The 142,291-nt window shown below is 37.7% G+C and overlaps 9 protein-coding genes, 5 long non-coding RNA genes and 1 pseudogene across 19 annotated transcripts; 8 read left to right on the top strand and 7 right to left on the bottom strand.

Moving 5' to 3' along the window:
• Positions 1–16,459: 16,459 nt before the first annotated feature.
• Positions 16,460–18,281, top strand: LOC147500181 (1-aminocyclopropane-1-carboxylate oxidase homolog 1-like). Its single transcript, XM_086561866.1, has 3 exons — positions 16,460–17,033; positions 17,129–17,447; positions 17,579–18,281. The coding sequence occupies exons 1-3, from the start codon at positions 16,486–16,488 to the stop codon at positions 17,828–17,830; spliced, it is 1,119 nt and encodes a 372-aa protein (XP_086417992.1). The 5' UTR covers positions 16,460–16,485; the 3' UTR covers positions 17,831–18,281.
• A 6,768-nt stretch (positions 18,282–25,049) lies between these two features.
• On the bottom strand, positions 25,050–25,676 carry LOC147500182 (uncharacterized). Its single transcript, XR_015196238.1, has 2 exons — positions 25,596–25,676; positions 25,050–25,294 (listed from the first exon to the last, which is right to left on the bottom strand). It is a non-coding gene; the product is annotated as an uncharacterized LOC147500182 (long non-coding RNA).
• A 4,101-nt stretch (positions 25,677–29,777) lies between these two features.
• LOC147500183 (1-aminocyclopropane-1-carboxylate oxidase homolog 1-like) lies at positions 29,778–31,081 on the top strand (annotated as a pseudogene). The gene is made up of 4 exons (XR_015197060.1): positions 29,778–29,782; positions 29,862–29,993; positions 30,203–30,524; positions 30,653–31,081. The product of XR_015197060.1 is annotated as a 1-aminocyclopropane-1-carboxylate oxidase homolog 1-like (transcript).
• A 1,567-nt stretch (positions 31,082–32,648) lies between these two features.
• LOC147500184 (uncharacterized) lies at positions 32,649–34,181 on the top strand. The gene is made up of 3 exons (XR_015194641.1): positions 32,649–32,888; positions 33,038–33,772; positions 33,881–34,181. It is a non-coding gene; the product is annotated as an uncharacterized LOC147500184 (long non-coding RNA).
• A 9,392-nt stretch (positions 34,182–43,573) lies between these two features.
• Positions 43,574–45,462, bottom strand: LOC147500185 (uncharacterized). The gene is made up of 6 exons (XM_086563608.1): positions 45,058–45,462; positions 44,905–44,997; positions 44,453–44,805; positions 44,291–44,411; positions 44,046–44,124; positions 43,574–43,809 (listed from the first exon to the last, which is right to left on the bottom strand). The coding sequence occupies exons 1-6, from the start codon at positions 45,460–45,462 to the stop codon at positions 43,574–43,576; spliced, it is 1,287 nt and encodes a 428-aa protein (XP_086419734.1).
• Positions 45,463–45,481: 19 nt separating this feature from the next.
• LOC147500186 (protein FAR-RED ELONGATED HYPOCOTYL 3-like) lies at positions 45,482–46,261 on the bottom strand. The gene has a single exon (XM_086563609.1). The coding sequence runs from the start codon at positions 46,259–46,261 to the stop codon at positions 45,482–45,484; it is 780 nt and encodes a 259-aa protein (XP_086419735.1).
• Positions 46,262–48,941: 2,680 nt separating this feature from the next.
• LOC147500187 (1-aminocyclopropane-1-carboxylate oxidase homolog 1-like) lies at positions 48,942–50,656 on the top strand. The gene is made up of 3 exons (XM_086561868.1): positions 48,942–49,514; positions 49,629–49,950; positions 50,072–50,656. Exons 1-3 carry the CDS (start codon positions 48,967–48,969, stop codon positions 50,318–50,320), a joined length of 1,119 nt encoding a protein of 372 aa, XP_086417994.1. The 5' UTR covers positions 48,942–48,966; the 3' UTR covers positions 50,321–50,656.
• Positions 50,657–54,108: 3,452 nt separating this feature from the next.
• LOC147500188 (1-aminocyclopropane-1-carboxylate oxidase homolog) lies at positions 54,109–56,297 on the top strand. The gene is made up of 3 exons (XM_086563610.1): positions 54,109–54,113; positions 55,044–55,553; positions 55,862–56,297. The coding sequence occupies exons 1-3, from the start codon at positions 54,109–54,111 to the stop codon at positions 56,202–56,204; spliced, it is 858 nt and encodes a 285-aa protein (XP_086419736.1). The 3' UTR covers positions 56,205–56,297.
• Positions 55,764–63,713, bottom strand: LOC147500189 (transcription factor EMB1444-like). Of its 2 annotated transcripts, XR_015196240.1 has the most exons (12): positions 63,458–63,713; positions 63,099–63,272; positions 61,160–61,244; positions 61,036–61,077; positions 60,522–60,581; positions 59,969–60,088; positions 58,706–59,887; positions 58,486–58,587; positions 57,802–57,942; positions 57,592–57,717; positions 56,997–57,174; positions 55,764–56,539 (listed from the first exon to the last, which is right to left on the bottom strand). XR_015196240.1 is itself a non-coding variant. In XM_086561869.1 (11 exons), exons 1-11 carry the CDS (start codon positions 63,565–63,567, stop codon positions 57,094–57,096), a joined length of 2,223 nt encoding a protein of 740 aa, XP_086417995.1. In that variant the 5' UTR covers positions 63,568–63,713; the 3' UTR covers positions 56,829–57,093. The 2 variants fall into 2 exon arrangements, 1 of the variants encoding a protein (XP_086417995.1); XM_086561869.1 differs by lacking the exon at positions 55,764–56,539 and having other exon boundaries at positions 56,829–57,174.
• An 18,513-nt stretch (positions 63,714–82,226) lies between these two features.
• LOC147500190 (uncharacterized) lies at positions 82,227–84,625 on the top strand. Its single transcript, XR_015194642.1, has 3 exons — positions 82,227–82,302; positions 84,059–84,124; positions 84,406–84,625. It is a non-coding gene; the product is annotated as an uncharacterized LOC147500190 (long non-coding RNA).
• An 11,269-nt stretch (positions 84,626–95,894) lies between these two features.
• On the bottom strand, positions 95,895–99,498 carry LOC147500191 (CDT1-like protein a, chloroplastic). Its single transcript, XM_086559298.1, has 7 exons — positions 99,114–99,498; positions 98,882–99,001; positions 98,546–98,780; positions 97,155–97,838; positions 96,660–96,861; positions 96,472–96,562; positions 95,895–96,328 (listed from the first exon to the last, which is right to left on the bottom strand). The coding sequence occupies exons 1-7, from the start codon at positions 99,428–99,430 to the stop codon at positions 96,271–96,273; spliced, it is 1,707 nt and encodes a 568-aa protein (XP_086415424.1). The 5' UTR covers positions 99,431–99,498; the 3' UTR covers positions 95,895–96,270.
• Positions 99,499–103,140: 3,642 nt separating this feature from the next.
• On the bottom strand, positions 103,141–104,947 carry LOC147500192 (RING-H2 finger protein ATL16-like). The gene has a single exon (XM_086559299.1). The coding sequence runs from the start codon at positions 104,378–104,380 to the stop codon at positions 103,295–103,297; it is 1,086 nt and encodes a 361-aa protein (XP_086415425.1). The 5' UTR covers positions 104,381–104,947; the 3' UTR covers positions 103,141–103,294.
• A 13,577-nt stretch (positions 104,948–118,524) lies between these two features.
• LOC147500193 (uncharacterized) lies at positions 118,525–122,022 on the top strand. Of its 2 annotated transcripts, XR_015194644.1 has the most exons (4): positions 118,555–118,896; positions 118,989–119,108; positions 121,295–121,383; positions 121,680–122,022. It is a non-coding gene; the product is annotated as an uncharacterized LOC147500193 (long non-coding RNA). The 2 variants fall into 2 exon arrangements; XR_015194643.1 differs by having other exon boundaries at positions 118,525–118,896; positions 118,989–121,383.
• An 11,517-nt stretch (positions 122,023–133,539) lies between these two features.
• On the bottom strand, positions 133,540–135,195 carry LOC147500194 (protein DMR6-LIKE OXYGENASE 1-like). Its single transcript, XM_086561870.1, has 4 exons — positions 134,928–135,195; positions 134,570–134,817; positions 134,006–134,327; positions 133,540–133,915 (listed from the first exon to the last, which is right to left on the bottom strand). The coding sequence occupies exons 1-4, from the start codon at positions 135,156–135,158 to the stop codon at positions 133,661–133,663; spliced, it is 1,056 nt and encodes a 351-aa protein (XP_086417996.1). The 5' UTR covers positions 135,159–135,195; the 3' UTR covers positions 133,540–133,660.
• Positions 135,196–138,075: 2,880 nt separating this feature from the next.
• Positions 138,076–139,174, top strand: LOC147500195 (uncharacterized). 3 transcript variants are annotated; one of them, XR_015194646.1, is made up of 3 exons: positions 138,076–138,243; positions 138,378–138,611; positions 138,707–139,174. It is a non-coding gene; the product is annotated as an uncharacterized LOC147500195 (long non-coding RNA). The 3 variants fall into 3 exon arrangements; XR_015194645.1 differs by having other exon boundaries at positions 138,078–138,328; positions 138,413–138,611; positions 138,707–139,172; XR_015194647.1 differs by having other exon boundaries at positions 138,079–138,243; positions 138,413–138,611; positions 138,707–139,172.
• The last annotated feature ends 3,117 nt before the right edge of the window (positions 139,175–142,291 follow it).

Genomic DNA, 142,291 nt, shown 5'->3' on the forward strand with positions numbered 1-142,291 from the left:
CTATATCCGCGGGTAGAGAAATACATCAGATACGAGGACACTCTACCAAGGGAATCTAAGAAGTCAGGGAGAGCTGTGTTGTCTTTGGATAAGGATAGGGAGCACCACAAAGAGAAGGCATCAGACAAGGGAAGCTTGGGATACCGCGGTTACCAACCGAGGGTCGAAAGAGTTCGGGAAGGAGCTCGACGGGAGAATAGGGGAGAGGTTTAAGAAATAGAGGTGGCGCCATGAGCGGACACCGAGTGAAAAATCGCCTCGATTAAAAACTTGCAGGGGTATGAGGGGCCGCGGAATAACCCCATAGAGCTGCCAGATAAACCGTACTGCGCGTACCATCAGATGCGAAACCATGAGACGGATGACTGCTATGCTTTGAGGTGGATGGTGCAGAGATTAGTGGAGAAGGGCAAGATGAAGGAGTTTGTGAGGGAAGCCTGAAAAGAATGAGCTTTGGCGCGGCGGGACCAATTGTTGGGTACCATACATGTGATTTTTAGTGGGGAGGTGCTAAGTCGTAATGCGCATAGAGATAAAGTGAGAAGGACGGCGAGCATTCAACAGGTCGATGAAAGGACTGGTGAACCGCGACCAAGGGTGGGATCAACTGAAGACAGAAACGTGATCGTCTTCAGCGAGGCGGATTTGCGGGCAGTGGACTCCCCATTGAGGGACCTGTTTTGGTGATCACGGTGACAATGGGCAATTACCGGGTAAAGAGAGTGTTGGTGGATTGTGGTAGCACGGTAGATCTGTTATTCAAGGGAGCTTTGGAAGAAATGGGAGTGGAACCAAGGCAACTGAGGCCTCCCCGCACCAATTTATACGGGTTCAATGGAAGCATGACAGAGCCAATGGGGGAACTCTTGTTGCCGGTCGCCACGGGCCCTGTGACGGTGTTTACGCATTTTATGGTGGTGGATTCCGCATCCCAGTACAACGCCATCTTAGGGAGGAGGTGGATTCATGAGATGAAGGCCATCCCGTCCACCTATTATCAAGTGATAAGGTTCCCGACTCCAACGGGCACATATGAAGTCCACGGTGATCAGGTGACCGCCAAAAACAGTCATAGGGGAACAGTGAAGCGATTGGTGCATGAAACGGAAGAGGGAAGCTCCTACCCGGGGAAAAAGCGGGGCATAGCAATTCTGATCGCCTCCATGATGTAAGATAGGGGAAGCCCGCGGAGGGTCCGAAGACAATAGACGAAATTGAAGTGGTAAATATAGGGAATGGAGAAGAAGAAAGATTCACATCGGTAGGATCCAGTCTGTCGGATGATTGGAAGAATGAAATAGTGCAATTCTTGTCGGAAAATAGAGATGTGTTCGCTTGGGATATTGAGGACGTTACGGGATTAGACCCAGAGTTTGCTTGCCATAGACTGCACATGAAGGAAGAAGCCAAACCGGTGAGGCAGAGGATGCAGAGTATTAGGCCAAAGTATGCAGAGAGTATCCGCGAAGAGGTATCACGGTTGAAGGGAGCTGGCATAATACGGGAGACCGAGTTCACCGAGTGGTTGTCCAATGTGGTCGCGGTACCTAAAAAGAATGGCAAAGTGCGGATGTGCGTCGACTTCACGGACGTGAACAAAGAGTGTCCGAAAGATAGTTACCCCATGCCGCGGGTAGATGAATTGGTGGATAGGACCGCGGGATATAAGGTGTTCTCATTCATGGACGCGTCTATGGGATATAATCAGGTAGCGATGTATGGGCCGGATCAAGAGAAGACAACATTTGTGGTGGAAGGTGGCACCTATTGCTATACAAGGATGCCATTCGGACTGAAGAATGCGGGAGCCACCTTCCAAAGGTTGGGGGAGAAAATGTTTGGAAGCAAGATTCGAAAAGGGATCGAGATATATATAGACGATATGGTGGAAAAGAGTATGTCGGAGGAAGAGCATCTGGAGGGATTGCGGGAGACCTTCAGTATATTGCGGAGGCATAACTTAAAATTGAATCCGGATAAGTGTACCTTTGGAGTGACCACGGGCAAGTTCCTGGGATACATCGTGACACATTGAGGAATAGAGGCCAACCCTGAGCAGATAAGAGCCTTGATAGAAATGCCATCTCCGCGGAATGTGAAAGAGGTACAACGGCTAGCAGGAAGGGTGGCGGTGTTAAACAGGTTTATTTCCAAGTCATCCGACAAATGCCGACCGCTGTATAGACTGTTGAGAAGTACTCCAGATTTCTTGTGGACGGCAGAGTGCAAAGAGGCATTTCAAGAGTTGAAAGGGTATTTGGGTAAAGCGCCTTTATTATCCCGGCCGGAGGAAGGGGAGAAGTTGTACTTGTACTTGGGAGCATCCGATTATGCGGTGAGTTCAGTTTTGGTCCGCCTGGTGGACAGGGTGGAGAAACCGGTATATTTTCAAAGTAAAATGTTACTTGACGCAGAGACGAGATATAGCAGAATTGAGAGATATGCCCTAGCCCTAATCTTCTCGGCTCTGAAGCTGAAGCCCTACTTCGAATCTCATTCCGTGGTAGTAGTCACCAACCTACCGCTCAAGCTAAAGCTAGGACGAAAGTTAGGGAGGATGTTGAAGTGGGGCGGTGATGCTTAGTGCTTATGAGATCTGATGTCGAGGGGAGGACCGCGGAGAAAGCACAAGCAGTGGCAGAATTTTTAGCGGAGTTCCCAGCTGAAGATCCCAACTGGGGAGAAGAGATGGTCATGGAACCAGAGAGAGACGGGGAGCCCAATGTACTGAATCCGTGGGATGAAAGAAATGGATGGAGGATATTTGCGGACGGGTCAGCCACTGATGAAAGTAGCGGCATAGGGGTGGTGTTAGTTACACCCGATAATCACCGTATAGAATTGACTGCAAGGTTGGGGTTCGCGGCATCTAGTAATGAAGCGGAGTATGAAGCAGTGATAGCAGGACTAAGGATGGCCGAAGGTGTGGGGGTCAAAGAGCTGATAGTGTACTCGGATTCGAATCTCGTGATCTGCCAGGTTAATGGGGGATTCGCAGCCCGGTGCCCTAGAATGGCGAAGTATCTGAATGTGGTGCATGAGAGGGCCCGCAGATTCACAAAGATCCGATTCGTGCACTTGGGTCGCGGAGAGAATAGACACGCAGATGCACTGGCATATGTGGCGGCGGCCATGCCGGGATCAGAGGATAGGATGATGATGGGTAAGCGAGTGGACGAGACCAGCCAAGAAGAAGAAGGCAGAGACGTGTCATGTGGCAGAAGAAGAAGAATGCTGGATGAATCCCATCATCGATTTCTTAGGAGGAAAAGAGTGGACTGACAAGAAAGAAAATAGAAGATTAAAGCAGAGACCTCGAAGATACGTCCTAACGGGGGGGAATTATGCGGAAAAATTTCAACGGACCCTTGTTAAAATGTTTAAGTCCGCGGTCAGCTAAAGAGGTGTTAAGTGAGTTTCATGAGGGCGACTGTGGGAGCCATTCTGGGTAGGACCCGCTGCGACCACGTTTAACGAGGTTACTTTTGGCCCCACATGAAGAGAGATGCAGTGGACTTCGCCAAGAAATGTGACAAATGTCAGAAGTTTGCACAACGGATATTCGCTCCCGCCGAACCCCTGCATAATGTGTCGAGTCCATGGCTGTTTTCCATGTGGGCGATGGATATCGTGGGTCCATTGCCCATGGCCAGTGGCAAGAGGCGTTACATGTTGGCGGCCACAGACTACTTCACAAAATGGATAGAGGCCGTCCCTTTGCAGCAAGTCAAAGAGACGCAGGTGATCAAGTTTTTATGGGAAAACATCATATGTAGGTTCGGATTGCCGTATGTTGTCATCGCAGATAACGGGACACAGTTCACGGGAGCTAAAGTGGCGGCGTTTCTGCGGACATACCGGGTGAAACAAGGATTCTCAGCCCCTTACAACCCAGAGGGCAATGGTCAGGCTGAATCTTCCAACAAAACGATAATGAACAACTTGAAAAGGAAGTTGGAAGATAAAAAAGGCGCCTGGGCTGACGAATTGAATCATGTTCTATGGGCCTACCGGACCACACCGAGAACTAGCACCAAAGAGACACCATTTGCCATGGCATACGGAGTTGAAGCCGTGATTCCCTCAGAGATGATCGCGAGTACTATGAGAACTAAAGTGGTGGAGGATGGGTCAAACTGGCGCATTTTGGCGGGGGACCTAAACCTAGTAGAAGAGAAAAGAGATGCAGCTCGCATCCGACTGGAAGAATATCACCGAAGATTGCAGAGACAGTACAACCAAAGGGTCAGGCCACGACATTTCAAGATTGGGGAGATGGTGCTGCAGCGAGTGACTCCAAGCACCAAAGAAGAGAAGGATGGGAAGCTGGGGCCTACATGGGAGGGGCCGTACACCGTGGTGGAGGCAGGAGGGTCAGGGTCCTACAAGCTGCAAACCATGAAAGGCAAACTGATAGAAAAACCATGGAATGTAAGACTGTTGAAGAAGTTTCACAGTTGAGGGTAGGAAAAGCTTGAACAATGTAAGGATGTCCAACATAGAGGACGACAGCTGAATGTAAATATATAAAACCACAGCACTTTTGGGGAATGAAATTGCGCTTGTTATATGCAATGTCGTAGGGAATAACACAAACCAGGGATCAGCGGTAAGAGCGTGGATAGGGGCAAATAGAAAGCACCCAATAAGTAGGAGACTATGATCGAGCCGCGGGGGGGACGAGCCCCCTGCGGATCATAGAGGCCAGAGGCGCTAGGGCAATAGAGTGTTCCCGGCATGCGTAGGAGACTGAGCGACCCGCGGGGCAGGATGAGCCCCTCGCGGATCAGAGATGTCGGAGACAAAGTGGGACAGTAAAGCGTCCCAGCAAGAGTAAGAGAGCGGGCGAGCTGCAGGGGGGATGAGCCCCTCGCGGACCCTAGAGTCCAGCGACATGGGGGCAATAGAGTGTTCCCGGCAAGTGCAAGAGACCGAGCGACCCGCGGGGTGGGATGAGCCCCTCGTGGGTCGGAGATGTCAGAGACAGAGGGGGCAATAAAGCGTCCCAGGGGGGTAAAGAGGCGGCGAGCAGCGGGGGATGAGCCCTGGCGGGCCCTAAAGTCCAGCGAAGATGCGGGGGGGCAATAGAGTGTTCCCGGCAAGTGTAAGAGACCGAGCGACCCGCGGGGTGGGATGAGCCCCTCGTGGGTCGGAGATGTCAGAGACAGAGGGGGCAATAAAGCATCCCAGCAGGGGTAAGAGACTGGGCGAGCCGCGGGGGGATGAGCCCCTCGCGGACCCTAGAGTCCGGTGACACGGGGCAATAGAGTGTTCCCAGCAAGTGCAAGAGACTGAGCAATCCGCGGGGTGGGATGAGCCCCTCGTGGATCGGAGATGTCAGAGACAGAGGAGGCAATAAAGCGTCCCAGCAAGGGTAAGAGACTGGGCGAGCCGCGGGGGGGATGAGCCCCTCGCGGGCCCTAGAGTCCAGCGACACGGGGGCAATGAAGTGTCGCCGCAAGGGTAAGAGACTGGGTGAGCAGCGGGGGGATGAGCCCTCGCGGACCCTCAGAGAATCGGCGACAGGGGGCAATAAAGTGTCGGCAAAGGGTAAGAGATCGCGGCGGCGAGCATGAAGGGATGAGCCTCTCGCGGATCTAAAAAGTAGGCGAATCGCGGGGGCAAAGAGAGGGGCCCCGGCTTGTTTGAGCACTTTTGCTGGCGCAGGAAAGGAAGATAGCTCGGAGGGGATTTGGAATAACAAATAAGAGTTGAGTAAAAACGTGCATGAGAATTACAAGCAACTTCGAATAGGGGAGAGACAATAGTAAAACATATGAAATCCAAAATATCTTGTTACAGGGGAAGCATGGCCAACAACAGGGCCCGGAAAGCAAAAATATCATATAACAAAATAGTGGTCGCTAGTTAATATCGAGGAGGCCGGGCTCATCGACGGCAGCCTTTTATCGTCGGCCGATCTAGTCCGGAGGAGCAATGGGGGTAGGACTGGGGTGGTGAAGCGTCTGGCGACATCGGGGAGGGCCAACTCGGCGGAACCGGCCTTTCAGGGAGGAGGCGGCCCTCTTGGATGAGTCTGTCCATGGCTTCCTGAAGTTTCTTGGCCACCCTCTTGTCAGCCAAAAGCTTGAAGCGGTCGTGGAGTGTGTTCATATCCGCTAGGTTCTTTTGGGACTCGGCGGCGCTGGCCTCTTCGTACTTCTGTTTAAGGGCCTCTAGATCCTCTTGGTGCTACGGGTATTTTGAGTCAAGGCGAAGCCTGGCTGGTGGTGGAGAAGGGAGTCCCGTTGCTGACTTAGGCGGCCATTGACTTGGTCCATATACGTTTGGTGGGTGCGCTCAGCAGTCTGGAGCTCATCTTGGGCCTGCAGCTTGGCTAGGTTGGCGGCCGCCAATTCCGATTGAAGGCTAGCATGGGACGGCTCAGCCGCTGGGGTCCGATCCGACTCCTTCTCGGGGAAAACGGTTTGTTTCGAGGCGGAAAGCGGGCGCGGATCATGTAAGAGATAAGAGATATCGAGACCGACACGAAGATAAAACAAAAAAAAAAAAAAAAAAAAAAAAAGAGAGAGAGAGAGAGAAAGCGTACCCTTTCCCAGTTGGTGTACAACGACGTGCGATGCGAATCGAATGTACCACCATCCGCATACGCGATATCGCGAGGTAAATGGGAGTTGTAAAATAAGGAGGAGGCAACCGCGGCATTGTCTAGAGCCGAGTCTTCAATATTCACTCGGCGGTTGCGCACCTTGAAGACTGGGCGGAACTCTTCTACGGTGACGTGGGAAGATGCCTGGACATCGGCGGGCAAGGGCGCCAAAGCAGGTTCCTTGCCAGCTCGGTGAGAAGGGGGTGATGGTGCGGCAAGGGGCCGGGAAGCGGCGAGTGGAGTGGGATCCCCAGATGCAGAGTCAGGTTGAGTAGGGAGCTCGGGCCCGACAGAACTTGATGTCCGCGGTTTCTTATAGGGAGGTTGTTCTTCAGAAGTACAGACCTCGACAGAGGGAACCTCTCTAACCACCTCGTCGTCGGAATCGCTGTCAAACAGCTTCTGCGTATGTACATCCATGTTGTCGGTGGGGGAGTTGTGGTATTGATCAGCCCAGTCGGAAATGGAGCGATAGGAATGGATGCCTTCCGGAGCGGGGGAGTGGGGGTTGTCTTGGCTGCGGTGGGAGGCGTGGGAGCGGGACCGTTTCTTGGGGGAGGCTCGGGGTTTGCGCTCTTTGGGAGGGGGAGGGCGGTAAAAGGGGGCAGAAAAATCACCGAAGTGTTGGAGTTCAGGAACTTGCAGAAGTGGAGTCGCGGTAGTAGGGTGAATACCTAGGCAGGCGGCTTGGTTGGAGTCCGCGGTCGCAGAGTCGTTGGAAGATAGGACTGGAAATGCCGGAGTATATTTGGGACTTGGAATCTGGTCGCCACCCTGTACAAGGAAGAAAAACCACGGTTAGGAAATAGTGAAAAAGTACGTCCGAAGAGGAAGGGAGAGCCGAGACACTCACCACGGGATTTGAAGGCGAGATGGTTAAGAGTCAGATCATCAGGTAAATCCGCGGATAGAAAGGGACCTGACACGTACAAGGGGTAGTGGTGCCATACTTTATCTGAGGAGGTGATGTGAAGCAAGAAGTTCTTCTTTCGAGGACGCACGCAGAAAGACTGGTACCCGACCCCGACATCTTTGGTGCTCTTTTTGAGGTAATACTGAGAGAAGATGTCGCGGCTCGTGATTTTGGGGTCTCCGGTCCGGTTGTAAGAATTCGCGGCATACATAATTCTCCAAAAATTGCCTATACCTTGGCAGGGGGGAATATTGAAATGGTTGCATACCTCGACATCTAGCAAGGTAAGAGGTAGTCGCAAGCCGGCCACAATTTGGCCCACCGTGACAACAAGGCACCCCGGGCGTCGAGGAACCAGGTGGGGGTAATGGGTGGTGGTAGGCACGTGTTCTAAAACTACGTCGGCCGGGATACCATAGGCCGCCCTAATTGCAGCCAAGTTAGGTCTACGATATCGAGAGGGGGGCGTCAATAAAGAGGCTGGTCGGCCAGAGGTGGAAGGGACTGCAGCAAAAGCAGGTGGAGACGGAGACGCTACCCCAACAGATTGGGATGAGGAGGAGTCAGAAGGCTCAGAGTCCGACATTGAAGAAATATGACAAGATCTAGAAGATGAAAATTTCAAACAAAGGCGGAAAGTAAAGAGATTCGAGCGCAAAGAGACTTACCGAGTGGGGGACAGCCTGAGTGGAATGCGTGAGACGGAAGAGTTTCACCGGAAAAAGAGGGGAAGGGTGATCAGTAGCAGGGGCTTGACCGGAGTGAAGGGAAGAGCAAAAAAAAAAAAAAAAAAAAAAGAGAAGTTGGAAGAGACAGAATGAAGGTGAAGTGTGAGAAGAAGAGGAAATGGAGAGGTTTATGTAGGGGAAGGGTGAAGGCGTCTTTTGGGAGAGTAAAGAAGGTCGAAGGGCTGGGGGCAGATGGGTAATTGCTCGAAATGTGGAAACCAAGGCGACAAGACAGTCAGCCTATCTAAAGGAGACACGTGGCAGCACAAAGTGCGAGAGTCGGTGAAAAACGTGCGTGGTGAATGTAATCATTCATACACGAAAACCAAGGGGCGCGCGTGAGGACGCGCGGATAACGAGGAGAAAGGGGTTCTTGACTCCAGGCCCATAAATAGGGCCGCGGAGTCAAGAAGGGGCATTTGTATGGGCTCGATGGAGAAAAGGGTTGCAGTCCGCCGGACCTCATGGAGGGTCAAAAATCTTGGGATAGAGGCGAGAATCTTTTGGGAATCAAACCTAGGGTAAGACCGGTCGGTGGGACATCGGATGGGGGAGGGTAGCCTAGGAAGGTCCACCGAAAGTGGCGGGGATCATAACGGGACACCTAGAAGCCTTGGGCGTGGCAAAATGCAGAAAGTGGGACGGTTAGATGGGAGGACAGCTGGACGGACAAGACGCGAAGGGGAGGGATATAAAAGGAAAAGGCAGGGGAAGAGGAGAAGGGGATCCATTGTGTGAGACCAAGAGAGAGAGAGGAAGGGTGTGAGTAAACTGGGAGAGTGATCAAACCAATATATTGTGTTGTAACAAATATCTTGAACCTACATCGTATAACATGTAGGTTCTACCACTCCTGTACAGTTCTTTTATTTTGTTTCTTTCCTTAATTCAATTTACACTTATCGAGCAAAAAAAAAAAGGTTAGTTTAATGCATTTGCATCCAATTTCTGATTTTCAATTCCATTATTTACTTTTTGATGTTAGTTCAATGCAGTTGCATTTAGTTTTCGATTTTCCGTTATTTATTTTTTGAGGTTAGTTCAATGCGGTTAGTTCAATGCATTTGCATCAAATTTCCTATTAATTGTTCTTTGAGGTCAGTTCAATGAATTTGCATACAATTTCCGATTTCTCGTTAATTATTCTTTGAGATTATTTTAATGCATTTGCATTCAGTTTTTGATTTCTCGTTTATTATTCGATAAGGTTGCATTTGCATTTAATTTTTGATTCCCCGTTAATTATTGTTTGAGGTTAGTTCAATGAATTTGCATCCAGTTTTCGATTTTCCGTTAATAATTTCTTGAGGTTAGTTCAATGCATTTGCATCCAGTTTATTTTTTGAGATTAGTTCAATGCAGTTGCATCCGGTTTCCGGTTTCCGATTTCCCATTAATTATTATTTAAAATTAGTTCTATGCATTTGCATCTTGTTCCCAATTTATAGTTAATTTTTCTTTGATGTTAGTTCAATGCAGTTGCATCCATTTTTTGATTTCCCATTAATTTAATCATTGAGGGTTAGTTCAATGCATTTCCAACCAGTTTTCGATTTTCCGACAATTATTTTTTTATGTTAATTCAATGTATTTGCATCAAAGTTTTGATTTCCCGTTAATTATTCTTTGAGGTTAGTTTAATGCATTTGTATCCATAGTCCGATTTTCCATTAATTACTTTTTAAGATTAGTTTAATATTTTCATTTGCATCAAGTTTCCAATTTTTCGTTAAATATTATTTGTGGTTAGTTCGATGCATTTGCATCCAGTTTTCGGTTTCCCATTAATTGTTCTTTGAGCTTAGTTTCATATAGTATTATATATATTTTAAAATGTTCGTCATTATTGATTTGCCGTTATTTTTTTTTTAAATTTTTTTATACATGTGAGCTTGCATTAGAATGAATACAAAATTTTCTATTATATATTTTGTGATGTTATTTTTTATATAATTTATTTTTCCATTGTAATTTGTTTTGGTTTGGTATATATATTATAAAATTAGAAATTACATTATAGTGTTGAAAAAAATTTATAAATTAAAAAATTTAATTGGAATATGTCATAATTACTGTGGTTTTTGAAATCTTTAACGATGACTAAATGTCTAAATCCAAAGTGGATGATGCATTAAATCTATCCAACTTTATTTGTTTAGGCCCATATAGAAATATAGTGCATACAATACAATTTTATTTGTTGTCCGCTTAGTTTTGAGTGTACACTGTTATTTATTTTATGATTAGTTGACTTTTATTTTTCCTTTTTGTCCCAGTCACATGTGTGGTTAACAAATATAGAAAGTAAATGTTCAGGCAACTCAATTTATTTTTTCCTTCTTTATTTCATTGTCTTTTTCAAAAAAAAAAAACTTTGTTATGTTAATCTTCACCTAAGATTAGTGTGTAAACTATTCTTCGTGGCGTAAGGGTTTTAGGAAAATCGTTTTCGGTGGAAATTATTGTTTTTAGCAATTTAGTTTTTTGTCTCATATTTTTTCATAATTAGCTATAGTATTTAGAAAAAATTGGAGAATCTATGAAAATCTAGATGGGATTGTTTACTTCTTTATATCATATTTTTTTACTAATTAGTAATAGAGTTTAGAAAAAACTGGAGTCTAGTGCTCCAATTGTCTGATTTTTCATATTAGTCTCCTATTTTTTTTAGTAATTAGTCAAAGAGTTTTACAAATATTGGAGACTCTGTGAATGCTCAAAAAATAGAGCCAAGAGGGTACAACTATAATATATATCTAAAGATATGAAATATGACAGGTATGCTGGAAGAAGTGTATTCAGTGTATGTACTATATGTGTGGAGTTTCAACTTTAGGGGTGAACTAGATTTTGGACCCGGGCTTACGCCCGGAATCTATTAAATATTTTGTGTGCTGAAAAGGCTTTACAAAATGTCTCACACAAATTTTCGAATTAGAATATATTTTTATTGAAAATAAACCGAAATACGTTAATGAGCAGCGATTATGGTGCATAAGTACTTGGGAACTAAGAGATCAAATTGAGATAGCTTCATCACTTTGTGGTTTAGGATATTAATCTATAATTTTCAAGTAGAATTATCTTAAACTCGATCTAGCTTGTATAATAGTTTTCTTAGATTTATGGTGATTTAGCGGAAAATTTTCGAATCAAAATATATTTTTATTGAAAATAAACCGAAATACGTTAATGAGCAGTGATTATGGTGCATAAATACTTGGGAACTAAGGGATCAAATTGAGATAGCCTATTCACTTTGTGGTTTAGGATATTAATCCATAATTTTCAAATAGAATTATCTTAAACTCGATCTAGCTTGTATAATAGTTTTCTTAGATTTATGGTGATTTAGTGGCAAATTTTCGAATCAGAATATATTTTTATTGAAAATAAACCGAAATACGTTAATGAGCAGCGATTATGGTGCATAAGTACTTGGAAACTAAGGGATCAAATTGAGATAGCCTCTTCACTTTGTGGTTTAGGATATTAATCCATAATTTTCAAATAGAATTATCTTAAACTCGATTTAGGTTGTATAATAGTTTTATTAGATTTATGGTGATTTAGCGGTAAATCATCACCGCTCGGCTTATGTACTAATGTGTACAAATCACTAAAACAGATTGATTGTTTTCATATATTCAAAGAATACACTACTTCCACTTGAAAAAATTTATCACATGAACGTGTCCTATGAACGGGTGTCGTTATATTAAATTATTCTAAAAAATATTAGCAACTATGCATAGCTATGAGATATAAAAATTAAATTAATTACTCATTTAAATTTCTTGCACCACTCTCTATAAAAAGGAAGCATCAAACCTTGATAAAACTCATCGACTTCTTTTTATTGTTAGGTTTAACAATAGAAGTTTAATTGAAGTTTTGTGAGAATGCCTAATGTGGCGAAGATAATATTAAAGCTACTTGAATAGCAAGACATTCCCAATCACAATAAAAGAATTATGTTAAGCACTACTTAAAATGAAAAACTATATTTGTCGAGACATTTATTCCCCTACATATAATACAAATATGTTTTAGAGTTATTAGTTCAATGCATTTGCATCAAGTTTCTGATTTTCCATTAATTATTTTTTGAGATTATTTTAATGTAGTACGTTGCATTCAATTTCAAATTTCTCATTAATTATTCTTTGAGGTTAGTTCAATGTAGTTGCATCAAATTTTTGATTTCCCATTAATTATTATTTGAGGTTAATTCAGCACAATTGCATCCACTTTATGATTTCCCATTAGTTATTTATTAAGGTTAATTTAGTACAGTTGCATCCAGTTTTCGATGTTTCGTTAATTAGTATTTGAGATTAGTTTCATTGCATTTGCATCTAGGTTCCAATCTTCTATTAATTACTCTTTGAGGTTAGTTCAATACATTTGCATCAAGTTTCTGATTTTCCGTTAATTGTTTTTCTAGGTTAGTTCGATAGTTTACAATTTCTATACAGTTTGCATATATGTAAGAGTCTGTTTTTATAAACTCACTTTCATTTTGGGTTCCTAATTACTCGTAGGAAGGCTAAAAAAGCGGACATTTATGCTTTGAGGTCAGTGCGATGCAGTTACATCCGACTTTCGATTTCCAGTTAACTATTTTTTGAGGTTATTTCAATACATTTACATCCAATTTCTAATTTTCCGTTAGTTAATATCTGATTTTAGTTTAATGCAGTTGCATCCAGTTTTTGGTTTTTCATTAATTATTTTTTTATGTTAGTTCAATGCAGTTGCATCCAATTTCCAATTTTATGTTAATTGTTCTTTAAGGTGTTAGTTCAATGCATTTGCATCAAGTTTTTGATTTCTCGTTACTTATTTTTTTAAGATTAGTTCAATGCAGTTACATCAAATTTATAATTTTCCATTAATTATTCATTTAGGTTAGTTCAGTGCAGTTTCATCCATTTTTCAATGTTTCGTTAATTAGTCTTTGAGATTAGTTCATTGCATTTGGATCTAGTTTCGATTTCCCGTTAATAACTCTTTAAGGTTAGTTTAATATATCTACATCTAGTTTATGATTATTTATGCTTTGAGATTAGTTCAATGCAATTATATCCGGTTTCTGATTTCCCGTTAATTATTCTTTTAGATTATTTCAATGCATTTCCATTTAGTTTCCGATTTCCCACCAATTATTCTATGAGGTTAGTTCAATGCAGTTGCATTCGGTTTTCGATTGTCTGTTAAGTATTTTTTGAGTTTAGTTTAATGTATTTGCATCCAGTTTCCGGTTTCCCATTAATTATTATCTGAGGTTTGTTTGATGTATTTGCATACCATTTCTGATTTCCCGTTAAATATTTTTCAAGGATTTGCATCCAATTTCTAATTTTTCGTTAATTATTATCTGACATTAGTTTAATGCAATTTCTAGTTAATTACTTTTTGCATCCAGTTTCCGATTTCTAGTTAATTACTTTTTGGGTTTAATTTATTACATTTGCATAAAGTTTCCGATTTTCCGTTAATTACATACTCTTAACTTTGAGCTCAGTTATGTATTTGAATTTGAATCCGATTTTTCTTTTTCTTTTTTAATTATCCAATGTGATGTGTAATACCAACTTCTACTGATCTATCTGTAGTGTCCTTGCAAACATGACATAAAATGTAAATTATGCTTGATTTACTATATGGGATTATCGAAGATTATTCAGTTCCCGATTTCCCATTAATTATTCTTTAAATTATGCATGACTTACTATGTGGAATCTTCAAAGATTATCTATGAACGGGTGTTGTTATATTAATTATTCTGAAAAATATTTGCAAATATGTAGAACTATTATATATTAATATTATATTTATCACTCAACCAAATTTCTTATAACGTGAAAACCTCACTCTCTATTAAAAAAAGAACTCAATCACCTTTGATAAAACCCTTCAACTTCATTTTGTTGTTTAATAAAAGAAGTTTGATTGAAATTTTGTGAGATTACTTAATAATGTGAAGTTCATATATATTGAAGCTACTTGAATAGTAAGGAGTTCCCAATCATACGGAAAGAGATAAGATAAACATCATTTTAAATGCAAAACTATACTTATCGAGACATTCTTGCGGCCCACAACATATAACCCAACTATATTTTGAGGTTAGTTCAATGCATTTGCATCCAGTTTCTGATTTTCCGTTATTTATATTTTGAGGTTAGTTCAATGCAGTTGCATCCAATTTCCAATTCCCGTTATTTATTTTTTGAGATTAGTTCAATGCAGTTGCATCCAATTTCTGATTTCTCGTTAATTATTCTTTCCGGTTAGTTCAATACATTTGCATCCAATTTTTAATTTCTTGTTAATTGTTCTTTGAGGTCAACTCAATGCATTTTACATCATTAGTTTCGATTTTCTTTAATTAATTATTGTAATGAGATTAGTTTAATGCATTTGCATCCAGTTTCCGATTTCTCGTTTATTATTTGATAAAATTGTATTTGCATCTAGTTTCTGATTTCCCGTTAATTATTGTTTGAGGTTAGGTCAATGAATTTGCATCCAGTTTCCGATTTTCTGTTAATTATTTTTTGAGGTTAGTTCAATGCATTTGCATCCAGTTTATTTTATTTTTGATATTAGTTCAGTGCAGTTGCATCCGGTTTCCGATTTTCCGTTAATTATTTTTTAAGATTAGTTCCACGCATTTGCATCATGTTTCCAATTTATAATTAATTTTTCTTTGAGATTAGTTCAATGCAATTGCATCTAGTTTTCGATTTCCCGTTAATTTAATATTTGAGGGTTACCTCAATGCATTTGCATCCAATTTTCGATTTTCCGACAATTATTTTTTTTATGTTAGTTTGATGTATTTGCATGTTTGCATCCAAGTTTTGATTTTCCGTTAATTATTTTTTGAGGTTAGTTTAATGCAGTTGTATCCATATTCCAATTTTCTATTAATTACTTTTTAAGATTAGTTTAATATTTGCATTTGCATCCAGTTTCTGATTTTCTGTTAAATATTATTTGAGGATTTGTCATTATTGTTTTGCCATTTTATTTTTTTTTCATTTTCTATTATATATTTTTGTAATGTTATTTTTTGTATAATTGTTTTTAACTGTGTTTTGAGGCCGTGTTAATGATATATTCAAAATAAGTCGGTGTTTTATCATAGACACTAAAGTTGTATGATTTGTAATATGGAATTAGTTTATACAAATCACCTATTTTTTAGCAATTTTTTTTATTTGATCAAATATATAAGAATTGGAACACTAAAAGTGTTTGATTTGTAATAGGAAATTACCTTTTACAAATCACCTATTTTTTAGTAATTTTTTTTATTTGATCAAATATATAAGAATTAGAAATATACTCAAACTCTCTAAATATAAGAATTAGAAATACACTCAAACTCTCCGAGGATGTTCAATGTACGTGGGATTGTAGGATATTAGAAAAAACTATCTTTCATATTAGAGTACCACATAGGAGAGAGAAAAAAAATTAACTCTCATATTAGAGTGCCACATAGGAGAGAGAAAAAACTAACTCTCTTATTAGAGTGCTACATAGGAGAGAAAAAATCCTCCATTAAAAGTCTCTGCTTTAGTATATAGATAGTAGATAAGACAATAGTCCGAATCACAGTGCGACGGTTGGTTTCAAAATATTTATTGATTTTCAGTGGGCCCATGGACCGGGCTACGGCAGCCCAATAGGTCTCGGCTTGGTTTCAAATGCGGGAGTAGCCAAAAGCCCAAGACACTTTTGGTTTTTTACAAGAATTTTTTTGGTGACTTTCATCTCTCTCTCATGTCGTCATGACGTCATCTTGCCTCAAAGGAGTCAAAGCCCTCAACAATTTTTTTTGTTTCGATAAATATCTTGCCTCAACAATAAAACTATCATGGGCGTAATTGTGTAAACAATGTTTCAGTTGACTGTCCTAAGAAATTTAAATTTAAGCCAGGCCTCACTTCCTATTTCCTAACAACACCCTAATATTTAAAGAACCTAACTGCATGGAAAAGTACTCTCACTGTAGCAATTCTGTTGGTAGTTGGCAACTTGGTACATAGCAAGAAAATCCAATACTTGGTCCCCCAGCGTAAGATTCCAATGAGATATCTTGGAGTATTAATTTAGGACACGTTTTTTTGATGATTTCTATATAATAATCATAATAATTATGGACCTATATGGTTATATATGCTGGTCACTTATCCAAGAAATCACAACAGAAAGAAAAAATGGCAATGAGCAGTGATCCCCTTCTTTCATCTCCCATAGTTGAGCCAGTTTACAACCGAGTAGAAGAGCTTAAGGCTTTTGATGACACCAAAACCGGTGTTAAAGGGCTAGTTGACTCTGGCATACTGAAAGTCCCTAAGATCTTCATCAGACCACCAAATGAACTTGATTACAAGTCGGATTCCAATCTAAGCCAGTTTCAAATTCCTATTATAGACCTCAAAGGTATTGAAGGCGACAAGAAAATGCGTCAAGAAATCGTTGATGGGATTCTTAGTGCATCAGAGAAGTCAGGTTTTTTCCTAGTTGTGAATCATGGACTCCCTACAAGTGTGATGGAAGAGATGATTCAAGGGGTGTTTAGATTTAATGAGCAAAATGACGAGGTAAAGAAAGAGTTGTATAGTCGTGATCGAAAGAAAAGAGTGAGGTTTTTCAGCAGCTTTGACCTCTATACATCAAAAGCAGCTAACTGGAGAGACACTTTGTACATTTCTATGTTGACTCCTGATCCTCTAGATCCAGATGAGTTGCCAATCGTTTGCAGGTACGAACTAATTTGTTCAGTGCTAGGAATTGAAATTAAGACAGGCGAACTAATTTGTTGCAATTTTATTTGACAACTTGTTGCCTGATTACCAGACAGACAACTATTGCCTACGCAAATCATGTGACGAAGTTAGGAGATACTCTTTTTGAGTTGCTATCAGAAGGTCTTGGTCTTGAAGATTTTCTAAAGCAAGAGAAATGCACTGAATCATGCAACATAGCCTCTCACTACTACCCAGCATGTCCAGAACCAGAGCTAACTATAGGAACTGCAAGGCATACAGACGCTGGTTTTCTCACTATTCTTCTTCAAGACAGCATGGGTGGTCTTCAAGTTCTTCATCAAGATCAATGGGTTGATGTCAGTCCTATTGCAGGGTCTCTGGTCGTAAATATAGGAGATCTTCTCCAGGTATGTTTTCTGGAGACAATAATGCAGTTTTGCAACACTGTCACACCTAATATATATTAATGGATCAAATAAATCACAAGAGATAGATTTCAATCTAAATGTTTATGTTAACGTTTTCTATATCTACGCAGATTATATCGAATGACAAGCTTAAAAGCGTACAACACAGAGTATTAGCTAATAGTAACGGACCAAGAGTATCAGTAGCGTGCTTCCTTGGCCAACGTTTAGACAACTCCACAAAACCTTGTGGACCCATCAAAGACTTGATTTCAGATGAAACCCCCCGTATTTACAGAGATTTTTTGATGACAGAATATGTTGATCATTTTTATTCTCAAGTTCTTGATGGTAAGTTTGGTTTGGACTATTTCAAATTGTGACTTCGGCAATGAGAAACATAATGGTTAAGGATATGTTAAAATCCAGAATTCCAGATGATATCTGGTTACTGTAACAGAGTTTACCTCGTGACCCGTGGAGTTATTCGTTTCCCATATCAAGAGTAATTTTGTTAAGGATGTTTCCAATCATGTCAGACAAGTTTCAAACCGACAAAAAGTTCTAAATAATCAGTGTCAGACAGACTAAAGTTTCATTTCGTTCTGAAAGGGCCGCGACGGGAATTCAGGTTAAGACTATTTCACCATGAATACCTATTAAAATATATAGCATTAGAATATGTTTAATATGGAAAGTCTCACATTTCTATAAGGGTGGACATCCATATCTAGTAGTTTATATTATTATGTTTGAGGTTAGTATAAATATGTAATTCTTGGAAAAGAACAAAACCCTTAATAATATAAGAACTCTAACCCTATTATTCTAGCCTACTCTCTTTTAAATTCTTATTTTTGGTTTTCTCTCATTATAACAATGTCATAACTCTCCTAGCATCATCACTAATATGAAATTCTAGGTTCAAATATAAGTTTAGTAGTATGCTAGGAGAGGTATCTCCTAAAATTAGTATACAAGAAGAAAAAAAAAACAATTCTTTTTCAGTTTTTAAGTATTCAAATCAAGTTTCAATCTTTCTCTGGATAGATTATTTATGTTCGCGGATTTACTGTTCACAAGCACTGTTCATCGGCACTGTTCAAGGTTCCAGTTTTGTATTATCAGTTTTCAGTATTGTCACTTGGTACTGTCCATCGTCATGTTCGAAATCAATATTCAAGGTTCCGCAATCTCTCGTCTCATTATTCTCTATGGTTCGAAAGCAAGGTAATCTCTCTGTCTTAGTATTGATAAGAAGGGCACAACCTCTTTGTATCCCGGAGTCTCTGAAGTTAGTATTGGACGAGGCACGCATGCACTTAGTCTAAGCCTTCTGCTAGGTGCACACGCCAAAGGTTGGTTTCAGTATTGTTCGTTGTTTTTTTTTTTATTCAGAGAAGAGGGTGCGCGCACACTCAAATATAGCCAGGTCCAAGGGGCGATGCACCTCGAAGTCTTGGAAGTTGGAAAGTAGTAGCTGGCTGCCGCTCCAATATGCCTTGACAAAGGAGCGCACGCGCTCTAGCCTCCAAACATCAGTTTCCGAGATTTTTGAAGTATTAAGCCTTTGGAAGATAGTTTACACTCTCGTTCAGGATTGGAGGTATAGTATTGTTTGTATGTCGTTATGGATGTTTGGGGTTATTCTGTCCGCGTTTGTTTGTTATCCTCATCATAGGTTTGAGGTTATTCTGTCCGCGTTTGTTTGTTATCCTCATTATGTTTGGGGTGATTCTGTCTGCGTTTGTTTGTTATCATCATCATGTTTGGGGTTATTTTGTTCGCGTTTTTTTTTTGTGATCCTCATCATGTTTGGGGTTATCTAGTTCGCATTTCTTTTGTGATCCTCATCATGTTTGGGGTTATCCAGTTCGCATTTTTTTGTGATTCTCATCATGTTTGGGGTTATCCAGTTCGCGTTTATCATTATTTTGTTTTTATTCCTTTTATGCCGCTGTGGTGCTCGGTGCTCAGTTCAAATCGGAATAGACAAACCTTTGTATGTTCCAACTCCATCTTGTATATTCCAACTTGAGGGAAAGATTTTGGAGATATGAGGATCCAGAGTAGTATATAAGGCAAGGAGAATATAGAGACGTATGTGAAAGAGTACTCATGTCTCCATATTCCATCATGTCTTGGCGAATATAGAGACGTATGTGGAAGAGTACTCTGTAGGAACTGTTATGGTTGCAACGAATGATCTACGAACCGCGAACACTCACGCGCAACGGAATAAGGGGTGTCCACGATTTTTGGATAGAAATTCATACCTTTTAGATCGGTTAAGATAACTCTGAGAATCCAAAATCTACAAAACCAACAACCTCTTGATCTTCTATTGTATTCCTATCAATGGAATGGACGTTGTGTGGGCAACAATCTACCACCCTCGTCTTTCTCTCTTGGCCTATATCACTCTCAAGGTCAGAACCGAATTTGAACTAATCTTTCTTGAGTAAAACCATGAGTAAGTCGGCCAGAGAAAAAAAGTTTCCTTTATATAGGCTACAACAGGGACCATGAAGAGAAATTAGGATTGGGCCTCCTGATGGGCTTGGGCTTCCATGTTCGCCTAGAACACACGGCCCAAGTCCGTCAACAAATGACTTATTCCACTAAAGGCCATTGTTGCACTACCGCCCTAATCCCAAATTACGTGTTACGTTTATGGGATATATATTATATGCTTATTGATCTCCCCGTATTTAAGATATCAAATGCCCATTGATTAAGTCAAGTTACTGACAACTACATTAATCAACTTCTTATGTCTTTGAGTAGTACCACTCAACCTCATTGTCATGTCGGATTAAATCCACTTGCAGGGTTTACATAACAATCATTATGAGCTCCTCAATGGGACATCATCAGCCCGACTTCCTGCGGGTCACAGATTCCTTCTATAATCAACAACACACCTTACATACAATGTCATTACCCAATCCATCAAGTTTGTTGATTCACCATCTCACTCATTGATGATTTAAAGCAACGTACAATGCACGTAAGTGCCCGTTATTATATCCGGATTAAGAGGACAAGCATCCATAATAACAAAGGTGTTTGTTCTCTTATATAGTCAGTATAAAAAGAAACAACCTCACTTGGTCCTGTTCAATACACACAAAGTGTACTAGTGTAATCCTGTAGTCAAGATAGACTAATACCAGATTATACTACAACTGTACCAATGGTTTGTCCAAATCCATTTAGGTTGTGAACGTTTACTTATACTTTATAAGGTACTAATGATATGATCTTCTGTGTGTCACCACATACCATATCATCTACAACATAAAGTATTAGACACATGCATATAACTAATAACATATATAATATGCATAACATTTTCCCATATAATTCTCATTCAAAATATAAAGAATTAGAGTTAATACAAAAGTAATGCTTTTAGTATATAACCCTATCATACTCATGTCTCTATATTCCATCATGTCTTGGCGAATATGGAGATGTATGTGGAAGAGTACTCATGTCTCCATATTCCATCATGTCTTGGCGAATATGGAGACGTTGGTGGAAGAGTGCTCATGTTTCCAGGTAGCAGTCAAGGAGAATATGGACTTTTCAGTATTCAGCTGGTAGTAGTCAAGCCTAAACTGCAGTTTCACTATTCAGTATTTAGGAGTACCTAGAACAGTATTTTGCAAGATTTTAACAATGATATTGATGGTAGCAGCCAAGAAGCTCACATCAAATTAGTGTTATTGTTTGCAATTTATGTTGTGCAAGACTTCAATAGTGATATTGGTAGTAGCAGCCAAGAAGCGCGCTCACATCAAATCATTGTTATTGTTTGTCATTGCCTAAACCGACAGTTTCACTTCCAGAACATCTCAACAGTTGTTCGAGTTCTTCAACTAAAGATAGTTCTATGCGAAAGGGGGAGTTGCATTCTTATATATCTTTTCTTTCTGCCATTCAATCTGCAATTTGCAAGTTTGCAAGTTTGCGGTATTACAGCTTGAGGGGGAGTATTATAATATGTTCAATATGGAAAGTCCCACGTTTTTATAAGTGTGGACATCCATATCTAGTAGTTTCTATTATCATGTTTGAGGTTAGTATAAGTATGTAACTCTGGAAAAAGAACAAAACCCTTAATAATACAAAAACTCTAACCCTATTATTCTAACCTACTCTATTCTAAATTCTTCTTCTTCTTGGTTTTATCTCATTAGAACAATGTCATAACTCTCCTAGCATCACCACTAATATGAAATTCTACAATACCTGTTTGTATAATAGAAAGAACCAAAGTGGTAGTGTGTTGGAAGAAGTGTATGTTTTTTTATTACAATTATTCCCTATTGAGCAATAATTTTGAATGAACGTAATCTCATCAATATGGTACGAGGAAAATCACAAAAGGCAGAATTGATCAAAGTGTATATATGTGCTACCATAGGTTACATCTGGGCTGAACGTAATAACAGAAGGTTTAATGGAATGTTTTCGAATCCAACAGTCATCAGTAACATGTTATTGAGGGATATGAAGCAATACTTGGAGGTACAAGTGGAGGAGCTTAAGGATTCTATAAGCTTACGAGTTTTTACTGATCAAATTGGACTCTCTTTCAAATATAAGAAGACAACAACCAAACAGATTAGATGGCTACTCCCAACTACAGGTTATATTAAGTTGAATTGTGATGGTTCAATGAATATGGAGGATGTAGGATATGGTGGTATGGCTTGAAATGAACAAGGTCATGTCATTTTTGCATTTTCTGGAGGAGGAGATGTGCACTCAATCCTATTTCAAGAATTAAAGGCTATTTAAATTGGGATTAGTCTATATATTGAGCTTAGCTATAGGAGGATCATAGTGGCATCTGACTCACTAAGAGCTATCCAAATTCTTAAAGATATCGAGACTTCACCATGGCAGTGCTGGAATCTGGTGGCTACCACTAGAAGACTTATGTTTTCCTTAATTGATGTCTTTTTGACCCATGTATTCCGAGAAGAAAATAGAGCTGCAGATTACCTTGCAAAACTCTCGTTAGGCGAAAATATGGAGTTTGTTGTTTTTATTCCTCCTTTATGTATTAAGTTGAATTCTATAGTAGAGGATGATGTAATGTTAACTTATGAAAGGTTATAATACAAATGGGGATCTGCAAAATCCCAGCATCTATTCAAAAAAAAAAAAAAATTGGAATGAATTAAAACTATTGTCTATAGAACTTAGAACTTAGAACTTAGAACTCGCAAGAACAGGAGCTGCACGGCCGAGAACGCTGTTCATGAAAGCAAGTCAATGCTCCTTGCTCTCAGCTACTTTCTCTAATAAAATAATGAGAGCCTTTTCAGAAACCGTCGGTTGGGTTTTTCCAACGAAGGCATGGGAGCTCAGGGGCTCCAGTGATGCGAGAAGTCACCATGGGATGGGAAGCTCTTTCCCCTCAAGCATTTAGACTTTAGAGTTATTCCAGTATGTCCCCATCTACACATGGTTTTCATATGTAATAACAATAACATTCGCCCTGCGAACTGGCTAATTCATTTAGACTTTAGAGTTATTCCAGCATGTCCCCATCTACACATGGTTTCCATATGTAATAACAATCACATTCGCCCAGCGAACTGGCTAATTTTTGTAGCGGAAAGTCACTTGTTAGTCATCTTATCGTGTTGTCGGGTTCTTTAATATTCTATAAGACATCAACAAATGTCATAACTCGATCAATTATCTGAATCCACAAGTGCATGTACTTGAATCTTAGTTCCAACGATATCTTTTAGGGAGGTTTTTAAGGGAGTTGTGTATTACCATTCCTCCGATTTCTTCCATTCAAAACCATTAAAAAAGGCACTACAAATTACAGAGAGCCAAAAAGTCAATGATACTTGGTTCCTTAAGTATGATGACAATGACGTAATCCTCATGGGAATATTATATGACAATAACAAGGTTTGTTTTTTTTTGCTAAAGATATATATAATAACAAGTTTTCTTGACAGATTCTGTATAACAATTGTCGAACTAAATCCGAGAAAATCACGAAAGAAACAAAGAAAGAAAGAATGGTAATCAGCAGCAAACCCCTTCTTTCATCTCCCATAGTTGAGCTAGAGTACAACCGAGTTGAAGAACTTAAGGCATTTGATGACACCAAAACTGGTGTTAAAGACCTAGTTGACTCAGGCATACTGAAAGTTCTTAAGATCTTTGTAGAGAAAAAGACGTTTTTTTCTCTCTGGTGTTAAGGGCGCTCATGCTTTTGGCGACATCGGGCGTTGGTTCCTGATGATGGATGTAATCAAATAAACCTTTAAAATACATAATGCAAAGTTGTTGACCAAAAAAAATGGCAATGCAATGTATGAGGGGAATGTAATATTTCTAATATGTACATCTTACAGGAGTACAGACTATAAAGACTATTTGTTAGATGGTTACACCTGTGTAATCAATTCATGTAAAACAGAAACATTTCACTTCGGTTTACTTTCAGATTTTAAAGGCCTCATACGTCCGTTCAAATCAACTTCCAAAACAGACAATAAAATTCAAGCATATGGAACATCAACTTCTTAGAAATTCAGAAGAGAGGTTGTAGATGCAAGCCAGTTACCAAGACAGGTTTCAGAACCCGCTGTCACCGCAAGATAAGAAAAATAAAGGGTCCTATTACTGCCGGACCCCAATTTGTGTTGGGCATACTCTTACAAAAAAAAAACAATTATTACAAGTATGCCATTTGTTTCAAAAAATCTAAAAAAAAACAATTATTATAAATATGTCACTGGTCCCCAAAAAATTGAATTCGAAACCCCAAACTTAAAACCGGTAGAAGAACGACTCTACCACCGTTTGGGACTTAGTTAGTGGGAAACGACAAACGCCCACACCGGTCAAGAGCCCAAAAAACATAACTTTGAATTTTTTTTCAAAGTTCAAATCCCAAACAACATGACCACATAATTTTGAACTAAATCCAAACCGTGTGACCATATCGTTGGAGACTTAGTCCAAACGGTGTGACCATATCGTTGGGGATTTTTCTAAGTTCAACGGTGTGACCATTTTTTATAAGTCAAATCCAAAAACGACATGGCCACATCGTTTTGGGACTCACCCGCACGGTGTTTTATGTTGTTTGGGATTTGAACTTTCAAAAAAAATTTAAAGTTACATTTTGGACTCTTGACCGGTGTCCAAAGTCGTTTGGACTAAGTTTAGGACTTAGTCCAAACAAAAAATCGTCGTTTGGACTAAGTCCAACGGTGTGGCCAAATCGTTTAGGACTTAGTCCAAACGACCTAGCCGGGTCGTTTAAGTTTGGAGTTTCGAATTCAATTTTTTGGAAATCAATAGCATACTTGTAATAATTATTTGTTTTTTGGATTTTTTGAAACTAATGGCACACTTGTAATAATTTTTTTTTTTTGAGCACGCCCAACACAAATTAGGGTCCGGCAGTAACAAATACCAAAATAAATTAAATAAATAAATGAGAAGAAAGAGGTGATCAGTTTCACTGGAAGATGTGTACAGAGTATGTTTGCTATTAAATGTTGCTCTACAATGAAAAGAAAGAATATAGAAGAAAATAATTGGGCAAGTACATTTAGAATGTACCTCATCTAAAAGATCCCAAACGAGTAGAAAAATTACAGATTCTGAATCTAGCTTACATAAATACATCCAAAACGAGCTTACCAACGAAAAGGAATCAAGTTATTAAGTATTTCATATAGAAAAGAGTTGAGATCGTCTGCCCTGCTGCATGGAATTTTGGATTCTGAATTTACCATAGCCACGTTCCTTGTCAACTTGACAAGCAGGTACACGGTACACACACTTTATTGTTCCTGCAAAGAAAACGTGTGTTATTGCACACTTTGCCTAACAATCTGATTTGGCCAATAAGTGAAAATTCAGTCTGCTTGATAACTAAACTGTCTAAGTTGTGATCATCTATCCCAGTAAGATTCTTGTCACACCCCAAATTTCCAACAATATTTAAAACAATTATATTTAATTATCTGGAAACCCAGGGTGAAACAAAACCCAAAACCCTGTTATCAAACACGATATATACAAAAACTGAAATCAAAAGAAACGAAAAGGAAAAATCCTTAAATCATATTATTAAACTATAAAGAAACTAACCAACTCTTCAGAAAATCTTAAACCAGAAGACTCCAAGAGCAACTCCAAATCACGTCTCCTTATCCATTTTGACTCCACCATCTATGTTCCCTAAGAACACACCCACGTTGCAAAACAAAGCAAACATGGGTTGACAAATTGAATTTCTTTGGTATGAGTAGACTAACAACAAAATATATATAATAATATTTCAAATGAATAAATATAACATTACAAACAATTTCAACTTGGAAGACAATATAGTTCCGTTTTCCAAAAACGGCGTGTAGTTTCTTCCCAAGTAAGATTTCACCCCCAACATACAAATTCCAAGAATCTCATATAACAGTACTCGTCATTTCCACTTTCCAAAATAACTCACAATACAATACCACTTATATTCCATTTATTAACTGCACATATGATAACCTAATTAAAAATGAGTTTGGTATACCTTACCTTTAAGCCAACACGTCGTCTTAGGGTAAGATATTTACGTCCCTGCAGAAAAGATTAATAGATCCTACCCTCCTACAAAATAGAGTTAGACATCACAATAAAATGATTTATTTCAACCAGTCAAAATTTCATTCATAACCAAACCTCATTTAAGACATTTAAGTCTAATTGATATGACTGGTTCGCTCTCAAGATATTCGAGAATACCACTTATCATAATACCTATATCAAGGATAGTCATTCATATGACATTATTACGTCATAAAGTTTCTGCATGCATAATCATAGATCTCAGACTATCACAAGTCATTAATAGTTTCGTAATAACATATCAAGTTATAGTCAATTCACAGTCACATAGAACTCACAATCATTTATTAGTATTATTCACCGTCACACTTCATATCTATAGCATCACACAATTCATATATTTTTTTACTTTAGTATCACTTTCGCCTACTTATGAGAGCGAGAAAAAGTCACAACCAAGGAGTACATTCATCCCTTGTGAGTATCAACTCATACAAACCACGTAAACATTTATCATAAGAAATCATAGACATCATATGCAATAACTCCATCACACGTAAAATCAATATTTTTACTTTGCTTATTAATTATCTTGTTGACTCCTTTATTCAAAGACACAGCCCAACCTTTAGTTCCTACTCCATGATTTGTACTACACACATTTGCCAAATCACACATATCCGTCGGCGCCTCACTCACACCGAAAGTACCACTACAAAACATATGTCCCAAGCGGGGATATCGCCTCGTGAAACATACTTTCATCTTGTAAACTCAGAACTTGTGAGTCACAACCATCTCTCGGGCTTTCCATACACATAATCACAAAGCCTCTTTTGGGCATAACAAAATATCGGTCATTCATGGCACATTCAATGAATACCTTGGGTCATTCCCCCACATTCAAGGAATACCCATTATAACACTAACGGCCATTTCATGGCACATTCAATAAATGCCCCGAGTCATTCCCCGCCACATTCAAGGAATACCCAAACCTACATTCCCGTACATTCAAGGAATACGACCAACCCCAAGGCTTAATACCTTAGTTCCTCTAGAGGGCGATCCAAACTATTGGGTCATTCATGGCACATTCAATGAATACCCATCTATCACATGACATCACAAGTCATAATATCTCATTACCAAATCTCGAGCGTGGAGAGTTCTAAAGATGTGGGCGACACATTAAAATATTATTATCACTTATAATTATACTAGCATTACTCATGTCAAAAAACATACCACACATGCAGAGAGTCATTTTCGCGCGTCCTTAAATATCCTTGAATGTAAAAAAAGGACTTATAATCAAGCAAATACAATTTACATAACCACACTCATATACACAATATCGTAAACAAATAATTCATTAGCCCAAATTCAAGTCCACACACAATAATGTCCAAAACAGATCCACATATACTAAAGTCTATATTCATATACAACTTCTATCTCACATATATATATATTTATGTAGTCTCAAAACAACAGTAATTTCTAACACAATCACATAATTACCACACAAAACTAATATATATATATATATATATTATAGATATAGTGGCTGCACTTTTGTTCAAAGTCGCCACGATCCAAATCTTTTCGGATTGGAATCAAGAGCGCCCGTAGTTCTTATCGACCACATAGTCAATGCTATAGTTTTTCCTACATTCATCCAAATGACATGTAACTTAATTATTTAGAAACTAAGGTATGTAGGTATACTTTTTTTCATGTAGAACCCGAAGTCCCAACCTCAGCCCATCTAGAAGAAAACTTGGGTCAAAACGGTAAAAATCCTAATCTTCAACAAATTAGATTTGGACGGACTATCTTCGAATGGCTCAACTCTTTCCACAGGTGTCCAAACGAGACAAGGCTTTTGTGTTGAAAAGCTGACACACAGAACTTACTTTCTCATGTTTTACAAAAACACTCAATCTCATTCTAAATGTTCGATAACTAAGCTCGAACACAGTGCGCAGAAACTGATTTCTGACGCACTATTTTCTGCCAGTCAAACTTCCAAACACCATAATTAATTCCACGGGTCTCGGAATGCGATGAGGCCAATTGTAATAGAAAGCAGACTTCCAAATCTTACTTTTTTATGTTTTATAAAAATTCTAACTCTCACCCTAACTATTTTAAAACTGGACTTGAACATAGTGCGCAGAAACTAATTTCTGACGCACTGTTTTCTGTCAACCAAACTTCCAGACCTTATATTTATCACCACAGACCTCGGAATGCGACGAGGCCAATTGGGTTGGAAAGCAGACACATAAAACTTATTTTTTCATGTTTTGGCGAGAGTTTGAATCTGAACCTAACTATGTGAAAACGTGGTTCGAAAACAGGCACAGATCCGGATTTCTGCAGTCAGAAAATTCTGACGTGCTAACTTTCGAACACCGTAACCATATCCACAAATCTCGGAATGCAACAAGGTCGATTGGGTTGGAAAGCAGACTTTCAGACCTTATATCTTTATGTTTTCCTAAAATTATAGTTCAAACTATATCTAAATCAAAATTTAGTTCGAAATCAGACCAGCGACAACACTCGGTATTCAATCATGGAACAGACAAAGATATATTCATGTATCTCAGTCAAACATTTCTACTTTTGACCACATATCATTCAATTGTATATGAATTTACTTCACTCTGTAGTTGTGTGTAGAAATTAAACATGGTAATTCCCCAGACGGTGGGTTGTATTCACATAAAAAAAATATGTGCATCCCATAGCTTAATTTCCGCTCTCTCCAAAGTTTCCATTCTATACAATATAATATGATGGTTCAATTTTAATACGGTGGCTGTGACACTCAAAAACAAAAAGGAAAGCACCAACAAACCTATTTCCAAATATTTATATATATGTCAGCCACCATTGACTATAGAGAATATACCCATGACTATTTATGTATAACCAAAGTAAGGCTTGAGTTCGCAAGAATGCCAATTAAATCTTTTTGACCACATCAATATTTTCATTACAAGGTTCCAATATATAAAATAAGTAAATAATTAATAGAATCATATGATTATCAATCAAATAAATTTTTAAAGAACATGTTTAGACTACTCACCCGAGATTGCAAAAACATTAGTTAGAGTCTAGTAAAGAAAATCGGAAAGTGATGCTGCACCGGAAGCCAATACCTCTTCTTCTTCCATTTTCTTTTCTCTTTGTTTTTAAACCTAGAACTCTCTCTCTCTTTTAGAGCACGTCCCTTCTCTTTTTATTTTTTTCTTTTTCTTTTAAAAAAACTCTCCCCAAAAACAAGAAGGAGTGTTTGGTAAAACCAAAACACCCGAAACCCCCATCCCTTATTTCCAGCAACTACTAATCCCACTTCCCACGTTTTTATTATTCTATCTTTATTTCTATCTCTATCTTTTCTTTTTATTATTATTTAATTTTATATATATTTAATAAAAATGGGAATGAAAAATAGGGTTGTTATAATTCCAAAATTCCAAAAATGGCGATGATTATTCTTAGGAATCAAGATACGTTAATAACCATGCAGGAAGTATATTCTTAAGATATTTTTTAAATTGTTGATGGGAATTTTGCAACCATCTTTCAAAAGAGAGAATGGTTGCAATGAACCATGGAGTGCCCATAGGACTGTTAATGGATTGAGATGATTCAAAAGAAGGGATACCAACGTAGATTTAATGAACAAGAATAAAAATGAGGTGGGGTTTCTTTCAAAAAATGGAGCCCATAACTTTGGATAGTCGTGATTTAATGAACAAGATAATGAGGTGAAAAAAGAGATTTTAGTAGCAACTTTAGTAGCAACTTTGTTCTTTATCAATCAAAAGCTGCTAATTGGAGGGACACTTTAACTTTTCTTATGTTCACTCCTGATCCTCTTGATCCCGTTGAGTTGCCAGCCGTTTGCAGGTAGTATAAAATTTGTAGTATAGTATTATTAGTAAGAGCCCGCAGTGGTTAATTATTGTGTAGTACTAAAATATGTCTGCTCCATGTTACGATATGACAAGTAATTATTGTTTGAGTGATGGTGCCTTCAAATTTTTTGGAAAAAAACATGTTAAGTTCAGCATATTTTTGTCAGTGAATATTTGTTGATAGGGTTATTTAATCTGCAGGGACATAGCTGTTGATTATACAAAGCATGTTACCGAACTAGGAGATAGTCTCTTTGAGTTATTATCAGAGGCTATTGGGTTGAAACCTGATCACCTAAAGAAATTGGAGTGGGCTCAATCCTGTGTCTTAGCATCTAATTACTATCCAGCATGTCCACAGCCAGAACTAACTTTAGGAGCTGCCAAGCATAGAGATCCCGCATTTCTGACCATCCTTCTCTAAGACAACATTGGCGGCCTCCAAGTTCTTCATCAAGATCAGTGGGTTGATGTCCAACCTATTCCAGGAGCTTTTGTAATTAACATTGGTGATCTTCTCCAGGTATGTTTCCTAAAGGGCGCAGTATTGTTTTATCTGAAATATACTACATGTCTGGCTCCATATAAAGTTCGCGATTCAATACTGCAAAATAATTGGATGTACTGTCCTGAATTTTTATCCTCATGCAGATTGTTTCCAATGACAAGTTCAAGAGCATAGAGCACAGGGTTCTAGCAAATCTTGTTGGACCAAGAGTATCAATAGCATGTTTCCTAACTGTATGTCTGAATATGACCATGAAGACTTACGGACCAATCAAGGAACTACTTTCAGATGAAAATGACCGTGTATACCAAGATCTCACAACGAAAGACTATATCCAGTATTTCAGTTCTCAAGGGGATGGGAAGTCCGGCTTGAATAATTTGAAATTATAATGTAATCAGTGAAAAAGGAAGGGATGACAAAAAAAATGCTGTTAATAGTGTAATGGTGACTAATAAAGTAATAGACCCTTTTGGAAGGAAATCTATTGGTTTTTTTTGCATTATAAATGCATGCTTGTACAGTAAGAATCTAAAGACCTAATATGAAATATGACAGGTATGCTGGAAGAAGTGTATTCAGTGTATGTACTATATGTTTGGAGGAGTGATTTTTTGCTCCGAGCGTTGGTTCCTCCAAGCACTCCAAGGGTTTCATTTTTTCCAAAAAAAAAAGAGTAGTTACACCTTGCACAAAATCCTCAAAATTTCCAATTTTACTAGTTTATCCCTCAGTCATAGAAAAAATAAAAAGGAAATGGAAACAAAACAAAAAATAGGAATCAAAATTAATATGAAAAGGGTGATCTTGGACATACCCAACAAAACACTCTCCTGCCCCATAACTAACAAATTTTTTTGCCATACCCCAATAACTGTAATAAATCCAATAATATCTCCCAAATAATTTGGGGTATTTCCAATAGGGGAATAAGATTAAAAAAATTAGAAAAAAAAATAACACATGTCTTTTTTGTTACCCGTTTTTCTGTTTTTGTTAGTGAAAGTTTCTTTATGCCCATTCTTCTTCCCCCGCTCTATCTTCTACCAAAGGGAAAAAAAAAAAAAACCTCTTTCGAGCCTTGCAAACACAGTGGTTATAGCAACAAACTATGTCTTTATGTCGGAAGAACTTCAGTGGCTATAGCTCGGAATGAATTGGACGTTGAGGATTTGAAAGCCCAAGCATCATTGGTATGTAATCTTCACTTATTATAAACGGTCATTTTACATATTAATTTGATTACCACGAGGTTTTGAAATAGATAGTTCTTGGGAAAATCTTCAATGCATATATTGGAGTGATTTCCTAATTTCTCAATCTTTTTTTGCAAGTTCAAGAGAATGACGTGGCCGGAATGAAAGGAGAAATGGGAAGCATGGAATCATTTGGTAGTGGCAAGGTACGTTAGTTCTCTAAACTCCTTGTATTGTCAAACCAACAAGAAGTTTCTTCTCCTAGGTCTGTGAGCCTGGTTGTTGATCTTGTGAAGATGTTCCCACTTGTATACGAAAAATGCAGTTATTGTGTTTCTTTTAAATTTTTTGTTTGGGTGGGAGTGAGCCTTGTGGTTCATTCCAAGTAAAACATTCAACACCAATAAATTCGTGTAACTTCTACTTCTATACTTGAAATTTAAATGATGTCCTCAGTTACTTAGTTTACCATGGCTAGATTTGCATTACAGAATATTACTACATTTATTTCAATTTACCTGCGTTAAAGAATATTATATATTTATTCATTTTGATTTACTTGCATTAAAGAATAAGAATATTTCATACTTAAGAATGGATTAACTTTTTGAGCGTGATGCTCTTAGAGCATTTGCAATGCCAGTGACTATAATCCCCCCTTATCACCGCCACCTCAGCACTTATTCACCCTCTTTTCACCAAAATGGTGAAAAACAAGGTGAAGCTGTGCAATGCAAATGTGAATAAAATATCTCGGACGAGATGTTAGATTCCGTCTGGAGGCTTTTGATTGAGACGGAATGTAACATCCCGTCTGATGACTCAATATGAACAGACGCGAACAGGCTCCATTTTCACTTTCTTCCCAACCTCCATTGCGATTTTCTAGCCTCCATTAACAACCTTTTCTCATAAACTTCCATTTCTAATGACTTCTCCCCCCCCCCCCCCCCAATGCATCCCCACCAACCTCACCACATGAAGAGCATTCCTAATGGTTTGGAAATGTCAAAATATCCAAAAAAAGGGGCAAAAAGGATCGTCGTCAAGAACACAAAATATGGGCGAGGAGGGCGAAATTGAACTTAGGTTCAATTTTCCACCGCGTTGTGAAATCGAGGAACACCCACCATTAGCGTCAACATCGGTCCGACACGTAGCAAATCGAGTGGCGGAGTCTCAAGTAAGTTTTAGATTTTTTTTTTATGTTAATTATTATTATTTATGTTAGTTTATATCAAGTTTGTTGTTGTGTAATTAGTTTGAATTTGTCGCATTGTTTTAAAAAAAAATAGTTGTAATTATATCGTATTGCGTGTTGGTTGAATGTAGGAAGTACACCTATGAAAAGTGCGTTGTGCACTTTCAAATGTTGTGTCGTGGTGGCGTTGTATGAAATAAAAAACGGATCCTAATTTTGTCACGGTTACCAACATTATAGCGGCCACACCATTTGGAAACTTTTTGAATTCTAATTTGGGACAAAATGATCAAGCGTTGTTGTTTGGGATAGTTTAGCGGTGGTAGCAAACTACCCACACATTCCATTTCCCATGGGGTGAGCTTGGGATTACCCTTCTTGATTTCACAATGCTCACGGGTATCCCAATTAGTTATGGAGATGTTGTTCCTTTTGATGAAAATTTAGAGGTTTTTACTACGGCGATGAGTTTCTTTGAAGGTTTTAATTTGGTTGAAGCTGATGAGGAAGACGGGTTTTTGAGATTATCGGCTGAGCAGTTTAAGAGAGGAGCTATAAGTATGAGTTGGTTTACTTCGAGATAATTTGAATAGACTCAAGGAGAAGCCGAAAGACTATCATATTGGTGAGGAGTCGATCCACGAATATGTACGTGCCTTCCTATTCTACTTTGTTGGTGCGGTATTATTTGGATATGTTGATAGTTATTTACGTATCGGGTGGATGGCCGTTGTCTCAACGTAGAGAGGATGTGGGATTATGACTGGGGTCAATCCATCTTGACATGCCTTTACCGCTGCCTAGACCTCGCAGTTGAGACGAAAGCTGCTAAAGGCAATTTGGGCGGCTTTGTTTGGATTATACCGGTAAGTCTTATTTATTAAGTTATTATTTCATTTCATTTATTTATCTAATTATTAATGTTGACATGTATATATATATATATTGATATTGTATTTTATCTATTGATTTAGTATTGGTGGTACGAACACTTTCGTGTGATGCATCCTGTGTTGAAGAGGTTGGAAGAGGATGAGACTCATGACCTGATTCCACGTATTCAAGCATGGGGGCTTCATCGTAGGCAGAGGGGGTATGGGGATCTATCACATAATATTCATAACACTCGTCAGCAGATTGAGCTTTTAGGAGCTACCCGAATTGAGTAGCAACCTTGGGCCGAGTCCTTCATATTTTAGACCACTTATGCGGATATTCCAGATATTCCAGAGAACACTGAGTACCGTAGACTATCCTATATGTGTCATAGAGCAATGTTTCAATGATACTTATAGGGTCAGTAACTACATGGTACCTTGGGGACAGATGTTGGTGACAAGTATCTAGAGAGATTGTTATACCTTACCTACCACCTATAGATATGACAGCCTCTGATATTCTTCCTACTGCTCTTTCACACTATAGAGCAAACCCAAATGATTGGCCGACGATCGCTTTCATTTTACGGAGACTATGACTTGTATTGGAAGAGGGTTGGTCGAGGTCTCTTGCTAGGTGCGTTATACCGGGGCACCAATTTTGAAGGGGTTACTTCTGAAGCATTGAGGCCTGACATTCATTTCCCAGAAGGAGTGGAGTTGCCACAGTCACAACCCAGGGTGTTTTATGATATTCAGATGCCACAAAGAACTCCACAGATATTTGATAAGGATGACCTTTGGCACTGGAGCATGATTACTTCTCAGGGGCAAGATATGAGCATACCTATTCCACCAGTAGATGTTGTAGTGGTAGCAGATTTGTCAATACAGTTGGAGCAGTTAGCCGAGGTTAGTATGATTTGAATTTATTCATGATTTGTTATTATTATTATTCATTATAACCCCTAACATGCATTTGTTTTGCTAAACAGGATGAAGTAAGGTCGGAGCTCCTTAATTACAGCTCTCTCAGTTATGCCATGCGTGCGTCCTTCATGGAGTTCTCTCGTCGCAGTTTTGAGTACTTACAAGAAGAACGAAATTGAACTTTGCAGTTTCAGAGACGTGTGCAAGAGTTGGAGAATGTTGCAAGTGCCATACCTCAAGCTCAACCTCAACCAGAGAGGCGACAACGACGTAGGGGGGAGAGCTCTTCGACTGAGCCTTCTCGTAGGGGGAGGAGGTCTCAGTAGATATTTTTTTGTAGTTTGTAATAACTGTGCGCCATTACTTGTCTTATGGCGTTTGGGATTGTTGTTTGTAACGACTTTTTTATTAGTAGGTTTTTCTTTGATGAGTTTTGGATATGAATATGTCATTAAACAAAGGAGGTTATGTCCAAAAAATTCAGAAATTATAAGTTAGTTTTTTTACCGTGTTTCTGTGTTAGACTTGGGTGTTGTTTATGATTGTTGTTTGTCTTATTTATCATTTTCAAAGTATATTAGCAGGTTTTGGATATGAATATGTCAATAAAACAAATGAGGTTATGACAAAAAAAATTCAAAAATTATAAGTTCGTATGTTTCCAAAGTATAAGTTCGTATGCTTCCAAAAATTTCACATTCGTTTCACTCATTTCACTCGTTTCACTCATTTCACTCGTTTCACTCATTTCACTAATTCCAAAAGTTCGTAGGTTAGGCTAGATCTCGCATTTCACTCATTTCCTATGTCTTGGTTGAAACAGAAAATTTTGATGGAATATCACTAATTTTTGCAGGTGGTTTGGTTCTGACAGGAAATAGTGTATGGGGATACCGAGACGGAATGTAACATCCCATATGGTATTTTTAGACTGAGACAGAATGTTCCATCCCACTGCGCCTTTTACTATTCCATACATTGGAATTATGGATGGTGGCCCATAAATTGGAATTATTGAGGATACATTTGGATACAATGTGTTGTCACTTGGAGAGTGAACAAAAATCTGATAAAATGTGTTGTCAATTGGAGAGTGGACCAAAATCGAACTATCACATGTGACCTTACCTTTCATATTTCATTTTACTCTTCTTTCTTTTAGATCAAACAAACAAACATCCATCTTCTTTCCCACAACCAAGCTAAAAATAGAAAAAATGTCTAGAGAAGAAAGAATTGCATTTAACTAAAGGTTATGGGGAGGATCTAGTAGTAATAGTTTGTCTTCTGGTTTTACCGAGTCGTCTTTTGGTACTTCCGCTGAAGATGACTACATGAAAAGAGTAAGAGATGAGCATAATGATATGATGAGGCAAAGGAGGAGGAGGAGGTTGCAATTATTATCCACTGCTGGGGCATTAATGACTTAAGCAGCCATTGAAATTGAAGATGTGGATACAGACAAACGCGGTGGATCTGTGAAGAGCAGAGAGTACACGTTTAGAGATGGTGGTGATTTCAGTAAACAAAAGATAATGAGGGATTACTTCACAACACCTTGTAGGTGGCCTCCTCATAAGTTTAGACGAAGGTACATGATGACAAGAGAGCTTTTTATGTATATGTTGAAAACTGTTGCAGCATTCGACGATTACTTTAAAGACAAGGTGGATGGATTGGGTCGGCAAGCAATTTCTGGGTTATAGAAGGGATTAGTTGCAGTTGCATAATTAGCGACTGGTTGTTCTTCTGATTCAACGGATGAGTATTTACAAATTGGAGATTCCACAGCAAATGTATCTATGAAGCATTGGTGCAAGGCAATAATCACGGCGTTTGAGGAAGAGTAGTTGAGACGACTAACTGAGGCAGACATTGCTAGGATATTATTAGCTGAAAATGTGGCAAGGGGTTTTCCAGGAATGCTTGGATCAATCAACTGTATGCATTGGGTGTGGAAGAATTGTCCAAGTGGATGGGCTGGAACACATGTAGGGTACAAGAAGGAACCAACTTTGGTACTTGAAGTCGTTGCGCATGCATTAACTTTGTTGAATCGGCATTGCTTCTTTGGCTTACCGTGGTTCGCGATAATGACATTGCGTGCTTCATCGTTCTCATGTTTTGAATCATTAGAGCAAGGTGAGGCTCCTGCTGTTGCATTTAATGTGAATGGTAATGACTACAATATGGGATATTATCTTGCTGATGGTATTTACCCAAAATGGGGCACATTTGTTCAAGCCATTCGTTATCCAAGAAATAAGCATGAAAAAATCTTTACTCAATGTCAAGAAGCTGCAAGAAAGGATGTTGAAAGGACGTTTGGAGTTTTGCAGGCACGATGACATATTGTTAAGGCTTCTACGCGTTGTCATAGTGTTGTTGTTCTTGGAGATATAATGAAGGCATACATTATAATGCATAATATGATTGTTGAGAATGAACGTGAAAGTGGAGTTTGGAATTGGAAAGGTCAGAGGAATGAAACAATACTTGCGCTCTTTCAGGAAGAGGATGGTTTTCATTTTGTCTATCAGATGATTGAAGCAAGAAATAAGATCAGAAATGAAGTTACACATACTAATCTTCAAAAGGACTTAGTTGAGCATGTTTTTAATTGGACTGGCATTGAAGAAACAGCAGATCCGGTACCAATTTATTATCCAAATTGGTCTAATCCAGAGGAGGGAGAAGGAGGCGAAAATTAAAATGAAAATGAAAGTGTATTTCCTATGTATTTCCTAACGTGAACTATGAAATTCCAAAGTATTTCCTATGTATTTCCTAACGTGAACTATTAAGTTCCAACGTATTTTCTATGTATTTCCTATGTAATTACAATAAGTTATTATGTGTTTAATGAGTTGTGTTTTAATGAACTATATTACAATGTATTTTAATTTTATTGATAATTGTATTTCTATGAAAATAATTATACTGGAAAGAACATACATAGTGCATTAATTAAAAAAACAGTGAGATAAAAATACATAGTTCATTAATTAAAAATACAATGAAATTAAAATACATAGTGCATTAATTAAAAAGACAATGAAATTAAAATACACAGTGCATTAATTAAAATACATAATGCTTTAATTAAAATAAAATACTGGATATTACATAAGCTTAGTTAGAGCTAGAACCACCTCTAGCCCTTGCCCATTCAGCACATATTTCAGCTTGTTGTTGCTTGATTAAAAAAGCGGTATCGGGATGGAGGACACTTGTATCGGTCGCTAAAATCTTAGCTTCATATTGCATCTTTAGAAGCCGATTTTTTTTCCAATTGAACTTGATTTTTTTCCATTTGAATCCGATTTTTTTCTTCTCTTGCCATCATAGTTCTTTGACCATATGCAAGTTCCCTTTCCCTAAGTTCTAAGCATTTTTGTGTTTCATTTGCATCCTGTGAAAATATATCCTCTAAACGTGTAAAGTAACCCTCCAACATCCAACATGGCTTTCTTCGATCCAAACTCCATTTCTTTAGGGACGATTTTTCTTGGTTTCAACTCCACCAACACTTGGTGAATTAGAAGTTGAATCTTCACCATCCAAGAGGACCTTGCCTCAAAAATGTTACTCCACTTTGGATTATCCTTGAGTATAACATAACAATAATCAAGTGAAAAAACCGTTTTTTCTTGTAGTTGATACGTCATCCTTGCCTCGGACAACTAAAAAATAAAATGGTGGTAATTAGACTAAAATAATCACTAAGACTAAGATAATTAAACTAAAATAATAATTAGACTAAAACTAAAATGGAAATAATAAATGCACTAAGATAATTAGACTAAGACGGAAATAATTAGACTAAAACTAAGATAATCAATAAATTCCAAATTGACAACATTGTAATTACCCGGCTTTGTATTGTTGTACCACTTGCATGTCGAGCCTCCACAGCATTCACAATTGCAACAAACTTGTTCATCATTTTTGAAATATATTTCCATCTACCGCTAATTGAATCGGAAGACCTATCCGACCCACGTGCTTGATTGAACTCGTTTGTTACACGATTCCAAAATCCTTTTGCATTTTGGAAAACACCAACAATGGAGTCTTCACTAATTTTTATCCAAGCAAGACATAGATCTTGATCTTCGGACATGCTAAAGTGAGTTTTTGCTTTTGCTTGAGTGCTACCACTTGCTTGAGATGCTTGAGTTGATGCCATTTGATATTTTATTTTTTGAAGAACTGATTTTAAAGAAGAAGAAATATGATATATGATTGTTGGAAGTGTGAGTTGAAATGAAACAAATGTTGTATATTGATAACCCGTAAAAACAATAGAATCCTAAATATTAATGTTAACAACACTAATACGTAATCCTACCGTTCTTACGCTTAAATCAATTCTTCTTACTCTCAAAACATAATCATACAATATAATGAGTAAGGATTCGTTCCACTCTTAACTGTCTAGACTTAAATTGAATTCAACTAATCAAACCCAAAAGGAACAATGGTGAGAGTAATGATTTGATGTGAAATTTCTATACTACCATTCCCAACACAAGAACAATAATAAGAACATGTCATTATGAAATAAGTAATTAACTTTATAAATCTAATAGAACAATAAGAACAAAATATGATTGAATGAATAACAACTACTTATTAATCTAATGAACAATAAAAACAATGATTCAATACTCAAGAAATAAACTAATTAATCAATGTAAAACTAGATCTAGAACTAAGGTTTAATGGCTACTTTTCTTATCCTAACCTAATTTATTTTCTAACCTAACTATCTACCATTAACAAAGAGTCAAGCTCTTGTTTTTATACTTTCAGATCCAAAAATCGTGCATGGGCTTGGAGCCATGTTTTGGGCCGGAAAATCGGGCCCAAAACCCAATTTCTTTAGCCCAAAATGGGCTCTTCAGCTGCAGTTGGCTTCGACAGATATTTCATCCACTTTTGCTCCTCTGATTGGGTCAAGGCTTAAACCATTGGAAAGCTCTTTCCGAGCCGGTCGTTTTGACATAAGATACTCCCAATTCCGAGGTCTGAGTCCAAAGATACGGCCTTCGGAAGTTCTGCTGACTTGTGCACTATTTCTGCCTGTGTTGACTTTCCAGCTTTTGACCGGGCTTTACAAAGGCTTTGTCTCCTTAAATCTTGGCCTTTATTCATAGAACTCCTTAGCAACCGACCTTTGCTCCTTTATCTCGCTAAAGTGGCACATTTCTGCACATAATGGACTTTTAAGCCTGAAATGCATAAAAACACGTAATCAGTATTAACTCTTAATTATTACTCACATAATTGGTCTAAAAGTATGATGGTTAAGGGGTTAAAACTACAATTTTGGGCTCTTATCATATATATACCAAAGTTTTTTATTTTGACCGTTTTTTACCATTCTGACTTTCTGACCGTTGGTGAACTAGCCGTTAGGACTCCGGACGGGATGTTTGATTCTGTCTGGAAAAAAAGAAATATAGCAAGACGGGATGTTGGATTCCGTCTGGTGAGTTTTGTAATCCAGACGGAATCCAACATCTTGTCTGAAGTTAACAAGTCAACCACTATCTCGGTGATGAGTTTCACCTTGAAATCAACTGGGAAAAATATTCACCAAATAATCACCTCTGCATTGCAGAGTAGTTTTCCCCCAAAACTGGTGACTATAGTCACAAACCCTTGAAATCCCCTGCATTGCAAATGCTCTTATATATAAACAAGCTATCGGTAACCTTTGTATGTCTTGTATATTGTTTAAACCTTAAAGACTAACCCATGACATATTTGAAAACTATTTGCAGTATGCATCTTGTGCTGGATCTAGTTTTTGGCAATTCGGTCCTACAAGCAACATTGATAGCAGGCATGTCTTTTAAGGGCTTGATTCATTAGAGTCCTTTATCCATTTCAAAGTTTATACATGTTAACATGATGTCCTGTACATTTATTAACATCTCCTGAAGTGCCAAAATGGCCTTCTCTTTTACTGAGTACATTTACTTCAAGATATGTGTATTAAGGTACCTTGTCATATATTATATTGTGTTGCAGCGGGAGTGGTCTTTGAGCAGACAGTTTCGAATGCAAAAGTTTAAATTTCAGAAACTGAAACTCTGCTCGGCAATCAAGATATAAGCGAAGTGGATGAGAAAGATAGATCTAAAAACAATGAGCTAGTATTTTCAACTTCGACAAGCAGTAGTTCAAGAGCCTCTTAAAGGTCAAATGACTAAATGCCGCCAGAGCGAGTGGCCCACTTATTCCTAATATTGCGCTTTAATCATTTCAAGATCTGAAAAGTGGCATGTACTTGAAAGGTTAGCTTCTCTTTTGTAGTTAATGTTTTAAATACTCTCTTCCTAAATTTTTTTTCCTAAAGGGGTTCTGTAATTATAACATATAGCAAATTAACACGATAAAGGATTTGGAATCTTTTACTATTGTTTGTACTTGCTCGAATGTTCACCTTTTGTCCAATATAGATAAATCAAAAGAAGATAAAACATTTCTCATTTAAAATTTTGGTTTCCTAGCAAGAATGTGCTGGGAAGGATAGTAATGATGGTCTAATGAAACTTTTTCCTTGTAGTATACTGTTAATTTATTTAATGAGACATTTATATATAGCCACTTGAATAATTTTTATTGTGTTTTTGTCATTGTTAGATGTGGGAATGAAGTTCTATCGATAGGTGAGAAAGGTAAGCATGATGTAAGAAGAGTGCCTAGTTTCAGTGGTCCTTTGATGCTCCCAAATCGTGCTTCTGCAAACAGTTTACCAGCTCCCATAAGATCTTCGGGAGGTAATAGAGTTGTGAATTCTGTAAAAAGCTACACATCTTGCATTAATCCTGGCTGAGACCATGTGTGAACATTTGGTGGGTTTGGCATTGGTCGAAACAAATGGAAATGGAAGTTAAAAAAGATGGTTGATTAACCAAGGCAGTCTCATTGAGTCGTTGTCCATATAATCTTCTTTTGCAGGATTTAGAGATTCTTTGGATGACAAATCAAAGGGCAGTGTGGTCCAAATAAAAGGCAGGTTTTCAGTCACCTCTGAAAATTTGGATCATGTAAAGGTACAATTCTACCTATCTGATTCGTTCGTTCATTTGTTCGTTCGTTCGTTCATTCTAAAACCAGATATATTTTTTTTCAAACTAATTCAAGTATGTATCCCCAGGATATTCCATTGGGTGCAGTTCCACACCGACGGGTTTTTCTCACCATTTAATTGAAGCTTCTTTTCTAGCTTTATTATGGTTCTCTGCTTATAGTTTAGTATTTTGTCTTCCAGTGTTGCGGATTGGTTACTTGATTCCAAACAAGCGGTAAGTACAGTTTTACCATTTCAGTGGAATATTCTCATTTTTGTCTAGTTTAGCAACACTTACAGTAGAACAAGTAATCAAGACAACAAGAATTGTTCTCCAATCTCAGTGGTGGTGCTAATAAGATAGTTGTTTTTCTTCCCAATGCCGTGATTTTGCAATGTCGTCGGACGTGGAAGTTTATAAAATTTCTCTAATATTTTAGACTTTAAACAAATTCCAGGAGTTACTCGATATAAGGCAGAAGCAACACGGTGGAACACAACTTGTGGAGGAGATAAGAAGACAAGCAAATGATGTACTTTCTTTACACTTCTCGTTACCTTATTCTTGTTTTGAGTTTCAACTGTTGCATGAATTCATTTCTCTATGATAAATATGAATGTGATTCATTTACATTTTGTCATATGACTTCACTTTTACTTAAATAAACAGGAGAAATTGCATATAAATAAAGATGACCTGAAAAATAGGAATCAAATATAAATAAAAAAAATTGAAGTTCCAAGCCAAATATATGCAAAAGATTTTCGACTCTTAGAAAAATATGTTGTTGAAGGAGCGAATGTGAAAATTGTTGCAGGTTACTGTGCGGCTAGGCGTCACTTGAGAGGCCTAGAGATAGTAAATGCCGTAGTAGTGTTACAATTATGTGCTTAACAACTATGTGTAATGGATCTTTAGCTTAAATGGAAAAAGCCCTTGAGAATTGGACCATGTCTTCAATGTATCTCAAGAGATGGTGGTTCAAGTCCACCAAGATCCTTCAATGATTTGTAGAAATATCGTCTAACTAGCCAAGGTGTGGAGCTAGAGACTGTGGTTCTTGATAGCTCGCGTTGAATTGTAAGTGGTTTTGTTTTTTCTTTAATGCATTTCCTTACTTGATAAGAGTTGTAAGTGGTTATGTTTTCTTTTTAGTGCACTTTTTTGCCTGTTTTCTATTTGAATCTCAAAACTAGAGGAAATCAAATACAAACCTCACAGCAAAGATGATGTGCTTTTGAAAACATTTGAATAGAATTAACGAGAAATAAATCCCTGATATCATCAAGGGTCTCAAAATTCTTTTCCTTTAGTTTTTCCTTGTATTTTCAGGTATCAGTAGACTGTTACAGAACCTAGAAAAGAGGGCAACAGAAAAAGAAATCTATGCTGCCACTAAATCAGCTCAATTATGAAACCCAAGTTATGTCAGTGGCAAATGATCACCCACCTCCACTTCTCTTTTTGTCGACTATTTGTTCTCTCATAAGCGACTGCCTTCACCTCAGAATCACCCTCCAGTCTTCCTTATATTTCAAAGAATCAACACTTCACTTCACTTCCCATCATAGACGACGGAAAAAAATTAAAGGGGCATCAACAGAAATAACAAATTGGTGAAACAGCAAAACCTCATATTGCCAACAACTAAATGAAACATTGCCATAAGCCAAATCTTTAATCATATCGCAGATCAAAGGATTAAAGTCACATAAAATATTTTCCCACTTATGCTCGATTTCTTCATCTTCATCTTCACTTCACTTCCCATATACTAGTATTTTTTTTTTCTACTTCTCTTCATGTTCTCTTTGGCCTTGTTAATGAGTTCTTGAAAGCTAAACGAGTCAAGGTCAGACGATCCACTCACTTCAAGTTGAACATCTTCATTTAAATCAGGTAGTCCGCACATGTTGGTTAAAGAATTGGGACATGCAGCTGCTTCACCAATGTTAGAATGAACATTTTGGTTGTTGCTTGTGCCTTGAGCAATATTTGTATCACCTTGTTCTTCAAAAAAGAAATGAGTATGAAACAAGTTAAAATGTTACGCAAAAGTGAAATAAGACCAAGCCAACCGAAAAAACAAACAAACCGAGATATATAATATTACTACAAAACTCTTAAACTAAACTACATACTAAAAAACAACAAATAATCGATGCTCATTACCAACAAATAATCTACTTACCTAAAAACAGTTTAATATGCAATCGTACACAAGTATATATACATATATGACAAACCTTTCTTGTTTATGTTTCTTTTTTTTGAAGTCCCCTGTGTTGTGCTTGTGCGCTTCTTTTTAGTTTGCTCATGTACAACCTGCTCAACATCTTACTAAAATTAATTCAACAAGCTCAACATAATTTAACAAACTCAAATCAAGAACCAAAAATGCTTCCACCCAAGTCCAAATATATATATATATATATATATATATATATATATATATATATATATATATATATATTTTTTTTTTTTTTTTTACCTTCCTATCCCAGTCGGCAAGTTTTTCTTGAACCTTTGCTATCCACAAGTCAGCGATGCCCGGGTGGGCTAGATTGTGGTAACCTAGTATAACTGGTGGCAAGGGAGCATCATCACTAAGTCTAAGCGGCACATAATGTATGTCGTTATTTATATGAGCAACTGAGATAATGAGAGTATGCTCCGCAAGTCTGGTGGAGTTCTCAAAGGAAGGTAAGTTAACGACTGCTTTGGTGCTAGGGTGACAAACACACAATTATAAGCACAAGCAGTTAACCAACCCATGTCAGGAAGTTCAAACCACTCAGTCGGGTTCATCGTCATCGACTTTGTACATTGTAAATTTTGAATTAAGTGTTCGAAAATGGTGAATCCAGACCATTCAATGTACTCTTCTGCACATTCCATCAACTCGACCAACAACCTCTTCCTCACGGTAAACCATCTAGTCTCGTCACCATAGTTCAATAATCTTGCTATGGACCTGTATCCACAGTGTCCATCCCCAAGGACATCCTCACATAAAACAATAAAGTTGTTAAGCAATGGATTCAAATCTTCTAGCAAAGATGTTTAAGCTGGCTTCTTAGGTGGTCTTCCTATTTTTTTAGGTACTTTTTCAATTGCTTGTGTTTCTCCTTGGTTCTTATGTGGTCTGCCTCTCTTCTTCGAAACTTGTTCATCACTTGCTTTTTTCTCCTCTTGTATCTGTGCATACTCAAAAGCAGATGGTTATCTTCTTGTGTCATTCTGATATTGAGTTGATACTTTCACATGTTTCTTTGAAATTGATGGTCTACCTTTGACATTGAGTTTTTCTCGAGGCTCTTCCATGTGTGTAGTCTTTGGATCAGCAAGTTCTAAACATTTCTTCATCAACATTAGTTTTTGGTATTCTGGTAAGCAATTGAACTTCTTCTTAATTCCTTCCACCTCAGGTGAAATGTCCAGTGACCCTCTTGGAAGTTCCATTGGCTCAAAATCAAGTTGCCGCCAACGACGATCTATGGACCTCAAGGGTATGTAACCATCACCAAGTTTTACCATATGTACCAACTCATGAGCACATGGAAGACCACAAGTACGCCTCAAAACACACCCACATTCTTTTTCATAAATGCCCACTTTGTTTGAATGTACAAGTTCTTTCGACAACATATCAATCGCCTCCATAGAGATAAATTCTCTAATCTCAGCTGTATGCCTTGTCTCGACTATAATGACGCATAATGTTGCGACTAATATTAAATGAAGCTTGTATATCATTGAGTTGATTTTCAAGGAGGTTATCATTCACATCCCAATTTTGGTACAAATTGCCGTGTGAACTCCTCAAATTTCTCTTCAAAGATGAATGTTGGGATTCTACTCTATTGCTGGTGTGAGTGTCGAAGTGCATCACTAAATCAACATAAGCCACCACAAACTGTTCCTTGTACTTGTTCAACAACTCTTCGACGTACTGTACCACACGTGTCATATGTGCATATTCATTTCTAAACACAACCAAATTTTTATTATAGACATCTTCAGTAGGTGAACTGAATAAATCACAAACCATTTCGTAGAACTTCCGAAATTCATTGTTTTCTTCAAAAGATTTTTTACAGTTAGTAATCACATTAGTCTGAATGTGCCAACGACAAAGGAGGTGTTTAGCCATGGGAAATACACGCGCCACAACATTCATCAATGCCAAATGTCTATCAGTCATAATGACTTTCACACTAGATGCCTTGCCTTCCAAAACATTGTATAACATTTCCAAAGCCCAAACAAAGTTATTTTCCATCTCTGAATCTAAATATGCAAAAGCAATAGCAAACGTCTTCATTGTAGACGTAAACCCAACAATTTCTAGCAATGGCAGATTGTGAAGATTAGTCATGTAGGTACAATCAATAATCAACACTTCTGGAAAACACTTGGCCAACTTAATTGATCTCAAATAAGCAAAAAATGATCCTTGCATTCTCTTGTAATCAGGTTCTCTCTATGAGACTCATAGTAATCGCGATCGTCCAACATCTTCAATAATTGTTGCATCTGTGATCTCCCTTGCAATTTTGTAAGACGATGTTTCGCTCGAAAATTGTAGATGGTACTAGGGTTGACAAATTCTCTAGGCCGTCTTTCTTTTTCAAAGCATTCAAAATTTCTCTTGGTTTAACACCAGCCTCAGACATCTCGATCACAATCATTTCTTCATCTCGTGTTAGCCTTCCCACAAAAAAATGGCATGTAAGATTTTTAGCAAGACGGTGATTATGAGTTCCGCAAACTATTACTACTTCCCATCCCCCTTGATTACGTTGATAACCCTTCAACTTAAATGAACACTTGCACTTTTTCGTTCCTATCTGTCGAGGGAGTTTCATGGATAGCTTGTATTGATATGTCTTCTTTGGTTTTTGAGGTTTAAAAACACTACCTCTCTCACAAGTTAAAAACACCCTAGGTCTTCGGCCACTTTCAACGCTAACCGACTTTGCAATGATAACCATAAAACCAATTTCTCTCCCTACCTCTCTGCACCAATCAACAAGGTCTTTTCGATTTTCAAATACCTGTAATCATTTTGTTATAGATTGTATTACATCACCATTTGGAAAAACGATATACTAAATTTATAAAAGTGTCTTCAAGTTCTTCTCATTTGCGGTTTGTAAATCGTCGGTCGATTAGGACAAACAAAATTAGTTTTTTCGTCGGGCTTTCTTGCTCTTCATTTTTTCGACTCATAATTCGGTTGAAGCAAAGACAATGCATTTGGAGATGCACTACTAATAGGATGAGGCTGTTCAAAGTAAAATTTTAAAAAAAAAATGGTTTAGGTTTCTTATACTCAGTATGCACCAAAAAAAATAGCACTTTGTTTAATATTGCAAACAAACTCACATTTTTGTTTGGTGTTTGTATCTGTTCATTGTAGTAATCCAAAGTATAATAGTCTTCTGCGTTCTCCCATTCGTCAAAATTTGATTTTGAATTTTTTTTCTTCATCCTCATTCGGTTGGTATTCATCATCGTTACTTTGGTATGATTGATTCAAATCAAAAGTGGGTGTTTGCATGTTTATTGATGAGATAAAAGAATAAGAGGTTATTGGAGAAGGAAAAAAAACCGCAGTCTTTTTCTTCTGAATAACGTAGAGTAAATGACTTGTTTTAGTCAATAAATATCTTGGGTACGTCTAATAAAAAAAAGGGTAATTTAGGAAGCTAAGTATGTCTAAAATCATTTTATTTATTTATTTTAAAGTTGGGGTACGGGAGTGTTTTGTTGGGTATGTCCAAGATTACTCTATGAAAAACACGATGGATGTATTAAGAACAAACTAACAAGAAGATGATATTATTGTTATTAACACGTTTTTGGAAAGAAGATGAAGAAGAAATACACACGTTTGTTGGTTTATTTCACTTTACATTTTTCAGTTGTAACTTCCCTCTTTTTGTGGAAAAGATGAGACGTGTATGGCTCAAAATTCAGCTGGGGGCAAAAAATCACTCTATTTGGAGTTTCAACTTCAGGGGTGAATGAGACAATAGTCTGAATTACAGTGCGACGGTTGGTTTCGAAATATTTATTGATTTTCAGTGAGCCCATGGACCGGGCTACTGGCAGCCCAATATATAGGTCTCGGCTTGGTTTCAAATGCAAGTAGCCAAATGCCCAAAATACTTTTTGTTTTTTACAAGAATTTTTTTTTGTGACTTTCATCTCTCTCTCAGAGCATTCCCAAATGATTCAAAACATTTGCCCAATGTAAAGGTGAATATAAAGTGACTATTTTTCCAAGTCAAAACGAGAGTGAAACCTTCAACCGAGATAGTGACTGAGTTGTGAACTTCGGACGGGATGTTGGATTCCGTCTCATGTGTGTGTGTTTTTTTTTAAAATTGGTTTTTCGATTTTTTCTCGGTTTTTTTTTTAACTTCAGACGGGATGTTTCATTCCGTTCAGCGCATTTTTTCGATTTTTACATTCAGACAGAATCCAACATCCCGTTCGAAATTATTTTTCACCTTTGCATTGGGCAGTCTCACTTTGCTTTTTGGTGGAAAAGAGGAGAAATTCAGCTTACGTGGAGGTGAATAATAGTGGCTTGCATTGGAAATGCTCTCATTAAAGTCACCAAAAGCCCTCAACAATTTTCTCTCTCTCGTCATGACGTCATCTTGCCTCAAATCCCTCAACAATTTTTTTTTTTTTTTTTTTTTTTTTCTCGATAATAGACAATTTTTTTTTTCGATAAATATCTTGCCTCAACAATAAAACTATCATGGGCGTAATTGTAATTGTGTAAACAATGTTTCAGTTGACGGTCCAAAGAAATTTAAATTTAAGCCAGGCCTCACTTCTTAACAACGCACTAATATTTAAAGAACGTAACGGCATGGAAAAATACTCACTGTAGCGCACTAATATTTAACGAACCTAACTGCATGGAAAAGTACTCACTGTAGCAATTATGTTGGTAGTTCGCAACTTGGTACATAGCAAGAAAATCCAATACTTGGTCTCCCCGTGTAAGATTCCAATGAGATATCTAATATCTTGTAGTATTTAGGACACGTTTTTTTGATGATTTCTATACAATAATCATAATAATTATCGACCTGTATGGTTATATATGCTGGTCACTTATCCAAGAAATCACAACAGAAAGAAAAAATGGCAATCAGCAGTGATCCCCTTCTTTCATCTCCCATACTTGAGCCAGTTTACAACCGAGTAGAGGACCTTAAGGCTTTTGATGACACCAAAACCGGTGTTAAAGGACTAGTTGACTCTGGCATACTGAAAGTCCCTAAGATCTTCATCAGACCACCAAATGAACTTGATTACAAGTCGGATTCCAATCTAAGCCAGTTTCAAATTCCTATCATAGACCTCAAAGGTATTGAAGGTGGCAAGAAAATGCGTCAGGAAATCGTTGATGGGATTCTTAGTGCATCAGAGAAGTCGGGTTTTTTCCTAGTTGTGAATCATGGACTCCCTACAAGTGTGATGGAAGAGATGATTCAAGGGGTGTTTAGATTTAATGAGCAAAATGACGAGGTAAAGAAAGAGTTGTATAGTCGTGATCGAAAGAAAAGAGTGAGGTTTTTTAGCAACTTTGACCTCTATACATCAAAAGCAGCTAACTGGAGAGACACTTTGTACATTTCTATGTTGACTCCTGATCCTCTAGATCCAGATGAGTTGCCAATCGTTTGCAGGTACGAACTAATTTGTTGAGTGGTAGGAATTGAAATTAAGACAGGCGAACTAATTTGTTGCAATTTTACTAATTTGTTGCAATTTTATTTGACAACTTGTTGCCTGATTACCAGACCGACAACTATTGCCTATGCAAATCATGTGACGAAGTTAGGAGACACTCTTTTTGAGTTGTTATCAGAAGGTCTTGGTCTTGAAGCAAATTTTCTAAAGCAAGAGAAATGTACTGAATCATGCAACATAGCCTTTCACTACTACCCAGTATGTCCAGAACCAGAGCTAACTATAGGAACTGCAAGGCATAGAGACGTTGGTTTTCTCACTATTCTTCTTCAAGACAGCATTGGTGGTCTTCAAGTTCTTCATCAAGATCAATGGGTTGATGTCAGTCCTATTGCAGGGTCTCTGGTCGTAAACATAGGAGATCTTCTCCGGGTATGTTTTCTGGAGACAATAATGCAGTTTTGCAACACTGCCACACCTAATATTAATGGATCAAATAAATCACAAGAGATTGATTTCAATCTAAATGTTTATGTTAACGTTTTCTGCGCAGATTATCTCGAACGACAAGCTTAAAAGCGTAGAACACAGAGTATTAGCTAATCGTACTGGACCAAGAGTATCAGTAGCGTGCTTCCTTGGCCAGCGTTTAGACTCCACAAAACCTTGTGGACCCATCAAAGACTTGATTTCAGATGAAACCCCCCGTATTTATAGAGATATCTTGATGAAAGAATATGTTGATCATTTTTATTCTCAAGGTCTTGATGGCAAGTCTGGTTTGGACTATTTCAAATTGTGACTTGGCAATAAGAAACATAATGGTTATGGATATGTTAAAATCGAGATGATATCTGGTTACTGTAACCGAGTTTACCTTGTGACCCGTGGAGTTATTCGTTTCCCATATCAAGAGTAATTTTGTTAAGGACGACAAGATTTGCAAACATGTCAGACTAAAGTTTCATTTCGTTTCTGAAAGGGCGGCGACGGCAAGTCAGGTTAATTAAGACTATTTCACTATGAATGCCTGTTTGTATAATAGAAAGAACCAAAGTGGTAGTGTACTGGAAGAAGTTTATGTTTTTCGATTACAATTATTCCCTATTGAGCAATAAAATTCCCTATTGAGCAATAATTTTGAATGAATTAAAATTATTGTCTGTATGGTAGTAACTCGAGAGCTAGAACTTAGAACTCGCAAGAACAGGCCGGAGCTGCACGGCCGAGAACGTTGTTCATGAAAACAAGTCAATGCTCCTTGCTCTCAGCTACTTTCTCTAATAAAATAATGAGAGCCTTTTCAGAAACCGTCGGTTGGGTTTGTCCAACCAACAAAGGCATGGGAGCTCAGGGGCTCCTGTGATGCGAGAAGTCACCATCGGATGGGAACCTCTTTCCCCTCAAGCGTTTAGACTTTAGAGTTATTCCAGTATGTCCCCATCTACACATGGTTTTCACATGTAATAACATTCACATTCGCCCAGCGAACTGGCTAATTTTTGTAGGCGGAAAGTCACTTGTTAGTCATCTTATCGTGTTGTTGGGTTTTGTTAGAATATGTCAAATATGAAAAGTCCCACATTTCTATAAGTGTGGACATCCATATCTAATAGTTTCTATTATCATGTTTGAGGTTAGTATAAGTATGTAACTCTGGAAAGAGAACATAACTCTTAGACCCAAGAACTCTCTCACCCTAATAAATCTCTAGTCTTCTTTATTGTTCTTCTTCTTGGTTTCTCTAATATATCAATGTCACAACTCTCCAGCATCATCACTAACATAGAATTTAATATGACATCCAAGCGACAGATTCAAATCAAAGTTTAGTGGTATGCTAGGAGAGAAATCCCTCACCAAGAAAAAAAAATCAAGTCTTTTTAAGTTTTTCAGTATAGTATTCAAGTTAAGTTTCAAGCTTTCTCACAAGAAGAAATTCTTATATCTCAATTGAAGTTTCAATCTTTCTCTGTTCGCGGGTTTACTATTCATCGGTGGTACTATTCACCATTACTGTTCACTGGCACTATTCATAGGCACTGTTCACGGTACTGTTCATCGACATGTTTAAGTATTCTAAGTTCAAGAATCTCTCATCTCATTATTCTCTATGGTTCGAAGTAAGTTTTTCAAGATTCCGCTAGTGTTTAAAGTTTGTTTGAAGAATGCTAAGAGAGAGATCCGAAGTTTCTCAGTATTGGTTTCTTAGTATTGTTTCGCTTCCGCAGTCTACATCTTCTACAATCTCTCTGTCTTAGTATTGATAAGAGGGACACAACCTCTCTGTATCCCAAAGTCTTTGAAGTTAGTATTGGACGAGGCGTGCACACGCTCAGTCTAAGCCTTCTGCTAGGCGCACACGCTAAATGTTGTTTTCAGTATAGTTCGTTTTTCACCCGAGAGAGAGGCGCGACGCCAAGTCTGACAAACCTTGCCCGCGAGCGCACCCATGTCGTAAGAAAAGAGAAAAAAATTTCGTGGAACCAACAAGATTGTGGCGCGGCGCTTGCAGCCCAATATGCCCTTTGCCGGGCGCGCACGCTACTTACCCCGGCCTCCACTTATCAGTTTCCGAGATTTTTGAAGTATCAAGCCTTTGGAAGGTAGTTTACACTCTCGTCCAGGATTGGAGGGGTAGTATTGTTTGTATGTCGTTATGGATGTTTGGGTTTCTAGTTTCCACGCAGTTGATATTGATGTCGTCTTTTGCCTCAGTTTTTAGAACATGATCACATTGTTTGTTTGAAGTATTATAGGGGAACACGACCTCTATCTCACGAGGAATTATTCTTTCTATTTTCCATTGTTCAAGAAGTTCGAAGTTATAAAAAGGCGCGACCCACCCTCTACCCTCTACAGTGAGTATTGTTTGATGCATGTTCTGTTAGAATTTTTGTGTATTTGAGTATGAAGTATTATTTTTTAAAGTGGGCATTGGTTGGTTGTATAAGTTGGTATTTGGTTTTCTATGTTTCAAGTTCAAGTCGGAATAGACAAGTCTTTGTATGTTCCTACTCCGCCTTGTATATTCCAACTATTCAGTCTTCAGTATTCAGGTAGCAGTCAAGCCTAAACTGCAGTCTTCAGTATTCAGGTAGTGGTCAAGCCTAAACTGCAAGTATGTTTCAGTAGCGATCCACGCCTAAACTGCGCAGGTATGTTTTCGTGTAGCGATCAAGCTTAAAAACCGCAAGTATGTTTCGGATAGCGATCAAGCCTAAAACCGCAGATCTTCAAGATTCGGGTGGCGATCAAGCCTAAAGCGCAAATATGTTTCGTGTAGCGATCACGCCTAAAACGCGCACCAAGATTCAAGATTCAGAGTACCCATAAAAGTATTTTGTTGAAAAATAGGGAGATATGAAGACATTCAATAGTATATGAGGGAAGGAGAATATGGAGACGTATGAGACAGACTACTCATGTCTCCATATTCCAGCATGCCTTAATGAACTCTTCACGACAAGGCATATCCACTATTCAGTCTTCAGTATTCAGTTAGCAGGCAAGCCTAAACTGCAGTCTTTAGTATTCAGGTAGCAATCAAGCTTAAACTACAGTTTTCAGTATTCATGTAGCAGTCAGCCTAAACTGCAAGTATGTTTAAGATAGCAGTTAAGCCTAAACTGCAAGTATGTTTCAGGTAGCAGTTAAGCCTAAACTGCACGTATGTTTCAGGTAGCAGTCACGCCTAAACTGCACCAATATTCAGTATTCAGTATTCAGGAGTACCTATAAAAGTATTTTGTTGAAATTAACAGTGATATTGATATCAAATCAGTGTTATTGTTTTCAATTTATATTATGACAGCCATAATAACGAATGGAGTGAGTAGTAGCCAAACAGTGTGCCACTAAACCGGTGTTATGATTTCAGTTTGTGACTGTGGTAAACCTTCAGTATTCAGGTTAGGTCATTGCTTACACCGACAGTTTCATCTCCAAAATGTCTCAACAGTTATTCGAGTTCTTCAACTAAAGACAGTTTTATGCGAAAGGAGGAGCAGTATTCTTATCTTTTGTCTTTTTGTAATCCAAGCTGTAATTTGCATAGTTTGCGTAATTACAGCTTGAGGGGGAGTGTTAGAATATGTCAGTATTAGAATATGTTAAATATGGAAAGTCCCACGTTTCTATAAGTGTGGACATCCATATCTAGTAGTTTCTATTATCATGTTTGAGGTTAGTATAAGTATGTAACTCTGGGAAGAGAATGGAACTCTCAGACCCAAAAACTCTCTAACCCTAATCAATCTCTAGTTTTCTTTATTGTTCTTTTTCTTGGTTTCTCTAATATTTCAATATCACAACTCTCCTAACATCATTACTAACATAGAATTTAACATGTTCTTTAATTTTCTATAAGATATCAACAAATGTCATAACTCGGTCAGTTATCTGAATCCACAAGTGCATGTACTTGAATCTTAGTTCCAAGTATATCTTTTAGGGAGGTTTTTAAGGGAGTTGTGTATTACCATTCCTCCGATTTCTTCCATTCAAAACCATTAAAAAAGGCACTACAAATTACAAAGAGCCAAAAAGTCAATGATACTTGACTCCTTAAGTTAGTTAAGTATGATGACAATGAGGTAATCCTTATGGGAATATTATATAATACTTCCTTTCACCTAAATATGATTCCAATGGGGTAATCATTATGTGAATATAATAATCAAGGAGACTTCTTATTGCATTTACGACTACATCATAACTATCCAATTCAGACGCACTTGCTATCCTCTCTACCGAAGTCAAAGAAAAGAAAGGAAGAAAAAAATGGTGATCAGCAGTGACAATCTTCTTCCATCTTCCATAGTTGAGACCCTTGTTATCAATTCCATAGTTGAGACCCTTGTTATCAATTCGGAATACGCCAAAAATTCGGTACGGGAATAATTCGAGAATTATTTAGTGATTTAAAAAAACGGTATAATCAAATATTCGGTTAAAAATTTGCAATACGGTAATTATGCGGTGTTTAATTAATACGTATTTTAAACGTTTGGTTGTAAAAATTCAGAAGTCAAAAATTCGTGATATTATAGTAGAAATATTAATAATAGTTGTCATTCTTTACAATATAACAAACACATCTAAACAATTTAGCTACAAAAATATTGAACGGTCTAGATAGGTACCTTCATTTATTTGTTCTTAGATTGAAATTACCGTTCAAATTTCAAAATACACACACCATGACATGACAATTTAAATATTGCCTAAAAAGTATAAAAGCAAAGTTTTTGGATTAATTTATTACTAAAATTGTAAGAGTTAGGGATTTAAAGTAAGAGTGAGGATATAAAATACATAAAAAAATAACAAAAGTGCAACCGAATTTTCATTATTTTATTTATTTAATTTTTTAGAGCCGAATTTTTTAGCTCGCCAAAATCCTTATTATACGTTTCAAAGCAAAAAATTGCAAATTATTCTGAATTTTTCAAACATTCAGAAGTATTATACGTTTTGCCCTTTAAAAATTCGATTCGCGAATAATTCTGCGAATTGCTAACAAGGGTTGAGACAGAATACAATAGGGCAGAGGAGCTAAAGGCTTTTGATGATACCAAAATTGGTGTTAAAGGACTAGTTGACTCGGGCATACTTAAAGTCCCTAAGATCTTCATCAGGCCATCAAATGAACTCGATCGGAAGTCAGATTCTGATTTGACACACTTCCAGATTCTCATCATAGACCTTCAAGGCATCAAAGATGACAAGGGAATGCAGCAGGAGATTGTTAAGGAGATATTAAGTGCATCAGAAAAGTGGGGATTTTTTTTAGTGATGAACCATGGGGTGCCTTCAAGTGTAATGGAAGGGATGATTAAAGCGGTGGCTAAATTTCATAACCTAAATAATGAGGTAAAGAAAGAATGGTACAGTCGTGATACGAAGGTAAGAGTCAGGTTCTATAGCAACTTTGATCTTTATACATCAAAAGCAGCTAGTTGGAGAGACACGTTAACCTTTTTAATGTCAACTCCTGAACCTATAAATCCAGAGGAAATGCCAACCATCTGCAGGTATGACTAAATCTAGAACTTACTGAAAATCTCAAATGTAAGTAGGAAAACAATGATACTAATACATTTGCCTCTGCTTACAAACCTCTCTGTCAAATTCAATCGTGAAAACATGTTTCACTATGCTAATGTGCCTCCTAAGATACTTTCAGCCACAACCATGCCTTGAGTTCCAATAAATTTATGTCTATAGACAATATGGCACGCATAAGTCCCCCACGTACATCGAGTGAAAACTTAGTCTCAAGTTTTGCTTTCAGATTGTTCATCAAAAGATCACAACAAATATCTTGTTATATAATGTGCAGGGATACAAGCATTGAGTACACAAAACATGTTACAGATTTAGGAGATGCGCTACTCGAGTTACTATCAGCGGGTCTTGGGCTCGAAGCAAACTTTCTAAAGCAAATGGAATGTGCTGAAGCATGTTCCTTAATCTGTAACTACTACCCAGCGTGTCCTGAACCAGAGCTAACTATTGGAGCTGCCAGGCATACAGACCCCATAGTTCTCAGTATTCTTCTCCAAGACAACATTGGTGGCCATCAAGTTCTTCACCAAGGACAATGGGCTGATATCCATCCTATTCCAGGAGCTCTTGTTGTAAACATTGGGGATCTTCTCCAGGTATGTTTATGGGGAGTTTAAAGAGACATCCTAATACAAAACAATAAAGACCTAGCGCTAGATGGTCTCACCCGAATCTAAATAAGTTGATAGAGTTTAAACTAAATGTTGATATTTCTTTTCCATGCAGATTGTCTCCAATGACAAGCTAAAAAGCGTAGAGCATAGAGCATTATCTAATCATATTGGACCAAGAGCTTCGGTAGCATGCTTTCTGAGTTTCCATTTCGACGTGGCCACAAGACCTTGTGGACCCATCAAGGACCTCATATCCGATGAAAATCCCCCTGTATAGAGGGCCATCCTGATGAAAGAATACATGGACCATTTTGCACATCAAGGTCTCGATGGCAAACCTGGTATGGACTTCTTCAAATTGTTATGATGTACAAAAACTGAGAAACATATGAAACTCATGTTGTAATAAAATGCATTGTTGATGGAAACTCATATCCAGATTTTTTTTTCCTTTTTCTTTCTTGTTGAAGTATTTTCAGTCACAGACAAATCCAGCATAGTTTCCTTAAGGATGGCAAAATGTAAAATATCCATTCATATGGCGATAATATATGGGTTTTGGTGCATCTATCACCCTGGTTTTACCAAGTCACAGGCAGCAAATTAAGGCGGAAAAGATGACATAAATTTGAATACACAGATTTTTTTTTTTTTCTTTTTTACTATTATATATATATATTTTAATTTCCCATATTTCTAAAAACTCTCAACAAATGATTTCCAGACTACAAACAATCAATCTCAAGCAGAAAAGACGAGATAATTTCTACACACATATAAATGGGAATGGCTTACAGACATAAGTGCGCACTGAACTAGATATAGAGGAACAACCATATCAATCTTCCTAGGTTCCAAATCCGAGCATGCAATTCCTGAGCCACGATCCCATTCAGACTATATGCTTTGGTTGCAATAACTGCACAAGTGACCACAGCACATCCATCCTATGCATACCTCTGTTATTGTTCCCCTGCAAGATGCCTACATTCAGAATCTACATCCCAATGGATATAAAAGAAAGTATAGCAACTGCATAATCCAATCAAGTTTAACTTGCACTCCTTTTTGTGGGTTATGCTACAACTTCAAAACAAAACTCAGTTACATCCTCACCCACCCAAAAATAGACCCTTCCAAAATATGGTTAAGACCATCTAGTGGTATGGTTTATGGGGGATTTAGTCCATAGAGGATAGGTACATAAAGTACAGGATGACAACGGATGAGAGACCCTAAAGTTCATCGTTAATACTGAATACAAAATACATTGTCAGAGGAAACACTTGATCACAGTAATGGAATACATAAACGAAAAATGCATGCCTTGTTCGCAAAGTGAGTTATCAAAACATTACAGCAGCAAAAGCTATATGGATTAGAATTTTACCTCAACCACAAAGCAGGCCCACATATTCTCACCACGGGTTTCTGTTACACCCTTCAAGATCGTAAGACCCAAGCTTCTAATGGCCTCTGCTATCTCAAGAAAACTGCTACATTCCTCGCATAACATCTAAGCAGTTGAAAAAAGTATTGTCAAGACCTAGATAATTATGAAAAACATCACCATTTTCCACGTGTTGTCAACTCTACAAACCTCCACAAGCATCTGCCCATCCACGCTAAGGTTCTCTACTACTAGTGGACACCTTTCTGCTTGACCTCCCACATCTAGAGCCCAGCTTGATCCGTGGTCATGACTGCAGGATCCTAGCAAGCTAACTTTGTTATCACGGACCTGCATCACAAATGTAAAGCAGAATTAGATAAAGAAACTGAACCAACATGAAGAATTGGTGCTCCTGGGGGTACCATGAATAAAGTGCCAACGGAAACAGTGATCCACGCAGTAGTAAGTAGGTGTGAACACCTTGGGTGTAAGCCCTTGCAGCGCAAATGACAGAGAAGATTCCATAGTTTCCCTATATCATTAAGCCATGGGTACAAACTACAGAAGCTATTGCTAATTCATAATAAACCATGCCCAACTCTCAAGCCATATTCAAAAGAACCATTATATATTGCTCAAGTTAGCCAAGTGAAGTAGCCAAAGTAATTGCCATGGGTATGTGCATCAATTAATATAACATGCTTTATGGGAACAAACACCAAAAATTCATAAAACAAGTAATGAAAAACTTTGTAACTTGGTGACTTCTCAAGTCTTCAGAATTATCCGTCTGCATTCCATATCTACGGACTACCAACTCTAATCTAAACCTAAAGTTTAGCATAAGCTAAATTGGAGCTGAAGGAAAATAAAACTATGTACTTATCATACCTTTGATTCAGCGCATTTCTTTAGCTTGTCGGCATGCTTTGTGACATTTTGTAGAAAGAACATGTGTTTGATCGTACGTTCTAGAAGTGAATCGATACTGCACTGTGGAATTGATTCAACAACTTCAGTGCATAATGCAACAAAGACAAACAAGAAAGAGAAATAGAACTTTCGAATTTGGCTTAAAGGAAATTCACCACAGAGACCACAAAGATTTTACCTTTGACCCATTGGGTACAAGTTCTCGCAACTCCTTAACACGATCTTGGATCAGTTGCCTGTCTCTTGGCCTAGGCCTGCAACTTTCACCAGGCCTTGCTCTCTTTCTGTTAAGCTTAGATGGTTCTATCTTCATCTCTGAATGTTTACTCGATGTACTTGGAGTCCTCGATGAAGACTCTTTTGAAGACCTCATATTACTTACTTCTGTTGAATCCCAAATCAATTTCAGGTTTCTATGTGTATCTTCCAAACTGAGAGGGGGATGAATAACTGATCCTTTGGCTAAAGCATTACCAAGCTTAACACTGTTATGAGTCTCTGAAGTTTTACCGGTTGTTAACAAGGATTCTGCTGATTTACAGAATGCATTTCCACTTCCGGTGTTGTTCGTAGACAATGCACATGAATTAACAATCACTGCTTCTAAAAGATAGTCCGACCCAGCCTCTGTTGTAAACAAGCTACTGGAAGTCCTTTCCAGGGGCTCAGTTATCTCAGCTTCTGTCCTCTCTGACCCACTCAAGGAACAACTCTCTTTGTGTTTCTTAAAAGCTGGTCCAAGGGCCTCATGCAATTCACAGCCGGCAGAAAATCTTAAATAAGTGTTCGCTGTATTAGTGCAACTAATTGCAGACTCTGTTATTTCCATTTCAAACGGTTGTGACAATGGTAGCTCCTCCTTTTGAAGACTAGTTACTTTATCAAAATTAATTTCATCCCCATCTGTAGCGTCAGGGATCCTTGAAGAGAGAAATCGATAATTCACAAACTCATCCAGTGGAAATATGAAACTATCAATATATGGGTCCTCAGAACAGTTGGAGGAATCATGGTTCCTTGAAGTAACAAACATACTCCTCGACTCAATATTTGGCTCTTCACACATTTCTCTGTTATTTGATTCCATTTGTACTGATTTTTGTTGCTCCAAACTATAGATTCCAGAATTTGCTTGAGTGCTCTCATAATCCCTCATAACTGTTGATTCAATTCCCACATGTTCACTGGCCACTTCTACTGTTCTTTTCTGTTGATTGCAAGGAAGTGTAAGGACACCCTGGTGTACATCATTCAAGATTCCATGAGATGGCAAAGAATAAGATTTGGCATCTATCTTTCTGCAACTTGTGGGAAAATCACTAAAAACCTCCGATCCCGAAACTCTTGCTGATACCTCTGTCTGTGAATGATAGATGAATTAGTTAATTAAGATAATGTATCAGACTGGTTGTTCTAAAACAAAAAGGAAGAGTAGACATACAAGACATGAGCTGCTCTGTGTGGTATAACATATTGGATAGGGAATAGTTTTCATTGAAGAACTTTGAAGCGAATAAAAGACATCCTTGATGCGGGTAACTAGCTTTATATCCTCAGCGACCTGGTTTACAAAGAAGGGAAGCGTATAACATAAAACTATCTATTTCTGAAAAACCAATTCAAATAATTCCTCAAAAACACTCCCCAAACATCAGGTGTAGATACGTGTCAAAGAGGAAAATTCTACAGAAGAAATATCGTGTTAAAAATTTCTAGAATTAACATTTGTTCTCTATTTAGCCAGATGTGAGCTTGTACTCGTTCCTCTTGGGGCATTTGAAAATAAGTTTATATTTCAAGGGATTGGGTGAGATCAATCTAGTTTTTTAGAAGATCACAGAAGACGAATGAAAAGTGAAACAGAATAAACACAAACATATTGAAATGAAATTGTATCCTCAACAAAAAGTATACATGACCCGAGTCATTAAATGTTGACAACCTAGAGTTATCAACAGAATTGTAATAAAAGCTACTTCAAGTACGTGTCTTACAGTATGTAAGGATCCAAGTTGTACAACTCCATGTGGAACAACGGCTACAACAGCAATAGTCTACATAGCAAAGAGGAACAATATATGTTAACATGGAATAATATCGAAAGACCAAAAGTGACATAAACAAAGCAACATTTCTTTGACTATTTAAGAGTATACACTTGTCGTCATATCCTGATGAAGTATGTTAATACAAGATTTCAACAAACACTAAAAAAAAACTGAAACAGGTCCAAATTTCTCCCCGCATAAGAGTAATGATATTAGACATCAGTAAACCTTTTGTTCAAATTCAATTATAAGAGTTTCTTGTTGAGTTGAGGCCACATTTTTGTTTAGCAGAACTCTCAACTAAAATGTTATGTTCATGTTTAAAAAACAGCACTGCAATGCAATCCTCAGGAGTTCTGAAGGTTGTCTCTCTGCACCCTCTTGTGCGCACTTCGATCTATTTAGAGCCACCCAGAAAAAAATAAAAAGAATACTGGGATGGGAAAAAATATATTTTTACCTTTATTCCTGCTGAAAACTGAGTCTGCCATCCATCACAATACTGGGATCACAAACAATAAATGTTTTAAGTAAATCAGTAAAAAAGGGAATGTAAATCCTGTAAAGAATAAGATATCCCTCACCTCAGATGACGACCAACAACGGGATGTAGGTTTATCTGCAAAAATCCATTGATGCTTTCCAGTAACTGCCACCTGTCCAATAATCCTGCTCAACATGAAAAAGATATAAAAACATGTTAACACGTTGGCTATCACATAGCATATAGAGTACAAAATCTTCAAGTGGATCTCAAAACAAAATGCATCCTGATACTTTTTACTTTTGCAGACCATAAGATCTTGGAACAAGAGGCCTTTACCTGAGGCAAACAGATTATGTCCAAATTGCAAATGAACAATATTGACTTGATAGAATCTAGCATTGTAAGGGCCGGTCTATAAAATGGAACAAGCAGGGTTATGACCTTAGCAACCTAAATCGCCTATGGTAGGCAGCGCTCACGCACTCAGTTCACAAATTTACACTTTGGATACGAAAGCTCTTGAAATTCGCGCTCTCAAACTTTGTAAAGTGCACACTCTACCTTTTCAATTCACGTTTTCTGTTTGATCATGTTTTCTTGCTTGTACCATGCTAACTATTTGTGGTGGTCTTATGCACGTGTCACAGTGTCACCCAATAGCAAATGTTTTTGTCCTATCAGGCTAGCTTTTCACTCCTTTTCAATCTCAACTAAGAGCTAGACTTTCTAAGCATACTCCACTAACATGTAACCTATGATTTGACTTTCAAATGTAATGTAAAAATATGAATATCTTAAGTTTATTCATTTCTCTCACTAACAAGTAAATTCTCTAGTGAATTAATCTACTCTCCCTAGCCCTTTTCTCTTTAATTTTTCAATTGATATTTATTATATAATATTTTTTTGGGATTCAGATTACATCCCAACATTTCCATTTTCCAGAAAGTTATGAAAAAGCAGAGTATAGTTTATATTAACGTATGTAGTGAGTATTAACATATGAATTTGTTGATTAACTCTCATTATCGAAAAAAGAAAAATGTTGATTATCGATAAAATGAATTTATACATTTGTTGTGTACAAAACAATGTAACAATGTACGATTCCATATATATTAATTTTAATAAAATATTTTATACACATTAAAAACAGGCGCTTTGAATGTGTAGAGCTTTTTAAGTTGGACACTCTAACGCCCCTGCTTTCGCACCCGCACCCGCTCTACGCTCTGGTTGCTAAGGTTATGACTCGTTATTAGAAAGTTCTGGGTCTCTGCGGAAATGAAGTTTGTCACGCCTTCACTCCAACTTCAAGAATGGCTCTCCAGATAAACATTTTGAATTTTAGATCCTCTTATTCTCCTGTTTTTAGTGTGGAGATAGAAGGTCTCATGCCACCAACCTAAAAGAGTAGAATATTGTGAAACGTGGAACAGAATGTCTTAGAACTTCTCATTTTCTTCCAGTAAATGATAACATACTTCTTTTTGGGTTAGGTCAGAACTCGGAACCGATTTTGGGTCGCCAATAATTTGCTTTATTATTTTTAAGCATCTCAAGCCTTGGACCAAGTACAAACTACAAACTATTTTGGTATGAATCATGTATATGCAAATTATAGCATGATACATATGACTAGTTCTAATTTTTTCAGAAAAAAAAGGAAGACAACTTTCAAAGGGTAGGTTGAACAAAAAAAGTTTACAACCCAATGTAAATATGTTCTTAAACTTCTTATGCATCTTAATAACAATAACATCTGTGAAGTCATTCATGGTTTTTCCTTTTTCCCAATAGGTGAGTGAGTAGTGGTACCGGCTGATTTCCAACTCATGTCTATGGTAACAAGTCCCACAAACTTTATCAAAAAAATTTAATTGGCACATGGAAAACCTTAAGATGTCTGAGCCAAGGTTCATTCAAGAAAATCTTCATGATGACTGATACTTTCTTTAACTAAAAGCAAAGTCCAAATAAAATACAAGAAACTGCATTTTAATTCAAACACACTTTAGATAAGCTAGTGATCATACCCTTCTCCCAATGAATATACAAGATACGACATCTTTGCCACAGATAAACCAAGTGGATCCTGCAAATAACGCCCATCACGCAAGTTAACAGGTGCATTGTCATCGAAGAGGGTCTCATCTGGACGATCAAGCACTTCATGGTTAGCATAATAAGCATCCTCCCAAGTCAGCATCCTGAAATGTGGAAACTATTAATGTCATACCAAACACAACTACTAATCCATAATATACTACTCCAATAATCATTTTAGACTTAAAAAGCACAAACTAAACAAAACCCGTTTTTTCTACACAACCATCCAACTTAACTACAAAAGGGAAAATGCTAAAACAACAAATATTTAACGACGAAGACTTACATTCGAGTCCTATGCTTAAGCTTCCAAAACACTGCATATTTCCACTCAGACTTGAAACAAAGACTTCTAAGAGTCTCTTGTAAGTGAGTTAGTCCCATTTCTTCACCCATTTAAATAAAATTCTCAACAACCCGCACCACAACACACTCTCCCCCAAATCCAAAAAAAAAAAAAAAAAATCCACCCCCTAACTTCCTCTATAAGAACCTCTTCCTGCTTGTTTCCTTCTCAACCCAGCTCGCCGCTTTATTGGCGGTCCACTAGTCGGTAATAACAATACATCCATCGACCTTTCCCACACCGTATCCCACCCCCTAGTAGCTCTTAATTGAACTACTACTACACTCCTTCAAACCACTCAAACTCACTATATATTCAATCAAAGCTTCACACTTTCAACTCTTCCCAACCATTTCTTCATGAATTTCACTACTCCAATAGGATTCAAAGAGTAAAAAAACTTACAAAGAGATGCTAGTTTAGCTAATATCAGAAGACATTTGGAAAACAAACTTAACAAATGAACTTATCTTGGACAACTTTGAGTCAAATCCAACTTGCTTTGAAAAGGGCACTCTTTTTTTAACAAAGAAAGATCAAAGTGCCATTAAAGTTCCAACACTAGAGAGAAAGAAACACACAAATGGTAGAAAACTTGAGGTATTTGAACTAAGCCCAAGCCATTATTTTGAACAAAGATTGAAACTTTTGCATCATTTTCGTAGAAAAACTGGTTTCTAGGTGTGTGAATTTCACTCTCTATATGCAGAAGAAGTCATTTATATGCAAAAGCTCTTTCTTTCTCTCCCTCTCTTTTTTCCAACTTTATGAACATGATCCATTTGTTAAACTACCCCATAAGTAGTTCAAATTTACTAGAATACCACTCACAATGACTAAACTACCCTTTCAGCACCACTTCCTCTTCCATGGAGAATTAAGAATTTTTCGCTGGTGTGAGCTTGAAGACTTGATGGGGGTTTTATGCAGGTTAATGACTGAAATTTGAAAAAACATTGACTCATTTGAACTTTGAGTGAACTCTTGTAAATGGCAAACACCATAATGGTTCAGTCAAAAACTGCTTCTTATCTTGCCATCATATACTATTCTCATTTTCAACTATGAGCTCGTTTTCATGATTCTAGTACTAAAAGTTTGACATAGACATCTCTGAAAAAACATTGTCTTTAGCTTGTTCAGTCATTCACATTCATATATATATATATATGGAGTTATGGACACCCTTTTTAATGTGTTCTGGAATTTATTTGTTTAAGCACTATGAACTCATCGATATCGTTTGAGTGGTGTATAAATGTGATGATTGAGCTAGTCAGGCTTGTTTTTCATAGTGCGATAGTAATTGATATCGTTGTAGGGCATCATCGGTTCTTATCGCGACATTAACATCAAGATTCATGGGAATGTAACTTGTTGTAGACTCATATTCCCATGTAATGCATGTGTATACTCGTTATTATAACTTATAACCCTCTTGCACCTTACCAACAGAACATTGTTGTCTAAAGCCGTAGTTAGGGATAACAGTGATTTTAAAGAAGGCTACACTGCCATTGGGTTCGAATCATTTTTGTTTTATCACGTCTTGGCTCTTTTAGCCTACAAAGGGGTCAGTCATTGATTAGTTATGAATAGAACAATATAAAAAAGATGGAATAAAATGCTAAACCAATGATAACACGATCGGACATAATAATGATTCAGCAACGCGCTCTAATATAATCTGATTTTTCGAAAGTTTATGGCAAAATATAGTGCTTAATTGAATTTGAATCTTTTCGTTTTACTTAGGCATGCGGATGCTAGGGATTAATTAGGGAGAAATATTTTAAGTGTGAGTTTCGATGACCAGGACATGCAGGATCTCCATTTGCACATTCAATCATGGGTATTACCGTATTATTACATAGAAGATGTCCAAAGTCAAATATCAATCATGTGAGTGATTATAACCGTTGGATCTGTTGATTGTCAGACTATTAAGGTCTTATTAGTCAAAAAGGCTGGAGAAGGAGTATCTGATATGAAACAACAACAATGTAAGTGCTTAACTGATCTGGTCAGTTGTTGTTTCATTGCTTAGTGGCTCTTTATTTCCAAGCCTCTCGGTGGGCGAAGATCATATTCGGTATCTGAAAAAGAATTACAAACTAGTTAATATTGACATATAGCATGCATGCATTCAATGATTCAAAACCAATTCCGTAATGTGCTTTAATTTCATTCATTCTCATTTTCAATTTAGGATATTCCAGAAAAACCAGTTCAAAACTGCAGAAATTTCTAATCTAAGAAGAACTAACAGCACGTCGGTATGTACATCATTTTCTTCTAACAAAATCAAATCCAAGATCATGTCCGTGACAATATAGACTATTTAATATATCTATTACCGAAAGTCCTGTCGCTTGTTAACTTTGTAACTTTAAGAATTATAAATAACTTGTAAAAAATTGGTAAAGCCCGTTCACTGAAGTCAACCTGCTTATGCATGCATAAGCTCACATCGTGATGCAAATCATAAATTACTTTGCCATAAAGGATAAAAGAATAAAATGAGATGGATCATGAATACAAAAGACAAAGGACAATCATATATTTCCCTTACTTTCATTCTCTGTCTGATATAATATGAAGGGCCTCAATACCTCATTGAGTGAATCCACTGCGCAGTCCGTATGAGTAAAACTCATTTAAGGCTGCTCCCACACATGAAAAAAGGTGAACTAGTGACCATTCTGTATCGTATTAATATGCATTTTAGATCCCCTACAAGGCTCCCTTTTTCATCTACACCTTTTGATTTGTTTAATCTTTCAAGAGTTGTTAGCCACCAAAGGGGTACAATGTGAACTGTGAAGCTATCAGTTTTTCTATTTCACTAACAAAAAGGGGTGAAAAAGATGGGAGCAAAAATCATAATAAGTAGATTTGTGACTATGCTTTTTACTAACATGTAATCTAAGTGTTTGCTTTCTTAGTCTCCTTAGCAATGAGTGAGTGATTGATATTGTCATATTGAGCATCTCTTTCTCACCAAAAGTCAATTTAGATGGGCGAGCTAAGTAGATGGGAGAATCGGATCCGGAGATCCAATGTGGTGGGATTTCGCTTGTAAAGTGTGTTATCTTTGATAGATTTGTTGCATTAGTGGCCATTACGTTAATGGTATGATCTATTAGGAGCTAAATTGTGTAAGAAAACGACACAACTTGCCCAACATGTTCTAGCAAGCTGATTTGAGTAATTTGATTATTATATGTATAGTAGGCGGTTCTACCCTATAGCAAAAAAAGCAACCGCTTAGGGTCCGTTGTACAAGGGGCCATATTCTAACTCACGTACAGTCCATTATTGTTTTATTGCAAAAAAAAAACTTTCTATTGTTCTTTCATTTATTTTAATCGATTAGATAAACGTTTTTATTTTAGAAAATTGGAAATTAAAAAATCGCATTAAACTCTTTCGTTTCTCTCGCGTTTTCATCTTCTCTAACAAATAAGCCGACACGCCTCCATAACTAATTAAACTTCTTCATCACCTTATGAAAAATTATCAAATGTGAGGCATTAAAGCCATCACTTCAATTTTATCTCTATCATTCTTTTGTTTTATTTGGTTTTTATATTGTTTAATTTGGTGTAGAATTCTTATTCTTCTCTCTCTCTTTTTGTTAAATAAATCTATTGAAATTTCAAGTTTGTGACATTGTTATTTGGCCATGATCTGCTACGGTGTTCAAGGTGTACTGTAAGACATTTTTTTATTCTTTCAGGCTTCCTCATGTATTTATAGTGTCTTGTCTTGGATCTCTATGTTTGTGAAGATATCCCTCACAACACTTTTATGTTTCTACTTCACTTTGTATTTATGTTTTTTTTATCAATAAAATTCAATTAAAAAAAAATTGTGAGGAGACTATTCAAAAAAAAAAAACATAAAATGTTTTGATCAATTTTTACAATAATTTTTATCTTCTAAATTTTTTGTTAAATAAACTAAGGGTTTGGATTGATATGAAATAACGTATACAAATCTATAAGATGTAACAATTTTATTTATTGGAATTTTGTTTGATATCTGGACCTAGTATAAAAAAAATTCAATTTTATTAGTAACAAAGGCTTCATGTATTTTGTAGGCCGAATCCATTACATTGTATTGGATTCATAAGTTTAAACTATTTACCTTAGAAATATTCAGTGTCTTCTGCTTGTATTTCATTTCTTGTGCAGTGCTTTCAGCAACGTCTCACTGTTATCTCCTTAGGATATGATCTGTTCAAATGCTCCCATTAAGCAAGTTCGATCTGTGCATTATATTGAAACCTATGATGAATGATGAATTAGATTGACTACTTATGAGAGCCAAAGAAACGCAAGCTAACCTTGACAATTCATGTATGCGAACGACGCGTGGATATATATATTGTGTTGTTGGCTGATGCATCGTTGATGCATGCCACCCTCACTTGCATATCGATCCTCAAAGAAAATTGGAAAAATATAACAACAAGAAAATACTAGTAGAACTCCATTACAGCTACCTAAATCTTTTTCGTTATTATATAGGTCTAGTTTAAAGATGATTTCTGATACGGAAGCAACAAAGTTCAACGTCAGATGGTGAAAACAGTGTATTATTGTATTGTGAGTTGGGTTAATCTCTTTATAATTAGATAAACCACATCCACAAATGGTGTGCTAGTATTTCTTCCTCAACCAAAACATATCTGAAGTGTTTTACAGGTGTTCCTCTAAGCAACTTTGTTTTATTTTCTTTATTAAGGACATCCATTTAGCACATTGAGATTGAAATGGATGATTTATGTCCGTTAGTTCAATATTCATCATGGGCAACCTACTGGCACTACAGATCTACATTAATCAAAACTGCAAATTTACGTTTCTTTCATGTTCCGTTATATCCCAAAATCTCTATCTTATATCATTTACTCTCTTCCTTGGTTATGACTGTCTGAGAATTAGAGAAAGTAAAATGGTTCAAGGAGTTAGTGTAGTGTACTGTGTACGTAGTAGGTACTATATTTGGGCCTTACCTAATAATGCACAAGGGGTAGCTTAGAGTCGTTTGTTTTTTTAAGCCTCTGAATAGTAAATGCTAAATAGCCCACCTTTTGAATGTTGAAGGCTCATTACTGAACTCTGAAAAACACGTTTGTTTTCTATCAGAATAATCGGCCCTGAATGCTAAATATAAATCATTTTGACAATTTTACCTATGTTATCAATTTTGAACACAAACTTACTGTTTATAAAAACAAAATATCTGAATTTTTTTTGACAAAGTTTCATTTGTTTGTTCAACATTTTGAACACCCGTATGATATCTAAAACATTGCATATAATAATATATGATAATAAAAAATAAAAAATAAAAATAAAAAAAAATCATTTTGACTATTTTACCCTTGGTATTCATTTTTTAAACAATAATTTAATTACTTATAAAATAAAACATTTAAAAAAAAATAAACAACATCTTAGGGTGTGTTTGTTAACTGGCAAATGGGGGTGGCTAATTGTATTTTCCCACTAGAAGCACCATTTGCCAGTGTTTGGATGTATTTAAGGGCACTGGCAAATACTATTTAAAATTAGCCGAAATATAAAAATTTTCCACTAGAAGTGGGAAAATAGAAAACACCTCTCCCCAAAGTTGGATTAGTCACCCAGTATTTTCCCACTATGGTAGGGAAAATAGAAACAACTCTCCCTCTCGATCTCTCTTCTCTCTTTCTCACTGCTGTCTCTCATCAACTCACTCTCTTCTCAGGTATTCTCTCTCGCTCTCATCTCTCATCTTTTATCTCTCTTCTCTCTTTCTCTCTTTCTCTCAATCTATCTTTCTCTCTTTCTCTCAATCTATCTTTCTCTCAATCTCTCTGTCTCATATTTTTTCACTGTTTTTTTTTGTTTCTATCTTTCTCAGATTTAATATTCGTTCTCCAGCTCCACCTCCACTAATTCTCGTGGCGATAAATAAGTTTTTGGTTTTAATTTCATTTTTTGGGTTTTAATTTAGTTTGGTTTCATTTTGGTTTTGATTTTAAAGTCATTAGTACCACTAGATCAAACCCATTATGATATCGTCTTCAACCCAAATCAGTTTCATCTTTCCTTTTTGTTTTATCGGTTTCGACTTTCAACGACAACTCTTTCTTGATTTATCTCTTTCTGGCTATTAGAGAACTCCTCTATCTCTTCCCCTCTCTGATTTCTCTCAATTGATTTGAAAAACTATAAATCGAGTTTGGGTAGATGAAGGGCATTGTTGGTCATATATTTCAACAAGAAACAAATTCAGCATTCAGGAGGTGTTTTATCGCGAAACGCTGAAGACAAATTTTTTCACGCTGAAGATTCTTGGAAAAACAAACAACTCTCGACATGGCCATTGAACGCTAAGTTTTAGTGGCTCTGAATACTGAAAAACCAAAAAAACAAACAACCCCTGAGTCTCCCAACTTAAAGAAATTCAGTTTTATGTTTGATGATGTTTTTGCCATCACTAGAAACGCAATTATTCAGCATAACAACCAAGACTAAGCTTGGTATTGTCTGAATTTGGTTAGAGTGATACAGGATTTTAGTGCTTCTTTTGAGTCTATCTCATTTTGTGATGTGTTTAGAGAAACCAATAGAGTTGCTAATCACTTATTAGTTTCCCTATCTACTTCTTTTGATGTAAGTGTAGTGTACTTTGTACCTCCTCTGGGGATTGATATGAACAATATTGTAACAAAGGAGAAACTAAATAGGTTGTACACAAGAACACATCGAATGCTCAATAAAATCTGGTGAGGTCTGCCTAACCCTATCTTAACCTTCAAACAAAAACAAAGACTAATTAAGCTCATTCCCACAAATATGTAAATGCAAAGATAGATGCTCCAACGGTCCAACCCCCAATTAACAGAATTTTGTGATGGTTATGTAGGGATGGGTCAAGAATCATGCAAAGAAAAAGTCTGTAAATTGTTGCCTTCTTTTAAAAATTCCTTCATTTACTTGCAGTTACTTCACTTACTTGAACTAGTAGGGATTTGGTGGTGGCTTACGTTAAACTCGAGTTCTTTTCCCTGTTGAAAATCTTTACTATTTAGGAAAAACTATCGGACTGGGCTTTGGAGGCTGTTCGACCCAACTTCATGATACGATAGGGCCAGGCTTGCACCAAATTGGTTCCATATTGGAGAGCTACGGGCTTCAATTTTACACCGGCCCGCTAGTTGTTCATATTTGTACCAAAAATTGGTCCCAAAGCCCATTTTCGGGTGCAAATCACTCTCAAAACCATCATTTTTTTTAAATCACTTACATTCTTACAAGGACAATTTTCAGGTGAAAATAACCCGGAGAACCAATTTTTGGGTGAAAATAACCCATAAGGACAAATAACCCAGATTTGAAATAAATATTTTCTGATTTTACCCTTTCTGTCGTTTTGCTATGAACAATGAGTGTTCATACCTTATGTTGATATATGAACAATGATTGTTCACACCCAAATAGGTGAACGTACCTCGTATAATATATTAATATATGAACAATGATTGTTCATAGCTCATGTTGAGGTATAAACAATGATTGTTCATACTCCAATATATGTTATTACTGATCATACATTATGTTGAGGTATGAACAGTGATTGTTTATATCCCAAATAGGTATATTGTTCATAGCTCATGTTAAGGTGGGAATAATAGGTATTCATAGCTCATGTTGAGGTATGAACAACCCAAATAGCTATGAACAAATGAACAATTACTGTTCATATTCCAATAGGTGTTCTTACTGATTCATATAAACAGTGATTATTCATAGTTCATGTTAAGGTACGGACATGGATATGAACAATCATTGTTCATACTATATACATCAGGTCGTTTCAGTTGGGCCAGAACCTTTATTATTTCGTGCCATGGATATACTTGAACTTTCATCTACTCAAGCCATTTTTAATTTCGCGTCAAGGGTATACTTGACCTTTCATCTACCCTGTCCTTATGAGTGATTAAAAAAAAATGGTTATGAAAGTTATTTTCCCCCGATATGTCCCTAAGAGTCACTCCCAGTTTAACAATAAGAACTTTTCATGAACGAAATATTGAAAGGCAACTACAAAAGCAAGTTATTGGTTTAGCCAAAGTAGCTAATCAAGCAAAGGGAGAACTGCAATACATTTTCGTGCAACAAACCAGCACTAACAATGCCTAGAGCAGAAAATGGTCTAATAGAAAATGTTGATAGGATACAACATTTAACGCCAAAAAGACTTATTATTCCCAACATTCACGTTGAAATTGCTTCAGAACGTGTTCTGAATCAGTAGTCAACGAAACATACACTTGAAGAAACTCTGGGAATTTGAAAACTCTGTATTTTGGTGGATTTAATTCATCAACAAGTTCTTCTACGGGTTGTATGGTGCAATCCATTGAAGGCTAGGGTAAATGAAAATTGTAATTGATGTTCGAGCAACCTTTGAATTAGTCACAACTCGATGTTCAACACTCTTTAGCTTCCCATTGTTGATAATCTACATTGGAGATACATGGATAATACAAGTTTGTAATTGGCATTTAAGATATATATCATTATATCTAGCTAGTGATGTTAAACTTTAGTCTCACTTCTTCCTGTGTATTCTTTTAGTTGACATTTTTTGACATTTTGACATGTATATCATTCTATCTAGCTCAAATTTTGACATTTTTTGGTAGTAGGCCACACCGGAAAAATTGATCACACCTTTTGAAAATAATGTTACGAGGACATTAGAGGAATTGTAAAAGATTAGTGCCGCCTATATGTCGATGTAGGATTATTATCCCCTCTTTCTAATTAACCATAATTCCCTTTTTTATGCTAAGATTATTATTTTCAAAGTAGAATTATTATTTATTAGGAATTTGGAATATTTAGTATTTTCTATTTAGAGGTTAATTAGCTTTAGAAGTGTAGGTTATATATAGAAGTTTAGGTTTATTTATTTGTTATCAAGTATGACTTATCTATAGAAGGAGGTCATTGTAGTTTAGTTCATTCATTCAATTATCAATTATCAAATCTTCAAATCTTCAAAACCTATTATACTTTTCTCTCCCAATTTCTACAATTCTTCTATTCAATCTTCTTCATTCTTAAATCTATTCCCCCTTTTGAAGATCTCTGCATCTTTTTTTCTAAATATCTTTTTATTCCACATCAATTGGTATCAGAGCTATAGTAGTTAAACCAATCACTGAATCCTCAAACAAAGATCTTCCCCCCAACCCTAAAGATGCCCCCAAAACACAAGATCCATTATTACCACATCCAATAGCCAAAAAAATTCTAAAAAAAAAATCAGAGTTTCTAAATAACCCACCCAAAACCACATCTTTTCCCACAAACCAAAAACAATCTTTTGATGAAGATGATGATAATGATGATAATGATGATAATGTTTTTGGAGTTGAAGAAGATGATATTGAAGGTGATACTGATCGTCGTTATGAAGATGAAAAACGTCTCAACTGAGTGAACTATGGCGTTATTCCAGAGTACAAACTCAGGGCCGACCTCCCTAATTTTTCAAGTAATTTTAAAATTGAAGAATTTCTAGATTGAGAATATGAAGTCGATTATTTCTTTGATTTTATGGAAATACTAGAAGATAAGCAAGCTAAGATGGTTGCTTATAAGTTAAAAGGAGTTGTTGCTGCTTATTGGCTTAGTTTTAAAGAAGAAAGACGTCATAAAGGTCAACCTGAGATTTTGAAGTGGTATAGGATGAAAAGAATTCTTCGCAAGAAATTTTTGCTTGAGGATTATAAACAACAGTTGTTTACTAAATTACAAAATTGTCGCCAAGGAGCACGCTGCATTGAAGAGTATATGACAGAGTTCTATGATCTTCTTACTCGCAATCAAGTTACTGAGACAGAATCACAATTGGTATCTCGTTTTCTTAATGGTCTCAATCGGATTGTTAAAAATCAGCCGGTTACTCCTGTTCGTACTACAGACGACAATAAAAAATGAAGCTACTTTGAGTTCTTCTTCCCAAACCAACCGTTCTTCTTACAATAGCAACAATTATTCTAGACCTTACCAGCCTAAATCCTACAATTATTCACAACCACAACATTCCCCTTCTCCTTATATATATATCAAATCTTCTTCCTCCTTAAATCTATTCCCTTTTTGAAGATCTCTGCATTTTTTATTCTAAATCTCTTTTTATTCTGCATCAATTGGTACCAAGAGCCCTACTTTTTAGATTCTGATCTAGAAAACGATCCATTACCACTACCACCACTTCGGCAAACCACCAATTTTTTTTTCTCTCTCAATGGCTGAATATGTTACGAAGAAAGAACTAGTAGACACTATCGATGACGCTATCAACAAACTTAAGTTAGAATTGAACATTGATTCAAAGCTTGAAGCTTTGGAGACGAGACTCATGAATATGTTCAAAGAAGCATTCCCTCATACTATAGCTTTTACAAACCCTAACACCACCACATTTACAAACCCTAGCACCTCTGCAATAATCCATAAGACCCTTATTCCTATATCCTCACCGAAAATTTTCCTCACCACTCCAATTATACCTCAACCAACACCAATCTATACTCTTCAAATAGTTGAAAATATGAACGAAGAAGATGTTGTTTTTTATGTTGGTTCTCCACAAGCTACAAAGAATACTCTACATATTGTTTATGAACATTCCAACTTTCAAAGTCTATTAATTAGACAAAAAGGTGAGATTTTTCAAAAGATAGAGTTTTTTCAAGAAGGGGAGTGCACACCAACTTTTATCTTTCCATCTTATTAAGATCCATTTGCGTTGTTCTCTTCTCTAATGGTTACATGTTATTTGAAGAAGCGCAAGAAATATCGTAACAAGTATCGTCGAAAGAAATTCGTTGAAAGTTTGTTTGAAGCTTCTTTTGGACATATATTTACTTCAAACAAAATACTACGGAAATTTCACCCAATAAATCGAAAGAAGCATTGGAAAGATTGTGAAAATATTATTTTTGATAAAACAATGTTTTTTTTTTTCTTATCATCAACTCGAGAGGTTGAGTTTTTCAAAAGAATGGAAGAATGATGCAAGATTATTAGCCCCTCTTTCTAACCATAATTTCTTCTTTTGTGCTAAGATTATTATTTTCAAAGTAGAATTATTATTTATTAGAAATTTGGAATATTTAGTATTTTCTATTTAGAGTTTAATTAGTTTTAGAAGTGTAGGTTAGATATAGAAGTTTAGGTTTTTTGGTTATTAAGTATGACTTATCTATATATAAGGAGGCCGCATCCATTGTAGTTTAGTTCATTCATTCATTCAATTATCAAATTATTAAATCTCCAAAACCTATTATACTTTTCTCTCTCAACTTCTACCATTCTTCTATTCAACCTTCTTCCTCCTTAAATCTATTCCCCCTTTTGAAGATCTTTGCATCTTTTTTTTCTAAATCTCTTTTTATTCCGCATCACATGTATAACTTGTGCTCATAAATACTTAGATATTCTTATGGTCATTAGTGTATTAGAAATTTACCTGTAATAGGTGGCATAAGTTTATGGTAAATGCACTAGGAAGAGGTTCCACAGCAACCCATTCTCCTTCATTTAGCACTTGAAGTCTAGAGACGTCCCCTTGAAAAAGTAGAGTGAGTAGATTTGGGTCACTATGCTTTGGTAAACCGAGTGTTAAACTCGGATCAGGGCATGGTGGATAATGATTGATTGCCAACAATTGGATTTTGTTTAGCTCCTCTTCGAAATAACTTGATCCGACGCCCAATCCTTCAGCTATTAGCTCCAATAGCAGCAAACCTAAGTCCCTTATTACCATTGAATATGTCGCCGCAGCTTTTCTAAGTAAAATCAAATACCAAAAAGATTTGAATAAGTACAAAGTTCGATATTACACCCTTATGCAATATCATACGACAAAAAAAATTTAGTAGATTTTCGTATTTAATTTATAGGCTTTTGGTGGTCGAAACACCTACCTCGCTTCTACTCTCTCGAGGTCTAGTTGGATTCAACTAGGAAAAGTTTACAAATTTACAGAGTAAATAAATAAACACAAGCTACAACTTGAATTGGTACTGGGTTAAGTGAGTTAGATAGAGTATATTAAGAAGATCCCTGTACCTAGCTGGTTTTGAAGGCCACAAATGCTTGAAACTCTCCACAGGATTGCAAGGATGCCTAAGAACATCCCTCCAGTAATGTGTTTCTTCATTGTCATAATCAATACTACTATAGAGCCTAGAAACTTGTTTGGGGTCCTCAGAGAACATTGGCATCCTGTCCTCAATGGGCATCTCAAAGGGACTCCATGATTTATCACATATTGGAATAACTAGCAATTTCATTTTTTTTTAGAAAAATCTTCATGTGAAATTATTTTACAAAAGAAAATAATAGTAAGAGTGTATTGAACCTGGAAGAAGCCAAATTTCGTGCTAGCGCAGCATTTATAATTTCGTGGACTATAGCCTTGCGGTCTCGACCAACTTTTCCTAGATCGATCACCGGAACGGTAGTATACTTGGGAACTATGTTTGGTCGTTTTTCAAGTGTGTGAGGGAGTGATATTCTAATTCAGTAATATTAAGCAAGTGTCCAGCATAGTGGAAATACCACACCGACCTCTGTCCTCATTCCCCGAACTGCCTTCAGAGCGACCTACATCATTAGCTCACACACCCAAGCTACGGGATCGCTCCATAACAGATCAACTTGCACATCCTCACACAGAGCGTTCTATCTCGTGTCACAGCCTATCTTCTGGAAGCAATCATTGCCAAAGCTGTACTTACACATTCCCTTACCGCAAATTACGAACCATTGTAACCACTCCCCATCATTGCAGAATTCCTACCAACACCATTCTAACACTCTTTTTCAATCTCAACCATACATTTGTGTTTGTCAGTACACGTGTTAGATAGATCTCCACGTTCACAAGCTATAAATACCCCCTACATGAACTACGACAGACATGATTCTACTCTCCCCCCAGAAGTGAGAGATAGATAGATAGTTAGAGAAGATCCCTTCTCTTATCACATTTGTAAGGTAGAACTAAAATGCTCCTTTACAAGGTGGTCAAATGTAAGATTCCGGCAAGGATTGGATGTTCAACAAAGAATCTTCCCGGTTCTTTCCTAGTTTTCCACAAACCCATTGGACTACTAACAAATTTGTTTATCACATTTCTTATAAGGTAGAACTAAAATGCTCCTTTACAAGGTGGTCAAATGTAAGATTCCGGCAAGGATTGGATGTTCAACAGGTTAGATAAGAGCTTCTCCATCTTCCCAGAAATGTTCTACTAAATCAAATCAAGTAGTTGAGTTCGTAGTACAAATCAAGTGAATATATCTTTGTAATAGGGACTACTAACAAATTTGTTATATCGTGATTACCTCCAAAGTTTAGACATTTTAATACCAAAGTTTAGAAAATATTTTGATGAATATAATAAAACACATTTACTTGACAAAGCATCTTGTTTTGGTAAGACATGGCCTGGGGTTCTATATGTAGAACCAGATGATTCAATTCAATTCAATGTATATTTACTTAATTGAATTCTAAAGAGATTACAATTGTTTATATAGAGTTTACAAATAAGAAACAAAACAATTCGGTGGCTTGAGAAACACGGGGCGCGGGTCGCGCTCTAGCTACTGGACATCACGAAAGCCTGAGGCGCAGGTCGCGCTCTATACACACTATATCTAAGCACATGTCACGCTCTATACATGAAAAGCAAAATACAGCTTTCTACACTCCCCCTCAAGTTGGTGCATAGATGTCAATCATGCCCAACTTGTCAATTGAGCTGTCAAACACCTTGTGGGATACACCTTTGGTAAGAACATCAGCTAATTGCTCCTCTGAGGTTACGAATGGAAAACGAATAACCTTCCTGTCAAGATTTTCTTTAATAAAATGACGATCAACCTCCACATGCTTTGTTCGATCATGTTGAACTAGGTTATGTGCAATTTGAATAGCGGCTTGATTATCACAATGTAAATCCATAGGCTTTTGAAGCTCGAATCCTAATTCCATCAAGACAGTACGGATCCATAACAATTCACATATACTCCCTGTACCGGACTCTAAATTCATGTACTTTCGATCCGCAACAACTTTTTGCTTCTTACTATGCCAAGTTACAATATTTCCACCGACAAAAGTGAAATATCCTGATGTAGAACGTCTATCAATTTTATCACCAGCCCAATCTGCATCTGTGTATCCGACAATATCCAATACATCAGACTTTCCAAACAGTAAACCTCTGCCAGGTGCCTTCTTCAAATACTTCAAGATACGAGAGACTGCATCCATATGTTCTTCACTAGGACAATACATAAACTGACTAACCACACTCACACCATAAGCAATATCATGTCTACTATGAGAGAGATAAATTAACATTCCTACAAGACGCTGATATCTTCTTTTATCAGTAGGAACTTGATCAGGATGAATGGCGAGTCCATGATTCATCTCAATGGGTGTCTCTATTGGTTTGCAATCCAACATTCCTGTTTCAGCAAGCAAATCGAGGACATACTTCCTCTATGAGAGTGAAATCCCCTTTTTAAACCTTGCAACTTCAAATACCCAGAAAATACTTCAGTTGTCCTAGATCCTTCATTTCAAATTCTTTCGACAAATACTTCTGCAATTCATTTATTTCCTTCGGATCATCCCCTGTAATGATCATGTCATCAACATACACAATTAGAGCTGTAATCTTACCATCCTTGTGTTTGATAAACAAGGTATGGTCAGAATTGCTCTGTTTGTACCCAAAAATTCTCATTGACTATGTAAGTCTTCCAAACCAAACTCTTGGAGACTGTTTCAGGCCATACAAAGCCTTCTTCAGTTTACACACATTCCCAACATCTTTGGGATGGTTCTTCACACCTGGAGGCATATCCATGTATACTTCTTCCTCCAAATTCCCATTTAGGAATGCATTCTTCACATCAAGTTGGTTCAAGGGCCAATCTTTATTTGCTGTAAGCGAAATTAAAATTCGGACCATATTGATTTTCGCCACAAAGCGAAAAGTCTCCTCATAATCAATTCCATAACTATTGTGTATCCCTTGGCAACCAATCTCGCCTTTATATCTATTAATAGTTCCATCTGCATTAAGCTTCACAGTAAACACCCAACGACATCCAACAGTCTTCATTCCAACAGGCATATCAACTACCTCCCATGTTACATTCTTTTAAAGGGCTTCCAATTCTTCATTCATTGTTTTCTTCCATTTTGGATATTTCAAAGCATCGTGCACGTTACTAAGAATAGCTACAGTAGATAATTGATTTATGACAAGTACATGTGACTCAGAAAGGCTATGGTTAGACATATAGTTAGCTATAGGGTATTTGGTAGTGGCTTTGATGTCTGGTTCATATTGTTTCTTAGGAACTCCCTTACTAGTTCTTTGTGATTGTCTAGGTTCAAGACTTTCTAATCCAACAGATTCATTAACGGTTATAGGAGGTACCTGAGGTGGATCATTCTGATCAAGATCTTCAGTTATTGATGTAGAAGGGGAAATGTCTTGTACAACAGTTTCAGATACATCCGAATCATGTACTTCTGTCTTTACTATTACAGAATCAATTTCTGCTTCAGGAACTTTAAATCGTTCCTCCAAGTGTTCCAATTCCCCAAAGACATCATGATTCCCTTCACCGGCACTCTCCCCCTGAAGGGCAGACTGGGAAACTCCCCCTGAGTAATACGGGTCAGATTCATTGAATGAGACATCAAGAGATATATGCATCTTGTCAGTAATTGGATCATAACACCTATACCCTTTCTGAAACTCGACATAACCCACAAAAATACACTTTTTCGCACGAGGATCAAGTTTACTTCGTTATAGTTGTGGGATATAGACATAAGCTGTACATCCAAACACCTGAATTTTCTTATAAGGATTCTGGAACTCAATTACCCGTGAGGGAGTACGGTTTATAACATAAGCTGCTGATTTCACTGCTTCACCCTAATAGGATCGAAGTACATTCATGCCAAATAAGGAAGCACTAACAACTTCCAACAACTGCCTGTTCTTCCGTTCTGCTAAACCATTTTGTTGGGGGGTATCAGAATTGGAGGTTTGATGACGAATTCCAATTGACTGGCAAAATTCAGACATGAGGCCATTCATAAATTTGCCACCATTATCAGACTGAAAAACCCTAATAGATTATTGATACTGTGTCGCCACCATTTTATAAAACCCAGTAAACATCTCATATACATCACTTTTGTTTTTTAGTAATTACACCCAAGTCATGCGAGTGCAATCATCAATAAAAGTCACATAATAGCGAACTCTAAAAAAAGAAGAAATTTTAGCAAGACCCTAAACATCAGAGTGAATTTTCATAAAAGGAACAGGACATCTATTAAAACTTGGTGAATATGAAATTCGGTGGCTCTTGGCCAGTTCACAAATGTCACAATGAAACTCAGAATCACTAACAACTGAAAATAACTGAGGTTGCAACCTCTTAAGATAACTAAACGAAAGATGACCTAACCTACGATGCCATAACCATACAACTTATTTTGCATTCTCGACCCTATTGACCTGATTAGCTTGCCCCAGAGAATTCTTCTGTTTCTCTCCAGTTTCTGTCAAATCCAAATAGTAAAGTTTCCCCCTTTTAACACCATAACCAAGGACTTGTCAAGTCAGAATGTCCTAAAAAACACAGAAGGATGGATAGAACGTCACAGTACATGTAAGTGCTAGAATGATTTGACAAACAGACAATAGGTTATAAGCAAGGGATGAAACAACTAAGACAGATTCAAGAGTGAGGGTTGTAGATAACACAATAGAACTTTCTCCGCTAACCGGAGTTGGAGTGCCATCTGCAGTAGAAACAGCGGTTTGAGATGATGCTCTAAGACTTTCCACAAGGCTAGGGTCATTTGTCATATGGTCAGATGCACCCGAATCAATTATCCATGTATTATTCGAAATAATCTTACCATTCATAGTTGATTGAGTTATATTAGCCGAAGCATGGTCTGGATGTCCATGCACAGCATTAACAATAGCAGCCTTGCTTATATTCTTTCGTGGCCTCTTTGCGAAGTCCCACCAATCAGAATATCCAATCACTTCATAACATCTCTCCTTGCTATGACCCCAATTCTCCACAAACACTGCACTTTTTATCTGCATAAGGATTGGATTTACCTTTAGGGTTGCGTGAAGAACCAGAGAAACCGGGTGGAGTAATTGTCTTGCTATGAATAGCCAAGATAGATGATTCAGTTGATACAAAGTGCCCCATAGCTTGTTTATTTGATTGCACCTTGCGAATGTAAGCATAACTTTGCTCCAAGGAAAATTTAGGGTCCTTGCGAAGAATATCTCCACGCACCTGATCATACTCGAATCGAGTCCACGCAAAAATATATGAACCCGCAATCTGGACATTGTTGACGTGTCCTAGACTACAACTGCAACATTGTTATTCTGGGAGGTCACCCTTTGATCAATCTCCTGGAACATGGCCACCAATTCATTGTAATAGGAAGGAATATGTCTCCCATTCTGCTTTGCTTCAAAGCACTTCGTATTTAATTCAAAAATTCGAGTTTCATCAGAGTCATCATAGAAGCTCTTCTCCATAGCCTCCTAATTGTCTTTTGCAGTAGGAAGACGAATATATCGATTCATAAAAGAAATCTCTATAGAATCAATAAGCCAACTTTTCACCTTTTCATTATCTATTGCCCAACCTTCATATTCGGTCGAATTCATATCCGGTTCAACCTTTGCGCTAGTAAACAAACCAATCTTACCCCATGTTCCAATACGCATCCGCATGAGAGGAGCCCATATGATATAGTTGGACTCATCTAATGAAATAGATTTTGGGAACGCGGAGTCATCTTGTGTGGTGTAGTGGTGATGAATGACGTTGGTAGAATTGTTGTCAGATCCAGCCATTGCAGAAAAAAAAACAAAAATTTGGGTTTTAGGTTTAGGTTTTGGAAAAAATTTGGGTTTGAGAGATTCAAGGATGGTTTGATTAATGGTTGTAATACGCAGCGGATTTCAATGGTTTGGCTCTGATACCATGTAGAACTAGAGGATTTAATTCAATTCAGTGTATATTTACTTGATTGAATTCTAAAGAGATTACAATTGTTTATATAGAGTTTACAAAATAAGAAACAAAACAATTTGGTGGCTTGAGAAACACGGGGCGCGGGTTGCGCTCTGTTTGTACTGGAGAAGAACGCGGGTCGCGCTCTAGCTACTGAACATCACGAAAGCCTGAGGCGCAGGTCGCGCTCTATACATGGAAAGCAAAATACAACTTTCTACACTATACTCCTCACATCTTTCGCATTTTGATAGTCTGTTTTAGTAATTAATTAAGACCGAGCTAAGCAACAAATCACATGACTTCACAAGAAAAACCAGCAAGTTTTGACGAGAATCAAGAACAAAGAGATACCACTCGGCAACTATAACACCCCGGCTTTTTCTTTTGTTTTCCTAGTATAAAATAATAATAATAATAATAATAATAATAAATAATAATAATAATGAAAATAGATAATGGATAGATGATAACTATCAGTTAAGGATAAAAGTCCCGTAAGTAATAGATAAGGGTTGTCCTTGTTAGAAAAAGGGATTTTTATGAAAGAAGAAAAGGAAGTTTTTTCTTGTAGCTGGCTGATAATCGGAGAGCGCTGCAGGTGAGTAGATATTTTATGGATTTATTTTATTAAATCCTCGTTACTGTCGATTTCTTTTCGGTTGAAATAGGTAGTGTTGTTAAAACTATAAAATTTGATATAGAACTGTAGAATCAATCCGCGTGATATCTTGTCGTTAAAACCGTTCAAGCTTGAAACAAGCCGCATTAATGGTAAGCCCCACAACAAGATTTCGACTTGTGTTCGTGGAGACTCTTTTAGTTGTGGTTTTGAACTCTAAACTTAAACTGTCGAATACTTGACGTGGGTTGTTAATGGCGTCACCGCCATAACCAAATCGTCCCCAGTTTTGTTGTGTCAGAATGGTTTGTTTTGTTTGTTTTTTTTATTGAATGTTAGACTGTTGGGTTGGATGGATGAACTGTGGAGTTGTGGACTGGGCGTGGTGAAGTAGAGGTGGTTGTTTAAGATGAGGGGAAGTGATGTGAAGCTTGAACAGCCATTAATGGCGTTCAAGCAAGAACCGAACCGTTTCGTTTTTGTTGTTGTTTAACTTTGTTTTGTTTTGATTTTTGTTGTGAGGTTTTTGTTGTTTGGTTATGGGTTGTTGATGGTTGTTTGGGCATTTGTTAAAGCTTGAAGCTTTGAACAAGCTTTAATGGAGGGCTTAATCCGCATCTAGTTTGGATGAGGATAGTTGATCTAATGATTTGAAGATTTTGCTTTCATTAAAGTTGTTTGGTTTTTCATGGGGTCAAAACCGATAGGATGATGGAGGTGGTCGAAGTGGTGGATTAGTAGTGGCCGATTGGTGGAGAGGAGTCACTGGAGAAGATGAACAGTGAATTTCGGTTGGGCCTTGGGCCGGTTTCAATTTTGGGTTTTAGGCCAAGTTTTAGTTTTGAGTTGGGCCGGTTTTAAGTTATTTTGTGGGCTGGTTTTATAAATCCAAGTGGGTCAGGTTATAATTTATGAACAGTAAGTTTATATTGGGCTTGGGCCGAATCAGGCAAGTGGGCTTGAGTGTTTTTGGATATTTTCATTTTGGCCTTAAGTTTAAACTTTGGGAAGGGCTTTGGGCTTTTGGGTTAAAGGAGTTTGGGGTTGGTTGACTGATGTTGACCCTTGGCAGGTCGACTTTGACTTTGACTTTGACCAGAGTTGACTTTTGACTAGGGTTGATTTTGACCAGTTAATCCAATTTGACCTTTTAACTCGGATTATGATTTGGGTTATTAGGATAGGTTTAGGGCTATTAGCATGTTTGGCTTTAGACTAAGACCGTTAGATATACGTGTGTATGTGTATTAACTATTATGTGATATTTCAGTTTTTATGATATGCAACGTTATGACACTTAGACATTAATCTAATTAATAACGCGTAAACCAAATACATGAATCAAGATACTCCTTCGTTCTCTAAAATAATATATGTAATAAATTTCAATAATGCGTAAACAATTTACCGCACTCTTTTAGAACTCTCCACGCCTCAAGTTTTGGAATTGAGTTTTATGACTGTTGATGTCATATGTTAGGTATGGATTTATTGAATGTGCCATAAATGACCCGTTAGCATTATATATGGGTATTCATTGAATGTACCATGAATGACCCGGGTATTCATTGAATGTGCCATGAATGACCAGATTGTTTGGACTGCCCTAGAGAGGAACTAAGGTAACTTCAAGGGTTAGTTGTATTCTTTGATTATGCGAGTGTTTTGGTTTACTTTTGAATACCTAATATAATATCTACATATGTTATATAGAAGTTATAACTTTCTTTTGCAGGAGGGTAGGACTTCATAACATTTTGTGCAGGGACGCGGTCCTACCCTTATACAGCAGTGGATATCGGTAAGTTTTAATTCAATGGTTTAGATATTAAAACGAGTTATTATAATGAGTTATATAATGGAAGTCTTGCTTGGGAAGAAATTATGCCGGTTGAGATGACGGAACTATCTGTCTTCCAAGCTGTGAATGATTAAGTTATGGGATAATATAAAGTGATTGTTTGAATAATTAAAGTATGATAATGGTTTTATGTGGTTAGTCTACTCATACCACCCAATTTCCATTTTGCTGACCCATGTTTGATTTGTTTTGGCAACGTGGGTGTGTTCTTGGAAACATAGGTGGAAGGCAGTGGAACCGTGGTGTTTGATTTGGATTTGATTTGGAGCAGTCCGGGAGTTTATTTTATTAAGTCTGATCTTTTGGAAGTATGTAATAACGTAGTTTTCTTTTCATATGACATGAAAAATACGATGTTGAAGACTTGTTATTCTTAGAGTGGTTTGATGTTTTATTGGGACGGAAGATAGACTTTTTATAAAGTAATAAAGAGAATTTTGGAGATTATTTTTGTTGTTAAGATTCTTTTATGATCTGGATTTTCGGTTTTGGCATGTGTAGTATCCACCCCGTCATAGCCTGGGTTTTTAGACAATTGAATATAGTGATGTTTGAGATATTTATATTTCAAATATTCATTTTTTTAATTGTTTAGAAATTCGGGCTGTGACAGAATGTAAGATCAGATTTTACAACCACTGAAATCACAGACTCTCTCTCTTACTTTCTCTCTCTCTGTTCCTCTTTCTCACCACCTTTTCTCCTCTATTTTTCTATCTCTTTCTTCTCTTTATATCCCGTGAATCGCTCTCTTTCTCCAACCGCTTCCATCTTCTAAACGCTCTCCATGATCTTTTTTCGTGGTCCCACGCCCCGCCCCTTTGTCCAACCGCCTCCCTAGGCATCGTGTTCTCGCCATTGTGGTTCCTCCCCGCCTCTTTCCTTAATCCACCTTCATTTTAGGCCCTCGACACTTCGCGGAATCCTATGCCTTACTAGGTTCCGCGATGTATCTCGTTCACGAGCTTGATTCGCCGCTTCCCACTCCTTCTCGGCCGCCATAGGGCAGCTCTTCGGCAGCTTGTATTCCTTGGATTAACGATCCGCTACACTAGGTCTCTTCTTTGCTACCCGACATACCACCCATTTGCCACCTATATATAACTCCACGTGTCATGAATACGCCCTATACAGATGGCCCTCTCTGGTCCCGCTTTGATATTCCGCAATATCGTTTTAAGTCCGCTGGATAAACTACAGACCGAAAAGTCTCCCCTTTCCTTTACATCCGGGGCACGTGTACCCATGGCACGCGGCGCTTATCATTACCTCTCGATGTTCGATCCGCGACGCATCGAGCTCGTCATTTCGGCGCGACGCCGTCGATCGAGCCTGCTTTTCCACTTTTCAAGGCCCCACGTGTCCCTTTGTTTCTTGGTTCTTTTCCCCAATGAAATAACCTTTTGCCCTTGTCGATTAGTATCCCGCCTAACCTCTCTTCCTTTTAAAACCCTTAAACTCGTCTCTAAACCCTTTCATTTTCTTTATTCTTCCAGGTTTTCCCCATTTCTTCCCCGCTCTCATCTTCTGGTCTTCGATTTTCTGCAAGATTCGAACTTCTCTTTCGTTGCTATTTGACGCTTTGCTCCTCGTGTTTGTCTTCCTCCACTTAGTTCTTGTCATTGTTCGATTACATTTCCATCGCTTTTATCGTTCCCATTTCTCTTCCTCCATAGCCCTGTTTTCACTATTGTTCTTCGGTTTAGTATGCCTCCGCCGCTTTTAATTTTGTCATGTCTCGAGTCCGAACGGGAATTCTCAACCACCCAACTCGACGGATCGGAGTCCTCCCGGCCCTGTGATCTAAGGCACACCGTGGATATATCCGACTACGGCTTCGGCTCGCTAGCCCCGTCGCGAACCTTCCACCTCGGGAAGGAAAATCACCGCCTCCTCCTACCGCCAGTAGGCCCAACTTAGATGCAGTTAAAAGTCGCTTTATGGCATCCCCCTACCACGTGATCTTTGAGCACGTCCGGCGCGCCTCCCATTTCCCCGAGATCTAGTCCCACCGCTGTCCGGGTTGTCTCATTGCAAACCGCTGGTCGATAGCGGCCGGGTTTGCGATTTCCATTAACTCTCCTTGATGTCAAGCATGTAACCACTTCAACATCCCCCGCCAAGGCATTGGTAATTTTATGATCTTATATGCCGCAGATCATTACAACAAAACCAATTCTCCCAAAATCCAACTCGCGATATGATAGCTCACTACTATATAAAAAAGAGTACCAAATTTGGTAGTGTAGGATATCGGGCCTTTTCGTACCGTATCCGTAAGAAGTCCTTTATCCTCCACCTTACTACTACCGATAAAGTGTGGCATCATTATCCGCTATATGTGTCCGTAGTTTTTCGTCCGCAGATTGCCCTCCGACGCTTTCTAAGACATCCTTTTCTGGTGGTGGTACGTCAAACTTTTTTATTCGCTCGGCTCGTTCCTAACTTTACTTTTAACTTGTCTCTCTTTTATACCATAGGGTTGGCTTTCGTGATTCGCGATCCAAACTTTACAACGGTGTCTACTCAGCCTATTTTTCAAAAACTCCGCGACTTGGGAAGTGGACAGAGTGAAGTCCTCCGGCATAGATCCGAAAAGGGCCATCCCTTCTCCTTGATCCTTCGTTGAAAAATATTGGTCCAGATCAAGGTCCACTTTATCGCCGACCTCCCAAAAGAGACTCCCCAAATCCCTCTCCTCGCCAAAGAGAAAGCCCTACAAATCTTTTTTAAGTATACTAACAAGATATCGTGACTCCGTGAGCCGTGAGCCCAACGCTTTTGCCGCCACAAGGCCCAAGGCCCATCCCCGCTTCCCTATACCGCCCCTCTTTCCTCTGGCTGAGCGGATTGGGAAGACGACTTAGATCAACCTTCCTCCTCGGGTTCAAGAAGCTGCCATGGCCTCTTCTAAACTCAAATTGTGGGATAGTGACTCCGGGAAGGGGATGAACCCGCTGAAGTCACCGCTAAGAGCCCTCCCCGCTAAGGGGATCGCAGCCCAATTCCACCGAGAGCCTGTATTGCCGCGGCCCCATCAAATTTCGCCGCCGCCCTTCTACAAATTCCCAGCCATCCGGTTAGCACCACCGGGCGCACTCGGAAATATGGCGATGACCTCAATTCGGGCTAGAGATCGCTGGAACTAATATACGCCGACTCGCCCCCGACAATCCCCGTCGCCGCCGCGCTCTTTTCTTCAGTTTCACCGCCTAAAGATCAAGCCGTATGGTGATTCCGGCAGCTTTGCATCTCATAGAACCTCCATATACCACGGTTGGGAAAAGGTATTATTCTGTTTTTTTTTCTCATCTTCTTAGTCGCTTCAACTCTTTGATAACCCGCGGACCTTTTTCAAACCGAAGTTTGATATTGGTTATATGATCCGCATGGTCTCACCAACACGCTGGACTCGTGGGAGACCATGAAGCAGAGATTGAAGGACCGACGGCCGGAAGGCCAAATATGTTGTGTTGGAAAAAGATCGCGATGCTTTTCGGAATTGCGGGCCGTGAAGGCCCAAAAGGCACTTCGGGTGGCAAAAGCAAAGACCGCGGATTAAGTTTCGTGTGTTTCATCAAAACCGGAGAGCCAACAAGAGGCAGCTAAGGTCGCCACTCAGTCGCCGTTGATAAAGCCGTTCAAGATGCCGCCGACCGCTTTGAGCCTTGGCGGAGAAGAAGATTAGCCGCTGAACTTAAACAATACCAGAACTCTCTCATGGCCGGGTCGCCTTCCTTCCCCGCTGAGTGCAGATCAAATAGCGCCTCTCCCACCTTTACATCGACTTCAACTCCTATCTCGGTCCCCTCCCCAACCGTTGCGCATCAGCTGGAGCCCCGTGACCCATCATTGTGGATATTCCCCTCCTTCCGGTGGGGTGAGGTGGAATCATTGCTTGCTCTCCGCATCGTGGCGGCCCCCAGAAATTCTAGGAATTCTATTGATGTTTTGTACTTAAAATGTTCCCCTTTGTACTTTTACATTTTGTGATTCCCACTTTGATGAAGGCTTGATTGTAATATCTATTTCACCCGATTCCCGGAATGGCCGCCAGGTCTTTAATGTAATCACTTTGCGCCTAGAGTTCCTCTCTTTATCATTGTATATATCTGTTAATTTTATTCTCACCGAGTTGTACTCAAAATTTGCAAGTAGGTGCACCGATATGAGCGTTGTATGCCAGATAAGTCGTGATTTAATTTGACACTTATTTATTTGTACCCATCTTGTTGATTTGGACATTTATTGCGCTTAAAGGTTTCTTCCCCCCCCTTTTTTTCAGTGGAGGGGCAACTCGCCTTGCCCCAAGTTGATTCCGGACATGTAGTCCCATGGGCGGCCCCTCCCCGCTTTTTGACGGATTCGAGAGCCCGGAGGGCAACCTCGCCTTGCCCCCCAAGTTGATTCGGGACACGTAGTCCGCTGGGCGGCTCCTCCCCCCTTTCGTCGGGACGGCCAGGAAGCCCGGAGGGCAACTTCGCCTTGCCCCCAAGTTGATTGGACATGTAGTCCGGGCGGCTCCTCCCCCCCGCTTTCACGGCCGGAAGCCCGGAGGGGCAACTCGCCTTGCCCCCAAGTTGATTCGGGACACGTAGTCCGGGATGGGGGCTCCCCCCCCCGCTTCCCTGACGGCCAGGGGAGCCGGGAGGGCAACTCAACTTGCCCCCATGTTGATCGGGACACGTAGTCCGCCGGGCGGCTCCTCCCCCGCTTCTGACGGCCAGGAAGCCCGGGAGGGGCAACCCCCTTGCCCCCAGCTTGATTCCGGGACTTGTAGTCCATGGGCGGCTCTTCCCCCCTTTCTCGACGGCCAGGAAGCCCTGAGGGGCAACTCGGTTTGTCCCCAACTTGGTTTGGAGTTCGCTCACAAACTTTTTCTTCGCTTTCCATACCAACTATAAAGTGGAAGGACTTGTTTTATTCATGGAAAACATATATTGTACCAGCCTATTACACTCCCTCATTTTCTCACTTGAAAACTAAACAAGGCTTTCACTATGGTAAATTTTCAACATTCTTACATTCCACGGTTTGTCAATCATTTTCCCTTTTGAAGTCCGTGAACTTATAACGATAGTTCCCTTTTTTTCCGCCACGACATATGGTCCCTCCCAATTAGGCCCCCGCTTTGCCGCCGTTTCTCCTCCCCCGTGGTCGGGCGAACCCGGCCGCAAAGACTCCGATCCCCACATTGAAAGTTCGCGGCTTCATCTTTTTATCGATCTTGTTCTTTGTAGCTTCCGATGATATTCTTCCGCATTTTAACGCGCGCCAATTCTTTCTTTTTTTCCTCTATGAGGTTCAACTCCGTGGTTAGAATCCCCCATTTTTGCCTCGACTCCATCGCTACCGGGTTCTTGTTGATTTTCTATCATTTCTACCGGAATCACGTTTTTCTACCCCATACGCCATTGAGAATGGTGATTCATTTGTTGATGTTCGCGTGCGGTGTTGCGGTAAGCCCATAGCACATGATGCAACCGGGTCAGCCCATGCTCCCCTTCCGCCTCCTCCGCCTTCTTCTTAAGATTATCCATTATAATTTTGTTCGACGCTCGCGTCCATTCCCTCCGGATTGTATGGGGTTGAGAACCCCCGCTTCACCTTTTAAACGCCAAGGAACTTTCGTACCTTTCCCCCAAGAATTGTGTTCCATTATCCGCATGATGACCGTATGTGGCAATCCAAACCTACAAATTATATTTTCCCACGTAAACTTGTTCACATTTTCTTCCCTCGACTTGTTGCAGTTGCCACCCTTCCACCCACTTTGTAAAATAATCGGTTGTCGCCAACATAAATCTCCTTGCCGCTTGCCACAAGTGGGGCCCCACTATATCCATCGCCCACATGGCGAATGGCCACGGACTAAACACATCAGGCAAAGGTTCCGGAGCCCGAGCATGTATCGCCGTGCAAATCTCGACATTTTTCACACCCTTTTGCATATCCCATCGTGATCCCTTTTCATACGCGCCAAAAATACCCCCGCGGAGATCAATCGGTGGTCGTGGCGCCGGCGCAGAATGACTTCCATACCACCTTCATGTACCTCGGCCTAACTTTTTAACCGGGGCGTCTCTATGCATTTTAACATTGGTCCGCCAAAACTTCTCCTATACAGATCCCCATCGAAAGTAAAGTGTATCTTTGGCTCAATTCGCTCCATTCTCAAGGCCTTTCTTGTTTGTTTTCTATCTCTATCCCCATCAAGAAAGCTTTGATGGGTGTTATCCAACTGGCTCCATATCAGCGACAAGGCGTAGACATCTCCTCTTCCCGGGTGGTACTAGGCTTGCTCAACACCTTTACTTCAATCGATTCCCTCCGCCCCCGGTAGATTACGGGCGACATATGCCAATGCATCGGCATGTCTATTTTCACCGCGGTTCAAATGTGCAAACTTAATATTCTTGAACTTACGTGCCTTTCTCGCAACACTTCCAAGTATCTCGCCATTCTTTGGCAAATGAGCCATGAATCCTCCATTCACTTGACACACTACTAGGTTAGAATCCGAAAGTAAACGGCCGGCTTAAATTCTAAATCTTGGGCCATACCCAAACCTCGCTATCACCGCTTCAGACTCGGACTCATTGTTTGAAGCCGCGAAATCCCAGCCATCGATAATTCCAACCTATTGTTCTCGTGGAGTCACCAGACGACGCCTATTCCGCTTCCTCCTCAGATTCAGAAGTTCCACCCATCCGCTAAAAACTCTCCAACCGCTTTCAAGCAGATCCCATGGATCCAATGGGTCGTGGTTAAGCTCCCCTTCGCAATCCATGACCATTTCTTCTCCCCATGTTGGGTCCTCCATTGAATTTCGCTAACACCTCCGCCATCGCTTTGTGCCTTTGCTGCGGTTCGACCGTAATTGGATTTCGTGAGTAACCGAAGTATTATCGCCCACTTCAAAGATTCTTTTCCCTTCTCGCCCTCAACGCTGCCGAGGAGAGGCAGGTTTGTTATCACCACCACGGAATGAGCTTCAAATAAGGTTTCAATTTTAGTGCGAGAATACCGATGCCAAAGCGTATTTTCAATTCCGGCACAGATCGGGTTTCCGGCCCAAAGATGGTCTTACTCAAAGTAAACGGGTTTTCTATCTTTTTCAACGATTCGCACCAATACGGAGCTCACCGCAGACTCAAAACCCCGTGATACAAATACAGTTTTTCCCTTGTTCCGCCGCGACAAAAGTGGTGCTTTACCTAAATAACTCTTCAACTCCCGGAAGGCTCCTCACATTCCGCTGGGTCCATTGGAAGTCTTGTGTTTTTCTCAACAATCGATACATGGTCGACATTTGTCCGATGATTTAGAAATAAATCGATTCAATGCCGCGACTCTTCCCGCTTAAACTTTGTACCTCCTTCACATTTCGTGGACGGCATTTCTATCGCTGATCTAATTTGTTCGATTTGCTTCTATACCGCTGTGTGTTACTATGTAACCCAAGAACTTCCTAGACGCTTACACCAAAGGTACATTTCGGGGTTAAGCTTCACCGGTGCCTTCGTAGTATGTGAAAAGTTTCCTCAAGACCTTCCAAGTGTTCGCCTTCCGACATGCTCTTTTCCACCATATATCATCAATATATATCTCCATCCCCTTCCGAATTTTCCCTTGGAACATTTTTTTTCTCCTACTCGTTGAAATGTTGCCCCAAAGATTTGTTAATCCAAAGCGGCATCATCCCGTAACAATGTTAGTGCCCCTCTACCACTTAACGGGTCTTTTCCTCGATCCGCCATACATGGCGATCCGATTTGTATCCCATGGAGGCGCCCATGAAAGAGAACACCTTGAATCCGCCGCTCGATCCACAAGTTCATCCACCCGCCGCATAGGGTAACAATCTTTCGGACACTTTGTTCACGCCCCAGAAGTCCACGACATTTTGACTTTGCCATTCTTTTTGTAACCGCGACTACGTTTGACAACCATTCCGTATTCTACCTCCCTTATTATCCCCCCCTTTCATTCGAATAACCTCCTCACGAACCGCTTTCCACATTTCGGACGATGCTTTCATCCTTTGACGAACCGCTTAGCACCCTCATTCATAGATGATGACATGCAAACGATCGGATCCAAACCCGTGATATCCTCTATCCCCACGCAAACACGCCTGAATTTTCGGTTAAGAATGACGAAGTTTATTTTTCCATTCTCCTTGCAAGTTGGTTCCTACGGGATGTAAACTTCTCATCGCCTCCTACCCCCTGTGTTAATTACTTCAACCGCCAGATCCACCGATTTTGGACCCAATGGTGGCTCGGATCCGATTGTCTCGCCGCTTCCCGTGAATTGCTACGCCATTTTGTTCATTTAGATTACCCTCTCCTTCGGGTTCCGCGGACCAAACTCTTCGCGAGTTTTCGGCCAGATACTCTGCGCCGCCACTTGATCCCCTTGATTTCATACGTTCCCCTTCGCGGGAAAGCGGATCACCGTAATATGTCGATGGAATGGCCTTCATTTCATGAATCTATTTTCTCCCTAAAATCGCATTATATTGCGAACCGATTGTCCACCACCATGAACCTAGTGAATACAAGGCCGGGTCCTAAAGGAGCGTTAACTCCCCAACGGCCTACCATACTACCGTTGAACCCATACAGATTGGTTTGCGGAGCCTTCAATCGGTTTCTCACGTCGATGTTCATCTCCTCCATGGCCCCTTTGAACAACAAATCCATCGAACTACCGTAGCCTATCAACACGCCTTCGAACCCGGGTAATTTCCCATTGCTATGGTAATTACCAAGCGCCCTCACGCTTGGGGAAATTACCGACTTAAATCCTTCGGGTGAACATTATACTCTCCCGTCATTATCGCGTCCCACTAACTAACCGCGGTATACTCACCACCACACACACCCGCCGTGGATTTGTCGCCCTTCTCATCTTATCCCCGTATTGTATTCCTACCTAGCGCCTCTCCACCGAAAATGACATTGATGGTACCTTAAGATTCTAGCCTGGTCGGCACTCTCTCGGCTTGGTGAACTTCTCGCGAACAAACTCTCCGAAGCATTCCCTTTTCTATCATCCTTTCTACTAGCCATTTCAAGGCGTAACACTCATTTGTAGCATGGTTTTCGACTTGATGATACTTTCGCAGAATGGTTTCCCCTTCTATCTCCCTTTGGTGTACTTCATGCCCCTCATAATATTGGTTCCCCTTGATTAGAGGCAAGATTTCCTCTAAAGGTCTCCGCTAAGAGGTGTCCGATTTCTAACTCAATTTCAGACGGCTTCCTTTCTCAGACGCCCCTTTCTACCCGGTCTCCTCGTCCTCCCGGACCTCGCTCTCCCTTTGTAAGATCCCTCTCCTTGTCCTCTATCTTCTTTTTACCCTTTTCGCTTCTCTCTCTCAACCTCTTGCAGATCGCTTTTCCGATTTCTTCGTTCCCTTGCGGTTCTTGCATTATATCCTCATATCGTATGTATTTTTCTACTTTCGGTATAGTGCGTGCAAAGTAGTAATTTCGATTTTAGAAACCGACTCATGGACCCTCGTTCGATCTCAACCGCGGCCGGAAAGCTATGACCGCCAGATGCTCCTCCAAATTTTCCACTCTTTAGCGTCTCTTCCTTGAACCTACATAAGAACTCCCTCAATGACTCTGCGGACCTTTGTTTAATATTGAATAAAGCCGCGATATCGACCACCCTTCTCTACGGTGAATGAAGTGGTCGATAAATGCGCGCCCAATTCTTCAAACACTTTGATGCTCCGCTGGCCAACCTTGTAATACCACCAGAGGCGCTCCCCTTTAAGGCTGGGGAACATCATCCGGAGCCCATCATACTTACTTCCTCGCCATAACGACATTTTCCGTCGAAAATGGTGCAAATGATCGATTGGGTCTCCTTTCCCATCGTACCGCCAAACTGGCCGAGAACCTCTTAGGCACTTCGAATTCCATATTGAATCGCGATTGGATTTTTATCGAGACTCGCTACCTCTTTTTCGAGCCGCGACTCGATTCACTTTTTTCTCGCCACACGGTTCACTTCCCTATCTTTTCGATCATGGCTCGAACTACCTCCAAAGTGATACCCGCCGTTAGTTCGACGTCCGGTGGCGGGTACTCCACATTCTCCCCCCTCGCATCATTTAGGATCCCCCAACTCTTTCCCGGGTAGTCTCCCCCGTCCTTCCTCAACTCGTCATTTTCATTTCTCGGCCTTAACTACCTCTTCCCCGGAAGTCGGTGGCGCCACCGCCACATCCGATAATTCTTCCACTCCTACCCCTTCCAACCCAAATGGGCCTCAACTTCCTCAACATCTTCTCTGACTGCTCCTTTCTTAGGTCTTCCTACACCTCTCTTTGCTATAGTGGCCATTTTCTCCTACAAGGTCCCCACAGACGGCGCCAAAATGTAAGATCAGATTTTACAACCACTGAAATCACAGACTCTCTCTCTTACTTTCTCTCTCTCTGTTCCTCTTTCTCACCACCTTTTCTCCTCTATTTTTCTCATCTCTTTCTTCTCTTTATATCCCATAACCGCTCTCTTTCTCCAACCGCTCCATCTTCTCTAACCGCTCTCCATGATCTTTTTCGTGTCCCACGTCTGCCCCTTGTCCAACCGTCTCCCTAAGCATCGTTGTTAAGCATCAGGCTCCTCCCCGCTCTTTCCTTAATCCACCTTCATTTAGGCCCTCGACACTTCCGGCGGAATCCTATGCCTTACTAGGTTCGCGATGTATCTCTCTGTTCCACGAGCTTGATTCGGCGCCCCCTTCCTTCTCGGGCCGCCATAGGGCAGCCTCTCTAAATTGTATTATCGCGGACACGATCCGTTACACTAGGTCTCTTCTTTGCTACCCGGCATACGACCCACTTGCCACCTGTAACTCCACGTGTCATGAATACGTCCTATACAAGCAACAGTGTGAAAATTTTGGATTACTGCATACGAAAATCCACATTTTGTTTGGCAGAATGCACCAAAATAGTAAAATCAGTAAACTAATCGCTTTCCCAAATGAGGAAAAAGAAATCATGTATGAATATGAAGCAACAAAAAACAGTGTATTGTGAGTTTGGTTAATCACTTAATATAATTAGATAAACCACATCCATAAGTGGTGTGCTAGTACTTCTTCCTCAGCCAAAACATATCTGAAGTGTTTTACAGGTGTTCTTATAAGTTACTTTGTTTCAGTTTCTGGACCCCCATTTAACATATTGAAATTGTGACGGATGATTTACATCCATTCAATATTCATCATGGGCAATACTTGCACTACAGATCTACCTTTTATCAAAACTGCAGATTTATGTTTCTTTTGATATCTTCTTTCATTTCTGTTATATCCCAGAATCTCTATCTCCTATACATTTTGTCTTCCTTAGTTATGAACTTGTGATAGAGGTCTGAGAATTAGAGACAGTAAAATGGTTCACGGAGGAGTGTGTACTATATTTGGGCCTTTCCTAGTAATGCCTTTAGAGGCTCCCAACTTGAAGAAATTCAGTTTTCCCGTTTGAGATATAAGTCCTTTTCCCAATAGATTTCTCGTGATGCAATTTTTGCCATAACTATTGCATCACCAGAAAGTAGAAACGCAATTATTCAGCGCACCAACAAAGACTAGCCTCATTCCTACCAATGCGTAAATGCAGAGTCTAATGCTCCAGTTAACAGAATTCTGAGATGGTTATGTAGAGATGGGTCGAGAATCATGACAAGAAAATGGCTGTAAACAGTTGCCTTCTTTAAAAGTTCCTTCATTTACTAGCAATTACTAGCACATTCTATCTGTTAGTAAATGGAATGAGCAAATAAGGTGCATTTACAAATTAAATGGCCCAGCAATTGCCAATAATTTACAAGCAAATTTTCTCACTACATTGTTGCCGTCTGTTAAGCGCCAGGCCCAAAAAGAAAAGAAAAAGAAGGGTGAGCAATACTTGTACATGTTAAAAAGCCGAAACTAAGGGCACTGTCCGAGCTTCCATCTCGATGAATTGGCAAATTGATGAACACAAAACTGGATGACCTGATTTCTTCAAACTGTATAAACTATGGGTTTCCCTGAATTTGGGCGAAACAATATCTTCACAAAGCTGCCGTCAGTCTCCTACGAATTAAATCAGGACATGAACTTTTGTTGATACTGCAAAACATAACGATTCGTACACCATAAGGCTCTTACTATCCAACCAAATTGGTTACTTATATGTGCTTTAACCACTTGAATTTGCAGAAGCACCCCTAACACTCAGAAACATAATTAAGGCATCGACATAACAAGCTTACCTTAAGAGAAGATCCCCACTAGATGCTGTCTTCTCCGCAATCCAATCTGGAACCAGTTCTTTCATTAACTTCAACTGCTCTTCCAGTTCAGCTGCAAATCCATATAAGACACTCTTAGTTAATATCAACCTACAAAATTAGTTGGATGAACCAGGAAACTGTTTGGACTGTAATCTACAAGACCTTACCTCTATCAACTATATCCAAGTGACTTCTAATAAGCTTGTGCATAAGCTCTTCCTTTGTGATAATACTACCCTTATTGGACTGGAACATGAGATGGATCATGTTAAACAGCTTTGGTAGGCAAGCAATCATCTGTCTCCGCCTTTTTGCTTGAGAAATGGCTATATCATGTTCCTTCGTTGCCTTTTTCTCTTTCTCCATTATCTAAAAAGAGGGACAGCTATAAGAAATGCAGAACAAGGAATGTGGTTCTATCACATTTCAGAGGAAAGCACGTCTCTTAAACATTTGTGTGTGTGTGTGTGTGTGTGGGAAGGGGAAGCAAATAAGAAGTTCAAAGTTTCCCCTCGTGGCTCATACTATTTGCTTTCAAATATTCCAATACTAAGGTGAAGATACATCAAGCTAAATTGATGTATGAAACTCAATTGACCAAATGATTTCATATAAAATAGAACAATCAATATAGGGAAAGGAGAGTTATGTGAAGAACATACCGAATTGCGAACTGCCTCTGGAAGTAATCTCATAATATATGCATTGTTTGGTGACTCCGTCTCATTTATCTCAACCTCAGCTTTTGCATTCTTTACAGGAGTAGGAAACATCAGAGGGCGCCTCACTAACTTTTTTGGTGAGGGGGAGCAAACATCATCTGGGGCAGTGTGACATCTCTTCGGTGTCTGCAAGACAGGTGTAGTGGTCATCAGCCTTGCAGGAGTAGAGACAACCTTGGCAGGTGTCTCTTCAGAGGGATTGATTTCTTTTAGCAGATAATCTTTATCTTTTATGTGATTGGTCTCCTCATCATCAGGTTTCACAGGTCTTTGAGTGGGTAAATTAACATAAGAAACTTCTAGCAACGATATGTTTTTGATGGTTTGTAGCTTGGAAGATTGAGTTGCCACGCTTGAACGAGCTTCTTCAGAATGAGATAAATGTTTGTGAGTAGTTGATAGCATTCCGGTTTTCTCTGATTCAGGGAAAGAAGACTTCTGCGAAAACCGGGTCTTGAAAGACTGAGATAAGTGGGATGCTGCTACAGTACTTTGCTGGGGAGTGGAATTAGATGATGAATGAACAGGCACTGGGGGATTGCAGTTCTCTTTCAAAGCCCAAAGACTGTTCTGCATTCTTGTATTAAATGGCTCTGGAAGTTCTCCCATCGGGATTTCTCTTTCCTGATGATAGCAAAACAAGATATAGGTAATTTCAGAACTGCAATCACTAAAAAAAAGATTCCAATCCAGAATCAAATCCCTATAAGAATGGTTATCAACTCTATGTTGACCACTACTATAGCTAACTAACACGAGTAACAACAAAACAATTGACAGGAAGAATTGCATGGCACTCAGCATACGATGCGATTAAAGAATAAAGACTAAGCCACTCTCTACCTAAATCCCAAACTGAATTCTATAAAACGTGTCAACCCTCTATATACAGATCACTATAAGTCCCAGCTAGAAGTGAGCTACAAGAATGGCGAGGGACCATAGAAAATCCTTCCATGTCATTTCCAGGAAAATTAAAGACTAAGGTAGACGAAAACATGATTCATATATAATCCTATTTGTCAATATTATGCACCAAATCATTAAATGGAAGCAACACCAAACCTTAACCAAATAGTATAAGTAGCACGTACAAAGTTTTTAGATTAAAGAAAACAATAAACAGACTTTGTCTAAATAAAAATATAAGGATGTCCATAACATCAACTTTAAGAGCAGCATTGGAGACCTAAAACCACATTCTTCCATCTAGCTTCTATGTTCCAATAGCATCAAACACGCATTAACACGACAACAATGCTTCTCTTAGAAATATAACAATGCTTTTACTCAAACACAAATAACTTATAAACAATATGGCAAATAATTACTTCGGGCTGGTTTTTGACAAACTCCAAAAGCCGAGTTCTGAATACTTTGCTCAAGTTAGAATATCCACTTCCTATTTTCCCTTTCCCATCACATTCCACCGCATCAATCAGCAACATAACCTCAATATCAGACTTGGTACAACATGTACGCTCATCAACCACATTAACCCTCTTCAATTCAATAGCCTCAGGTAAAACATACTTCATTTGTGCTAAATGTTCATAACTAAACCTCCTAAAACACAAAAAAAAAAATAAAAAATAAAAAATCACAATCAAAATTTACTCTATGCCCATGCCCTTAAAAAATCACAAAAAAAAACCCAAAAAAAACACCTGTCTGATAACGATTCAACACCGGGGCAAATGTTAGTGAAGTTCCTCACTGTCCCCTTCAGCTTTAACAACCGATACGTCGATTGCATATCATCAAAGAATTTAGCTAGTAACTCAAACCTGTAAAGAAATTAAAACAAAGCCCAAATCAAATACTTAGCTAAAAAAAATTACCCAGACAGTAATTTTAACCAAATCACTAAAAAAACAGCAAAAAAGATCAAAGTTTTACTTTTCAGGAAGTTTGATTAAAACTCTGGGCATCTTCTTCTTCCCAGATTTACGTTCTTTCTCGGCTGATGGTGTGCTGGATTCGGTCAAATTGAGAGGTAGGGGAGATTCATTGGTGGATTTATTGAGCTTTGCAGCTGCTTTTTTCACTTGATTTAGTGTAAAAGCAAAGCTTTTGGTTTTCTCTTTCCCTGGGGTATTTGGATCTAACGGTTGGATTTCGTTGGATGGAGATTGTGATGATTTCGAGGTGGATCGTATGATCTTCTTTGATTTGAAGGGTGTGAAGGGTGATGATGTAGGGAGGTTGTTATTCATATTTGAGGATTGGTTTTGTTTTTATGGAAAGACGAAATGGTTTAGTGTGTGAAGAGTGAAGAAGCTATTTATAGGGGTGTTCTTAGGTATAGTGAGAAATGGCGGGAGGGAACGGTACTTTTTGGCGGGAATGCTGAGGTGGCATTACACGTCATATTGCCAAATCAGACTTTACCGCGCTTAATGTTTACTGTTCGGGACGTGATGTATGTCGTGCAACTTTTGTGGAGGCCTTCGAGGCTTACACCAAAGTCATGGCCCATGATCACAAGGTGCATTAAGCCCATTTTTGTATTGTTTCTTTAAATTTGAAGATAGATGGCCATATCAAGGTCCCATTGGTGATGCCCTTATCAATTTACAGGGAGAGTTTATGGCTAGAAATCGGTACGCGAGAAGCGCAGAGGTGGTTAGTGTGATGAATTACTTTAGAGATTGTCGTAGCTTCCATGCCTTTGATGTGGTTTCTTTGCTGTGCCAACGTATTTGTGTGAGAACCTCTTGTCACATGGTTCCACAAAGTCTCAAATGGCGTGCTTTTGAAGTCTGCCTAGCACCTTCTGACTTACGTTTGAGTGTTTGACTTATACCTTTTGCGTGCCTGCGTGTGTTTTCTGCTGTGTTTTACAAATATAAAAAAGATAGGGTTAAATAGTATTACCCTCCCACTATATGAGCCAATTAGGATTCCCCCCCCCCCTAGATGGGAAATTAGGGTCTCCCCCTAAACATACGGTCAACTTGGTTTGAATGTTAACTTTTAAGTCAAATAGTTTAAAATGACACAATAGCCCCCACCTAATTAAAATTGAACATTTGTTTTTTGAAAATAATGAAGGCATTTGTGTAATTGTTAGTTGCTTGACTTGAAATTTAACAGTCGATCAATCTAAATTGACCGTGTGTTTAGGGGGGAGACCCTAATTGGCCATCTAGAGGGGGGGGGGGGATATTGGGTTGAAAGTTGAAGATCTTCTTGGGTCTGCTCACAATGAACACCACCACTCACTTACCGATCAAAAGAATGCTGATAATAAATATTTAAGATAAAAAAAAAAAACATGTTGTTTCAAGAGAATAGCAGGAGGCAAACTTTAGGGTTATCTTGGACACGCCTATAAAAAACACTCCCGTATTTTAAAATTAGGGTACGGGAGTGTTTTTATGAGTGTATCCAAGATCACTCTTTTAATGAGACAAAAGATGAAATATAATGATAGATTAGGGGGATATTGGGTTGAAAGTTGAAGATCTTCTTGGGTCTGCTCACACGAACACCACCACTCACTTACCGATCAAAAGAATGCTGATAATAAATATTTAAGATAAAAAAAAAAACATGTTGTTTCAAGAGAATAGCAGGAGGCAAACTTTAGGGTTATCTTGGACACGCCTATAAAAAACACTCCCGTATTTTAAAATTAGGGTACGGAAGTGTTTTTATGAGTGTATCCAAGATCACTCTTTTAATGAGACAAAAGATGAAATATAATGATAGATTGGTTATGGTTTCCACTTTCTACTACCAAAGTGCTACTAAGAAGGAATACAATCTAGGCAGTTTGCAGCAAAATGGTATCTATCTGTGCAGTCTTATTGGTAATTTTTTGTGGTGGAAAAACCTCTACCATGCACTCTTATTTTCAAGCTATATATATTGGACAATGTTATGAATTTGCACTACATTGCACAATCAAATGAATCCTTCTCGAAAAATATTAGTTTTAAATTTTATAGTATTGGACAATGTTAGAGAATTGAATAGCAATGCCAAAATACCAACTAACTCAGTTGGTAAAATCTTTGAGTGATGATACCAAAAATATGAGATTCGATCCCGCCTATATACTATTGAGTTACTTATCTCTTTAGAAACAAATTTGTCCGCACATTTTGCCAATAAAAAGTTGCATGACAATGGGCAATGGCCATAATCTCAAGGATCTGCAGACTTACTTATCTCAAATATAGTGTGCGTTCACAACCCTCCACACCGCGCATAGGTGTTCGTGCCATTCCCAACTCAACACAATTACCATCTCACACAATCCCAATCGCTATTGTCTATTTATCACTTTTAAAAATTGTTGTATGCAACTCCAGTAATTTGGACTTGAGGTTCATAACTAGCCCACCAGATTTTGAGTCTATGTCCTAAATCCCTAATTCTGTAGGCCCATATAAGTTCTAGTTAAAATGAAAGGAGTCGAGATCTCTACAACCGGGTACAGGATCATCTCTGTAACCGTGTTATCTCGCCGTTGATTCAAATCCGAGATGTGTGTGTGTGCCTCGATACCTGTGTATGTGTTTTGAGATGTGTGTGTGCGCCGAGATACGAGATGTGTGTGTGGTACAGAGATTAATCTCAGTACCCGGTTATAGAGGAACCGATCTCAAAATGAAATTCTAACCCTACTTAGTGCCTTTGGCTGTAAATTTTCTTCGTGCCCAAGAGAATTAATACTGGAAGTCTTGAGTCTTGACTTTCAGTTTCAGTACGTAGTTCGTACTAAGAGAAAATCGATATTATGACTACATCAGAAGACTTTGTGGCCCATGGGACTGGAACGGTCTACTAAAATCTTCCAAACTTCTCTTTCGGAGTTTCGGTCACCGACCATGAGGTATGAACTCTGAACAAATGGCCCTTCTTTCTGCACAACATTTTTTCAGTTTGACAAAACTAGTTGGTCATATCTTGGTCAGTTGGTTGGAAAGGTTTTTGTTATATGTATTTTAAAGCTTTAACCTTTATAAAATGTATCTTCCTTAATTCCTTCTCATCTCAAATTATCAATAGATCTTAAACTTGCTAGCTTTGACTTAGTTTAAATGTTATCAATTACCCGCTTGGAACTTTGGAAGACAGAATTGCAAATTCATCTTTCTTAAACAAGTGAATTATGTTTGACCAAAATCAGGTGACGATAGTACTTCAAACATTATATCATAATCAAATTAATTACCTAGTGGACGTTGTGCGAGTACGTCTCCGAGAGAGTACTCCCACATAACCAATGGAGCAAACATTACTGATAATGCACAGGGGGTGGGACAGAGATATAGGCAGTGGTGTAGGAAAAATCAGATAAATGATGTCGTCCACATATGTGATGTTGTTCATTACATAGCCTTTGCCAAAAAAGTTCAAAAGTAAAAAAACCAAAACGAAATAATTAAATTCCGTCCATAGTTAGAGACTTGAGAGACAAGTATAATTATTTTTTGAATATGGGTGGCATGCCAGAATTTTATTCTTAAAGAAGCCCTTGAGCTTTTAATAGTAGGTAAGCGAAATGAACCTACATACCTGTATCCTCTTCTTATTGGCTGGAAAACACTGAATTTGGATTATTATTTTGTAGTAAGATTATAAGTCTAATAACATTCAAACCTAAAAGAAGAATAATTTCTTTTCTTTACTAGCTTTTTCTCATCACCTACATTTTTCTCATCACCTACATTGCTACATCAAATCAAATTATAAAACTATAAAAGAGACAAAACCATATGTGGATTATTTCAAAAGAGGGGGGGCCCTTAACTCCTTTTCTACACATCTTCCAATTTCTGCCTGGGTGCCTTTCTGCCTGTGTATCCTTGTCTCTCTTTTAATAGAAGCTCAAAGAAAAAGTGGTTTCAACTTTCAAACATCTTTTCCACTAATAATGGAGCAATCAATGATGGTCAAAAAAAAAAAAGAGACATTTTATAGTGTTCTAATTTCAATTTAAATATGGTAAAAGTTGCAAAATCACTTTACACTCAGTTGATTTTGTTTATACAACAATCAACTTCGTATCCTCTAAACAATGTCTAAACTCAATAAAAACTAAAACTAATGATAGGAGGAGAAGAACACTAGTAGTTTTGTTGCTCAAATTGGACTGGAAGAACTGCATTTCTAGATCCACGGCTATGCCCGAACGAAAAGATTGATCGACGCAGTTTACTAGTACTGCTAGTGCTACAATCTTCACTTGTACTTACCTCATTATTGAGATTCTTGTTCTGTTGTATGATCTCTTGAATAGATAGAAAGAGTTTTCGATCAGCCGAAGAATCCATAGAGATGGATCTTCTAATTGGTTGGACTAGAAACTGATCATCTTTTGCTCTAACATTGATACATTCATCACCCATACTTGAAACATGATGAATCCTTCTTGTTTTCTTGCTTGAACTTCTCTGCTCTATTTTCCTTGGAGAAGGACTAATAGAGTGGACTGATAAATCTTCCGAATTTGCTGTTTCTTGGTGTCTATGAGTTGTTGGTTGTGCACCATCTAAATTTGTCACCTCAATTACCACAAAATCTTGATCACCGCTGATAATAGTATCACTGAATGGGCTATGATCTTGAGGAGATAAGCTAGGGGAAATGATTTGATTGGTTGGAACTTGGGCTGTTGATATTGAAATGCTTGATCTACAAAGAGGGCAATTAGCATTGTTTTGCAGCCATATGTCAATACAATCGATGTGGAAAACATGAGTACACTTTGGTAGAATTCTTAGCTTCTCCTCTTCTTGAAATTCATTCAAGCAAACAGCACACTCAAACAAGTTTCTTTGTTCAATTTCTAGTTCTGTTTTCTTAAATTGTAGAATGGGGATTGAGCGAATAACTGATTCATCTAGACCGCGGCTCTCTGGTACTTGAGTTGCATAAATAATCAATGGCTCTTGACGACGTCGAGATCTTGAGATAAAGAATGGACTAAAGAAGTCGATACGATGTGAATTCAAGCAGCATTTGATTGCAAAAACATAATAACCAATTAATAAGAAGGCTGTTGTTAAGATTCCAATTATAGCAAGTGCTATGATAGGGAAACTGGCTTGCGAGGAAGGTGAGTGAGGCCTATAGATCTGCTGCTCTTGGCTTTTGATAAGTGGTGGTGCTTGAAATCCATTGTAAGAGAACTTTGTATGTATTGGATCCATTAGAAGTGAACCCGAGAAGAGTTCACAATGTACCCAAATGAACTTCAAATGAAAGCAAGAAACAGATGGTTATTAGATAGTTCTAATTAAGAAGTGAAAATACAGAAGAGCCTTGACGGAAAGAAACACACAAAGAGACAGAGAAACAAGAAGGGAAGGGAGTTAGAGACTTGCAAGAAAAGAAACGCAGAGGCATTAAATGGTGAGAGTTATGTATGGAAGTATTAAATGCAATAACAAATGAAGAGCATATGAGATTGTTGGATATGTGTGTGAAACAGCAAGTGGGTGTTATAGGAAATGGGAGTTGGGACCTAAAAAAAAACTAACATTCAGCTGATGCGAATAGAGAATGAGAGGCGGAGATTGGAGAGAGAAAACTAATCAACAAAAAACTTTGTTGAAAGCTGCACAAAAAAAACTTAATAATTGAGAACTTTCAGGATTTGGGTTTGAACATTTTAAGGTGAAAGATTGCAGGGAATCCAAGGTTAAGGAATTATTTTACCCCCTTACATTGGAGTGCAAATGTGTAGTCTCCATCTCTGGCGTCCATGTTTTTAAAGAAACAGATAATGTATATATGTAATTTTGTATGTTCAATACTCATGGTTATGGAATCTTATTATGACTTGCATCAATTATTATGACACGGTTGCATCAAATTACTGTAAGTTGAGGCTAACCAATTTATCCTCGACTTTCGAACTCACTTTTGAAATCATTCATATTAACAATTTTTGCTAGTACAATGTAGCATAATTGGTAAAGAGTGATGTTTGATATTTTAGGTACTTGTTTAAGGCAAGGTTGGGGTTAGTTGCATTTCATTCGAATTAATTGTAATTAGTGATGTTTGATATATTTTGTTATCTACCTTTATGAATTAACTGACATGTAAGTATGTAACCCAGTTTTAGATTGGATAATGGAGATGGAGACTCAAAATACTCTCTTGAACGTGATGGAGAACCGTTCATAAAGTGTTTGAAAATGATTTCTTCCCTACTGAGTGTGATTTAGAACCACCGAGTATATCTTGAGTGCGTCTCTACTGTTCAGTCTGTTGGACTTTGTTTTTAGTCAAATTAGATTTTCTATCCTCAAAGAATCAACAGTACTTGTTCTTATTTGGGTGAAAGTAATGCATGGAACACGGTACCTTGTTGTCCGGCATTGCTTGGGCACAACTTGGGATAGGTCACGTTAGGTCCTACGGTATCCAACTTTGTGACCAATTATAGAGTACTTGCCTAAATGTTGAATTGTGATACCTTTGGCAAGGACCATTTCTGCTCTCCTGTTTGACCAAAACGGGAAGCAAAACATATTAATAAAAAAAATCGAATTTGCATTTTCAATCTTGATTTCATGAAAGATCTTCATTTGGGAGATCTCCGCCAACTTGTAAATAAAAAATCACGGCAATTTGGTTTGGAACCAGAAGAAAATCAAAACAACATTTTTTTTTTAATTCGAAGATGAGCAATCTTCTTGCCATTCCGCCAAGTTGTGTCGTTTTTCTTTACTTTCATTTTGTTTATAAAGAAGATAGTCTACAAGGAAGAAATTCAGAACACTGTTTTATTTACTATAGCAGATATGGAGAATTTTAAAACATAAGAAATATACTGTTAGGAATATACAACTTAATTGTACTTATTCTTTACTAATTACCAAACTATACAAAATTTTTGTTTTGTAAGTGTCTTGTACTTCTTAGTTAAATCCGAGCCTAGTGTAGATACACTATATCCTTAAGACAGATTTTCCCCCTCACGGTGCTTGAAAGTTGATGGGAAACTGTCTCTCAAGATAGAACGGATTTCCTTCTATAGAAAGCTAACACTTCAATTTTATAGAATCAGCGAACACAACATAGTATTTGACTAAGAACAGAGGGAGAAGAGAAAAATCATAACTCTATGTGATCTGGTGTGTCTTTATTTCCAAATTCATCCACTATTTATAGGTGAGTGGTGCCTCTTCGAAACAACACAGTGACTCTTGGGTTTCATTTGCTAGTATTCCCCTGTATGTTCTAAACATCTATATCAACCTAATTTAATATGATGCATGCAAGTTTCTAAAGAAATGGCGAACCACAGATCTTATAATTATAGAAAAAGACAGTTTGTACGTGTAGAAGCAAAGTCCTTTGAATTTGAATGGGGGAGAGTTTTTCCTGGTGGGGAAGAGGTGGGTCTCACTGAAAGAGGAAGTGGGGGAGTGTTCAAATGTTCCACTTCAATAGGTGGAGCCAAATGGTTGGGAAACTTACTCGGCCAATGCTCTTTGGGCGGTATCAATAATGGGGCTTCTATTAGGCATGTGGATGATTTAGGTCAAGCAATTGGAACTATCAGGAAGAATGGGAGAGGTGATTTTTTACAGGTTATGTTTCAAAAGAGAGTTGGAACTAAGAGTCTTAAAACATTGTGTTTTCCGGCAGGGAAAGACAGAGAGGGTTGGGCCGATATTGCCTCCAAACTTCTTCAATTGATAAGCCCCCAACCTTTACATCGTAGATCTGAAACTATCTCGACTGATGAAGAGGCACATCATACTGCCGGGCAAAAGGTTTGGGGACATCATGGTGCCATAACAACCCTTTCCTGGGTAGAATGTAAACCCATACTAGAGGTAAGATCCAAAGGTAATGCCCTCAATTTTTCGTGGTGGAATGAGGCGGTGATTTGTTCGGCAAAAAGGGGGAAGCCAGATTGGAACTGGGTGTGACGCAACTTGGAAGGAGTGTTTGGCAATGTCGAATTTAAAACCACATAGGGCAGAGGTGCGTTAGTTTTCCTACAATCAGCTAAAGAGGTCGATAGACTTGTCAAAATGCCGTATTTGCGTTTTGGGGATGGAGAGATACTTTTTAGTTGGTGGAATCCATAAATTGGGGCTCTAACTCAGGATCAGCTGAAGGAGAAGGAACTCTGGGTGTCCTTCTCAGGTGTCCCTTTACACCTTAAAACTAAGGAAATTGCTCTGGACTTGAGTAACATCTGCGGCCAGCTTACGGAGGTGGACGAGAGCTCACTCCACTGTTGCAAGGAAAAATTAAGAACTAAAATAAAGGTAGAGGATGTGGGAGCTATTCCAAGGATAATATCCTTGGCCGAAAGAGGTTATAGTTTCCCTATCTGGGTGGAGGTGGCGATGGACAATACAGGTCTAGCGGAAGTACTTAACTGGCCGGAGTTGCCTATTGTCGGACCAGAAGGGGTGTATAGCACAGTTAGAGGGGAGACGGAGCATCCCATTCAGCATGACCCATGTTCAGATTCAAATTCAAATCCTAATGGGAGCCACGCAGAGGCCACGTCAAGTTTGAGTAGACCACCAGGATTTGAAAATATTTTGGAGGGAGTTATTCAGGATTTGAATTTTGAAATCCTTGAGCAGGTTGGGGTAGCAACAGAGATGGCAAAAGGTGTTGTCCAAGTCCATAGTTCCAACAGTGCGATTGGTAGTTAATTATGGGGGGCTAAGAAGCGAATATGATTTGGTTAGTCCTGAATCAAACCCAAGCAAGGCCTTAATAGACTCTACTAATGCATAAGGGACACAAATTCATACCCATGAGGATTCGGATAGCATAAGGCGTTTAAGCCCTGATGAAGGCCCATACAATCTAGTCCGTAGGGGAATGATGAGAGCACGTTCTGTTCCTGGGAGAAGGGAGACTCCAATTCAACTAGGTGATTATGAAGGACAACTCTTGGCCCATAAGGGGAAGAAAAGGGCCCATTCAACTGCTGGGAGGAGGCTACCTCCAGTTAATCCATGGGGCCCAACAAAAAATAAGTTCTTTTGGAGGTGTGGCGTACATAAGCCACACAAAGGGAGAGGGCCTTTCGCAACAACTTCAATACATAGCATCAGTGACACGAATCACACCATGTCGCAGAGTGAGTTTAATGATGAATCTAACAAAGGGAATTTATCGGCAGTAGCTAGTAGTTTGTATAATTGTCGGAATTCAGATGAGGTTACAGACTGGATCAAGTTCATGGTGGTTCCATTAACTAGGAAATTAGGAATTACCACAGGGTTGGGGAGGAATGGCTTAGAGAAACTATTTGGAGAACTACATGATACCAACAATAGTACTGTGGGACAAGGCGACTCACAAGGCAAGGGGCTTAATGATAATGTTATGGACAAATCAGGGGATATGGAGACAGATCATGTCGATTAAACTGGTATCTTGGAATGTTTGGGGTCTTGGCAATGACGACACTATTAAATGTATTCGTACACTAAGAGGGGATCACAATCCATGTATTTTTCTAATCCAAGAAACTAAGATGGGGGAGGAATTTCATTATGTTCTTATGGAATTGTGGAGGATGCCGTGGAAGTTTATTCATGTGCCTACAATTGGGTTGTCTGGGGGAATTCTAATTGCATGAAATTCAGATTTTGTTGATGTTACAGATAGTTTACGTGGAGCATATTCCCTTTCTGTAGAATGTCTTTTGAAGGAAAATAATTTCACATGGTTGATGACATGGGTATACGGGCCATGTGATGATGCTAGTAGAACTCATTTTCTAGAAGAATTGGAAGATGTGAGGGCATGGTCAGACTTACCATGGTGTTTAGGGGGAGATTTTAATCTCACAAGGTTCACTCATGAACGGAGTGGTAGGAGCTCTCTTACGCCATATATGGGTATGTTCGAAGAGTTTGTCTCAAGGAATGGTTTGATTGACTATACATTGAATGGTGTGTTATACACGTGGTCGGATAGTCGGGGGATGAGTAGGATTGACATATTTTTGGCATCTATTGAATGGGATGAGCAGTTCGCATAGGCTAGAGAAGTTGCGTGTCCGAAGTTTGCGTCTGATCACAGAGTAATCCTACTGGACTGTAGTAAGTCAACTAGAGGGCCGCTACCTTTCCGTTTTGAACTCATGTGGTTCGAAGATACAACTTTGGTGCCTCTCATTGAGGAGTGGTGGTCCTCTTTCTCTTTTGAAGGAACTCCTAGTTATGTGTGGTGGTGCAAGATCAAAGAGTTAAAGAACAAGTTGAAAGTATGGAACAAGGAGGTCTTCGGGAGAATAGACTTGCTGATTAAGTCTAAGGTACAAGAAATTGACGACCTCAATAAAAAAGAAGAGACCTTGGCACTTTTGCAAGATGAAGAAGTGAATAGGACTGGACTGAAACATGAGCTGTAAACTCTAATGCGGAAAGAAGAGATCAAGTGGAGATAGAAGTCAAGGGTCCGATATATCAAGGAGGGAGAAGATAACACTAGTGTTTTCCACAAAATTGCTAATGCCCGTAGCAGAGTAAATAACATTAAGAGTTTGCAGATTGAGGGAGTTGAAGTAAGTGAATGTAGTGTTATTAGAGAGCACATCATGGAGTTCTACGAGTCACTCTACTCCGAAGATCCACTTATTCGACCTGAAATGGAGGGGATGATATTTGATATAATCTCCTTGGAGCAAGCTACTGTCCTTGAATAGTCGATTGAGGAGGGCAAAATTTTGGCAGCTATTAATGAATTAGGAGGGGATAGAGCTCTAGGGCCTGACGGATTTTCAATGTTAGTATTCCAACGGTGCTGGAACGTCTTCCATATAGACTTCATGGCTGTGATTCATGCATTTTTTGAGAATGCCTTTCTTGATAGAAAGAATAATTCGACTTTTATCACTCTTATACCGAAGAAGATTGGTGCATGCTCTCTAGCAGATTATAGACCGATTAGTTTAGTGGGCGACATTTACAAGGTGATTACGAAGATTTTGGCTACTAGGATTAGAGGGGTACTACCATCGCTTATTTCTTGTCATCAGAGTGCCTTTGTGGGTGATAGACAAATATTGGATGGGCCTCTAGTTGCTAATGAATGTATAAATACTAGATTGAGAATGAAGGAAAATGGGGTGCTCTGCAAGGTTGATATTGCGAAGGCCTATGACCATGTAAACTGGGAGTTCCTTTTGTACTTGATGAAAAAAATGGGTTTTAGAGAGAAGTTTAGGAATTGGATATGGACGTGTATTAGTACCGCGTCCTTTTCAATCCAGGTGGAAGGGTCGCCCATTGGTTTCTTGAGAAAGTCAACGGGAATTGAGACAAGGCGACCCCATATCTCCATTTCTTTTTAATATTGTCATGGAGGCACTGTCGAGATTGGTTTCCCAAGGCTATCAGTGTGAGCCTTATTAGAGGGTTTAAACCATCTCCAAATGGCCTAGAAGTTGCTATCCTCCAGTTCGCAGATGACACTTTGTTTTTAGTTGACGCTTCAGTATCTCAAATATTGGTTATCAAGTCAATTCTACTGATATTCGAAGCCTGTTCTAGTCTGAAAACTAACATGGGTAAGACAAACTTGTATGCGGTGGGAGAAATAGATAACTTGGGGGATTTAGCTCGGATTATGGGGTGTGGTACTAGCTCTCTGCCTTGTCGGTATCTAGGGTTACCTCTCGGAGCATCCTATAAGAGTAAAATAGTGTGGGATCCGATGTTGGAAACTGTTCAAAGAAGAATAGGGAGTTGGCAGGCTAAACTTCTAACCAAAGGGGCAAGATTAATTCTCATTCACAGTGTTTTAGCTAATCTACCGATATACTACATGTCTTTACTCACAATTCCTAGAAGCATTGCGAAAAGCATTGAGCGGCGGGTTCGGGATTTCTTGTGGGGTTCTACATAAGAGAATAGAAAATACCACCTTATTGCCTGGGAGAAAGTGTGTCTACCCAAAGAGAAAGGGGGACTCGGAATTCGAAACTTGGTGACAATGAACAAAGCCTTGTTGGGGTGTTGGTTATGGAGATATGATAAAGAGGATGGTGTACTGTGGAAAAATGTAATAGTAGCCAAGTATGGAGATAACATTGTTGGTGGATGGCCTAATAAGGTGTCACATTCTCATCGAGGTAGCTTATGGAAAGGGATCCTTGCAGTGATGCCTAGTTTCTGCGATGGTATTACTCATATTTTGGGTCATGGGAATCGTATACGTTTCTGGCCAGATGTATGGGTTGGGAATAAACCTTTAGCAGACCAGTTTCCTCGTGTCTATCAAGCTTCTAATAGGAAATTGGGGGTGGTACAAGATTTTGGTAGAATGGATCACAATGGCATCAGTTGGAACCTTCACCTTCAGCGAGCTTGTAATGATTGGGAGACGGAGCAATATGTGAATATTTCGGTTCTTTTGGAAAATATTGTCTTTACATATCAAAGTGACTCTTGGAGTTGGAGGTGGACCAAAGAAGGAATTTTCTCTACTAACTCCTTCTATGAAGCCTTGCATGCCCGTGATAGTCCTGACCAAACAACTAATATGGGGTCTCTTATGAAACTTGTATGGAAAGTCCCTATTCCACTCAAGGTTAGAATTTTTTATTGGTCTGCATTACAAGGTCGCACGCTAACGGTTGACTCTCTTATTCGTAAAGGTTTTGATGTCTCACCCACTTGCACTATGTGTAGTAGTTTCAGTGAATCCATCATGCACCTCTTTTTATTATGCCCATTTGCTTTAGAGTGCTGGGCTATTCTCATGCAACCAATTGGGGTTGCCTTTCCAAGAATTGCCGAGGTTGATACTGTGAAGGAATGGTTAGTAGCATGGCCGAGGCTGAGGAGTAGGGGGTTTGGGGCGAAAATATGGAGATTGGTACCCTATGCTGTGATTTGGGCTATATGGAAGGCTAGAAACAATCACATTTTCAGGAGGAGACCACCAGATGTAGTGCGTACATGTATCGAAGTTAAGGCATTCTTGTGGTATTGGACATCTGGTCTACAGGAAAGAACAAACTATAACTTCAGGGACATTGTTATGCATTGGGATGATATCATCGCGGCGGCAAGGAGCTGAGGGGATTAGTACTTTAGGGGAATAGTTTTGTTACTTGTTTGTTAGAGTTTGTGAGGTCCTTTCTCTCTGGTCTGGCCTTTGAGTTGGCCGACTTATATCTTTGATACTTTTAATAAAAATAACTTATCAAAAAAAAAAAAAAATGTGACTCTTGGGAAAAAGTAAACAACTCTTTGAAAAATCACATGTTTCAAAAGGACACACCATTTCAACATAAAATACTGTTTCGAACCAGTGCCTATTTCGAAATGTCACACATTTTCGGCATTATGAACTGTTTCGAACCAGTGCACATTTCGAAAGGTCGCACATTTTTGGCATAATGCACTGTTTCGAACCAGTGCACCCTTTCGAAAAGATTTTTCTCACTTTACATATTGTTTCAAAATAAACCCATTTCATCTCAAGTGTGGTAACTTGGGAGACAAATTACTTATTCATATCTCAATGGATTTGTGCAAATCTATTTTTCTAATATATACCACTGACTCTCCATACAAGGAGATAAGGCGAAAAGAAACACCAATACGGTGGAGCAAACTGGTGTGGAGTAAGTAGGCGTTGCCAAGACATAACTTTCTCATGTGGCAGGTACTAATTTGTGTTCTCTTGCTTAAGATTTTTAGATAATCTAAGTGCATCCTATGCAATCAATATAAGGAACTAAGTACCCACCACCTCTTCTTCAATTGTCTTTATTCTAAAAAGGTGTGGTATGAGCAGTGTTCAAGATTCCGAACGGAATGTCGAAATTTTGTCGGAAATTTTGGTTTTTGAAAAAATCGGAAAATATAACATAGGGTCGAAATATTAATCATTCCAAAATTTTGTTGAAATTAAATTTTGACATGGGTCGAAATATGGTCAATTTCGGTTTTTGGATTGTCAGAATTCTGAAATCCCGAACTATGGGTATGAGATCCTTCGCTTCATTAGTATACAAAGATTCTCTCTTATACTAAAGGATGATTGGGAATGGATAATGGAATTGTGAGTAGGAAAACTCTAATGGCTGGAGTAGTTAAAGCATGTCTTGCAACAACTTTCTACTGGCTGTGGAGAGAAAGAAATGATAGAAGATTCAAGCAGAAGAGGGAAAAAAAAAGCTACCTTGTGTATAGGCTTAAAAGAGGAGATAAGAAGACTGCTTCAAAGCAGAATGAAAGAGCTTACTGACAACATAAGAAACCAATGTCTTATTGCAAGACTTAACATCAGAATTAATCTCAGATTGCCAACTCAATTATCGTTCATATGGGAACCCCCGGATCCAGGAGAAATCAAGCTCAATACTGATGGAAGTGTAACCTAGCAATGGAGGAATTTACAGAGATCAATATGACACAGTTCTTTTGTGCTATACAGAGTAAGGAGGTATGCTATCAGTTCTTCACCAAGAATTAAAGGCAATCCTAAATGCTCTGAGAATTGGGGTATGAGAGTGTTATCAAAACATCAATGTAGCATTAGACTCAAGAACTGTTGTTCAAATCCTTAACAAGATGGAAGTGATGCCTTAGATGGTTGAGAATGAAGTGCTCGAGACCGAATGCAACAGCTAGAACGTGTGACTATAGTCCATGTGTATAGAGAAACAAATCAAGCTGCGGATTACTTGACATCGTTAAGAGGTCTACTAGGAATTTGCCAGTTTCTACTTCTAGTAGAAGAAGAGCTAGATAAAATACTACTTGAAGACAGTACTGGAACAATCTATAAGAAACAAGGAATATGAGAGAGTGAGAGATTTATGTATGCAGTGTAGACTGTTAGAGTGGAAAACTTGTGTAGACAGAGAATGTCTAAGAGTGAGTTGTAACATGTAAATCATTTTTGGAACGTTAATACAACAAAACCGTTTGCATTTTGCAAAAAAAAAAAAAAAAAGATAGTCTACAAGTGAAAGAATTAGTTTCCTTTAAAATCTTTTAATCTACAAAAGAATACTCGTAAAATGCATTTGAATCTATTTGAGGGCGTATCACTGAATTACAGAAACACAAGCATTTTACCTAAACCGTGTCAAATAATCCAACCCAAGATGTATCATTCCTTTCTGGTCACGCGCAAGAGGTGACTAAACCGTGTCAAATATCTTAGGAAGTTATCCTATATTTACTAATGTCTAAAATATCTCATTTTACCAAAAAAATCTGTACTCTAGAAGTTTGAGGGGATAAAGATTTTGGTTACGGTTGCCTTTGTTTGTCTCAATGCTACCAACTGCCAACAGACTGATCATTGTTAAGTCTTAAATATTAGATAAAATCACCAGCTGTGTCTCGAATTTTTCAAGTTTATTTTATTTTTTAATTTTTGTTTGTTTGTGAAGTATGATGGCGTGCTGTGTCAGCAAGGAAATTTTAATTCGGTGCTGACAACCAAGCTGATCTGTGTTAGTCTGTTTTAGACTCTTTCTTCCGTGTGCTTTGAAACTATTGCGTGTGTTCTCACAGAAAGTCAGACCTTAGTTAAGGAATCTCTTCTTTATAAAAATGAGGGACTACTGTGTTTTGAGTCGAAGGTTGAGTCATCTCATATCCATCCATGTCAACGCAATTTGGCATTCAGAGTTCACGCTGCCATAACCGGCACCGACAATAACACCTGACAGCGCAAGTCAACAACTGACACGGCCACTTACATTTTTAGTCCAAGGCGCCACAGAGTCCAAGGCCTCTCAAGCACAATATTGACACTCCAGGCGAAATGGAAATGACTAAATGAGTCATCGAAGTCTTCGGTGAGAACTGAGAAGTTTGGCAATCACTAATCTTACTAGCAATCGTGCACATGTGTTGAATGTGAATCTCAACGTAACTAAAGCAAATTAACAAGCATCTTTCCCTTATAATTCAACAGTTCACACTTGCGTACAAAATTACAAACATAGTTCAATAAAACTATACAACAGCAAAGCATGCAGACACGGATAATTTTCTCTAAATTTCATAAATTCCAAAACATAGAATAAAAAACTACTTGCATCTGTAAATGATATTATATACTTTTTTCCAACTAACTAAAACTAATACGTTGCGGTAATGAGTCTCTAAAAACCAACAATGTCTTGAAAACAAATCTACTACAGATCAGCATACAAAAAATGTATGGTTTGGCAACACCAGACTCGTCATCATTTCATACAGAAGAGTATTGGATTTCACAATTGTTTCTGCTCAGCACAAAAGAGTACATTGCATTCTTAAATGTATATCCTTATCAAGTAGATCAATCACCCAGCAAGCGTAAACCACAATAACTATGGATATTTCTAAATATCCACAAAAGTGTCACAGACCATAAGTTAGTGGTACGACATTATTTTTCAGTATTTGGGCGACGCACGGTTTCACAATTTACCGTTCTTTAGAAATCTCACAATCCGTCAAAGGAATAAAGCTTAGAGTCAGCAGGCGCACTCACTCAAACGACATACCTTTTGCATGATGGGTCAGCGAGAAAATGAGAAAAATGATCACTGCTGTGATAAGCATCGCGGACCATTAAACCCAAGAAAAAATTAGAATTTCATTGAGTTTGATTTCTAGACTATTGATAAAATACAAAGATTCAATACTATGAAGCCAAATTCAAAGTGTTTTTCGTTTCAGCATGCTATTGCCTTTCGGGCTATAATCAATTTTTGTTGTTCAAAAGTAAGTGCACACTATCTGATTGTCCTAGAAAATTAAATTGTGGTTCATCTCTTCAAGCATCTCATAACAGGGTAATCAACAAGCTTGCAACCATCAAGGCAGACCCCTGCAATTACCAATTACAAATAATCCAACTACAACAATTACAATTACGTTACTCTGTAAGACTGAACTTTAGAGGGAGGCTCATATTCAATCATATCCAAAGAACAAAAAAACTCACTTATGATGCGAGGGGCTACCAATCCTCTAGCTCTCAAGAGCAATCCAACTAACTCTAATCCCCCTAACCTAAGCAACAAATAAGTTATGCACTACAAAGAATTCTAGAAATAAACCAAAATGCATCACAAATTGATCTAACAATCAAGAAAAATAGCAAGGACAAAGCATAATGAATTCTCATAATAGTTGATTAATAGCAACTTAAGTTCCCAAACTTTTAAGTGGTAAATCAACTCATATTGACTTTTTTAGGAACCATAGGAAAACTTACATAGGTAGAAAGTTGAGAAGAACAATAACACGGGAAGAAGCAACGCTGAGGTACTTATAATTATTGAATATACATATCAAGTAGATAACAAATCGTAAGATACCTCCATTAATAAATTGCAGCTATAAGAAAGGGGGGGGGGGGGGCAGAAAACTTGTAAACAATAATAGATTACATTATAACTATACAATGAACACATAATTCTTTCATAGTAAATATTCACTGTAGTATTTCTTAATGCACATAGCCACACAAGATATCTATTAACAAACAGAAGCTTCTTTGTAGTGGAAATAAAATTGCATTTATAAGTAGAGTGTAGATAGTCCTTTATACTATCATGTTGTTTACTTATCTCATACTAATATCCGTTGTATGAGATTTGTAAATACTGGAACACCGAAACATATAGTGGCCAATTTCATGTAGTAAGCTGCACAAAAAACTAATCCTAGCAAATATTCTGATTGACGCCTAAATACCTAAGATAAATTCATCTCCAATGTGACACAATGGTTTTCTAGTACAAAACACTCTGATGGTTTCCGGAAAAATATGCTTTTAGAAAACCCAAATTTGATAAGAAAACAAACTTTTTGTCTCCTCGCCAAAATTTAACCCAATAGCAATGCAACAACCTTGAATTGGTTCTTGGTGCCAAAGGTCAAAATCTCATCACTCACCTCTCAGATATTTATGCACATATCGCCAAAACATTGTGATGACACCATGATGGAACACCAGTAAGCTAAATGAACTTCGTTAATCAATCGGAATATTAAGCTGCTACTGGAATTTACCTGACTTCAACACTCATGGAAGAAGGTGGACTTTCTCAAGGCACTAATTCTACAACTCTCGTAAAGGAGGCCACATGTTATTAGTTGTGGACTTGTGGCTATGAAGAGAAGACTAAATGGGGGCAAATAGGTGATTTAACACTCAATTGTATTTTATATTCTATTTGTGTGTGGCATATTGGCATGCACACTTTAGTTACAATGACACTGAGTTGCATAAAGTACTTCATCCAACGCAAGCCGTCGAAGTTGCCGAGTTGGTTAATCACACCATATGTTTCTTATGAGTAATCTACGTTTTTAAATTCTTTCCATTTACTAAAAGTTGCAAACCAAAGATAATCTAATTGCATAGTATATTTGACATTGATTTTAGCTCAAAGCCTAAAAAAAATACTTATATAAACTACAAAGTACCTTAATGTAGATTGTTCAAGTACAAAGTAACTTGCTCACTACTGATCACTAATACAAAACAAAGTGGTGAGAACTGACCATAGACCATACTAACTGTAATGAATCACAAAATGATAGAATATCAATTAACGCAAGAGGACGAAGAAGGAAAGACAGAGAAATACCTGTTGACTAATTCCTTATTATCCCATTCTTCAACCATTCTACAGGAAACTCACCACCTGAATCAAACCAAAAATATAATTTACACAAATATTACAACAAATCTATACTGAAAATGCAATAAATCAAAGACTTAACAACGTTATATAACAGAACAACATAAATTTCAATAAAATTCATCAAAAACAAACTGAAAATCTCAACTTATTTTCAAATTTAAGCTTACTACGCAATGCCCAAATTGTAAAAACCAAACTTACCTTCGAAAACAATGATGGAACTGTATATCCCTTGAAAAGCTTGCTAAGAACACCATGACGTTTGAGTTTCCAATTGGTTGGATGCTTGATTATGTTGGAAGAGAAATAGATTGAATTCTAATCCTAATTGGAGATACCGTGAAAGCAGAGAGAGGAATGTTCGAGACAGAGAGAGAGAGGACAAATCGAGAATTGTTGAGAAGTTTTGTTAAAAGACGGAAATGACGAAAATGCCCCTGTGACGAACACAACGTGACACTAAATCACTATTCCTCCTATTTCATATTTTTCTAGTATAATAAGATATATAAAGCTGATACCAAATTTCTCAATTAGTTTCCGTAATCCCGGTTTTACAACAAAGTTTTTAATGAGAAGAGTAACAGAAAGTTGGACAGTCACTTTCTTTTTGCACTTTGCTGGAAGGATAAATCGGTGATTTAAAACATTCCCAAAATTATAAAACTCAAAGTCTTCATAAAACAGAAAACAGAAAACAGAGCTACCGTTTCGCGGTTTCCAATTAAAAAAACAGCAAACCGTTCGTTCCTCTTCTCCATTAAAAAAAAGTAAACATTGGGTTTGAAGCCATCTATCGGTCGTCATGATTCAACCATTGACATATCTATACCACACTTGGCACTTCACCACACAAAAAGAGAGTGCAAGACCAAAAAGCGGTACCTACTATAATCTCCGTCTCATAAAATATGCCTTCTGCAAGAGTTTCTGCAAAAAAGAGAGTGCAAGAACTTTCCATTTCTACCCTATAAAAGTTACTTCTATTATGGCTGGTATATTTATGAATGATGTTTGTACGAAGGTTATGGTGCTGCTGCTGCTGACTTAAAGGTAACTTTTATTTGTAAAAACTGTAAAAGTTATTGTTTTATTTTCTTAAAGTTAATATAAATAAATATATTTGTGGTCGCTGCATCATGCAGAAGTTCCAGTTCCCAGTCGAAAAATGAGGTTTTACTTAAATTGGAAGGAACGAGTTGATTGGAAAATTCAGAAAGGCTTACTGCGCCCCCTTTTTCCGTGCAAGTTCCCTCACATAGCCGGTACCATTCTCACAATTTTTAAGATTCTCTTGATGTGTGATTATGTATGAAATGTATCACAATGGCAATTGAATTAAGCGAAGGTCTCCAATTTATGTTTTTGGAACTTAATTTTCATAAACAAAGCCAAATAATCCCCAAATTAAAAGAAGCAGTACAGTTCTTTAAATTTAATATCCAACCTCATGCATCTAGAACTCTATAAGTTTAAATGGCTTGACCTCTAATAGCATCCTAAAGTGTAGTTCCAAGGAGATCTGTGACCGGAAATAACTTGCAGAATAGCCTACCCTCAGGCCTCAGAGTATCACAAACCTGCAATGTAGTGTGACCCGTACGTATTGATTCTCATACCAGGTACGAAAGAGAAACGGTCTAGGAAACATTGGGTTGAAGCGAGTTAGTGAGGCACTGCCTAGGCCGATATTCCCAATTAAAACCCGTTAAGTTCGAAAGTTCAAATCAAACACTTTGCAACCAACGAAACATAAATGTAAACCCGACCTGTTTTTATTTTCAGAATCAAAGGTAATACTTTCTTTCATTTTCATTTTCTAATATTCTTTAATCCTATAATATAAGTCTGCAATTTTCCAACAGTTACGTCTTTTTGCTTTTGATATGGTTGGAACAATTGTTTTCGTTCTTTTTGTTTAAAATTCAAAGGTACGATCTTCTATCCCCTTTGGATTTTTTGGTGATCTCAAGTTTTAGTAATTGAAATTGTTCCCAGACTAAAAAAAAACTCATCCCGAAACAACACACCGTTTTGCCATACATTCTTGATTCAATGAATTGGTTATAATTCACACCTCTTTATCTCACACCTAGGGGTGTGTTTGTTATGATGGAAACACTATGGAAAGGAAATGAAAATAAGAGTGGTCAACCTTTTCCATAGTTTTTAAAGCGTTTGTTTACCTATGGAAAGGAAATGAGCTTTTCCATATGGAAACAAAATCATGGAAATGGAAAAGGTTTTGTGTCCTTAGCTAACCCCTGAAAATTTTGTGGAAAAGAAAGAAAAGGAAATAGATAGATAGGGACTTACTACTAATACACCCATGACCCAACAATACAATTATTCTTTTCCATAGCTTTTGCAAACAAACATGATTATTCATTTCTCCAGTTTTTACTTTCCTTTCCCCAGTTTACCAAACACATACCATTTAAAATTATTTCCTTTCCATTCCATAGTGGACCACCCATTTTATTTTCTTTCCTTTCCATGAGTTAAAATTTAACAAACACACCCCTAATTTCTCTCCATTTACCCAAAACGCATGTCCTCTCTAATCTTTAGCAGACAATTCAGTTGGGTAAATCGGTAAATCTTACGAACTCCTCTCGAAACAACGCACCGTACGTTTCGCAGTCTCTCTCGGCTACTTTCACAATTCAAACGTTAGAATAAAAGGGGAAAAAAAAATTGTTCTTCTTCTCCATTCCTGCAATTCTCCTCGCTCTGAAATGTTTTCATTGTGCAGAAAGTTATTCCAATAGCGTGCTTGCAAACAGTGATGTCCTGATTTCTGAAAATCGTAATCACTTTTTCCAAGTAACGATATGATGCTCTTACTTTCTGCTTTCCTCACCTTGGTAAGCACTAATTACTATCCATCTCTTACTTTCTCTCCCTTTTTATGGAAAAAAAGGAAAAAAAATAAAAAAATTAGCAATGACTCATATCCGAAATTCTCTTTCAGTGATTATATACAGTGTTTTTTTTTAAAGATTAAGGCATCATATACAGTGTTTCAATCATTTTCCCAATAGTGATTGAACATTGGACATTTTACATAATGGTTTTAGGCTTTTAGCGTTTCATATTGTTTGTGTAATCACATCTTTGTCAACGCAATAGTTTATTTGTTCTAATACGTATCCAATTTGGAAACCAATGGGAAATCATGCACAAAATAGTCAAGGTTCTATAGATGAATGGAGTATTATTGGTTTCTCTAATGGAAATAGCGTTAACTATATTTTCTTTTCCCATATGTTACTTCTTTAAAATGGAATTGATTCCAAATTTCCATGCACATTCACCTGTTTTAAGCACTTTCTGAAATTTGTTGCAATTAAACATTGGACAACGAAACTGTTTTTATTCTTACAATGATATTAGGCATCCATTAAAAATAACTTCTTTTAGTAGTGCATTTACCATTTTAACTTCACAGTAGGAAATCTTATCTCTGCTGGTATGAAGGAATTCTTCTAAGGGTTCTTCTAAGGGCATCCATGGTCATGGGAATTGATCGGGCAATAGGTAAGAGTGGCTTATGATTTTTTGCTATATCAAATTTATTTAAACTTTTAGAATACTTAATTTCTTAGTACATTGACTGATTGACCCGATATGCAAATGCCTTTACGCTCTCATTTTAAACAAAAATATTTGTGACTATACCATACCTTTAGTACTAGAACCTGATAACTTCATATTCTTTATTATGATTTCCTGTTGTATTAATTTGATGAGATGATCATGGTGGAATTTAGATCTTTTTTAATTGAATTAGCCAAATGTGATGATGCAACTAATCTTCTGTGTTTCATTTTCAGTGAAGGATCATAGCTATGGCCTAATACCAATCTACAGGCACATCTTGAGGGCTTTTCATGCCAAGTTTTCTTCTCTATTTCATTGATGATGGGAGAGCTTCAATGATGAAAAGATTGAGATTGGAACTGAAGGAATACTTCGAAAGTCTCATTAAGAGATAAGGAGAAGTCTTTACGGGTCTCAAACGCTCATCTTCTTCGATCAATGTTGACAGATAGTTTTGGATTTAAGTTTCAATTTATACATAGTTTGTTGAGAGAGAACACTTCGAAAGTATATATAACACTCATTAACCCACACTGTTAACATTGATTTAGATAATTAGATGCCATTTTATGTCACTGTTCCAGAATCTCAATGTCAGAATGTAAGTCTAGATCCAAGTTATCTATCTATATATGTATGCATAGACTAAGAATCACCAAATTTACTTATGTTCCAATATTTTGCACTTGCCTCACTCCATGAAAGTTGTGTTTTCACTTATTTCAATGTTAACTCTAAAGTTATGATGGGTTGTTAGTATCTACTATCTATAGGAATGTTAAACACTTTTGTACTTGGGCTAATATTGCTTCCTATTCTAATAAGAAGTTGGAAAATTCTTTAGAAATTGTTATGAAGGTCCTGATGGTCAGATCCGGCATCTTTGAGTGTCTCAACTGCTAACTGCATCCCATTTTATCGGAAAACTGAGTTCTTCATTTTTACTTTTAGGGATTTGGTACTTCCTTTAGTGGGTGTTCTTAAAATGCATGCATCTTATCTCAATTAGTAGAGTACACCATAATTAACATGGACATTTAAATTGGACCAGTCTTTTTTCTACCACTAAATACTCCTGATAAAATATTCAAACAAATTATTCAATGCCTTTAAGAAGGACTACTTCGTCATTTCAAAATTTACTACCATTTATATCCTTCAGATGATATAGTACCTTAAGAACGTATATGTAAATTCAAGTCGGAAATCAACTACACGCCACTATTCAATTGTTCGCGACTAAGGCCTTCACATTAATGCCGAATTTATTACCATTTATACTGAATTTAAATGCTAGAAAACCAAACGTCTTTCTCTTCTTCTTATGCGCCCATTTCTCTCTCTCAAATCTCTTTTAAAGATCACTATGATTTCATGGTCGCATAGGTAGAAGAAATTTTTTTTTTTTTTGGAATTTATTATTAAATGTGATTTTTTGTTAGTTTGGGGTTGATTTTGATGATTGGGTGTTGTTGTTTTTTGTGAGAAGAAATGTTTGGATGATCAATTTTTATAGCTTTATCAACTTCAAGGGGAGAGCACTCCAGATTTTGCATTTGAAGTTGTTTCTCTTTTTTTTTTTTGAAGAGTATCAGAAGATTTTTCATGACTTGGATAGAGATTTATAAGTATTTTGAACACCCCATTTTTTGTGTTTTTCTAAGATTAAGTTGAAAATGAGAAGTGTGAGTTGTTTGATTTATATTTATTTTGTTACAGAAAACAACCAATGATAGACTTCAAAATAGTTGATAATAACGCCCACACCTTGAAGGGTAGTAGCTCCCGATAAGTTTTAGATTATAGTTGTCTACGTAGTCCCATGCTTCTTTGAATTTGGAAAAAGAGTAGTGAATGGCTTGAAGCATTTAGTGAAGTGAGTTGATAAGGCTTAACTAAGATTGGTGGAAGTATAAAATGTTAGTGTGCAATATGTAAATTGCCTAAAGAAGATTATATGTTGCATAGGCACAAGTTTCGTTGTGAGGAAAGATCAATTGTCAATACTTTGAAATGACAATTGTTTTAAAACAACTCCCCAAGTCGTAAATTGTTGTAAAAATTGAAGTCAAGGTTGTTCGGATTCGAATGAAATCTTCTAATCTTAGTTTAGGATACCATGTCTTTTATAAAGAAATTTCATTATGATTCATAGTTTGCGTTCAACAAATAAGATGAGTTTGTTTCCATGATAGTATTGGTGCAGCCAGAGTTACACATGTCTACATTGCCTTCCGTAACTTCTGTGATGAACACAACTTGGAAGGGTAAGAGTCGTTTTACTAGTAACTTCTTTTCTTTGATTCTTGTTGTTACATGGAGCTGGAGATTAGAATTTGGAAATCATGTATGTCTTGCTATTCTGATGAAGAGAAGCTTTAATTCAGGTGTAAATATCACAACAAATGATTATCACTAATAACACCCTAATATTTACGTTTTTAAATTATCAATTTGTACCAATGATAATTAAACCATATGTCGTGTTTTTAGTCTAACTCATTATGCAAAGTTGGGCTTTGAGTGGTGGTGTCATGGCTATGGTTATCTTTTGCAGGACCCCTTTGCAGAATGAATGTTTGTAGATTGCAAAGCAACAAAGTGAAACCAGTACTAGGTATGGTTCGATTATTCAGTTTTTGTTGTTTGTAGTTATGATATGGTGTGACATTTTCTGGGCAATTGCAACAATGAAGTTCTATTTAATTTTTTTGCGTATATATATATCCCGGCTCCTAAAAGAATCTTAAATAAGTATCAAATCTAAAACACCCACAACTTTACCTACAAAATGATTTAAATCCTAATTTTTTGTGCATATGATCTACTAACCATAAAGAACATCTCTACAAAAATTCAACTCGTTTGACAATTTTTAACACTGGCAAAATATGATTGTAAAAACTAGACATTTCTGGACTTTTTATATATATATATATTCAAAAGTGGAAAACAATTTTATCTAAGTTAGAGGATATCAAACGAGTTGAATTTTTTGTAGAGATGTTCTTTATGGTTAGTAGATCATATGCACAAAATATTAGGGTTTAAATCATTTTGTAGGTAAAGTTGTGGGTGTTTTAGATTTGATACTTATTTAAGGTTCTTTTAGGAGCCGGGCTATATATATATGCTTATTTAAAGAATGGGAACTCATTTTGAATAAAAGGTGGAGTTATTGGTTTACTGTAGAGGAAGGGTTGGAGAATATGATAAAAAGGAATTGGTTCGTAGGAGTTGGTTATTGAGAGAAAGTCTTGAATGACTATGCTTTTTTGGTGGCTAGGCAGTTGTTCGTTTTTGTTCATTTCGGTCGTAACTTAGACTTAGGCCCTAGATTCCAAGTATCATGGATTTTTTTAGCTTATTGCAGACTTGCAGCTGTTGCATAGCTTCTCCCTCCAGGGGAATGTATTACAAATTCATAGATTCAGAGAATCTATACAAGCCAACCCTTTAGTGTTTTGCCACACGAATCTGGCACAAGTAATTCCAAGACCGAATGGATATCTCGAGATGTCATTTTGTCTTGAAAGAGACGTGAGCGGTTGGGCAGAAGGTTCTATAGCTTTTTAAATAGCCTCCTAGTATGGTGGTTAGAAATTCTCTTTTTTTGAGCTTTGAGGTTCAGAGATCGAGTTGCTCTTTTTTGGGTGGGGTTCTTCTGTTTGTTGTCATTTTTAACTGATTCTCAACAACTTCAATAGCATGGTTTTGGGTTAGTGTGGCATGGGGTTGTAAGCTAAGTGGAATTTGATTATCTGGAACCAGTAATTAGTGATGATACTAAAAAGTGTGGTCAAAAGAATGGTATATAAAGATATCTTTCCTCTGTAAAGAAAACTTCTCGCATAACAGTTCCTTTTCCATCAAACTGGATTTTTGATTTTGCTAATTTACCTTGACTTTTACATCGAAAAAAAAATGAATTTATTACAAACAAACAACTATTAACGTTTTTTTAGGACTTTGATTCACTAGAATCTAATGAATTTGCTCAGTTCAATGCACAACTTCAAGAACCTATAACAGTAGCAGCATCAAGGTCAATTTGGGTCATTTATTCCCATTCCCTTTTTTATTTTATATATTAAGATTTTTTTTTTTTAATTAAATAGTTCCTTGCACAAGTACTAAAAACTTACTACTACAAAAATGCACATATACCACGGTAGGTTAGAATGTGTATACCACTATTTTTGTAAAAACAGTGGCCAATATCTATTTACCACGGTAGAAATTAGTTTAACATTTTTTATAGTAGTTTATGCCACTGGTTTGTGAAAACCGTGGCATCTAATCTGCCATATTCCCATATACCACGGCACTACAAGCGATATCCCACTATTTATATAAAACAATGGCTTATGTTTTGACTAAAGTTATGGACCGTGGCGATAAAATCTTATGTTTTGACTAAAGCCTTGCCCTCGCTCTTTTTCTCTGCAACTTCCATTGGAATAGACTCTACATCTTTCCAAGTCCCCCACCAAAATTTACTTTTGTGGAGTAACGGAAAAAATGGTTCCTCAGCCTCTCTTTCTCTTTCTATGCTAGTTTTCCCTGCCACTAGAGGTTATCTTTGCCAACCCCTCTGTCAACCTCTCTTCTCCAAAAAATGGTTAGTTTTTTAGATTTTCAATGTTAGGGTAAAAACTTTAGACTTTTTTGTTGAAAAAAAAAGAACAATAGAAGTTGCTCATCCTCAAAATGTCCAAAATCTTTCTCTTTTCGTTTCTTCCGGATCAAAATATAATACAACAACTAATAAAACCACAAAACCCAAACTTGCAATTGTTTTTTATTCTATCATCATGTTTACATGTTGGGACTTTCAATTCAATAGATTTGGTTGAGTTTTATGCTTTTTAATTGAACAGTGACTTGGGTGTCTTTCAAATTATTGAATTATTGGATTTTGAGACAAATTTGACAGATTAATTGATTAGTAGTGTTGCTACTAGCTTATGTTTTAGTATAAAGATCTACCATTTTGACTAATTCATAATTATGATCATTGGTTTATGGGAAGTAATATTGGTGAAGGAAAGAGAGGGGATAAGTATGGCTAACATCATTTTTTGCAGCTTGTGTCGAGAGGGTAACTAGCTTAGTGATATGATGGTTGGTTCAGATTGGTTAAACATTGAGGTATGTTTCTACATTTTGCATGATTCAAGTTTGTTTTTATTGATCACAACTCTAAATATGACTGCTGATGATCTTATTGTGATAATTTGTGTAAATGGTTGTTAGTGGGTGGAAAAAGATAATTAACCAGAAGAAATGAAGCCATTGTCTCTTTTTTCCATTAACATTAGTCTTTGCTAAACTAGCTCATCAAGTCCTTCACCATTTTTGAAGAGATGAACATCGTTTGAATCAGAATTATTGAATGAAGAAATGCGAGACTTTGAAGAATAGTCTTGCTTGCTTTTGAGTGTGTGTGTGTTTTTGGCTTGTGGGTTTATTTAATTTCATGCTCTGTTGCCTGGATTTTTTTATCTTTAAATGATGGAATGATTTATTAGTTGCCTTAGGGATGGTTAAGCAGGGGTGTGATTGTTCAACCGCAAGCCCTTTTTTATTTTATTTTTTCTCGACACCATTCGTAACAGTGCTTATATAGAGTAGTATCCATTATTAACTCCATGTACAAATACCTTAGTCTTAAGCTTTGTTTTTTTGTACTGTATAATGTGTTCTTGTCAATTTGTGTTTTCTAAGAAGATGCACCTCAACCGGGCCCCTACTTTTTGTTCTTTGAAGGCACGCATTAATAAGGGTTTAATATAAATGTCTTGTGATTGGCTAGTTCTTCTCTTTTTAGGCAGTGTTGAAGAAACAATCTCGACAAAAAATTACCTATTATAAAGGTGTTGGATTTCTCGTTGTAGGGTGTAGTATGCACAATTCATATGTATGTGTATGATGATTTTGTTATCGTCTTAGTTGTCAATTTTCTGTTTGTTGGTATTGGGGTTTTTGAGGATTTCCTCCAGTTGTTTCAGCTCTTTGGAGGTATTATATATTGTCACTTATACTTAGGAACTGTATATGTGTCATATATGTTATGGGTTTCATATTTCATTGTGAAAGAGTGGATTTATATACACGTATAAAGTCTGAAATGTTTCTGGTTACATAAGATGGCAAAGGGAGGTCCTTGACATGTACAATTAATGAGCTATTATGTGGTTTGTGGGTCAATTGGGGTTTTGTGGACTGCTACATCATGTACACCAATACATATTCAGAAGGGTGAACTTCGAATGCTCAAAATTGAAGATTTATCTGTAAATTAAATGGATTATTTGTGGCAGTCTTTGACAGCCCCCATTACTCTACTTGTTTAGTTTTGATGTTCCTACTATATTTCAAATAGTTAGTTGTAAGTATGAACTTAGACATGGTTAATTTTTTTTCGAACTAGTGTGCCATATATGTTGATATCATCTTGCCATGATACTTTATATTCCATATATGGTAGGCGGTCCAAGAGAACTTTATGGTTGAGAAGCTTTTAATTGCAATCCTATAACTTCCTGACTTAATTTTTGTATCTTTAGTGAGTATTAGGTTTTGGATTTCAATCCCCTTTATTTGCAAATCTAATCACATGCATGTGTAGTGATATAGATAGATGCAAGCCTAAAGAAGGGGACGCCACTTACTTTTCCAATCTAGGTTTGCCTCCATATTTTATTTCATCTCTCCTTACTGAAGGTGCATATGTTGGTTTGGTTCCTATTCTATTTTAGTAGGCTTGTATGACTTTAATTTGTATCTTGGGTTTGGTTCTCTGGGGAAAAGAAAGAAAAGGGGGTGGGTAGGATAAGGAGTTGGTAAAAGAGTCTCAAAAGCTTGTGTCTTAATGGTTTCTAAACTTTGAAAGCAAGGATATTTATTCAGTTTTATTGATAGTATATGATTCACCTGATTCTCATAATCCTAGCCTATTGAGACCATAGGCTTAAAAAAAAAAAAGAAGAGACCATAGGTTTAAATGGCTAGACGGACAAAGTGGAGAGAGTTAGTTATTTATAGATGATTGGTTTTGTACCACGACTACACGAAGTTAAAATCTCAATAAGTAGAAGTGAAGTGACATACTAGGTAGAATACCGATTCAAAGTTGAGAATCGGTGAGGGGACGTTACATGGTTAGAACGAGAGTGAGGAACCTATACTGCCTTCCTCATCGGAAACGGCTTAATCCATCCCCATAGATCCTTACCCGAATAGGAGAACTACGATTGGCTTGATCCCTAAATGGGTGCGTGAGGCAGCCACCCGGCTCGGCCGGCTTCAAAGGAAAACCCTCACCCCTTGTAGTAAGAAAATCGGGTTGTTCAAGTTATTTTATTTCTAGTTAATTCTAGTACAATTCATTTGCCCTACGTGTTAAGCATGATAAAAATCTTGTGAGTATGAATTATATTGAAGGCTAATGTTTTTCTTGAGAGTATGTTAATCAATGCACTTACGAGATTTTTAATAAGGAAACGGTAAGTGGTATTAAGTTTGCCTAAAGGTATGTGTTAACCTCGTCTTTTGTTTCAATTTCATTTTAAGTGGATTATTATATATTGATTCACGTATCCAATGGCGTTGGAGTATCTTCACAGTGCTCCCATAAGACAAGAAAAGGTATGGGTAAAATTAAGAACAATTTAACGGAAAAAAAAATCGGATTGGCTAAAGGATGGTTCTTTCAGCTCTTTCTTGTTTATAAATTTATTCATTTAAGTTGTTTTGTAATAATTTAGTATTTCTTTATTGTCTTTAATAATGAATCCATATTAGGATGCATCAATTAGTTATAAAGTATGACATGGATTAGCGCCAATTGGGAAAGACCGATAACGGGGTATGAGATTTGTTTTCATGCAATTACAAACTACTTGATTTAACCGGCATTTGTCGAGATGGTTAAGTAGCGGTGCCATTTAATCAATATCTTTAGTAGTTGGGTTTATGGTTGAGGTTTTAATATAATAAATGGAAGTGTATTATTTAATTTTCAGGTTAGGACAGGTTGTAGATTTATGAAAGGTTAGAAATACTGCAGGAGACTCTGCCTAATTTTTATTTTTATTTTTTTTTTTTTAGAACGACATGTTCGGGGGGTTTTATATTTTAGTTATAGTTTGGACTTGTGTGAATCAAACCCGCCACGCCTTGGTTTATTAGATTGTTGAATATTCAGATTAAGCTCTTTTACGAATATTCAATTGTTGAAAAAACCGACACTCTGATTTGTAACAAACCTTGCTCACTTAGGACTAATAACTTTGGTTGATTTATATTGTTTAGGAATACGTTTTTATATTTTAATTTCTTTTGTCGGCAGCTTTGTTGGTTGTTCGTGAACATTTGGATGTGGACAAAATGGTTATGGTAAATTATTGTTTACTTCTATTTTGGTGACCTATTTACTTTATTTTGTTTAAACTAATGTTGCATTGGGTTGGTATGTTTTTCAGGTGGCTCAAGTTCAACTCACTGGAGCATACTCTTTTAGTTGTCAGGTGTTGGATAACCTACATCATAAAGGTTAGTTTATATATACATGTCCTAGTGTTGCTCATAATTCTTACCCAATCAAAGACCATGACTTTGCTAAAAGCTTATAACTAAGAGTCGCTTAAGTATTTAACTCATAGCTGATTGGTCATTGGTAGTGTGTTAGTTCCCTGATTTATGGTGGTATTTCTAGTTCAGTTTTTTTGTACCAAGGAGATATTCATTTTCTTTGTGTTTTCATTTTTCAGCACTTCCACAATTTACAAGTGCCTTTACAAATAAGTTCCCCATCATATTTGACAAGTGTTGTTTTTTTATTACTTGTCTTCCTTTTCTCTTGCATATATATTTGAGAAATTTCATAAAAACATTCTATATGGCCATTATGTCTTGAAGGTGAGGTTTAAATTGGGCATGGTTACTTAGAGCTCCTTAAGATTGATAAGCGACTACACCTTAGTTGTTTCGTTCTTACTTTTCAGTTATGACCTTTGATGGGATCATGTTTTGTATATGTGGACAATCGGTTGTATCTTGCATTTTTTGCGTTTAAACTAAGGTTCACTAATTCACTTGTATGTATATCTTTAAACGAAGTGCTCTCTCTCTCTTCCCCATATACATGTTCCCCTTTATAAAGGTATTAGTGACCCATGCCAAGCACTACAAACATTGTATTTTAGTCCAAATAGGACAATATATTTCTTTATACATTTCAACCTTGAGATGGAGTAGACTATTTGTAAGTACTAGTGCAAGGTTGCATATTGGGGGTAGTTGCATTATTTTTCATTATATTACTTGTCGGTACATAGGGCATTCAACCCTGGTGATACAGAGTGGGTATTATGTAACGAAGTTTATGACGATGGAAATAATGGAAGCTTGTTTAGATATTTTTTTTAGGGTATTTTAGACTTTGGTCCCCACGATAGTTGGTTTATTATCTCTATTTTGTGTTACTCTTCATTATTTAGTTATTATATACTTTTCTATCTTTGATCAAGGGATGACAAATCTATCCTCAAAGAGACATACACATAAGAGGAACTTGATGTTGTTCGACTTGAAATTCTTAGATTCATCCAAAGATAATGGGCGTTTCGAGCCAAGCGTCTAGTCTTAGCTAGGTTTTGACCCTTTCAGTTAAGGTGTGGTGCTTGGGTCTCACCATTTTTTTTTTGATATTTTAGATAGAACAAATAGATTGCTTTTTTTATTGATGCAACAAGTTAGGTCATTATTATTTTGATATAACAAGTAAATTTGGATGTTTTTTTCATTATTGATGACTCAAAAAAGTTCAAAATTCTTTTTAGCAATTCAATGTCTTTTGTGTTGGATGTGTAAATTTATTTCTTTTTTGTTTGTGTTGCACTATGAATTGTTTATTTGAGCAATGTGTTTTTAAATCCAGTGTGGATATATATGGTGAAAATGGGCAGGTTGCAGGTTGAATGAATATGATTAGAATCAAATAATTAGGGGTTTTTATTTAAAAAAAATAAAGACTATAAACCACGGTTTGATAAGAACCGAGGTATAAGCAGTTTATATAACCCACGGTTTGTAATGACTATACACCACGGTTTGATAAGAACCGAGGTATAATCAGTTTATATAACCCACGGTTTGTATCCAACCGTCGTATATATCATCACTATTTCCCACGGTTTGTAAATATAAGAGCAAACTTTTTGGACTATTAACCACGGTTTGTAAATCCTAATACCACTGTTTTACTCAAAACCGTAGTATATAAGAGATACTTTTCCCCACGGTTTTGTTAGAAGTATTTGTCACGGTGGTTGTTACCACGGTATGAAAACAGTGGCTAAATGCTTTTTACCACTGTAAATAACAGTGGTATATGAGCTTTTCTGTAGTAGTGTATAATTGCTAATTAAAAACAGGTAGCTAGATACCTTCCAAATATATTTTTTCAGCACGTGAAAAGACAAAAATGCAAATGACTAAAGATGAAGCTGCAGTTGAGAAAAACAATTAGCGTCTCCAAATTCAGATCCAAAATAATAATGCTACGAATTATTGTACTTACAATTATCTTATTATTTAGTCATATTAAATTCTATATGAATAAATCAACTATATAACTTACACATGCAACACACGTGCCCATTTACTAAGAGTTCCTTCAACACAATGAAACCTTTCAAGCCATTAAGGAAGCGTAACCTCTCTCACTATCATTCCAAACTCTGAAACTCCCATAAAAAACTTGGGTCTCTTATCCCAAGTTAAAGTTCGTATAAATTGGTTTACTAGTTAGATTGTTTATCTTTATTTGTTCTGTGTGATGGTTATTTTGTTTTCAACATCTTCAAGTTACATATAAAAGCCACATATTGGTTGAGTATTATTTGCTTATTTATTTTTTGCTTTTGGCATAGTTATGTAGGAAATCATAATATGGAATATAAACAATAGAAAATATCCATCGTTTACTTCTTTGTTGAAGCCCGAAACCTGAAAAAATCCTGCATGTGGAATTGGGTGCTAATAATATTTTCAGAATGAGGACCAATAACCAATGCAAGAATTGATCAAAGGATTGTGCGACAAACAACATGGTGAAACAGATGTAATTCAGGGATGCGACTAGCATCCATAATTTCTTCTTTTTGTCGTCACCTCCAAACAGATGGTTTGAAAAATCATCACTCCATTATTTGAATCGTTGAATCTCTATACACATGAAATAAGATTCACATTATATTGAAAGCTTTTAAATGGTAATCTTACCACATAGACATCTTCTGAAAAGTTTTTATTTACATATTCAATTCACTCTACATATTATATCCAACTTAATAGATCTATAGAACAAATATTAACATTGTCCAATGTAGTTTTTCTAATTGTTTCTCAATGTGATCGTTTCTAAAAAAAAAAAAATAGCATTTGTTAGCTAGCTACAATTTATTTTTCTGTTTAACAATACTAGCTTATTTAATCACATTAAAAAAAGAGTTGATGGATTCTCTAGATCATTTTGAAGACAATGATAAAAAAAAATGTTGCATTTTTTTTTGAGATATTGTATTCTCCAGTGTAGAATAGCAATTATGTTGCACACCATATTATAATATTTTTATATCTTACGGGTAGTATACTCATATGAATCCAACAATGTTCCTCAATCACATATAAATGATCGACAAGATTTATTTGCAACATGACAGAGTAGTAAAAATTGAATCGAACAAAGAACACAACTAGCGTATTGAACTTTTTTTTCTTCTTATTGAAGTGTTTTGTCAGACCTCGACCTGTAGTAATCTAAAACGTTGTTACATGATCCATTCACACAACTGTAATATGTTACTATTCTAATTTACATGCATTCATTCCTTTGGTTTTCTCCACCCCAATTTTCTCACCTAGAACGTGCGCCCATTTACTAATAAATAAATAAATAAAATAATAATAATTTAAGATACTGATATTTAGAAGCAAGGCAATCACAGAATATTGTGAGGACACTAGAAAGACGCCAGACGCTTCAGTTGTTAAAAATTTAAGAATGGGATGGTGGATATTCCGGCGTAAGGTGAAAGTGTGTACTGTAACACAAAAATTTATTAAGTTCCACAGGAACTATAAACGATAGCTACTTCGTATATCGTACTGACTAGTACAACAAGGGAAATGGATTGCTGCTTCATACTTAATTAGCCGCATGGACTTCAAAATGTTGAAGTGTGTTGGTATGAAGGCTCCGAGAGTAGAAATGATCTAGAAATTGCCGATATGTGAATGGGACATAAAGAGGAACATGGTCATTTCTAGCCACCAGTAAAGGCGCGGGCTTAATTTCAGCATCGAAAGAGGGTGTATAGAAAGTTGGTATTGAAATTCTTCGTTTCGTGGAATTAGTTATTGCTCGATGCACCAGACTCCTGTATTCTCCATTGCTTATCACCTGTGAAAAAGAATTGTAAATTACTAATGAATGAGATATTAGTGACGATAATATGACAGTTATATGAAATAGGCAGGTGCGCGCTATTACTTGCAATTGATCACCAATGTTGACAAAGAATGCTCCGTCAAGTGAAGGCACATCAAACCATGAACCATCTTTCATTATCTGCAGGCCAGGTACCTCATCATGTTGCACTATGGTCAGGCAATTCGGATCTGTGTGTGCACCGAGGCCTAGTGTTAAATCAGGTTGTGGACATGGTGGATAGACATTTATCTGCATGCTTTGGTTTTGATCTCCTAAGGCCTTTGCTATGTGATCTTTCTCCAGACTAAGACTTTCCGATATGGCTTCGAGCAGCTTCAGAGTCAATTCTCGAATTTTTGTCGCATATTTACCCGTTATTTCCCTAATACAGGGAAGTGTGTCATGTTAAATACAGGACCATAACTCCATAATTGGAAAGCTGGTATGTGCTAGTACTGTTAGTTTTTTTAATACAGATCATTCAAAAGGGTTAAACCAACAATTATTACATAAACTACGATATAACTTGTAAGTTTCAGTATAAGTTTCTACATTTATATTAACATGATAATATATATTGATCATAGTTCAATACATGGAAGTGCACAAAGTAGTGTGAATTACCTGTAAGATGGTGGTTTGCTAGGCCATGATTCCATATGATCTTCTAAAGGGTGGCATGGGTGTCTAAGGTAGTCTCTCCAATGCAGAACATCTTCCTTGGTAGCATTAAAACTAGTAGAAAGGAAAGTTCGTTTTCGAAAATCGTTGGAGTAGAGATGCATCTTATCTTCTTCAGGCATTTGAAAGAACTCTTTTGCGACTTCTAACATGCTTTCCATAAGATGTTCTGAAACTCCATGATTCACCACCTGCAAACACGTTTGTTATACGAATAAAATTTCATACGAATAAAATTTCTCTTTACAGAAGATATATTGAAAAATATTTCTGAACATATGCGGAGAGATTATTTGGTTACTTCAAAAAATCCGTGTTCTTTACAAGCCCTATTTAGCTTTTCGATGGCTTGAGGCCTTGAAGCACCATCAAGTTCTTGGAGATCAATAGTTGGAACATATGGCAATATAGTGACTTGTTTTAAAGACTGTTGCTCTTCATCAGATATCAAATACTTGGGATGAACAGTGAGAATATTTTTGTCACTTGATATTAACTTTTGGACTCCACTAGGTGAGTCCAATGTTTCCATGGCCAAGGACAATTAGTAGGGCTATTGTTCTCTAGTCTTTACAAGACCACAACAAGAGGTCTGTATTTATATGAACAGAGCAGTCTTAAGTGGATATGGCATTTGCGGACTTTTTGATGATAGCCAGACTGGACCTTTGTACAAGGGTATATAGAAAAAAAAAAAAATGCCAATAACAATGAAGTAGAGAAGTGCACCGAAGTGTGGTATACTGGTATGTACAAGTGAAAGTATTACAACATTGATTTAGGTGTAATTGATTTGATTGCATAGAGAAAATATTCTGGATCTCCCTTAGACATAGATTGTTATAGGGGGGTGCGTGTGGGGGTGGTCGCACCTCCTGAGATTAGAAAAACTCGACTACCATATAACTAATTATTGTCTAGAAAAATCTTCAAACTATAAGAATTCGCACCTCCAATTATTTTAGCAAACTTCTACTACCGCACCCCCAAAGTTTTCACAACTATAATGAGAATATAAGCAACAAAAAAAAAAAAAAAAAATAGTATGAAAAAAGACTAATACAAAACATTCTAATAAACCATTTTTTTTTTGCTTCTCTTTTTGCCCTTACAAAATTATCATTTATCATTTATTTTGAGTCTAAAATCATTATTAAAGAGTGTCTTTGAATGTTTGATAGGTTAATGAGACTAAAACAAATAGCCAAAGGCCTAAAGCCCAACCGGCTAGTTTGTATAATTCTAATCACCCATAACAAACATGTAAGCTCTCATTCCTTTCTTTCACTCTCAATTCTTAAACAAGGGTCATATCTCAACCCAAAAAAAAAAAAAAAAAAAAAAAAAAAAAAAAAAAAGCATTTGTGGCGTAGCTTGTTGCACGCTTGTCCTAATTATTTGTAAAACTCGTTATCATTATCAATAAAATTTCCACTTAAAAAATAAAAAAAAAAAAAAAACAACAACAACAAGGTAATTTTTTACTTTCAATGTTAATCTTTTATAGTTTTATCCACATGATAGTAGAGTTATATAAACTTATAGCATTATAGGAAGTTAACAATTTGAGTTAATAAATTCATGCAATTCAAAACTTGTTTAGTTTGTGCATATTTGAGTTTATTAAGATGTGTGTCATTAAAGTTTTGTTTTGGGGATAGGGTTTGTGACCTTTTTCTACACATCATTCATGATTTGGTAATGATTTATATGTTTACCCATGCAATTCAATTCAAAACTTTTGAGTTTGTGCATGTTTAGGTAAATCTGTAAATGTGAATATGTGCCCATTCAAAGTTGATACTTTGGGGTTGGGATATTAACCCTATTCAACATACTCTTACAGTTGAATATATTTATGATAATTTCACCAAAAATACATATATGATAATGATATTCGTAATAATAATAGTAACCTTGGATATCATACCATAGAGTTACGTAAATTATCACGTAAAACGTAATTGTATAAAGTATCACATAAACGTAATATTAAAATAATAATTGTTTTAACAAATCATTAAGTATCACATAAAACATTAATAATTGGTTTAACTCCAAAGTTAAATTGGAGATCAATCAAGCACATACTTTTGTCTTACAAATTCATGAAAATTAACTTAATGTTACATATCTTTTGGTCTCAAATTTCAAATTAGAGATGTAAAATAAACTCGTACGTATAGTAGAGCGTGCTGATAACGTGTTGCAACTCAATAATGATACAAATGAGTGAACTTCAACATAGAAAAGTAAGAGAGGAATTCTTATTATGAGTGTTAGATAATAGGACTATGTTTGCCTTTATATAGATGAGGTAACCTCCTCCAAGATAGGAAACGTATGCTACATTAGGTAATGTCTTCATAGATAACTAAGGTTGGGTGCAATGGCTCCCCATTCCCTCAAAAGCGGAGGGAGTGGCGGTTGTTTTTTCCCCCTATCTCTATATAACTCTCCGTATATAGAGAGTATTATTGAGGAATAGAGAGTGAATGACGTGGTTTGTAAAAACCCAAATGGCACCACTTGAAGTGGCATGGAATGCAAAATACAATTTCATACCGCACCATTTGAAGTGGGATAGGATTTTTTTTTATTTTTTTTATTTTTTGGTTTTCATTCTGCGCTGGTCGAAGTGGCGTTAAAAAAAGTGGGTTTCAAAACGCGCCAGTTCAAGTTCAAGTGGCGTAGGATTGTTCAAACCATTGGTTCACCCAAACCTACTCTTTATTCGTTTAATAGTGTAATTTTGAGGATAGAGATTGAGAGTGGCAGACCATTGGACTCAGCCTAATAGACTTCATGGTTATAAATTATAACACAAATCAAATTTTATAAAATATCTAACACAAGCTATGGGCGGAACACCACCATACTTTATACGGTAATCCATTATCGATCTCTTGCTAGCTACCAGTGAATGAGAAAATATTCCAAGTATCTTACACTGCACAGAGAGGGGGGAGTACGTAACAGTAACTCTGTGTGTATGTCCACATGATAGGAAAAAGAATACTAATTTCATGGAACCTAGCTTGCTACATTTAACTCCAGAGCAAAACAAAATAGGTTACACTTAACTCTATATAACTATGTACATCATTTTTTAAGAATTGATAATTTCTTACAGGAATTTTATTTTGGTTTCTCGTAAATGCTATCATAAGTAACACATAACACAAGAAAACACTATACTGTACTAATTTGGCACTTTGTCTGCTCACTTGTGATAATTCATCTATTCTCATTTATTTATTCGTGATGAGATATGCTTCATTTTGGAGCTTTATGCTGAACACCCTGAAGACAAAATTGGATCATAAAAGTAGTCCAACAAACTTCACAATGCCGAACAGTATCTTCTTGGTCGAATCTCATGAAAACTTGCTTGTTTAAATTTATGCGATTGTTGTTTAGTTCAACCTATTTTATAAACTTGCTAGCTAGAACAAATTAAACTAGCAAAATGGCACTGGTGCTAGGACAGTAGGACAACATGTATTACCAAGACCTGATCAAAGAAGATGCTTTTGAAACGGATTTGAACTAAATGTAATTTCATTATTGATTTTCAATTGTCTAACTTTTGGAAGTGATCACAGTTTTATATGCTGGTAAGCAGTCCCTATTACAAACATATATAAAGACATTTCATTTGTGTACGAATTTTGGAAGTTGATTACATCATTATAAGCGCTGGTAAGCAGTCCCGGCCTATTACTAATATATTTAGACATTTGATTTGTAGCACTAAACAACTTTTCTGATTTTTGTTCTGGGAAGATGGAGAAGCTCTTATCAAACCGGTTGCATGTCCAATCCCTGCCGGAATCTTACATTTTACCACCCGAAAAACGAGCAAACATTATTCCAAAACATACTACTATTCCAGTGATCGATCTAGGAAAAGTTGGTCAAGATCGAAAGGCTATATATAGTCCAAGAGATTATAAAAGCTAGCTCGGAATTTGGCTTCTTTCAGGTACATCCTTAGCATCATCTTTTCTTTTATAGTCCAACACTAAGATTGTTCACAAATTAATTTCATGGTTATTCACTTATTCCAATTTCCAACAGGTGATGAACCATGGAATTCCAGAAACTATGATCAAGGACATGATGGAGGTTGCAGAGGAGTTTTTTGAGATGCCCATTGAGGACACGATGCAAATGTACTCTATAGGCTTTATATGTTGGGTTGTTGGAACCGTCGAGCTTTGCTCCGGTGTCCGTATGCCACGTTTATGATTTTTCAGTCTTATGAAGAGGGCGCACCCTGCGCTCATGCCTACCGAAATTTTTCACTGTTTCGGCCCAAGCCCATTTTCTCCCCTTTTTTCTATGTACACCTATATAAAGGAAATAGATTAGGGTTTTGAGACAACTTTTTGAGAGATTCATTTCTTGGGTATTGTGGGAGCTCTATTGAGCTAGGGTTTGAGTGAGGCCTCTTGTTCTTGATTCTTGATATCTTTTGTAAACTCTCCAATCTTTGCTATAAAGGAAACTAGACTCTTATGTGGATGTAGGTAACATTTACCGAACCACCTAAATCTTTGCGTCTCTTTGCATATTTACTTCCTTATTTATTGTTTGCTTGCTATGGGTGATGATAAATTAGTGGCTTTGCTTGTTTGAGTTTGTTGTGATAACTACCAAAGTCTTGGGTGAGTGATTTCCTTGGTGTGAGCTCCAAGTTGAAATCATTTGGGATAGAAAGTAACTAGATTGAGGTGTGACTTTCTAGTGAAATCTCCCAACAAGTGGTATCAGAGCTACAGTTGAATCATTGGAACAAGGTGTGTGAGGAAAATTTCCATCTTTAGCAGAGAAGGCTAGGTGTTTGAAGAAATTTCTCTTAGAGAGTCTCCACCGTTGTGTTGGTTCAAGTGGAAGTCATGACAACCGAAAAGGAAAGCTACAAGATAGAGAAGTTTGACGGAACAAATTTCGGCTATTGGAATATGCAAATCGAGGACGTATTCTATCAAAAGGATTTGATGGAAACATTAATATGTGAGAAGCCCGATGAGATTCCGCAAGACAAATGGGATTTGCAAGATAGAAAGGCATTGGCTACAATCCGATTGAGTCTCTCGAAGTCGGTAGCCTTCAATATTAAAACCAAGAAGATGGCGAAGTCTCTCATGGAGGCACTTACTACGATGTATGAACAACCCTCGGCCGCGAACAAAGTCTATTTGATCACCAAGCTATTTAGTATGAGAAAGTCGGAGGGGACCTCCTTCAAGGATCACCTAAATAAATTCAACCAAACTAAGGACCAATTGGAGTCGGTTGAGATTACATTTAGTGATGAGGTGCTAGCTTTGGCGATACTTGGACAATTGCCTCCAAGTTGGAAGGCAACTATGGCGGCTATTAGTGGCTCTGCAGGAATGACCAAATTAAAGTTTGAGCACGTTATTAGTATGGTACTAACCGAGGAAATCCGGAGATAGGATTGTCCTTCATCTTGGGGTCAACTTCAGGGTCGGCATTGAGCACTGAAAGTAGGGGAAGAAATTCAAACAGGAGTCGTAGTAAGAAAAAGTGGAGGGGGAGATCGAAATCTCAAGCGCCCCGATTGCAAAGCGTTGAACACAATCCTCGAGACATAAGTGAAGTTGTACGTTACAATTGTGGTAAGCATGTCCACTATAGTAACAATTGCCCGACACCAAGAAATAACAACAACATTAATAAGAACAAAAAAAAAGAATCAAGAAGCTAATGTTATTGAGATGGTAGATGATGCTTTGATATGTTCGATGGAGCACAAGAAGGAGTCTTGGGTACTTGATTCCGGTGCATCTTTCCATGCTACCTCACATCGAGAGTTCCTTGAGAACTACATTGAAGGTGACCTTGGAACGGTCTTTCTCGGTGATGACCAACCTTGTGACATTGTCGTCAAGGGTGACGTGCATGTCAAGATGAATGGCTCGTCATGGTTATTGAGGGACGTCAGACACGTTTCAGATTTGAGGAAGAATTTGATTTCTGTGGGGTAATTGGCAAGTGAAGGATTTGTTACAGTCTTCACCGGTGATACTTGGAAGGTCTCAAAGGGTTCAATGGTTGTTGCAAATGGTAAGAAAGATGGTACTCTCTACATGACTACACATGGTTGTGAGTCGACTGTCGTGGCACATGGCAAAGAGGATCTGAATGTTTGGCACCGCAGACTTGGTCACATGAGTGAGAAAGGAATGAAAATCCTTCACTCTTACGGTAAACTCCCAAAGTTACTGTCGATCGGAAATTGACTTACGCGGAGAACCGTGTATTTGGAAAGCGAAGTGGGTGAGTTTTTCGAGAATGGGTCGGACTCAAAGCTAGAAGGTTTGAGTTGATTCATACGGATGTCCGGGGGGCCGACTAATGTTTTTCACTTGGCGAGAAAAGTCATATTTTGTGACTTTCATTGATGACCATACTATGAAGGTGTGGGTCTATTTCTTGAGACACAAGTCGAAGTATTTGAAGTGTTCAAAACTTGGAAGACCATGGTTGAGAATGAGACAAGCTTGAAAGTAAAGAAGTCGAGATCCGACAACGGTGGAGAGTATGAGGATTCAGGTTTTTAAAATCTTGTCGACAATGGCATCAAGATGGAAAAAGACTTTGCTAGGGACACCTCATTGAGAGAATGGGGTTACCAAATGGATGAATAATACTGGCGAGAGAGAACTAGGTGTATCGTACACTAGCAGGCTTGCCCAAGCAGTTCTGGGCAGAAATTGTTAGCACAGCAGCTTACCTGATCAATAGAGGATCATCAGTACCTTTGGATTTTAAGATTCCAGAGGAAGTGTGGAGCGGGAAGGATGTGAACCTTTCCCATTTGAAGGTGTTTGGTTGTGTGTCCTATGTTCACATTAGTGACCAATCGAGTGGTTCTCATGCAGGTAATTTTGGATATGCTAATAGTGTTTCTACATCCCAGACTTCACCTTGGATTGTTGATTCGGGTGCCACTGATAATATGACACGTATGTCCTCTCTTTTTTGGACTCATGCATCTAGTTCTTGGAAATGGACAGTTCGCCTTGCAAATGGGGCTGCAACTCCTATTGCTGGGAAGGGTTGTATCCCAGTTACTGATTCCCTTTCGTTACATGATGTTCTCCATGTCCCTAAGTTGATTACCAATTTTATTTCAGTTAGTAAACTTACCAGAGATGTAAACTGTAGTGTAACATTTTATCCATCTTACTGTGTTTTTCAGGATCTGGTGTCGCAAAAGGTGATTGGTAGTGGACGTGAAGATGGTGGCTTATATGTACTAGATGGACCTATTTCTCGAGTCTCTCTTCATGCTATCTAGTTAGAGTCTTGACCTAGTAGTGAAAATGTAAAACAAGTGTCACGTTGGTATCATCGCTTAGGTAATATTTCTTTTGAGTATCTACGTTATTTATTTCCATCTTTCTTTTCCCAAATGTCCATGTTAGGTCTATCTTGTGAGACATATGAACTGGCTAAACACCATTGTAGCCTTTATCCTTTAAGCAGTAATAAAAGTTCGTCTTTGTTTGATATTGTGCATTCTAATGTTTCCTTCCCCAGTCACTTTTGTTTTAGGATTTTGTTATTTTGTGTTATTCATTGATGATTTCTCTAGGTGTACTTGGGTTTATTTGATGAAATCCAATGATG

The sequence above is a fragment of the Coptis chinensis genome, chromosome 5, assembly GCF_015680905.1.
Source record: "Coptis chinensis isolate HL-2020 chromosome 5, ASM1568090v1, whole genome shotgun sequence".
Lineage (NCBI taxonomy): Eukaryota > Viridiplantae > Streptophyta > Magnoliopsida > Ranunculales > Ranunculaceae > Coptis > Coptis chinensis.

What these genes read in the sequence shown, in the direction of transcription:
- LOC147500181 (XM_086561866.1), top strand. Translation starts at nt 16,486, where the DNA reads ATGGCAATGAGCAGTGATCCCCTTCTTTCATCTCCCATAGTTGAGCCA. An exon ending in GAGTTGCCAATCGTTTGCAG is followed by an intron (nt 17,034 to 17,128) that starts GTACGAACTAAT and finishes CCTGATTACCAG; the next exon opens with ACAGACAACTATTGCCTACG. An exon ending in ATATAGGAGATCTTCTCCAG is followed by an intron (nt 17,448 to 17,578) that starts GTATGTTTTCTG and finishes ATATCTACGCAG; the next exon opens with ATTATATCGAATGACAAGCT.
- LOC147500185 (XM_086563608.1), bottom strand. Translation starts at nt 45,462, where the DNA reads ATGGAGGCGATTGATATGTTGTCGAAAGAACTTGTACATTCAAACAAA. An exon ending in AAACACAAGCAATTGAAAAA is followed by an intron (nt 44,806 to 44,904) that starts GTACCTAAAAAA and finishes GTTTTATGTGAG; the next exon opens with GATGTCCTTGGGGATGGACA. An exon ending in TTGCCGACTGGGATAGGAAG is followed by an intron (nt 44,125 to 44,290) that starts GTAAAAAAAAAA and finishes GATGTTGAGCAG; the next exon opens with GTTGTACATGAGCAAACTAA.
- LOC147500186 (XM_086563609.1), bottom strand. Translation starts at nt 46,261, where the DNA reads ATGCAAGGATCATTTTTTGCTTATTTGAGATCAATTAAGTTGGCCAAG.
- LOC147500187 (XM_086561868.1), top strand. Translation starts at nt 48,967, where the DNA reads ATGGCAATCAGCAGTGATCCCCTTCTTTCATCTCCCATACTTGAGCCA. An exon ending in GAGTTGCCAATCGTTTGCAG is followed by an intron (nt 49,515 to 49,628) that starts GTACGAACTAAT and finishes CCTGATTACCAG; the next exon opens with ACCGACAACTATTGCCTATG. An exon ending in ACATAGGAGATCTTCTCCGG is followed by an intron (nt 49,951 to 50,071) that starts GTATGTTTTCTG and finishes TTTTCTGCGCAG; the next exon opens with ATTATCTCGAACGACAAGCT.
- LOC147500188 (XM_086563610.1), top strand. An exon ending in GAAATGCCAACCATCTGCAG is followed by an intron (nt 55,554 to 55,861) that starts GTATGACTAAAT and finishes TATAATGTGCAG; the next exon opens with GGATACAAGCATTGAGTACA.
- LOC147500189 (XM_086561869.1), bottom strand. Translation starts at nt 63,567, where the DNA reads ATGGGTGAAGAAATGGGACTAACTCACTTACAAGAGACTCTTAGAAGT. An exon ending in AACTTGGATCCTTACATACT is followed by an intron (nt 60,089 to 60,521) that starts GTAAGACACGTA and finishes TTTGTAAACCAG; the next exon opens with GTCGCTGAGGATATAAAGCT. An exon ending in TTGTACCCAATGGGTCAAAG is followed by an intron (nt 58,588 to 58,705) that starts GTAAAATCTTTG and finishes TCAATTCCACAG; the next exon opens with TGCAGTATCGATTCACTTCT.
- LOC147500191 (XM_086559298.1), bottom strand. Translation starts at nt 99,430, where the DNA reads ATGAATAACAACCTCCCTACATCATCACCCTTCACACCCTTCAAATCA. An exon ending in TTAATCAAACTTCCTGAAAA is followed by an intron (nt 99,002 to 99,113) that starts GTAAAACTTTGA and finishes ATTTCTTTACAG; the next exon opens with GTTTGAGTTACTAGCTAAAT. An exon ending in TTGTCAAAAACCAGCCCGAA is followed by an intron (nt 97,839 to 98,545) that starts GTAATTATTTGC and finishes TGCTATCATCAG; the next exon opens with GAAAGAGAAATCCCGATGGG.
- LOC147500192 (XM_086559299.1), bottom strand. Translation starts at nt 104,380, where the DNA reads ATGGATCCAATACATACAAAGTTCTCTTACAATGGATTTCAAGCACCA.
- LOC147500194 (XM_086561870.1), bottom strand. Translation starts at nt 135,158, where the DNA reads ATGGAAACATTGGACTCACCTAGTGGAGTCCAAAAGTTAATATCAAGT. An exon ending in AGCAAACCACCATCTTACAG is followed by an intron (nt 134,328 to 134,569) that starts GTAATTCACACT and finishes TCCCTGTATTAG; the next exon opens with GGAAATAACGGGTAAATATG. An exon ending in ACATTGGTGATCAATTGCAA is followed by an intron (nt 133,916 to 134,005) that starts GTAATAGCGCGC and finishes TCTTTTTCACAG; the next exon opens with GTGATAAGCAATGGAGAATA.